General features: G+C 52.0%; 4 protein-coding genes and 3 long non-coding RNA genes across 9 annotated transcripts in view; 1 reads left to right on the top strand and 6 right to left on the bottom strand.

Annotated features, from left to right (window-relative positions):
• The window catches only part of Atg101 (autophagy related 101), a 9,815-nt gene extending 3,588 nt beyond the window's left edge, over positions 1-6,227 (bottom strand). Inside the window, exons 1-2 of the mRNA XM_052749023.1 lie at positions 6,091-6,227; positions 1,756-2,069 (exon numbers count right to left, since the gene is read on the bottom strand). Coding sequence (XP_052604983.1) covers positions 1,756-2,007 — 252 coding nt within the window. The 5' untranslated portion in view covers positions 2,008-2,069; positions 6,091-6,227. The remainder of the gene's footprint in view (positions 1-1,755; positions 2,070-6,090) is intronic.
• A 9,646-nt stretch (positions 6,228-15,873) lies between these two features.
• Nr4a1 (nuclear receptor subfamily 4 group A member 1) lies at positions 15,874-35,902 on the bottom strand. 2 transcript variants are annotated; one of them, XM_052749022.1, is made up of 8 exons: positions 35,799-35,902; positions 31,891-32,009; positions 19,723-20,606; positions 18,804-18,933; positions 18,396-18,547; positions 17,818-18,020; positions 17,547-17,725; positions 15,874-16,671 (listed from the first exon to the last, which is right to left on the bottom strand). In XM_052749022.1, the coding sequence occupies exons 3-8, from the start codon at positions 20,602-20,604 to the stop codon at positions 16,415-16,417; spliced, it is 1,803 nt and encodes a 600-aa protein (XP_052604982.1). In that variant the 5' UTR covers positions 20,605-20,606; positions 31,891-32,009; positions 35,799-35,902; the 3' UTR covers positions 15,874-16,414. The 2 variants fall into 2 exon arrangements, with proteins under 2 accessions (XP_052604982.1, XP_052604981.1); XM_052749021.1 differs by lacking the exons at positions 31,891-32,009; positions 35,799-35,902 and adding an exon at positions 23,457-23,653.
• Positions 35,903-40,603: 4,701 nt separating this feature from the next.
• On the bottom strand, positions 40,604-44,480 carry LOC128117127 (uncharacterized). 2 transcript variants are annotated; one of them, XR_008220713.1, is made up of 2 exons: positions 42,976-44,480; positions 40,604-42,687 (listed from the first exon to the last, which is right to left on the bottom strand). It is a non-coding gene; the product is annotated as an uncharacterized LOC128117127 (long non-coding RNA). The 2 variants fall into 2 exon arrangements; XR_008220714.1 differs by having other exon boundaries at positions 42,986-44,480.
• Positions 44,481-58,601: 14,121 nt separating this feature from the next.
• Positions 58,602-67,235, bottom strand: Tamalin (trafficking regulator and scaffold protein tamalin). Its single transcript, XM_052749020.1, has 8 exons — positions 66,533-67,235; positions 64,325-64,374; positions 62,353-62,407; positions 62,147-62,249; positions 60,788-60,881; positions 60,620-60,686; positions 60,357-60,423; positions 58,602-59,826 (listed from the first exon to the last, which is right to left on the bottom strand). The coding sequence occupies exons 1-8, from the start codon at positions 66,782-66,784 to the stop codon at positions 59,315-59,317; spliced, it is 1,200 nt and encodes a 399-aa protein (XP_052604980.1). The 5' UTR covers positions 66,785-67,235; the 3' UTR covers positions 58,602-59,314.
• On the bottom strand, positions 64,643-66,526 carry LOC128117125 (uncharacterized). Its single transcript, XR_008220712.1, has 2 exons — positions 66,057-66,526; positions 64,643-64,973 (listed from the first exon to the last, which is right to left on the bottom strand). It is a non-coding gene; the product is annotated as an uncharacterized LOC128117125 (long non-coding RNA).
• An 11,361-nt stretch (positions 67,236-78,596) lies between the features above and the next one.
• On the bottom strand, positions 78,597-116,899 carry Acvr1b (activin A receptor type 1B). The gene is made up of 9 exons (XM_052749019.1): positions 116,759-116,899; positions 96,103-96,342; positions 95,272-95,520; positions 91,770-92,000; positions 88,158-88,325; positions 87,107-87,263; positions 85,523-85,647; positions 83,080-83,210; positions 78,597-81,552 (listed from the first exon to the last, which is right to left on the bottom strand). Exons 1-9 carry the CDS (start codon positions 116,847-116,849, stop codon positions 81,427-81,429), a joined length of 1,518 nt encoding a protein of 505 aa, XP_052604979.1. The 5' UTR covers positions 116,850-116,899; the 3' UTR covers positions 78,597-81,426.
• An 11,973-nt stretch (positions 116,900-128,872) lies between these two features.
• On the top strand, positions 128,873-138,072 carry LOC128117122 (uncharacterized). The gene is made up of 3 exons (XR_008220711.1): positions 128,873-129,380; positions 129,520-129,690; positions 137,558-138,072. It is a non-coding gene; the product is annotated as an uncharacterized LOC128117122 (long non-coding RNA).
• Positions 138,073-140,142: the final 2,070 nt, after the last annotated feature.

Here is a 140,142-nt window from a genome sequence, read left to right as displayed (position 1 = left end):
ACACGCGTGTGGCACATGCTTACACAGACATACACAGAAACAAAATACCATCTCTTCTGAAAACTCTCCAATATCTCCGCCCCAGATAAACCCTACTTGCTTTTCTCCTTCATGACAACCCAAACTCAGTCCCTTTTTAAAAAGCAGGAGGAATGGTAAAGCCTTAGGGACCAGGTTAGAAAAGAGGAAGTCAAGGGATGGAGTCAGGAAAGTGAAGGACAAGAGATCTGGCAGTGGCCTTTCTTCTCTCCTGAGCAGCACATGGAACCAAACATCCAATAGTTCTACCTACGCTGTCCCGTGGGCTCCTGCTCCAGGCTGGGTCCCTGAGCAACAGAAAGCCAAGATACCTTTCCAGCGGGCACAGTCACCCCTCCAAAGACAGTCAGACAACCCTGATTGGCAGCGACAAGCTAACAATTCTGTAATAGCACCAGACTCTAGGCAAACACCAGGCACGTGGTGAACATTAACTCCTTGTGGTACAGAAACCCACACGGCACGTACCACTGTCACTCACGCTCACTGTCTGTGGCATCAGGCTTGTTGAGGGGGAGGAGAGGCTCCAGTCCCTAGTTCCTACTCACTGTGTACCCCTGGCTATCCTGGAACTTACCGTGTAGACCAGGCTGGTCTCAAACTCTCAAGAGATCTGCCTGTCTCTGCCTGGGATGAAAGGCCTGGGCCACCATTGCGCAGATGGTCCCTTCTCTGTGCCTCTCGGTCATCAAGAGATCAGAGTGACGAAGACTTCACGTCTTAAAGGGTGACTGGGAAACCTCACAGCCTCACCTGCCTTACAAGGAAAGTGATAGAGTGAGCGCTGTGGCCTCGGAGAGCGTCCACCTGACTGCACAAACCCTGCGTAAGTACACAGCCCGGGAACGGACAGGCTCCGGGAAGGAAGGAATGAAGGGAGGAGAAAGGCAAGAGGAGGAAGGATTCCCTTCGATGCTCTAAACTAGACTTCTCAGTGAGGACAAAGACAAAAATCACACGTCAGTGAGGAGGGGAGTGGGCAATTCGTGAGAAATAAGAGACAATATATCACAAATTGTCTCTCGTGCAAAATCTAGATTAAATACACACACACACACACATACATGTGTGACATGAAAGGGGACCATCAAGAGCAACGTACAATGACGTACATGTATGAAGACGTCATGATGAAACCTGTTGTTTTACACTATCTAGAAATATATTAAAAAATCGACAGTGTCATTTCACCACGGAGTGGGGTGACCAACAGGAGCAGTCTGGTGTGTCCCTGACCCCTCTCTCCCTGCCGACACAAGTGCACACAAGCACAGGTCACAAGGCCCAAAGGGACCGCACATCTGGAGCACATCTGGAGAGAAGTCACTCAGCCAAGCACTTCTCCCTCTTAGAGTTTCAGACCAGATGGGAAAGGCCCAAACTATGTGAGGAAGAAACAGGGAGAGCTGTCACAGACAGCTGTGGAGCCAGGGTGGTCAGGACCACAGGAGCCATGACCACCTCCCAGGGACCTAACTGTTTAAGCTGGGGGGCTGAGGTAGTTCAGCTCGCCCTTCCTCCTGAGAAAGTAGGAGCACCCTCTCAGACACACAGAGCTCACCTCCCCCAGAGGAGCTCTCAACACATCTGTTCTTTCAAGCCTTGAAGAACTGACTCCTGCTCTTTGGAAGGGCAAGATGGTCCACCACACAGCCAGGGTGGAGGGGTACACATCCCAGGTCTACCTGCCATTGGCTGGGCCACTCCCTCACCTACCTTGAATTCCCCAACAACCTTACGCAAGGCCCGGTCCAGCTCGTCCGAGGAGATGCGCACGTACGTGAAGTCGATGAAGTCACAGTCGACATCCTGGATGCCCACGGTGCCGATGGAGTAGGTGCCCTCCTTCTTGTAGTGAAACTTGCCGGTGCTGCGATGCAGGAGCACGGTGTGCAGCACCGCCAGCATGGCCTCCTCCACCTGGCGGCCCTCCACCGACACCTCCAGCACTTCTGATCGACAGTTCATCCTGCAGCCAGCACCGGAGCAAAGGCCGGAGACAGGAAGCTTCACCCCACCGTGGGGGCCACCTGTAAGAACGGGTCAGGTCATCCAGAAGGTCCTGCCCACCTCCTGCTCCACTGGGCTCAGCCTCTGCCTCTACTGGTCCTTCTGTGTTCTGGCAGCACGTTTTATGAGAAACCCACAGACCCTTGGGAACAGGCAGGGGCAGAGCCTCAAGATGCCCAGTCCAACCACCAGGTGAGCTTGATTCCATTTGTGGCATTCGGTCCAACAGTGCCGCCTCGGGCAGGCAGAGCCGGCGTGAGCACGGCGAGCTCTGCCCTCGGAACCGCAGGTGCAGAAAGGCAGGAAGGAAAACGGTCCCACAACGGCAAGAGCATGAGTTGGGAGCACAGAGAAAAAAGCCAAGTCAATCTTCTGGGACCTTAATGGCCACGTTAAAGCATCTGGACTCTGTCCCAAGGGTGACAAAGTCACTGAACCCTTGTGTCAACACCAAATCCCTACATCTGAAAGTCAGCTCTGGCTTCAGGGCATATGACAGCTCTTTACTCCTTTGGGATCACAAACCACTTTGGCAAATCATTGGAAAGCTGTAAAGGTTGGGCTTTAAAACCCTGATAATACACACACTCCAAATCTACACCTCTCCAGAACCATCTAGACCACTGTGTAAAATGTATTCAATACAGAAAGGCTGGGCAGCAAGACCAGCTAGAAGGGGAACTAGAAATGGGGCAGTGAGACATGGAGTGTGAAAACATTCATGTCCCATAGTCCTGGCGTGAGTTCCAAAGTGCAGAACTTCTACTCTGTCTTTATATTTGAAGAGACAAGGCCTGAGCTGGGAGCAGTGGCACACACCTCTAACCCAGCACTTAGGAGGCAGAGGCAGGTGGATCTCTGTGAGCTCAAGAACAGCCTAGAGTACACAGTGAATTCCAGGACAAAACAGAGAGACCCTGTCTTTAAAAGTACACACACACACACACACACACACACACACACACACAGAGACAAGGCCTGTTTCCCAAACTGGCCTGTAACTCCTGGACCCCAATGGCCTTCCGGCCTCCACCTCCTGGGTAGGTGGAACCACAGGGTGAGGCTGGCTCTCCTCGGCCTTCCTGTGTGCAATGGTTTGGATCTGTCTGGTTGGTTGGTTTTGTTTTTTGTTTTGTTTTTTTTTTCCCTCTGTAGCCCAGGCTGTCCTGGAACTCAGAGATCTGCCTGCCTCTGCCTCCCTCTCAATTCGGGGATTAAAAGCGTGTGACACATTGCCTTGCTTGCTGACCTTGACCTTGATATCCTCCCTATGCTAATTCCCTGCCGGGTTCCACCCTCCTGAATGCTAAGGGAAGTTCCTTGTCTGTGTATCCTGCATATTGGGTGTTAACAGCTTAGATGCAAGATTGTAAAACATCAGTAGCAAACTTCTGCCCTCCGGGTTCTCCCATTGTGCTGTAAGCCTGTATTTAAGACCTCCTCCCTCCTTCAATCAACACATTTAAAAAAAAAAAAAGCCAAGTTACAACGCAGTAACCAGACATCATGGGAGAACCCATGCCAGACAGACAGACCTCCTCCATGAATACAGAAAGCATTCAACATTGTGTAAAACCCTGTAACAATGCAGGATTTTTCTTTTGTCCTTTCTCTGTTGTCAAATATTATTTTAAGGTGTGTTACTTTTGTTTATGTTGCATTTGTTTAACTCTGTGAAGCTGTTATACTGTGTCTGTCTAAAACACCTGATGGGCTAATAAAGAACTGAATGGCCTGCCGGGCGGTGGTGGCGCACGCCTTTAATCCCAGCACTCGGGAGGCAGAGGCAGGCGGATCTCTGTGAGTTCAAGGCCAGCCTGGTCTCCAAAGCGAGTACCAGGAAAGGCGCAAAGCTACACAGAGAAACCTGTCTCGAAAAACCAAAAAAAAAAAAAAAAAAAAAAAAACTGAATGGCCAATAAAAAAAAATACACACACACACACACACACACACACACACACACACACAGAGGCTTGGGAGAGAAAAGAAATGGGGTAGAGAAAGTCCTTAAAAAAAGTGATAAAAAAATATAATAAGCCATGTAAAGATGGGAAATACAAAAAAAAAAAAAGTGTGTGACATGTGTGACACCTCCACCTGGCAATCTTAGAGCATTTTGTGACAGGAACAGAGAAACTAATACTCTCAGACCCTAATCAAATCATTCAGCCTCTCTGAGCCTCAGTTTTCTACCTATAAACTGGGACTGCAGCAAAGATTTAAGAGAATCCATGTAAACAGTCTACTGGTTGAAAACAATGACTCAAAACGCCAGGAGTCCAGGATTAGATTCTGTAGCTGTGACCTGACAGCTGGACAAGCTGCTTAACACTTATCCCCAGTAATAAGACAATGAGAGGCAAGACTGGGGATGCAGTTCAGTGGTAGAGAGCTCTTGACTGGCAAGCGTAAGGTGTTCTAATCTCCAGTATCCAGAAAAAAGATAGTAATAGCCAAGCAATGGCACCTTCAAAGACGGAAGGAATTAAACGTGTACACCACCTAAAACCATGCCTGACGAACAGCAAGCCTTCACTAAGCACCAGCTGCTGATGTCCATTATTATACTATTATTACCTGGCAACCATGCAAAGACACACCGGGTGGGCGCTGGGAAAAAGAAATTAGAAGGCAGGAGCTGGAGAGATGGCTCAGTGATTAAGAGCACTGACTGTTCTTCCAAAGGACCTGGGTTCAATTCCCAGCAACCATCATCCAGTCCTACAGGAGCCAGAAACCTCCTCTGTGGGCACTACATACACACGGTGCAGTCACACAGGCAGGCAAAATATCCATACACATAAAAATTAATAAGCTGGGCAGTGGTGGCGCACGCCTTTAATCCCAGCACTCGAGAGGCAGAGCCAGGCACATCTCTGTGAGTTTGAGGCCAGCCTGGGGCTACAGAAATGAGTTCCAGGAAAGTCGCCAAAACTACACAGAGAAACCCTGTCTCGGAAAAAAAAAATAATAATAATAATAAATACTTGGGAAAAATAACTTAGAACATAAACAAACATACTGAGCCCATTGAGGGGATGCAAGCAGTTACATTTCTAGGTTGGGTACTCTGTTTGCCAGTGTCTTGGTGACTTCTCACCACCTCGCACACAATCTCATCTTTACTGTCCTCTAGAGAGCAACAGTTAGACTATTTCTAACTGTAGGAATCTGGTGGTGTTTCGATTCACTGGCTTCGGTTTGCTATCTGCTCTGATAGTGTGTTTCAGCAGGGGGTTTTTTTGTGTGTGTTTTCTTTGTTCTTTTTTTTTTTGTTTTTGTTTGTTTGTTTGTTTGTTTTGAGACAGGCCTTCCTCTAACCCAGGCTTTCCTCCAACTCCTGGCAATCTTCTGCATCAACTTCCCAAGGGCTGCTCTTTGTCTCATGCTCTAAAATAGTATAGTACTCTACTCTAGACACAAGGCATCAGGCTGGCTCCCCCTCTCACCTGGCCATCAGCTCGGGCATACCTGTACCATCGGGTGTTTTCCACTCTCCCACTAGGCACTTCCTACAGGAAAGGGACTATATCCTATTCATCACTATAAACTGGCTCCTCTTAACCGCTCGAAGCATCCCGACCCAGAATTCCAGGTTCTTCCAAGCGTTTCGTTTCTCCTGGACCAAGGATGCGACGGCTCTCTTACTCATTATTATTATTACCTTGTTTAACTCCATCCTGCAATTCCCCACCTAGAGATTCCCGGCTCCGGGCCAGCCCTTTCTTCCATTTTCCCTTGAACCAGCAACTTCCCTCGTTTTCAGCATTATTCCAGGACCCACCCCTCCCTTCCAGGCCCGGCCAGTTTACACGGGGGCTACATTTCCCTCTGGTCCCCGTAAAGATCAGGCTGAAGCCAGGCTGACCCAGGACACACCAACCCCCACCCTGCGTGTAGAGACTGGAGCAGGAGCCGCTCAGCCTCGGGTCCCCCTGCTTCCCGCCGCTCCTCCCCAGGGCCGCTCCAACCCCCCGCGCGAACACCGAGGGTTCGAGGACCGGCTAGAAGCAAAAACAGGCGGCTACGTGGATCCGTACCGAGAATGCGGACCGGACGTCAGGGTCGCTGCCCGCGAACTCGCGCCGTCTCGGGGCAGCAGCGCAGACGACGACGAGGACGGGGCTCGGACACTGTCCCGAGCAGGACACCGACTCAGGTCCCTCCCGGCCGGCGCCCCCCGCGCTCGCCAGAGCGGCGCGCACACCGGAAGTCCTGCGCGGCCGGGGGGCGGAGCCGGAAGGAACCACCCGCGCCCACGGTGGGTGCCGGCCCGGCTCGGCTCGCCCCAGCCCTCCACCAGCGCGGCAGCCGCAGCGTCGGGAGGCTCTCACGAGCCACATGCGCGCTCGTGATGCTCGGTGACTTAAGTGCGGGTGTTTTTTCTCGCTTGTCCCTCGGGCCCTAGGACTCGGTGAGAAACACCGCGCCCTCGTGTGGACGAGTCCATTCACTCCGACCAGCGAGAATGTTGTTTGGGCTGGGACAACTCACTTCCGCCATCGAGACGGGAGGGAAAGAGGGGACGGGTGGCTCTGCGCTGCCCCTGGCGGCCGAGCTGAGTCACCGGCGGAGAGCCCGCCCCCGCGACCGAGGTGGGGTCCCGAAGACAGCAGGGAGCCCGGGATCCAGGCCTTAACCTTCGGGGGCTCCCTGGAGACGAGCGCACGCACGCCGGTGTGCTGCACGACGCCGAGTGGGTGCCCGCATTGGTGCCGGCCCCCAAGTGCCTAACAGCCGGGCTCACCGAGCTTAGACCCACAGGAAGATTTCGAAAAAGGAGTTCAAGTTCCCAAAGGTATCTTCGTACAGAAGCAACACCCGATGTTCTGTCATGACCGAGCAGGTGGCAGTCTTTCCTTTAACGATGACGCGGTTGCTTCTCTGACACCACCCATCCTTTCTGAATTCCCTTATAAACGGGGAGCTTCTGTGAGGGGTCACACGAGAGAGACCTTTGTGATCTATAAGGTATTCTATGAATACAGAGTAAGTGTTCCCGCTGTATAATTTCTCGGAGCGTGTTTAGTTGTCTTTGTGGTTGGTAAGCCAGAGCCCGCAGGGTTTGGTCAGTTGCTGGGAGCGCCTAGAGAGCGTGCGTGTCCCCAACTTCCAACAGAGGGCACTCCTGAGTTGTTCAGACGTGAGGCTGAAGATGATCAGTTTCCAAACACATTTCATCTCCCAAAGCAGTGACTGTCGTGTATCTAGCACTCCTACAAGGTGGATAAGAAATTGGGGATGAGAGAAGTTAAGTCACTTACTTAGATCACTCAGTAAATAGCAGACCCTGAAGTTCAAACTCGTGCATTTTACCAACACGGAAGCTCACCTGTCTGCCTTCCGCAGAACTCTCCACACACACCACTGTTTGCTAATACATCTCACCAACCAGGGAGGAATGTGTCAAATGTACAGCACCTACTGTCTAGCGGGGAACCGCCTTGATTTACAGTATCTTTGCCACCAGCTTCCCACCATGTCAGTTTTGAGCCACAGGACATTGATGAGTTTGGAGTCTAAAATGCATAAAGGATTGCTCTATTTATTGATCGATCAGGAGGAATGCAGTAAGGCTCCTGGGGATTAGAACTAGGGGTGTGTGTGTGTGTGTGTGTGTGTGTGTGTGTATGTGTGTTGGAAGTTGAACACAGGGCCTTGTGCATCTCTCTACCACTAAGCCACAACCCTGTCCTGTACTCTGTCTCAAGCTCTTTGCTGGCGCCCTCCTGAGGACACCATTCAGCCTTGGCAGCCATCACCCCAGCACTTCAAAGGCCCTGCAGCCTGCAGTGTGCGGGCTTACCTACAACTGTGCCTTTCAATCGAGATAAAACTGCTCACCAGCCCCAGTTTACAGATAACGAAACTGGGGCTCAGTGGCGTGCCGTGGTTTGCTGCGATGGTTAGTTGTGTGTGTCAACTTCAACTTGACTGGAACACACCCAGACCTTTGTCAGATAGGCGGTGAAGGTGTTTCTGCTGAGAGTAACACTTGAAAGAGGTAGACTAAATGAAGTAGATGGTCCTCCCTAGTGCGGTGGGCATCCTCGGGTCAGGTGTAGGTCTGATAGAACACAAAGCCTCGCTCTCCTCCAGGAAGCATTCGTTCTTTCCTGCTTTAGGGCTGGGACATCAGCCCTTCCTTGAGTCTCAGAGTCTCCCGACTGCAGCACTCACACTCAAACTAAGCCGTCTGCCATCACTGGGCCCTCTCTGTAATGTAAACTGTCCCCTGTAATAGACATCCGCCCCTCACATCTATCACCTCTCTCCCCATGTGTGTGGCTGGGTCCTTGTGTCTTATTAGTTCTGTGTCCCTGCAAACTTTAAGACACTTGCCAGGGCCCCACAGCTGCTCTTTCCTCTTTCAACGAGGTTTTTGCTCACTTTGTTGCTGTTGTTATTCTGTTGTTTTTATTGTTGCTGTTGCATTAGTGATTTTGAGAGAACCTCTTTCCAAGGCTGGTTTGATTCTACACACACACACACACACACACACACACACACACACACCCCAGTACTGAAATGACAGGCCTGCAGTGTACCTGTCTTTTTTTTTTTTTTTTTTTTAATTTGAGACAGGGTTTCTCTGTGTAGTTTTGGTGCCTGTCCTGGATCTCGCTCTGTAAACCACACTAGCCTCAAACTCACAGAGATCCTCCTGCCTCTGCCTCCCTGGGATTAAAGGCGTGCACCACCGTGTGCCTGTCTTCTTTACATCACTCTTCCCCCTGCCCCGTGGTCTAGCCTCCCTGTTGAGCCTTTACTGCCTGTCATTCATGCTGAGTCAATGACATTTCTCTGGTTTCACAAGCTGGCCAAGCCTCGCCTCCTCAGACCTTTCTGACTTCTTCCAGGGGCCCCAGACCTTGAGTCCCACCCTTGTCTGAATATTCCAGTCTTAGCCAAAAAGAATGGTTGTGTGTGGCATGAGTTCTCCAATCCTATGCCTTGACCCCTATGATCAAGACACAACTGTTTAGTCAGGCCTGGTGGCACGTGACTGTAATTCCAGCTGTCAAAGCCAACCTGGGATATAGAGTGAGTTCAAGAACAGACTGGGCAACTAGAGAGACTTGTCTCAAAACCAGTAGTATAATAAAGGCTGGAGAGATGGCTCTGTGGTTAAGAGCACTTGCTGCTCTTTCAGAGGACCTGGGTTCAATTCCCAGCACCCATATGGAAGTTCAGGTCCAGGGATCCAATGCTCTCTTCTGGCCTCCCAGGGCACTAGGTACCAGGTATGCACATGGTACACATACATACACGCGGGCAAAAACAATTATATACAGAAAATAAAAAACAAATAAATATTTAAAGGTATAAAAAAAGAGTTTTGGAAATATAGCTCAGTGGTCGAGCATCAGACCCATGCAATACCATACAGAACAAACTGACCATTCTAACTCTCTGGGAGTCCCAAGGCCTAGAACAAAGATGAGCCAGGAGACACAAGCCTGGCCAAGAAGCCTCGAGAAATGGTCTGAGGGCTGGAGAGATGGCTCAGTGGTTACAAGCACTTGTTCTTGCAGAGGACTGGGATTTGACTCCCAGCGCCCACATGACAGATCACAACTCCAGTTCCAGGGGATCCGGTACCATCTTCTGATATGCAGGTAGTACAAGACATACATGTAAGCAAAATACTCATACACATAAAATAAGTCTTTAAAAATGAGAAGAAAAAGAAATGGTCTGTAAGAAATGACAGCAGGTTCTGTGGGGCCAGAAAGGAGGGCAGCTACTGCTGTTGTCCTAGGAAGACGCTGGTGGCCCAAAAAGAAAGGGACACATTCAGAGGAAAGAGGGAACCAGGCCTGGTAATCCCAGCCCTTGGGAGCCTGAGGCAAAAGGATCGAAAATTCAAGGCCAGCCTGGGCTACAGAGTAAGTATGAGGCCAGCCTGGAACACATGGTAAGAAAGACTGTGTCGAAATAAAACAGGCAAGAGACCCACCAGGCTTAAGAGAAATGGCAAGTCCCGTTCTCAAAGGTGGGAAGTGACTAGACACCATAAGAAGAAAAGCCAGGCTGCTGCAGAGAAAGCAGGACAGCGACTTGAGCAGATGGGCAGGAGGGGGAGGGTGCCAGGAAGCCATGGAGCTTCACCGTTTTCTGGAGAAGGGCAAGAGGCTGGCAGAAAGGGCTTACTGAAGGCTGAGAGTGGAGCTCGAGGCAGCACAGGCAGGGACAGAGGCAGCCGACTTCTCAGCGAGAGTCCGGTGTCCCAGCAGCCAGGCAGCCAGGGTGCTACCAGCCATGCCTGCAGCAGAGGCCTGGGGAGGGACCTTGAAGACCAACCCAAGTCCTTGGAAGCAGGCAGCTGGCGTTGTCTGATGAATGTGGCCTCAGATGGCCCCACCTCATCCTGGGGTATACCCAGGGGGAGAGCTGAGCCCTGAAGCTGGCCCCGAAGGCCACTCCAGCTGCTGCAGAGCTGACCCCAGTGGCGTCACAGGGCGGGACTCAAGCCCCGGCAACAACAATGAGAGGGACTGACGTCAGGCTGGGGGCTCCTGACGGTGGCCAGGCTCACTGGATAGCCAGAACCCTGTCTGCTGACCCTCTGTCTAGGCCATGGGGACCAAAGAAGACCAGCTGTCCTTTCTGACAAGGGTCCCCTGGGATCAAAAGCAAGGGTTCCTCCACCTCCCACCTCCGGCCTCTGTGGCTGAGCAGAGAAGAACATGGAAAAGACAGTAAAGAAAGCGGCAGCGAGGATCATGACCAATCAGACGCCCGGCCCCAACTTGCCAGCCTCACCAGGCTGGGTGTTCATGTCCTCTGTCTGACCTCAGGACTTTTAGGGATCTGCCCTTCTTGTGTTTCAAGTGTTGTGTGCTCATTCCCTGTATGTCTGGCCAACTCGGGGTGTGAGTGGGGCTTTATTTCTGTGTGTCTGTCCCTCAGGTGGGAGATTCCGCCCTTCAACAGCTATGAGTTTGTCCCTTTGAGAGCGTGTGTGTCACTGTCGTTCCCGGGGAAGGAGTCTACGTGATCATCCTGGCGGAGGGGAAGTTCATCGCGCTGCTTAGGGTCAGGGTCTGTATCTCTCCCTCGGGACGGTTTCTCTGGCCCTGGTTTCAGGCTAGATGGGGACTATCTATCTTTATGGTATTCCAGCTCCCTGATACTCTGGGAGAGGATCCAGGTTTCCTGCTTGGTTACCCCAAGGCTGTTCTCCTGGGTGGGGGCGCCAAGCTGGGTAACCAGGGCCAGTCAGCACCAGGTCTGCCTGGCTTGCAGCTGGGCACCGCTCCTTGCTAACACAGCATGTACCAACCAGGACAGGCCCCCCCAACACCCTCCCCTAACTGGCTCAGCTGCCACCCGCAACCCCCACAGCTACAGGGAGCCTGATTTATGGTCCCGAGTGGAGGCTAGATATTGCCAGTGTCTGGGTCAGACCTTGAAGAAACCTCAAGTGGCCCCCCAGCCTGCCAGGTTCAGGGCCCAGCAGGACAAGAGGGGAGCCAGAGCAGTGAGGAAGAGGAGCCCGCAAGAGCCTAGGGGAGGCAGGCACAAGGCAGAGGTCAAGGCTGAGGGCTCCTGGGGCCCCCGGAATTCAGGGCAAGCCTGAAGTCCAGCTGGGGAGCCTGGGATGGGCCTCCTGCCCTCAGAAGGGCAGCAAAGAGGCTTTTTCTTTCACCTGGTTTTGAAGTTTCAAACTCCTGCTAGTCTTCTGAGGCCTTTACCAGACAGTCCCCCCAAACTTAAGGTTATGGAAGGGCGTTGGCAGAAGCCTGAGGGCCTATGTCTAGGGTAGGGCAGAGGCAGCCTGAGGGCAAACACAGGTTCCTCTGAAGGGAAGAAGAGCTGTTAGCTGAGCTATGGGGCTGTAGGAACAAGCCTGGACATAACTGGAAACGAAGCAGGCAGAGGTTCACCTGTCATCCTCTGGCTTCGAGGAGGCTCCCTGGTCCTGGGCTCTCTTGAAGTCAGAAACCTTGGGAAGGGACCGGGCTCGCTCAGACCTTGATTCTGCTTTCTCTTTTTTTTTTTTTTTTTTTTTGTCAGAGCTGAGGACCGAACCCAGGGCCTTGTGCTTGCTAGGCAAGCGCTCTACCACTGAGCTAAATCCCCAACCCCTGTCGCTCAGACCTTGAAACCCTCTAGAATCCTTGACTCAACTCTCCTGTGAGTCCATCCAGAACCACCCTTGGCCAGGAGACAGCATGACCTGCCTCCTGTGGCTGCTCACTGTCCAGGATCACAAAGTGGTCTCCCACCTCAGAAGCCCTCTCATGCTTCCCTCTCCAGCACTGGGCCGTGAAGCAGCGTAGGGGTAAGAGTGGACCGCGGACACAGCACAACAGCATAGAAACTTTCAGAAGTTCCTCATCTCCTCCAGGCTGACCTCCACCTCCCTCCATAATGGGTGGTGGCCAGAGACCAGATGTGAGGCAATCCTCATCCACCCCAGATCTAAAGAGAAAAGGAGACTCTTGCTGTGCCCACCTCAAAACCGACCCTTCCCAAGACACAGTCACCTCGGGGCTGGGGAGGGGGCCAGGGCCTCTGGGCACTGGGCCCGGCGTGGGTGGGGGGCAGTAGGGGAGCAGGTTTCCTGGGTCTCCCTTGAGGATAAACAGCAGGCTTTGAGGCCTTGGAAAATCCCGCCCGGGATTCCAGGCCCTGCCAGCGTCACTGCCTTTTGACTATTGTCCCCATCGGAAACGGGCCCAGCCCCCGGCCAGCGGGGACAGAGCCGCCATTGTGAGGCCCCAATAGGCTCAATGCCCCCTTGTTCGCCCTCTCAGCCCCTAGCAAGACTTGGAGGCCAGTTCTTCCAGTTGCTGGTGGAAAGAAAGGGCCTGCCTCCAGGCTCCAGCCTTCGGGTGGGGCAGGGCAGGAGTAGCAGATCAGCTCCCACCCTGTGCCCCAAGTGCCAGAGTCCTGGAAAGGAATTGCTGTTGGTGGAGAGTCTTTTTATTTGCAAAGCATGGGCTGAGCAGCCCAGTGGTCAAGAAACTTCACGCACCCAGCACAGCCACTTACAAACCCTGGGGAAGTCATTTCCGTCCCCGGAAGAAGGTTACCTTCCCTCTTACAAAAATACAGCGGCTCATGTTGATCTAGGTACAGGCCTATAATCCCAGCACTCAGGACGATGAGGCAGGAGAATTGCTGTGAGTTCAAGGTCAGCCTGAGCTGCATGGTGAAACTGTCTCAAAACAAACAGAAAAGCAGGTCACAGTGGCTCCTGACTGTGAGGCATTGGAGGCAGAAGGCTCGGGAATTCTCAGTCATCATCGTCTGCCTCCACCAGTGACAAGGACTCAGCAGGGGGGTGGGGGGGGAGACAAAATGTACAGCCGCTCTCAACAGCCTTAAAGTCCTGTAAGGCCGAGAGTCTCCTGGGCCCCACCCACACATGGCATGGAAGCGTGAGTTCTTTTGCCGTTCTCAAGGGCTACCCTATCTTTATGTTATCGGTACTAACGGTACAAGGAAAATGAGAGGGACGAGTCTGGTCATCAGCTACTACCATTCTACTCCCAGCCGGCGTCATCGAAGAGATGGGGAAACTGAGGCTGGGTCAGGCAGTGGCCTCTCTCAAGCAAAGACGGGGGGGGGGGGGGGGGGGGGGGGGGGCAGGTGCTAGGGTTGCTGTTGGAGCTCACTTGGGACTAGTTAGTGTCCCAGGGTACATGCTTCAAAGTCCACAACACCAAGGGGGACTCCACCATGCCAGGCATGGTCTTCCCATGGACCTTTCTTCGGCCTGAGGCTGAAATGTATTCCCAGACCTCAAGTGAGGGTGCCAGCCAGAGTCCCTTAGGAAACCACATGGAGTGAGAGCCTGGGAGGGGCCCTCTCTCCTTCCTGACTCTACAGCAGACTGTTTTGCCCTCTCTGATCCGATACCCCGTTATCAAGAGGCCGTGGAGATGTTGCCTTAGTCTTGGGCCAGGGTTGGTGAGGAATGGCTGTACTGTGAGGGTCCTGCCTTCAGGGCTCCTGTGAGATTCTGGAAATGAATCAATGCTAACAACAGTGAAGTTGGCCAGCCAGGCCCTGCCTCTGGCCATCCTGCCACAGGCCTTAGGTTGCTGTCCGTTTAGATTCACGGTTCTCTAGTCATCTCTACCTCTCCTCCAGTTCTGGGTATCAAACCCAGGACCTCACACATTCGGGGCAAACATTCCTTCACTGCAATATGTCTTCAGCACCGGAACCTGCTCCTGAGCCAGCTAATTGAGCTGCTGATGAGCATGGGAGCCAGAGAACGTTTTGTAGGACATGGACACAGGTGTCACTTAAGAACAATCTTCCTGCCAAGAATCCATGCACTGCGGTCCACCTGCGTGGACCCTGCCGCTGGGCCTGGCAGAGGGAACACTGATGGAGATTAAACAAAATTCACCTCAAGATCAGCTGCCACCATCCCTGGCTCACGAGCACACATCGAAACACCTCTCACCCTAAAAGTGCTGTGAGCATAGGTTTGCTGCTCTTTGTTTTTACAAATGTACAAACCAAAACAATCTGAGATCTGGGGGTACAGCTTGGTGGTAGAGCGCTTGCTGAGTGTATGTGAGACCCCCAGCATCACCCCCTTCCACTTTACCCCAAAATTAAAAAGGACTGGGGTCAATTCCCGGCACCCATATGGAGCTCACAGCTGTCTGTAACCCCAGTTTCAGGGAACTGGACACCCTCAGGACATACATGCAGGCAAAACACCAATGCTCATAAAAGTTTAAAAAAATAAATCAAAATATTAAAAAAAAAACCACTTACCCCCAAGCTGGGACTCACACAGTAGGAGACCCAACTCCTACAAGTTGTTTTCTGACTTCCACATGCATGCTATGGCACATATGTACACACATACACACATATGCATGCACGCTCATGTCCATGCACACACAAAGCAATGTTTTTGCTTTTGTTTTTCTATACAGAGTTTCTCCATTTAGCCTTGGTTGTCCTGGAACTCGTTCTATAGACCAGGCTGGCCTTGAACTCTCAGAGATCCGCCTGACTCTGCCTCCCAAGTGCTGGGATTAAAGGCGTGCGCCACCAAAGCCTGGCTAAAACCATGGAATTTTTTTTCTTTTTTTAACCAATATTTTTTTTTCCAGAGCTGAGGACCGAACCCAGGGCCTGAGCTAAATCCCGAACCCCACCAATAAATATTATTAAAAATACTTTAGCCAAGTGGTGGTGGTGCATGTCTTTAATCCTAGCACTTGGGAGACAGAGACAGGCAGATCTCTGTGAGTTCAAGTCCAGCCTGGTCTACAGGGCGAATTCCGAGGACAGCCAAGGCTACACAGGGAAACCTGTCTTAACCAGCCCCCAACAAAAGTCTAAATCATAAAGTATCCCTTACCCCAGGGTCAGACCCCTAAGAGACGGACCTGAGACTTGAGGCTAGATCTGTCCTGGCCACTCTAATCCCCGGGAGAGTCGCCATCCACTGTGGGCCCATCAGCCAGCCGTTACCAGAGGCCTCTCACGCCAGGAATTAGTTCCAGATGCAGGTAGAGGGTGCACATCCGTAATCCCAACACTCAGGAAGCGGAAGGAGGAGGAGGATGGACAGCCTGAAGCCAATGAGCCACACAGCAAGTCTATCCTACAGGTGCTGCACAGTGAGACGTGTGTTTGCGCGGAGAGGAGAGCCAGGCCCCGTGGTTTGCTTCATGACCACACGAAGCAGGCCTCATCATGACCTGCCACCTGCAAGTGAGTAACGGAGGCTTACCAGCTCACTGGCGACAGCTAAGATTTCCCCGGCGCTATGGCCATATCTCATATAATTAATTACAGCAGAACATACAGTGACGTCAGAGAAAAGACTCAATTTCAGCTACAGGTCTATTTTTTATTCAATATATTAAATATATTAATCAGAAAAGTCACATCCTATAAATCCAGGAAAATACACAAATATAAATCGGAACCTGCCATTCACCTTGAGTGACAGTTATGTACATGAGGAAGGAAGGGGGAAGAGATCTCAAGTTGGAGGCTGAAAGGCTTGCCCAGGCTGGTGGGGGCCCCACCCCCCCTCCCAACCTCCACCTCAACCTCTTCCTTTCTGTATTTACAGCAGCTTCGGCTTATTTACAGCAGGGTGGTATGTGTTAAAAATGTTTTATCTTACAAAAAAAAAGAAACCACGAAGGCCAGGACTGAGCTACAGGGATAAGACAAATAGTGGGGTCACCCCCGTGAATGCACCCCCTCCCCCAGGTCTCGAGCTCCCTGCCCATCTTCTGGAATGAGGAGGCAAGTCAGTCTTAGCTCAAAACCAGGCTGGGGGTGGGGTGCTCTGGGGGTCCGTGGGCTTAAAGGCACATGGGTGACATAAGGGCACACATATGTGTGCACACGTGTTCAGGGTAGGGATCAGAAAGACAGTGTGTCCATAAAGATCTTGTCCACAATCGGTGGAGGGGGCACCAGGTCCTCCAGCTTGAGGTAGAAGATTCGCTGCAGGCCTTGGGTGCACAGGGTCCGAAGCTCAGGCAATTTGCCCAGCAGGCGCGACAGGCAGCTGGCTGGCTGGGGCTCTCCTGCCATGGTAGCCATGTGCTCCTTCAGGCAGCTGGCGATGCGATTCTGCAGCTCCTCCACCCGGCGAGGATCCTGTAGCCCATGTCGGTCTGCGGCGGCAGGGAGTGCAGAGTGAACCACTCAGCAGACACCCTCCCCCCCCAGAGCTCCCCAACTCCTCTAGCATGTCCCACAGGCACTCATTCCCCAGACTGGTTAGCATGTGAAACCATTGTTTCCAACGTCCCAAGGGAGAGAGCGAGGCCCAGACAGCTTTCCTGACTTGCCTAAGTTTAGACAAATGAAATAAAACACTAATCCAGGTTTTCTGGGGTACAGGTTCCACACGGTTCTGAGAAAGCCTGGAATCTCACAGGAGTGACTTAGGGCTGCCACCAAGGAGGGTGGTGCAGGTACAGACCTCACTACCCCTTCAAGCCCCGGCTCTTCTGATTTTGCTCTATTCAAGCAGGTCCCCTAAGAAACTTAAGTGGGAAAGGGGGAGAAGCAGAAGAGAGAAACCTCTACGTTTATCACCGGAGTCCAAGCCGTGTGATATATGTACTGGTACCCACAATAGGCACAACCACTGTGGCTGGCAGGGTGGCTGCCTCTTACAGAGACAAGAATGGGAGGGAGCCTGAAGAGCTGACGCTGGTCCTCTGTTTCTGGACCACAGCGCTGGCTAACCAAGTGCAGCGTGTGAAAAATTCACGCGTGCACTTTCCTGTGTGCTGCGAGATTGACAAGGAGGTTTCAAAAGAAACTGACACCCTACACCAGATCCCCAGCATCTAAGGCTCTGTCTTGGGGAGTCTGGGGTCATTCAAAGGCTGCCGTGAGCTTTAGAGGTGGATACAGCCGAGTCCCCTTCCAGGTCCTGACATCCCAAATGCTGCAGGCCCTCTAGGGGTCCCCAAATGCTAGATGCCACACACCCAATGGCCCTGCAACCCTGGGGCCCAGCCTGGTGCTTGCCACTCACCGGTGATAAGGACCAGAGCAGACAGGCAGGCAAAGGCAGGGACATCCACAGCCAAGCTATGCAGGGACCGTGAGAAGGCTAGGATGCCGTCAATCCAGTCGCCAAAGCCTCGGGCACACTGTAGCCGGTGTAGCACCAGGCCTGAGCAAAAGATGAGCTTCCCTTCACCGGGCTTAGATCTGGCAGGAGGAGGCAGAGGACAGTCAAGACTTGGGTACGGACAGGCTAGGGCAGCAGGGTCAGGAGGACGGGAGGTGGGCGGGCAGCTCACCGGTAGGCCAGGCGGAGAATGAAGAGCTCCAGGAAGGCGGACTCCAGCAGCAGGTCTTGGTCTCCTGGGGAAAGCTCAGCAAAGCCGGGGATCTTCTCTGCCCACTTTCGGATAACGTCCAGGGAACCCGAGAGTAAGTCATAAAACTGCTGGACATCGCCGGCATCCTCCTTCCCAAAGCGGGGCAGCACCAGCTCCTGGAACTGAAAGGGACCACGAAGAGCTAAGCACCGTAAGCAGGGCCTATGCTCGCTGCTGCTGCTGCTGCTGCTGCTGCTGCTGCTGCACCCTGCTCTGTCAGACCCTGGCACGCCAGATCCAGGAAGGCAAATGAGCCCTAGATTGGGCCCATGTGCTTGTCAACCCCCACAGGAACACCCAGGGCTATGGCAGCGGTTTGTAACCGGTTCCCCCACCCCGCGCCCACCCCAGTGCATTTCTCCAGCTAGTCGGTGCCGGTGCCGGTGCCGGTGCCGAGGAGGCTCCCGTTTCCTGATGATGTCCTGGAAGGAGACCCTCTCCTAACAGGCAAGCACCGCGTATGTTCCCAGGGGCAGGGCAGGTGGGCGGGACCTCACCTTGGAATAATCCAACTTGGCGGTGCTAGGCCCCGAGTCCAAATGCGCCCGAATGAGAGAAGTAAGGAGATTGGTAGGGGAGACATCTGGGGGCTGCTTGGGTTTTGAAGGCAGCCGGCCCCGCCGCCCCTTTAGGCTGTCTGTCCGGACCACTGCAGAGAAACGGGCAGTATTGAGGAAAGAAATGAAGGGGTCTTCCACTCACACCGTGCACGCCACTGAGAAGTCAAAGACGGGGAACCCAGGCTCACCCCACCCGACCCTGGCCAGCAAGGCAGGTGCAAGGTGCATCTGCATTTAGGAGCTGGAGTCTAGAGGTGGGAGCCGAATAGGAGGCAGATGCCTGGTGACCCTGGCTGCCCCACCCTATCGGGTCGCCTCTGCCGAGGGCCCCATCTAAACACCCACCTTCCTTCACCATGCCCACAGCCAGGCACTTCTGGAAGCGACAGAACTGGCAGCGGTTCCGCCGCCTCTTGTCCACAGGGCAGTCCTTGTTTGCCAGGCAGATGTACTTGGCACTTTTCTGTACTGTGCGCTGGAGGGGGGGAGACACGGAACAGGCTGTCAGAGCATGGGAGGGGGGGAGAGCCCAGGGGAGGGGACCGTCCAGATCCTGCTGCCGACGACGACAACGCAGACAAAAGCACTCTCTGTTCATAGCTATTTTCCTAACATTTGGGTGCAGGGGAGGGAGAAATTGAGGGCCAGAGCGGGGAGAGAAGTCTGGGGCACGTTGGGGGAGGGTTCTGCCTCAAAAGAAGGATTCCAGAGCCCGAGACGAAGGGGCTAGGACCTCAAGGCCATCCAGACACCTGCTCTGAACAGGTGTCTGCCTGTGTCCACCTGCCCTTTCCTGGGGCAAGGAAGAGAGAGCTAAGGGGGTGGGGGGTGGGGAAGGGAAGCCAAGCAGGCACCCAGCACTGGGACAAACACACAGCCTGTTCCCAAGTCCACCCCCAGCCTGGAGGAACCAAACCCTCTGCCTGGACCTTTCATCCAGTGCCAGGAACACAAGTGCCTGTGGTCCCCCTCGTCACCAGGGCGAGGGCGGGGGCGGGGGAGAACCAGAGGCTGACCACTAGAATTTCTGCTCCTGAACACCACTGCACAAGCCACACCTGCTGCCCCCCTCCCCAGCTGTCTGCAGCCCTAGAGCTCTGCGTACCCTCACGAGTGAAGGGTCCCAGGTTCCCGGGAAAACCATACACCTGTCCTCTTCCTGCAGGACAGAACCAGCTGTGAAGGTTACTACAGATCCCAATGTGGTGACCCACTCCATCCCCACTTCCAACAGGCTGTAAGCACCCAAAAAACAGCAAAATACCTTGAAGAAACCCTTGCAGCCCTCACAGGTGCGGACCCCGTAATGCTGGCACGAAGCGTTGTCCCCACATACGGCACAGCGGCCCTCGCTGCCACTCGAAGCCCCACTCCGGGCCTTGGTGGAGGTCACAGGTGCATCCAGAATCCCGGAAGTGTCAAGGTTCGGAGAAGTGGGTGCCAAGCCGGGGAAAGCCGCTGGCATGGAATAGCTCTCACCCTCCCCAAGCTGGTGGGTGGCTGGTGGTGGGAACAACTTTAGGGAACTCTGGGCCAGGCTGGGGCTGGGACCGGCTGGGGGACTGAAGGAGAAGAAGGTTGGAGGTGGTGGAGGCCCAGAAGCCTTGGGCAACTGCTCTGTCCATGCCCGAAGGCCTTCATAAGTCTGGCTGGGGGAAAAGTGGCCAAATGAGCCATCCCATGGAGAGAGTTGGGGTGGCTGGAAGCTGGGCGTAGATGGCGAGGGAGCTGAGCAGGGACTGCCATAGTAATCAGAGCCGCTGGAGGACAGGGTCTCATCTAAGGGGCCACTCAGGGTGCCGGGATAGCAGCCATACACCTGGAAGTCCTCAAACTTGAAGGAAGCAGAGGCAGGAGAGGTGGCTGAGGATGAGGAAGAAGAGGTGGAGGAGGCTGACGAGGAAGTGGAGGAGCATGGTTGGGTTGTTCCCGGCAGCTGGTATAGGAAGGTGTCAAACTCTCCGGTGTACCCGTCCATGAAGGTGCTGAAGCTGGGCAGGGTGGTGGGTGCGGTGGGCGCTGCCTCAGGGCTGGCCAGGTCCATGGTAGGCTTGCTAAACTCAAGGGCCAGGGGGTCGCTCGTCAGGTGGTCACGCGGTCCTGGGCTCGCTGCTGGTGTTCCATATTGGGCTTGGATACAGGGCATCTCTGGAGAGGGAGGAGACCCGAGGGAGGAAGGGGAGGAGCCAGTAAGAAGCAGCAGAAAGCTTAGTGGACCCGGGGGAACCTGGTGGCAGGACCACAGAACCCAGGAATCCTGATCCCCCCAGCCCAAGCACTACCTCACCCTATGAGACACAAAGCTCATGGGCAGAGACCCATGAGCCCAAGAGGGCTCAGTCAGAAGGCCAGCCACACCCCAGTGGGCCTGGGAACCCTAGGGAAGGCATCTAGCCAGCCCTTCCCTGCAGGAACAGGGGGAAGCTGTGTTCCTCCAACCCCCAGCCTCCTGTTCACGGGTGGGGGCTGGGAGAGGCAACCCACAGAGCTTCAGCCCAGCCCCCAGGAGCAGATCTGCTGATTCCTCAACCAGGCACTTCCTGGGAATACATTCCCAGGCACATGCCAGGCTCTGCATACCCCCTTCCTCACCACCACCACCACTGTCTGTCTCCACAGACGTCCTGGAAATGGAGAAGCTGCAGGTCATGGTACAACTGTCTACCACAGTGGCCTTAGGAACAAGGCAGCCCCAGATCCCAGCCCCACCTCAGCCCTGTGTGCTGATCCCACAGGCACCCAGTCCCACTATCTGGGGCTGTGCACCCACTCTGTACTTTCTGGAACGTTTCCAGGAGTTGGGTAACATGGCTACAGACGTTTAAATACCATGTACTGGGGGCTGAAGAAATGGCTCAGTGTATAAGAGCATGTGCTGCTCTTCCAGAGGACCTAAGTTCAGTTCCCAGCACCCACATCAGGTGGCTCACAACCATCTGTAACTTCAGCTCCAGGTCACCTGATGGCTCTAGCCTTGTAGAGCGCGCGCGTGTGCGCGCGCACACACACACACACACACACACACACACACACACACACACACACAGTTAAAATTCATTAATAATAACGTCTAAAATACCATATATCAGAGGGAGGTGAGGGACTGAGCAGGGAGACCCAGAGAGGAGCCTCTGGACACACAGGAGAAAGGGCCGCTCCCAAAAGGAATTTCTCAGCTAACCGGGTCGTTTTTTATAAGAGGACACTTAGAGTCCAGCAGGAGACACAAGTTCATTAGGCAGAGTGCAGGAGCCTGCTGCTAGATGCAGTAAGACAACCTGTCCCTGACTATGCTCCCCTGCTAAAGCAGATGTCTGTTTCTTGTAGCATCCAGGGGCTTGGCAACGTGTCTCTGTCTCTCTGTCTCTCTCTCTGTCTCTCTCTCTCTCTCTCTCACACACACACACACACACACACACACACACACACACACACACACACACACACACACACTGGAGCACCTGAAAGGTCACAGCACCATTCCAGGGAGACCCTTAAGTTTCTATCTGTTCAGAAATCCTGCAGAGGAGGCTCCAGGACCTAGTCTGGGGTCTGTATAGTTCTAGCCTTTCTAGTTGGGAAGGCAAGCCACACAGAAGTTCAAGCTGGGACAGAGGATGGGGTGGTAATGGGACATAGACTGTCACCACTTGCTGGCCAGAAGGCCCTTGAGGCCCTCTAGTCCCAGTATTTCCCCCATCCCCACCCACCCCTAGGTGTCTGGACAGCACAGCTCCACCCCTGGCCTGACATGGAACTTCCCAGTAACAGTGGCCCCCAAGTTCCAGCCCTGCCTGCCCAGTGGCACGTCCCTCAGGCATACAGCACCTGTGAGAAATCAACATGGCCACTTCTGCCTCTGCTTGGGAGAAGAAGCCTAGGCAGGGATGGGTTGGGGGTGGAGGAGGAAGGGTGGCAGCCAGTCAGGACTGGGCATTTGTTCCAGCCTCATTCAAATCCTGTTTCTCCACTTGGACATCCTACATCCGGATCAACCCCCACCAATCTACCCTGCTTCAGGCAGATAGTCAGCAACACAAGATACAGACCTGCATCTCGCCTCCTGGGGTGTGTGGGGGGGAGAGATCGTCCCAAGGAGGGGGTGGAGAGGAGGAAGAGGCGGGGATGAAGGAGGGAGTGGGAGAATCCGGCTTGGGGCAGGTCCTGGCAACACATTGCCTTGCACCTGTTAGGTGAACAAGCCTCAGGTAGCACCCTACTTAACAGATCCAACAGGGACCACTGGGGTGATATGCAAGCCTGTCTCGATTGACGGGGGAGTTATCCCCCGGTCAGGACCACACTAAGACTCCAGCGTGAGCACTTCCACCCAGTCTCCACGTGTCCCTTTCCTTGACTGAGCCAGGGTATAGCTCAAACAATCCTTCTATACTTCTAGACACACTGACCCTGCCAACTTAGTCCAACACAGCAATCACCCCGCCAATCTAGCTAGCCATTTCCTTCAGCTCCTGCACCGTTCAGACAGAAAGTTCAGTAGGGGAATCTGAAATTTTAACTACAGCCTATAAAGTGTTAAGTAAACAACTGGGAAAGGAGCTGACAGCCTGGGTAGGAAACCGTGGAAATCCAATCCTACATGGAGTTGGATGGATCCCAGCAGCACGGAAGCTCTACTGTATACCTTCTCTCCGCAACATGCTCAGACCCCCCCCCCATACACCCCACAATCAGCACCCAAACCCAGAGTACGATGCGCCTCTTTGGGCGCCCTGGGGAAAAACAAAACAAAAAACAAGCGCTGGACAAGCTTCCACTACCTACCGGCACCAACCACCTTGCAGACCCTTCACCCGCTCCCCAAACCTCAAGCCCGAGCTCACCCCACTCCAAGAGCTACCCTTTAACACCACAGATGCACTCTACACACCCCTCCTCGCAAGCCGACCCGAAGACATCCTTTCCGCCCGCGCGTACACCGATCTCTTTCATGCACCACCCCTAGAAACAGTCGCACACTCCCCGCGGGGTACCTACCCGGCCGGCTGCGCCTCTCCCCGGCCGGGACCAGCGACCCAGTCGCAGCCTGGTCCCGCGTGCGCTCCGCAGTCCCTCTCGCACACTCCCCCAACTTTCACCGCCTCCTGCACTGGGGCTCCCCTGGCGAGCCCGACCCTCCTCTTAAGCGCTCCATGACGCATGGGGAGGGGCGGGGGCGCCACTGACGCACGCGGCCCGGCGAGCTTTGGCCATACAAGGGCGCGGGGGGCGGCGCGGTTCCGGCGGGAGGCGGCCAGGAGGAGGCGCGGGGACGGGGAGCCCGAGGGGGCGGGGCGAAGAGGGGGGGCCTGGAATGTCTGCGCGCGTGACGCACGCGGGGTTCCATTGACGCAGGGAGCGCGGATTGTTTGATCTATAAATAGTTTTCCTCTCGCCCGCCGCGCGCGCTAAATATAGCAGCTTCCAGACCCGCTAGGCTCCCCAAACCGGACCCGGGATCGGGTCCCGGGGTCCGAAATAACCGACTAGGAGGAGGGGGTGCTGTAGAGCCGCACCCCCAGGGCTTCCCCAGAGCAGGATCTCCTCCCCTCCAGCTGTTCCCTCCCAGTGCCTACCATGCCCGCTCCTTCCTGCCCATCCCTACCCCGGGCTCTGCTCCGCCTTTGCCCCTTTCCCAGCCTTTCCTGGGCACCTAGGGTTGTCACTCTCTGCCACCCCGGGCAGCCAGAGCAGGTCAGAGCTGAGACAAGCAACTCTGGAACACACCCAGGAGACTGGGAAAGTGGGCTGTGCCCCCTGCCGCAGACTTGGCAATGTGCACTTGGCGCGTCTTGCCCAACAAGGTCTCTGGTCCCAGGGATGGCACCTAGAACCCTAGCCTAGCTCCTGGCGATGGACGATCTGGCTTTCAAAGTCTCTTCCCAAAGAGCATGGCTTTGCCAGGTCCATGCTGGCCCAACGGACTCTGCTCCGGACTGATGCTGGTTTCTCACCAGCGGCCCCCCTAACTCCTGGCAGGATGGATGCACCCTAGTTGAGAAATTGCCGAATTTCAGAACCGGGTGGAGCCTGAGAAACCTCCAAACTCATGCCAACTCTTCCCCATTTTATAAATAGACTCAGAGACATAATGGTCCTTGCTCAAGGTCACTCAGCTCGGTGGTGGCACACTGGGGTAGAACCCAGAACCATCTCCAAGGGGCTCTTTTCCCTGGCCCCAGTCCCTGATAAGGAAGCACCTGCCTTCCCACTCCAGCAGCACTGAAGAGGAGCGGCTCTAACCAGTTACCGCGTGCAGTGAAGGGCCTTCCAGGGCTGTATCCAAGTGCAGACCAGGCTGCAACCACCTGGAGCCTATCCAGTTCAGCTGTCACCTTGCACATGTGCCCAGTCCAGCCCAAGCTTGGGGAGCCCTCATTTGCTAGCAAGGTAGAGAAAAAGTCTGGAGAGACGGCTCAGAGGTTTACAGCACAGTCTACAACTTTCCCCAACTGGGATTCTCTTTGAAATATCAGTCTGTCCCCCACCTCCCCCATTGCCAATGCCAGCCGCAGCCAATGCCAGCCCACTGATGCAGCAGCCTTAACTGGGGATACCCAATGACCTCCCCTTCTCCCATTTAAAAACTGGGCTGAGGGTGTAGCTTGGTGGTAGACTGTTTGCCTGACATTTGTAACCTGGAGTCCATCCCCTCACCAGAAAAGACCTCCCTAACCAACCTGTCGCTTCCTTCTAAATCTGCACTGTCCCTACATATGGAGCAGCTTTGGAACAATGCTGGTGTCCTTCAGCCACCTGGTCAGAAGTTACCAGAACCCCCAAGCCAACATGTAGTCTTGCTGTTATCGAGTCCACGGCTCTGAACTTTCCCGAGTCACCTTCCAAAGAACTTCTGGGCCACGTGGGGGAAGATGAAGCGTGGATAGGATCCTGGATCTTTCCCCCACACCATCCATAGTTAGATTTTTCTCTCCTTGGGCCTTTTGTTTAAATATGGAAAACTACTATCATTTGAAAACAGGACCCAGGGGTTCGATGAGGAGGCACCTTTGCTCTGAAGCACATACATTCTTGGCCCTGGGTTGTATCACTTCGGGCTCCCTACCTTATCTCTCTACCCAGCCCTGGATGCCTCCCTCTACTCCCAAGATGGTTTTTAATATGCCAGCAAAAACAAGTCAGAAGGGTTCTTCCCACCAGCAAAAGCAGGTGCACTGTCCTGTCCTCGGCAGGGTGTGCTGAGGCCCAGGCTTTTCTCCACCTTGAGTCCCAGCATCCTCCTCCTCCTCCTCACCACCATTTTGCCTTTGCACAGAGTGGCCCAGACCACCCTGTAGGAGAAGTGGGCATGTAAGCATCACCATCTCACTGTGGATACCCCACACTGCACCCTCACCCAGGCCGGGGAACTCACCACCATCTCACTGTGGATACCCCACACTGCACCCTCACCCAGGCCGGGGAACTCAACACCATCTCACTGTGGATACCCCACACTGCACCCTCACCCAGGCCGGGGAACTCAACACCATCTCACTGTGGATACCCCCACACCATACTCTCACCAGGGCCAACCGCCTAGAGCCACTGCACATTGTAGAGGCTGCCCTCTTGCCGCCTCAAAGCTAGAGGAGGATGAGGAACTGCAGCTGCTACGTGGAAGTGTGATGCTGGAGGTCTAAACTCAACTACACTCTAAGTAGTATCAGTAAGGGGAAAGAGTCCCTCTGTGGAGCACACAGCCCAGCAGAGGGAAGAAAGGCCAAAAGGACGTGGGGGCATCCCAAACTTCGTCCCGCTGATCATAGGCTGCCCAAGAAGAGTAGCCCAGGGCCCTGCAAGGCGGAAGCGGGCACATACCGGATGCAAGCTGAGGGAGACCTAGAGCAAACCTGGTTCCAGACTAGACAGAAACCTCTCAGGGGAGCACCGAGTCTTGCTTTCAGAACTCAAACCAGGATCAACTGTTCACTGGGGGTAGGGGAAGTGAGTACCGTGGGAAGTCCAAAACTAGAGATGAACACCTGAATCCTGCGGAGGGCAGGGAGAAGACGTGACTACTCTGCCTGCCGACAAAAACCAGTGCTGACCAGTCAGGCCCACACCAGGGCCCAACCTACCAATGCACATCATCACTCGGCCCTAGGCAAGGTCCTTCAGCCAATTCCCAGTACCAGTCATCTCTGCAGTTGCTACCTCAGCCACCAGCACACTCTTCCTCTCCCCTCTGCTGGAGTGCGGCCTGGCCTCTCTGACGTCAGCTCCTGGGCCACCCAACTCCCAATAAACCTTTTCCCACTGATGGAGGGAGGTAAGTCCAGGAAGGAGATACTAACCAAGGACCAGACTTTGGGCCAAGATACTGCACCTGAATCCATTCATTCAGCCCTCTTCCTGTCCCAAGCTTGAAATCACAACCTGCATTTTATAAACAGATTCTCTAACTCCTGTTTTATGCGTATGCTGACTTGACCCCCGATTCCTGTAAATCCACTGTAGAAGCAGTTACAGGTGTCTCCGTGGGAGTCTTCGGTGGGTCTGGAAGCATGCCGGTTCCTGATTCAGATGATTGGGCCCCAAGTGTGTTGGCTCTTGAGGGGTCTTCAGACTACACTCCCAAAGCTTTTACCCTATAACAGCCATTCTCAACCTGTGGGTCACGACCTCTTTGGGAGGTCTAACGGCCCTTCCACAGGGGCTGCCTAAGACCATCGGAAAACACAGATATTGACATTACGATTCATTAACAGTAGCCAAATTTACAGTTATGAAGTAGCAATGAAAATAACTGTATGGCTGGGGGGGGGGGCGGGTCACTACGACATGAGGGACCGTATTAAAGGGTCGCTGCATTAGGAAGGCTGAGAACTGCTGGTTTAAGTGGATGCAGATGCAGCTGGACCTGACTGAGTTCAAGTTCATTCAAGTGTATGTTTCTGAAATCACAGTAGCTGTTTCTCATTAGACATGTGTCCTGTCAACGGTTGCTCAGAGCACAGGGAGCTCATATGACCTTAGGAAAGCATGGCGGTTCACATCTGTAATCCTGGCACTCAGGCAGGAGAATCACTGGAAATTCAGGGGCAACCTGGTACACATATCCAGACTCAGTCTCAAAAAACAGGATCAGGAGAAGGAAACCGTGTGATAGGGAATCAGGGACTCAAGCTCAGCTCCACCCCCACCCACGTGTGAACCACAGGAGGGTGACTGCACTCTCCCCTGGCAAAGGGCCTTTGCTCTTCAGTGGTAAGTAGCCTGAGCTAGCAAGGCCCACCATCATTCCTCAGCCGAGTTGGGTAAACAGGGAATAGGGAAGTGGACTCACACAGCCCTTTCCCACGATGCCCCTTGGGCTGGGCCCCACCCTGTAAGCCGGAGGGCAGGAACCTCCCCCACTTCTACTAAGACGTCCCCACCCACAGCCTCCATGCTCTTCCCATGGGGTGGGTCGAGGGAGTCGACCTCGTTTCCTCCCACCGAGAAGCGGCCCCGGGAGCTTCCCCTGCTCAGCCCCATGCTGCCAGCCCTGACCAGGCCACTTCCGCTTCCTGCCCTGGCAGTGGGCAGGGGATTTGTGTTGTGGGCAGAGAAGTGCTACCTGCGGCCTCAGGGGCTTCCCATGGCAGCTCTGTGAACCCAGGTGAAGGATCAAGTCCAACTCTCTGGCTCTCATCTCCTGGTCCTTCTCCAGGCCCTGCAGTGACCTTATATTTGTACCCCCTCCGTCTCCCCCCCCCAAAAAAAAACAGGTTCCCAGGTTAGCCCATAAAACATGTCCCCTGCTCCCTCAATACAGGTAAGCTCTGGAAGAGCTCCAGGCCAGCAAATCTCCTTGTAGTAAAACCTGGCCGGGTCCCATGGCCCTTCGAAACCGTTTCCCACGTGAACATCGTGAACATGGTAAGTTCCGTTGGTGGGGAACTCAGTTCACTGGGGAATGGAAAGGCTGAACACCCGAACAGAGCACCTGGACCTGGATGCCAGGAACCTGCAGGGGACAGGCAGGGACCAGGGTTATAGTCTCCCTCTCTGAGAACTAAACAGTAACCCCCTCCCCTCTGAGGGGCTGGGAGAAAATAGAAGATGCAAGAAGATCTATACAGAACGGAGGAAGTTCCAGGCTCACTATGGAGCAAGTGTGGGGAGTGGGGAGGACGCACAGATGGACGGACACAAGCTGATCACTGAAGGAAGCCAGCGTGGCCACAGAAGCTGCGGGCAATCCTGCAATTTTTCTACCCCATCTACCTCCCGGGCAGAAGAAATTAATACACAGTATATAGAAATAAGGTTAGACCTCAAGAAGAACTGGCAGAGAGAGCAGGAAAGCTCAGAGGGGGTCAAAGTCCTCGGGAAAGACTACCTCATTTCTCCCTCCTCACAAGCTCTTGGGTACATCTCGACTGGCTAGTTCTCCATCTGGGAGGGGTCTCCCACCTTACAGGAGTCCCACACCCACCCAATTTCCTTAGCTCTACCCAAGGTCTCCTCCCCACCCAACCTCCTCAGCACAAAGCCAAATTCAAAATAAAACCTCCCTGATAAGGAGCCTCAGCCGGAAGGCCGCCACACTTTCCTATTGTTAAAGTATTTTTAGTGGCAGGCTCTGGATTCAGTTAGGGACCCTGTTCAGAAGGGGAAACTTTTTTTTTTAAGAACTGACGAGGAGAGAGTGTGGGAGCTTCCCACTTAAGAGGCTGCCTCTGGCCCAGGTCCCAGGCAGCTGGCTTCACTACAGCCCTGCTTCTCAGCAAGGAGAGTGGCAAGATGGAGATTAGCAGGAGATCTACCCCTCAGTCCAGCTGCCGGCTCCTACAGGACAGGGAACCTGGGTCCCTACCCAGAGCAACCTTGAGATAGCCCAACAAGACAGGGCACCTGGGTCCCTACCCAGAGAGCAACCTTGAGATAGCCCAATAGGACAGGGAGCCTGGGTCCCTACTTGGAGAGCAACCTTGAGATAGCCCAATAAGACAGGGAGCCTGGGTCCCTAATCAGCAACCTTGAGATAGCCCGACAGGACAGGGAGCCTGGGTCTCTACCCAGAGAGTAACCTTGAGACAGCCCGACAGACACCTAGCGTACTCCTTTCTTCCCCTGTTTGAGCAACCTGGAGGCCTCCACCGGGCCATATGGACAACCTGTGGGCAGTCTCTGAGGAAGGAGAGGGCAAATCTGTCCCCCATGTCCCCTCTGCCAGTCTTGAAGTATTCTCAAGTCTGATTTCCATCTGAGAATGTGCAGCCAGCTCTCCATTTCCAGGTCTGTCTAATGCCCTTTTCTTCCTCTCCTCCCCTCCCCTCAAAACCAAAGGATTCAGCATGCCATTCACAGTGGAAACATCTGGCAAGATGGGCAGAGTGGGGGGGTAAAAAATCCAAAGAGCCCAGTTTTGATTTTTTTGTGCCTCAGTGTCCCTACTCCCCAAACTTACCAGCTCTCGTCCCCACAAACCCGGACGACAAAGGAAGAATCCAGGGTTAATGGGCTCTTTCCACAGCCTCGAGAAACCCAGTTGGGGAACTGTGACAGCCTGCCCTTCCCAGCTGAGGCCCTGTACTGGCTGAGCAGTCTCTGGATGGGAACTGTCTCCAAGCCAGTGTGTCCTCTTCTGTTTATATAGCAGAAACCAGAGCTGGCCTCTGGGGACCGGGAGAGCCGCCTCAGGGCCCTCTTGGCTGGGGCCTGACTTTGGCCCAGGTCAGCAAGAGCCCAAAATAGTCAGCTGACGGGAGCCCCAGAGTGAGCATGACCCTGGGCCCGTGCCCAGGCCTGGCAAACAGGTGCCCACGTCACAAGACTAGCAGCTCTAACACTCACGGGGCTCTGGCTGGCAGCCCCTCAGGGTAGCACCGGCAATATATTTGACATGGGAGTTCCACTCAGTCACGTCACCCAGACAACAGGTCAAACAAAGGGAAGAAGGCTGGGTGTGTAGGAAGCCAGGTCAGGGCTGGGGGTAGGAACACGGGCCAAGAGAAGGGAGACACCTGGCCATTGCTGCCATCCTGACTCACGTGCTTCCCGAGTCCAGATCTCCTCTGCTGACCAGGGCCACCTGCCCCTTCCACTTACAGTAATTCTCCTTGTCCCCAACCCAAGCTGGTGTTATGGAGCCTGCTGCCAGCAAGAAGCTGGCTCCCAGGTGCACCCTCAGCCCAGCTCCCAGGAGCCATTTCCCAGGCCTCCCCTGCCTCCCTCCAAGCTGACTGCACACCCTGTCTTTTCTACTCCGTCTACCTCCATGAGATCCTGCCCCCTAATCACCAGCTCTGCATGAGGCAGCAACAGGGCTGAGGATGCTGAAGGAGCCAGTGAGTAGTCTTACAATCATCCAGAACAGTGGTTCTCAACCTATGGGTTGCGACCCCTTTGGGGACAAACAACCTTTTCACAGTGGTCACCTAAGACCGCTGGAAAATACAGATGTTTACATTACGATTCGTAACAGTAGCAAAAACGACAGTTATGAAGTAGCAATGAAAATAATTTTACGGTTGGGGGGTCGCCACATCATGAACTGTGTTAAAGGGTCACAGCATTAGGAAGGTTGAGAACCGCTGCTCTAGAGCATCCCAAACCTGAGGGATTGTTGCTTGAAGATGGCCCTATGTCCCAAGGAAAGGGAGAGTACCAGGGCCTATGTCCAGGATGCCAAGTGGAATCCCAGCTGCCCTAGGCATGGTGACCAAATCTTGAGTTCCCTGGGCCTCATCCCAGTGTCTCAGGTCTCAGGGACCCTGTAAGAAAGCCCATCCTGTCCCTTTCAGGTCACCCATCTGAAGAAGGCTGTCCTCCACCATCAGCCAGCCTCTGGGCTCACCACGGACCTTCACTCCACACTGTCTCTCTCCTCGCAGGACCATGAGAAGCTACTCCCCTTGTAACGCTCTCACAAGTGGAAGGGTAAATTAGATGGCCAAGGACACCTTGGGGGTGACCACAGGTTTGGGACTTTCTTTCTCAAGAATATTGGATGAATAACGCCATAGTGATAGGGGTGGTCCCCATGCTTGGCAGGTAGAGTCCAGGACTGGTACCTCCCTGGTGCAGTACCTACACCCTGGAAACAGGCCAACCCCCAAACCCACATGCCCCTGCCATGCTCCCAGCCCTCAGCTACCCGCCCCACCCTTCAGCTTCCTGGAACCATGCACAGGCTGCCTTGAGAACAGCTGTCACCTCCCCCTCCCTCATGCACCCATGAGACCAGGACCCAGAGCCTCCAGCCTATAAACTGTTAAGAACATAAGGCTTCCCCATCCCCACCCCCGCATCACCCCACCTCTGAAGAAATCAGATGTTCCCAGGCTTAGCAACCTCGCTTGCCTGCCGCCTCGGCAGGGCTTCCCCCTCCAGCCCCCGAGACCACATCCTCTCCAGGCAACCCTGCACCTACCTCTGCCCCCATCCTACCCCTCCTGCTCAAGGGCCCCAGGGGTGCACCAAGGAGAGCAGCAGTACTTACCACTCTGGATGGGCCACCAGGACTCTGTCAATGTTCACACCATCCCCTCAGCCTTCAGGGCCCAGCAATGCCGCCCAGTCACCAGGGCGGGGCGGGGGCTGGCCTCTGTCCATGGTGGCCTATGGAGAGAATTAGCATGAGTGAGGAGCAAACAGGGATGTGCTCCTGAAATAACACGGCTGGGAAGCAGGGAGTCAGAATCTGGGCAGGACCCAGGTCACAAGGGGCAGAAGACAGTCCCGGCAATGGGCTCTGGAGGACAGCATCTGGGTATGTCAGAGTCAAGAAGCTGTGCTACCACCACCACTGTGGCCCTGCTTCCTGCTGCTCCTGCCCGAAGCCCCTGGGAACACAGGGATGGGTAGCAGAGAGAAAGTGACCCCTGTGAGGACAGGCAAAGCGCCTGCCCCTCCTTACAGGGCTCCAGCTCAGCCCCAGAGTCCAGAGGTCCCCTCCTTTGTCTCAAGGAACCCAGCCTTCTAACCTAAGCAAGGAGACTCTCACCAATTCCTATGATGGGAACCCAGTCCCTAACAGGAAGGGGTACAGGTGAGGGGTACCAGGCTACCTATATTCAAATCGTGGCTCCAGCACATAGTCCCTCAACAAATAACACAGCCTCTCCCTGCTTCTCTTTTCTCAGTGAAGAAATCACCATCTCTAATTGACATGCATCTCTAAAACTGGCAGCTGTAACTGGGATTAAAATGTAAAGGGTTTACAAACGAACAAGCTGGGAGGCACAGGCAGGGGATCTCTGTGAGTTCAAGGCCAGCCACGGCTACACAGTGAGACCTATCTCAGAAAACAGATCCAAGCACACATATTGCCATGCATCCTCACTGGGATGTCTTAAATGAACACATACAAAAGCCAGCCCCCAAAGCGGGTCTCTTAATGCAGACTGGAACCTCCAGTATGTCAGGAGACTGAGACAGGAGGATTACAACCTCAGGGCCTGCCTGGACTACAGAAAGAGTTCAAAGCCTCTCTGAGCATCTCAGTGAGAGCCTGTCTCAAAACGGAATGGATAAAGATCATGCTAAAGGGCTTGTTGGCAGAGGCAAGGTCCTAGGTTCAACCCCCCAGTACAGGAAACAAGAAGAGGTGGGAGAGGGGGCGAGGAGAAAGATGGAAAAGGAGAGGCTAACTCCTGACTCTGGCTCCATCCTAGACACTTCTGGGCACCCACAGAGCAGAAGGCAGCTGTGGAGCCCAGCCTAGACTTTCTAGCTCCCCTCTAGCTCTGGCTATTGACAGTGACCATACCTCCCCACTCCCTTCTCTCATCTGTGTCCTCAACCTCCCTCTAGAGCCCAGAGGGAGGGTAAAGCCGAGAATGTCTTCACAGCTATTGGACTGGGTTGCAGGCCAGGGGGCGCTGGGAAAAGAGAAGTCGGTGTTTCCACAAGAGTGGGTGGAAGAACCATGATAGGGGAAGGCCCGAGGGTGGGTCACATGCTCCTGACCTCTGCCCCGAGGTCACCAGCTAAGGGACACTCCTGTGGCTGAGACACCCAGATTTTCCCTCAAGGAACTGCCAGTGATGGTAGAGTACCTGCCTACAGACACAGAGTGCTGGATTTGATCACACACACACACACACACACACACACACACAGGAGTAACTGTCATCCCTCACATGTCTGGGAGGCTTCAAACCTGCTTCCCAAAGGGACTAGCTATTGCCCTCCCTGCACTAGAAACAAGACAAAGCTTCCTGTCATCACAGGGTGGACGAGCCCCAAGGTCTTCTCTCTCTTCTTGACATAGGGGCCAGAGCCTGGCACCTTGTACCTAGAAGTTGACTCACAGCTCTGATGAACAGATGTCTTATCCCATCTCCTGTCCCTAGATCAAAATTCCCTCCTAACGGTCACATAGTCAGCGTTCTTGAACTACTGTGAGCGAGGCAGTGTGCCCAGAGCAGGGGAAGACCCAGGAGCCCTTGAGGTCTAGATCTTGGGCAGACCAACACCCTGGGCCCAGCCACACACGCAGGACTGAACCAGTTACAAGCCCCGTGCAGAGGCCAAACCCAAGGCTGAGGCAGCTCAAAAGAGGGGAAGGTGGTCTCTAAAGAGGGGGACACTTCAGCCCTGACTTCAGTACCAGCCCCTCCTCCTCCCCTCACTCAGCCCTCCCCCCTCCCCTCACTCAGCCCTCCCCTCCCCTCACTCAGCCCTCCCCCTCCCCTCACTCAGCCCTCCCCCTCCCCTCACTCAGCCCTCCCCCTCTCCTCACTCAGCCCTCCCCTCTCCCCTCACTCAGCCCTCCCCCACGTGCTCCAGTCACCTGGGCCCCCTTTCACCACCCACAGCCTTGGCATGGGCTGTTCCCTCCACTGGGGAAGTTACTGTCTCACATTTGTCTGTCTGTCTGTCTGCTTCCTCCCCATGCATCAGGTTTCCATTCCATCTAACCTTCTCAAAGCCCTCTCCCCACCTCCCTACCCCCACACTAACCTGTCTTCACTCAACACAGGACGGGTGCAGATTTCCCACTTGTCTATCACCTGCCTCCCTGCTAGGAAACAGTGTGGTCAGCTCAGCACCATGGCATTCAGTTTGAAACAGAGACGGCAGGCGCTGGAGCCTGTGGGTGTGGGGGGCAAGGGATGACCCACAGGGGCCTACACTTGAGCTGAGGGGGAAGGTCAGGTAGGTGAGGGGAACGTTTCAGCTAAGGAGCTGTCCCTTCCATTTGGGGACAGAGCCAACAGGAACATGAGTTTTCCTTCTGGTTGAATCACAAATTTGAATCAGAAAAATCTTACCTCTAGGGCCAGTCAGCCCCTGCGGGGACCCACCAGAAACCTGCTGGCCCTTTCTATGGAGCATTTGAATGTTTTCTTAACTAAAATCTCCACTTGCAACAGGGCATGGACGGCAGGCCTTCTGAAGCCCTATGGACCTGCACACAGCTCCACAATGGACAACTAGCAACAGCTAAGAACTTCACTGGCATTCTCTCAAGGCAGCCTCACAGTACTACAAGAAAGGGCTTGTTTTTATTATGCACTGCGCAAGACCAGACCTTAAAAAGGTTAAGAAACTTGTTCCTGGTCATACAGCTTGGAACTGGCAAAGCTGTGGTTAGAACCCAGGTCCCCAGATCTGGGAGCCGTGGCCAGGCATCCATCCCTTTTGCCGGCTACTTAGACCTGTGCATCTAGAACCTGGCTCCACTACCTGGGGTAGTCTGAGTCCCTCCCAAGGAGCAGGTGCGAAGAAGCTCTGAGGCTGCGCATAGGTGAGCACCGGGCCAGAACTCCTGAGCTGGACCGAGAAAGGCTCACCATTTCTTACTGGAGTGGTTCACCTCATCGGTGTGAGCCATCTGTCTGCCCAACCAGCACCATCATCGGCATCATGGCCCACAGCACAGTACATTGTTACTCTTCCTAGCCCTGGGTCACCCCAGTGCCCGCTGGCTTCCTTGTCAAGTCTTCGCCCAAGTCACTGATACAAACATCCCCCTTGGTTGTGATGCCCCGGGGCAGGAGCGTCCATCAGCGCCGTTTGGGAACCTGCCGACCACAGCATGCCCATGGCACTAGCCCCCCATCCAGGTCACAACTTTCCATGAGACCACCTTTAGATCCTCGGGTCACTTATCAGAAAACGGACGCGGAAGGAGGGAACGTGTCCATGTAAGGGGGCCGAGCCCTGCATCCACACAGACCACCCTCTGGAGCCACCGCTGTCCCCAAGCCCCAACACACTCCTGGAACCCCGGGTAGCCTGGGCTGCGGGTCTGCTCCCGCGGACCGGGACGTGGAGGCATGCCCGGGGCCTGGCCGCGTCCAGCGCCGCTCGCCCGCCCAGCCGCAGCCGGGGCGAGCCGGAGAGGTCGGCGCTGACCCCGCAGCTCGGCGCACGCAGGTCCCCGCCGCCCCGGCCCCTCACCTGGCCCCGCGGGCTGCGCTCGCGTCTCCGCCCGCGCCTTCCGGGCTCGCGCCCCGCTCGGGCCCGCAGGGTCGCCCATGCCAGGCCGCCGCCGCCGCCGCCGCCTCCCGCTCTCGCCGCGCCCGCCCGGCGCCCCCGCCCGCGGTTCCGGCCGCGCCCGCGCCCCCCGCCCCCAACTCCTCCCCCGGCGAGCGGCCGGGCGGGGACCGTGACGCGCGCCCATTGACGTCTCCGGAATCCCGGCGGCGGCGGCCGACGCAGCCTCATCAATGGGCTAAAAATAGCGGCGCCCGGAATAGCCGCGAGCGTCCCGCCCCCCGTCCCCCGCCTCCCAAAGCGCTCCCGCCGCCGCACGCCCCGTTACATAACGGGCCCCTCCCGAGGGCAGGGTGGGGGTGCTGTTTCCAGGTGAGCCCTCTCGGGCGTCCCGGACACCACCCCGACATCCAACTCATAAATAAATCTACCCGGGGACTTCCCCTGAGCGCTCGGTGGAAAAAGTGAGGCCCAGAGGGGTTTGGCTGCAACCCAAAGTCACACAGCAAGTAGGCTGCTTGGGAGGTCAGGACCCCAGCCTACCTCTGAGCCTGTGGGCACCCCAAGGTGGCATGAGCCTCTCAGCCTGTGGGACCGTGTAGCACCCCAAAGACAAGGAACCTAGGTAACAGGCAGGGTACAGGGCTTCCACGGGAGAAGGCAGCTAGGAAAGAGGACTTCTGAGAAGGTGACGTGTTTCCTGAAAAACTACTTTCCGAGGCAGGGGCATTCACCAATCTGGCTGCTCCCATATACCTGGGTGACCTAGGACAAGTCACCTAGCCTTCTGAGCCTCTAGTCTCCAGCCACCTTTTGCAGTGACCAGACCCCAGCAGCTGTGGAGTAAGTGGTCTTGCACACAGTAGGCACTCAGGGTTTGGTTCCCGCCCCCCCTCTTCTGGGGACTTTGTGATCCACAGTGTGGCTGCCTTCTGTCTCTGCCTTAGCTAAGCACAGTCCTCTCAGCAAGACCCTCGGGATGAGGGGTCAAGGAGGTCCTAGGCCTCTGAAAATGAGAAGTCCACCCTGTTCTGAGCAAGCCCCTCTCCCCAACAGATGCCCATTGCAACAAGCTACACAACAGGAAGCCTGTTGTGTGATAAAACTTTTCCTGGGGAGACGCAGCATACAAGTCTACTCACCACAGACGGGGAGCCGGAGACAGACCACAGTACAGATACTGTCAGAGTCCAACTTGGTGAACTATGAGTTTTATTGGGGTTACTTGCAGAAATATGGGTGAGGGGTTCCTCACGGGAGCAGAAGCGACCCAAAGACAGCATCATCACCAAAGCCCACCCCCACCCCCACCCACACACACACAAAGCTGGGAACCTGGAGCACACTGCACAGCCTGCAGGCAGCTCCGCGGGTTGGAGAGCATCCTTTCCAGGTTCCCCAGCTGGTCTAAATCTCTTCCACAGCTGCTCTGGTCTCAGCCTTCTTTGCCGTTCACCTCATGTGAGAGTCTTCTTGGGAGCTCAGGTTCACTTCCTCTGAACTTTTATTGTCTCCTCGGGCAGGGAGAGGACTAGTGAATCTGGTCTGTTTCAGGTACTTCCTGAAGCTATCTTGAGAGGCCTAGTGAATCTGCTCTGTTTCAGGTACTTCCTGAAGCTGTCTTGAGCTGTTTCCCTTTCTACTTCCAGAGCTTCCCTGCACGGTGGAATGTTTCCATCTCAGAGGAAGCTGCTACACAAAGCTCCCTCTCTTCCTACGGTTCCTACATTCTCTCTATACCCTCTCTGCAATGGTCCCTGAGCCTCGGAGGGGGGTGACCGCAGATGGTCACCTACAGCTAAGAAATAGGCCCCCATGACTCAGTGACAGCCTTGTTCTCAGGAGCTTCACCAGTGGTGAGACTGAGAACTAGTGATCTATGGGCGTAAACAGACACAGGCAGTTTGACAGGCGCGTTCCATCCATCTAGTAAAACCATAGAAGCTGCTTCCCACTGGGACTGATGACCTCCCCAGCCACAGGTTTTTGTCCTAGATTTTGTACCAAATGTGAACTCTCTTGCGGAGAGGGCCCCAAATCCAACTGGAAGGCTGTTGGTCTTACTCACCATAACTGAGCCACTATTGCATAAGCAGGCATGTCCCACCCGGCATGTCAGTACTTCAGCATGCAGGGCTGGTAGCTAAGCAGCAATGTTGGTGAGAGTTCTCCACCAGCAGCCTGCGTGGCCACCTCTGGCCGTATGAAGCCAGCCAGCACGCTGGGAGTTGCCCGTTCAGTCCCAGCTTGATTTCTCCATTTCCTGCAGTCAGCACACACATGTGGTGTCTTCAGCAAGGGGACTTTACCGTCTAGTTCTGGCACACAACCAACAGCAGTAACAATAGTCTTTATAGTTTGTGGCTTCCCTGGCCAACAACTCAGGTAGCCTGCCCCTGGCACTGGGGTTTTCATTCAATAGCCAGTGGCCTCTGGGAGTGTCCTTTTGGATTTTTTTTTCCTTTCAATTAACCCAGCCTCAGTAGGGTTGTAAGGTGAGCAGAAGTACCATCGTACCCAAATGTCTCTCCAATGGCTTTCCAAATATGCAAAACCCTCAGAGGTTAGCATTACGTCATCTATATAATAAGACGACGTTTTCCAGAGGGTGGGCAGCCCAAGGCAACATCCCGCACCCCCATCCCGTAACAGTGGGGTTACAAAGATAATCTTGGCGAAGCACTCTGAAAGTCTGTGGTCACCTGTCCTCACTGTCAAGTGACCCCAGAGGTTCAAAACTATATACTAAAGCAAATAGAAGTGAGCGTCTAACACGGCCTGGGAAGGTTCCGTCCATCTGTATCAACTGCTTCCTCCACTGACCAAGGTTGCGTAGGAAGCATGGATAGGAGGCACTAACTTAGTTAGCTCCCTGTAATCCTTCATCATGCCCTCTGAGCCATTACATTTCCATATCCTGGAGCTCTTCCCTGGAGGCCCCTACATTTCTCCACACCTGATCCACTCAGTGGGCCTGACTTAATTTTCTCATACCTACTCAGGCTCAAGCAGGGAGCAAGGCCATGCTCTTTCAGCTGCGCCTGCTGGTTCCCGAGGACACAGTCACCCTGGGTTGGCACTGTGGATGTAGCTGTAACTGTTGCCTCTCCATCCACCACACCTGGCTGCTGGGGGAGTTCCTGACTGGGAAAACCATCTCTACCCCTGATAAAATCTTTGCTGGAGGGAAATGCACACTCCTTGGTGTGGGGGGACAATGACTCGGCCCTGGGTCAGGCATGATCGTCTTCACCTGTGTGGTTCTGCCACGCTGCCGTCTGTGAACTGCTCCTCAGGCTTCACAGCCACCCAGAAGCTCCTCAGCACACAACTTGGCTTCTGTCAATTTTTCCCCTTGGGAACCTCAGCTTGACACAAATCTTGCCACATTTACTGAGTAATGCAGCCAGACGTTTTCTTCTGCTTTACCTTCTTACTGCCTCCTCTAGGTTGCTCTCACTTTACAAACTCTCTTTACACGACAGTCTAAGCCACTGAGATCTGCCAAAGCCTTTCCTACTTTATAAAGGTCTTGTCCCACCAAAGGGCTCAGCAAAGTCACTAAAGCTCTACACCAGCCTGGAGGTCCCTGCTGGGTCAGCCTTTTCTTTATCTCCTCTGTGAACACAGCTCAACCTGGCCCAGGGAACGGGTTCCAACACGACTTCTCTAATTCCTAGTTCCCTCAGTAGCCTCTGCCCCTCCTCTGTGGTCTTCCAGCTCCTGATATTTACAGGAACTTCAGACCGAGATAACCAAATGTCCCTAATGGCTCTGATAAGCCAGTCCATCAGGGGCTGATTTCCCTCACATGGAGGCAGGTCATGCAGCTTTGGCTTTAAGGAGGGATGGGAAGTTAGATCACTCAGTTTTCCTGCAGCCACAGTCAGACTGATTCCATCCACTCCCACGTCCCACAGTCTCACAAGTCAGCCTGAGACAGGATCCTCCATGGCTTGTTTAAAAGTCTTCCCTAATTCCAGCAGCTCGAGGGCTGAGTATTTCTTGATCACACTAGGTTTTTGCATCGGATCATGGTTAATGCCCTGCATGCTGGATTACACACAGATTCCCCTCATTTTTTACAAAAAGGTTGGGCTTGAGGGGCATCTTTTATTGTCTTTATCTCATCCCCTTATCTATCTAATTTGGTTGCCAAATCTGGGGCTGACTTGGAGGATGCTAGCCACACTCCCCTTTCCTGTTGCAACTGCCCCTTTACACAAACAAGCTCCCCCTTGGCCACCATCTCCGCCTCAAGTGCATTTCTAACAACGACACACAACCTCTGCCAGGTAACTTTCTCAGGGTGTCTCCATATCCACATGGCGGACCCCGATCATCAAGCCGGCATGCCACCCACACCACACAGGTAAAGACTGACATGCTGCAATTTTCCCCACGGCCCCTCATGATTCTGAGGGCTCAGCCTTAGTTGCACGTCTCACTATCCAGAGCAGGAACCATGCAACCACTGTCCTAGCACAAAGGCACACCAAAACACAGAGGAGAGGATGGCTCTATCAGTTTCCCCAGGGGATGCTCCCCCTCGGGCTTCTCAGCCTCAGGTACATACATGCCTTGCCAGCCATAGCCAGAACCATGCACTCGCCCCTCCCCAAATCATCTTTGGTTCTGTCATGTCTCTGTTCAGGTGCCAACTATGTTGTGTGACAAAGCTTTTCCTGGGGAGACACAATACACACATCTACTCACCCCAGATAGGGATCCCAAGACAGACCAAAGAACGGATACCACCAAAGCCCAACTTGGCAAACCAATGAGTTTTATTGGGGTCACATACAGGAGTGTGGATGTGGGGTAACTTACAGGAGTGTGGATGTGGGCTCACGTACAGGAGCGTGGATGTGGGGTCACAGGAGCGTGGATGTGGGGTCACTTACAGGAGCGTGGATGTGGGGTCACATACAGGAGTGTGGATGTGGGGTCACTTACAGGAGTGTGGATGTGGGGTCACATACAGGAGTGTGGATGTGGGGTCACTTACAGGAGTGTGGATGTGGGGTCACATACAGGAGTGTGGATGTGGGGTCATGTACAGGAGTGTGGATGTGGGGTCACTTACAGGAGTGTGGATGTGGGGTCATGTACAGGAGTGTGGATGTGGGGTCACATACAGGAGTGTGGATGTGGGCTCACGTACAGGAGTAGAAATAATTCAGAGACAGCTGTGTCACCAAGGCCTACCCTAGCAGGGATGCCAGCTCCCAAAGCTGGGAACCTGGAGCACACAGCACAGCCTGCAAATAGCTCCACAGGTTGGAGAGCGTCCTTCCCAGGGGCCTCAGCTAGTCTAAACCTCTTCCAGGCGGCCTTGGCTGGTCTCTGCTTCTTCCAGACACCTCCGCTTGTGGGAAACTCATCTTGGGAGCTCAGCTTCACTTCCTCTGAGAGGGACTCTCAGCTTTAATCTTTACTCTGGAAGGGAGGGGGCCTAGTGAATCTGGTCAGTTTCAGGGATTTCCTGAAGCTATTTTGAGTTGGTTTCCTTCCTACTTAATGATCCGACTCTGCAAGATGAAACATTTCAATCCAAGGATAGCTGAGGGGTGGTTTTGTGTCTCTGTCCTACCCTGCTTGACGGGAAGGAGACAGGGAGTGAGAATCCATCCACAAGGATCCTGCTCTGTGCCTCTTCCACCAGCAGCTAGCCAGGACCCACGTGGCCAAGAATCCCTTCTGCATCCAGAGGAATCACTGCGGGGTCACATTCTTCTCCCACCCCCCAGAAGTCCTTCTCTGGACCTGCCCTGCTCTCTGGTAACCCCAGCGCCCCTTCCTGGCCTGCCTCACAGCCAACCCTGGAACCTCTCTGGTTTATCTCAAAATTCCAGAGTCAGCTCTGCTTTTCCCATAGTCAACAGGAGATCCATTTGCAAAAGAACAAGACAGTGGTGAGGAGGGAGGGGGCCTCAGGCTGGCTTCTCCCCGCCAGTGACTAGGAGTGAGGGAGCCTCAGGCTGCCCCCCTCGCCTTAGCAGCTCCTTTCCAATGGACTTTGGAAAGAGAGCACTGCCCTGCTCCCTCTTTTTATTTTTCCACAAGTCTTTTTGAAAATACATTCTAAAATATTTGCCAGTGTAGGAGAAATACATTTATTTAGACAGGAATGGAAAAAAATGCTGTTAGCAGTTTTTCCATGGAGGCTTCCAGCCCACAGAGGTCTCTCTATAAATACTCTTACCCCAACCTGCCTCAATTATCTATTAAAATAAAGCAGACAGCAAAATGTGAAGTGCTAACACTCTTGGATGGCTTGAAGAGACTGGCTGAGACAGTAGAGGGGGGCTGTGTCCAAGTGGCATGTGGTGGACACGGGTCACTGAGAGATCTAAGTAGCTGTGGAAGAATGGGGGGCACAGAGGGCACCCCTGGACACAGAGGGCACCCCCTGGACATGGAGAGCACCCCTGGACACCGAGGGCACACCCTGGACACAGAGGGCACCCCTGGACACAGAGGGCATCCCCCGGACATGGAGAGCACCCAGACTTAGTTCTCCTTGTTCTTCCCCAGAAGTCAGCCTCTCTGGCCTACCAGCTTCTCGCTTTCTCCAGATGTGGGATCTCAAGGCAGTGACTGGCCTGCTCTGAGCTCCTGTTTCCTCCTTGGAGGCACAAGCATGGCAGCATACCTGTTTCCGGGCACCATCATGAAGACAGTGTCTTTGATAGCAGACATACAGCACCCAGCAGCGGGGAGCAGGCAATGGCAGATCTGCCGTTCCACTCAGGGAGACTTGAGGGAGTGCCAGGGCTAGGATTCTTGTCTTGGAGCTGTCCCTGCAAAGTGCTTGGCCTAGCTTTGCCCAGCTGGTGTTTATTTGGTGGTTCTGGGGGAGAGGGTACACAGTGCAATGTGACCTCTTAGTGTTCTAACAGATACCCCACAAACAGCCCCACTGTGGTTCCCTTCACTGGCTTCCCCAGTTAGTCAGTGGCCAAGCAGCCCCCCAGCCTGGTTTCCTAACTCCCAGAAAGCACTGTCATCCTTCTGCCCAAACCCCAGAACCACTTCCCAGCTGCTCCTGTAGGCAGGAGAGCCAAGGGAGAAGGTGGAGCACTCACTCCTTTGTAAGACTTCACCTCTAGGAGCAGGTAAGGACAAGCACAGTCCTCACCAGCACTGACCCACATTCTGGAGAGTTCCTAAGACAGGAAGACGAAGTCCCGCCGCAAAGAGCTGACTCTGCCGTGGTGGTTGTCTGTACAGAGCTGCCAGAAGAGCAAGAGACCTCCAGCTGACATGTGCTAAGGAGGGGTGTGTGGAGGGTCAATCCCAGGGCCACCCTGGAGGAAGAGGATGTGGGGTACACCATGAAAAAGACAGACCTAGAAATGGAGAAAGAACATCCCATGGAGGTTAGGCTGTCTCAAATGTCAAGGTATGAAGGTCACAATAAGCCATGGTGAGCCACAAGGCCCAAGGCCACTGACCACATTTGGTGGCCTGGATTCAGGCACCCATAGCTGGGGAGAGTCCTCACCTCACTTCCTCCCTGCCTGGGTGAGAGGATATGGTGGGGTTAACTAACCTGCTGGGCCCAGAAGGGACTCCCCTGCCCAGGTCTCACCCAGAATTCGCCCGGGACTGGAAAGGGGAATCCCCTTCATAGGTCCCTTCCTGGTTCTTAGGATCAAGAACTACTTGGCTGGGGTGCCCCCACCTCTCCCTAGCTTTAAGCATACATTCAAGAACAAAAAATAAAAAATGGGGACACCTAGACAGGGTTTCCCCGGGGCTATCCCAGAGTTCAAGAAGACCACTGGCAGAAGGGTCTCTGTGAGTAAAAGGCCAGACTGGTCTACAGAGTAAGTTCCAGGACAGCCAGGGCTACAGAGAGAAACCCTGTCTTGGGGGACAAAAAAAAAAATCCCAAACAAACAAAAAGCCACTGGAATAGGGTAGAAGCAAAGAGCCTCTTCCCTTCCAGGCGCTTCATCAAGTATTTCCACATTTGTTGTCCTTTTTTTTTTTTTTTTTTTTTTTTTGCCATTGAGGATCATCCGGGCATCCGGGCCAACATGAGAAAGTGGCCCAGGTCACCAGGCCGGAAACGGAGGAAGTTCATGCAAGATTTCCCACAAATCAAAGCCAGGAGGGCTCTTGATTAAAAACACATCAAAACCCTCTGCAACTTTAGAGTTACAAAATCGCACTCCCTCCTGTCAACAAAAGCAAAGGTTGCAGAGCTGCGTCCTGACGACGTGAGAGGTCCGTAATTGCACTACCCCGGGAGCCCGGGCTCGGTCATCCTCCGGTGTCAGATTCCAGATTTCTGTCACCTCGGCCCGAGACCGGATCTGGCCCGAGCCCTCCTCCCCGGGACCCGCCACCGGAACATCGGGCCGGAAGGAACACGGCGGTCCCCGTAGCAGCAGCACCGCCGAGCCCGGGTAGGGCCATGCCCCAGCCGCCCGCGCCAGGCCATGCTCGCCGGGTGCGGCCGGGGAAGCCGCTACGTCACCGCGCAGTCCGCCGGGAGCGCGCGGGGCCAGCCAGGATTCCATTACATCACCCACGCCGCGCTGTCAACACCGCTGCAGGTCATTGGCTGCCGCGCCGCCCTCCCAGCCAATAGCACGGGATTATGCAAATCGTCGCTGAGCCAACGCTTCCTTTGGCTCCGGGGTATGCAAATAGACGTCATTGCCTGGGTGGGGGTGGCCTGGGCCCGGGATGGGGGTGGGTGGGGGGAAATGAGGGTGTGTGGAAATTTGCAGCAGGGTTGGTTTGGAGACTTGGCATCCCAGATCTGTTCCAGCCAGTCCCGAGGGGCACGGAGTGCGATCAAAGGTGAATGCCCTCAATTCTGAGGCCCTTTCCCGTTAGGCCCATACAAGCAACGGTGCAAAAACGAAGTTAATTGCTGGGCGTGGTAGCACACGCGTCTGTAATAATCAGCGTTTGAGAGCTGGCCCGCCTGAGTTACAAGAAACCCTGCCTCGAAAAAAAGCAAAACAGAAGGGCTGGAGAAATGGCTCAGCTGTCGAGAGCGCTGCCTGCTCTGGAAGAGGACCCGGGTTTGGGTCCTCACAATCGTCCTGGACTCCAGGAGATCCAACGCCTTCTTCGAACTCAGCGGCCACCAGGCATGCACCCGTGGTGCACATACGTACATTGTGCAGGCAAAACTCTCACACATAGCAAATAAGTAGATGTTTAAGGTTGGTTTGTTTTTTAAGGAAACAGCAAAAACTAAGACAACTTGGAGGCAGGGAGGAGAAAGGAGAAGAGATGACGAGGTACGGAAATGCTCAGGTCAAAGTCCTGTGAGAAGACACCACAGAGAACAAAAGAGACCCCTCTCTGCCCAGGAGGTAGTCAGAGCTCAGTTAGGGAGCCTGGTGTCGGGAGTGCCGTCTTATTGGTTAGGCTTCTCCAGAAAACCAGCCACCATAGCACATAGTCAGATGTCCGGAGGAGTCTCACTGTCACAGGGGTAGGTTCCAATGTCTCGGGAAAACCAGACAAAACTACACTTGTTATACAGAGGAATTTTTTTCTTGTCACTATTCCCTAAATAATTTAGTATTACAATAATTCACATAACATTTACCGCCCTAGACATTATCAGTACGCAAAACTTTTAAGTCTAAAGAAGAACCAGGAGTGGTGCTTTGTGCTTGTAATCCCAGCACTCAGGAGACTAGGGTAAGAGGATCTTGAATTTGAGGCCAACCTGGGCTATACAGTAAGACTATCTTAAAACCTAAATAATTATGGGGAAGAATGTGTATATGATATTTGTGAATATTACACTGTTTTGCATAAGGAACTTGAACACCTCAGTTCTGGCCTCCTCCTGGGGAGTCCTAGGATATCCCCAATGGATAGCAAGGATCTCTGGCTATAGAGATGGAGAGAGATATCTCTGGAAATTGGGGAACCAAGAATGCCCAAATCTACTGTATGCAAACGGGAGGCCCAGAGAACTCAGGGGAATAGAGAACATCCCAATGTGGTTCTGGAGAACCAGGAGTTCCGTGTGGAATGTGAAGCCTCGCTCACTGTGAAGGTGAGCTCCTGTTCCCCACATACTTCTGCTCTGTTCAGGCCCTCTGTGGATCAAGTAATTCATATCTGCTTGCTGAATGCTATCTTTTTAAAATATTTTATTTATTGTTTACTCATTTTTATTTCATGTGCACTGGTGTTTTGCTTTCATGTATGTCTATGTGAGGGTCTCAGATTCCCTGGAACTGGAGTTACAGACAGCGGTGAGCTGCCACGTGGGTGCTGGGAATTGAACCCAGGTCCTCTGGTAAAGCAGTCAGTGCTCTTTACCGCTGAGCCATCTCTCCAGTCCCTTATTTATTGTTTAAAGTGCACACATGTATATGATGTATGCAAAATAATGATGGGAGGGAGAGGAAGAGATAGAGAGGGAGGGAGGGAGGGAGTAGGAGGAAGGGAGAGCTAGGGTGTGTGCATGTCACAGAACCAGTGTGGAGGTAGGAAGACAACTCTTAAGAGTCAGTTCTCTCTCCATCCACCTGTGAAGACAGGCTCTCTCTTGCTTCTACCACTGTGCAGCGTCCTCCAGGCTCGCGGGCTGGAAGGCTCCCTCTGGATGCTGCTCCTGTTTCTGCCTCCTGCCTTGCTGTAGGAGGGCTGGGCTTACAGATGTGCGCTCCCTCATCCACCTTTGTGCATTGATCCCAGGGACGGAACTCGGGTTCCAGGCTGGTGTGGTGAGCGCTTTTGACAGCTGAGCCACCTCATCAGCCCACTGAAGGCAATTTTGACTCAGTCTAGCCATCCAATGTGGCTGCCTTTCAGAGTCACCCTCTTGCGCGCCCAGAAACAATGTTTCACTAGCTCTCCAGCCATGCCTTAGCCTCTGGTCAGGTTGGCACATTAAAATTAACTGTGGCAACAATAAGAAGAAAATAGAATATGGAAGGTCAATGAGACATTTAACTGGAAGTTGTTATTTAGAGAGGGATACGAAAGTGTTCCTCTACCAAAGCTGTCTGTTGCTTGCTTCTACAGGATCTATGTAGCCTTGGCTGGCCTCGAACTCACAGAGATCCACCTGCTTCTGCTTCCCAAGTGCTGCTGGGATTAAAGGTGTGTGCCACCATGTCCAGCCCGAAGCAGTTTTTAAACAGAGGGGAATTTTTCCAGTCCCAACCAGAGGAAACAGTACATGAGAAAGCCAGAGGTGGGACAGAGCCTAGCTCCTTGAAGCAGCTGAATAAGGCAAATAGCTAGAGCATGGTGACAAGAGACCTACCCCAGGAGGGAGTCCTGCTGGACCGTACAGGGCCATGTGCCCATGCTGGGCTGGCGCTTCCTTGCATCCTTCTTCTTCCACCGGCCCTGTGAAGTGAGCACTGCTTTGGTATTTAAGAAACTGTGGCTCCAAGAGGTTGTCACATCCTGAGAAGTAACAGGGCAGGGTTCACATACCAGCCCCTGTGGTCTCATGGGCACACTGTGGCTGCTGTTGCCTCCCAGAGAGGAAGCTGAATTGGTTACTTCTGACTTCCATGTCTTACTACAGAGCTGGGGAAAAAAAAAAAGTAATCTTTGCTCTGTATGTGTCACCTGTTATTATAAGACCTCTGGCTGACTGGAGAGGTGGCTCAGTCATTAAGAGCACTGGCTGCTCTTCCAGAGGACCCAGGTTCAGTTTCCAAGCACCTGCATGGCAGCTCATAACTGTGAGTACATTCAGTCCCAAAGGATTCAGCGGCCTCTGCATAAGTTGCGTGCACACACATTCAGGCTGTCTTAGTTAGGGTTTCTATTGCTGTGATAAAACACTGTGATCAAAAGCAACTTGGGGAGGAACTGATGGAGAGGCCATGGAGAAGTGCTGCTTGTTGACTTGCTCCTCATGGCTTGCTCAGCCTGCTTTTTTATGGCACCCAGAACTGCCAGCCCAGAGGTGGCACCTCTCACAAAACACCATTCTCCCCCATCAATCACTAATTAAGAAAATGTGCCACAGGGTCGCCTATAGACCATTCTGGTGGGAGTATTTTCTCAATTGAGGATCCTTCTTCCCAAATGACTCTCGCCTGTGTCAAGTTGACATAAAAGCTAGCCACCACCTCAGGCAAAACACCCACACACAAAAAAGTTAAAATTTGAAAGAAAAAAAGAGATAAGAGGGTAGGTTCGTAGCACATTGGTATGCAAAGTTCAGCACATGCGCACGCACACACACACACATTTTTTTTTAAGCTGGGGTAGAAATGATTCATGCCTCTGGCCAGCAGGGGGCACTCTGGAGGCTGTGGAGGACTGACCTGCTGGCAAAGGTGATCTTGTGTGCTGTCCCGGGTTGCCAAGAGATGATGTTCCTACTGCTCTCAGCCTCTGGAGCCAGCTCTGGTTACTGCTGACAGGCCCCATAGGAGACTGCCTGAAGAGTCAGGCAGGTAGGAGCGTGCCAGAGGAGACAAGTCCTTCCTGATGCAGGCAGTGTGGTGTTCCCCTTAGGGAACCCGGGTTACCGTTGGGGACCCATAAACTCCCAGGGAAGGCACAGAACACTGGGCAGTGCCTGAGCAGGGACGGGTCTGGGAGTGAACGGGTACAGGAGAGAGTCCTGTGCTCTACCAACAGAGCTACCCCCCAGCCTGGTTGGTTGGTTTTCTGTCGTTCTGGGGATTACATCCAGGGCCACTCACATTCTAGGCAAGTGCTCTGCCTCTAAGCTATATCTCCAGTCTTTTTATTTTCCACTTTGAAACAGAGTCTATACAAGTTCTGGAGACTGGCATAGAGCTCACTCTGCAGCCCAGGCAAGCCTTAGATTTCCAATCCCCCTGCCTTAGCTTCATGAGTAACTAGGATAACAGGCGTATGTCACCAGGCCTGGCAGATATTAAAAGATACAGAAATAGGTGATCATAATCATGGTTTTTTTTGGTACTAGGAATGAAATACAACTCACCTTGAACGTAAGACCAGATGGTCTTTAAAAGTTCAGCCATGGGTCTCTAAGGAATAAAGGGTAGCACCTGATCCCTAGAGGGTGGGTTTGGCTCCACCCTCTCCAGTGGGCATCAGAGTGTGTGGGTACTTCCTTGTGTCTAGGGGGGGGACTATATCAGCCAGGATCCCTTTGCCCAGTTTCTTAGGTTCCCCTCCCGAGAGGCCTTGGCAGAGGACCCAGAAGAGCAGAGTGCCCAGATGTGCTGATGGCATGAAAGTGCTTGCTGTGGGGAAGACCTGGCCGTCAGCCTTCCAGGAGGCTGCCGGTGGACTGAGCAAGGTGATCCGCCAGGCACTCACACCATAAATGTCCAAACACAGAGACACTTTAGGACTGTTTCCTGTAGGCCAGGCAAGGCCACCCTCCCAGGAAGGGCTGGGGAACCTGAGCTATGGCAGGCCCTCGGGTCACTTCAGGAGCATCTGGTGGTCAGCTGATGGTCCTGGGGACCATTCATCATGCTCCCAGCCCATTCTGCTGACCATGACTATTTCCAACTGTGGACAGAGAGCTGGTTATATAACAGGCTAGAAGATGAGTTGAGGGGTGTCATGGCAGGGAGGGACTTTCCCCAGTCAGGGCGGCACCTCAAAGGTTTGGGAGGAGCTGGGGATCTAGAGGAACCACTGAGGACAGCTACACAGCCAATCAGCCTGCTTAGATGGCCCATCCTCCCCTTCATGAATTGGAGCCCTCAACCCCCTAAGCTCTGCCTTGCTCGAATCTGCCCCTGGCTCTCTGGAAGAACCCGGTGCCAGTTCCCACAGCCTTCCTCCTCCTGTGGGTATGGGAGGTAGAGCTTCAGGGCTATGGTGTGGGCGGTGGGTAGTCTGGACTCAGATACGCTGGTTCACAGTGTGTTTCTGATGAGCTTTACTATTTGAAGTGGAAGGATATGTTCTTTGAGGCATGGCTGTGAGTTAAGAGCATATTCCAGCCAGTCGCTCTGCTTGGCTGAGTGGTCTGCAACCAGTTACTTAAGCACTGCAAGCCTTACGTGCCCGTGTAGAAACAGATCAGGGCTACCGCCTTTCTCCCTGAGTCATGAGGATCTGAGCAGTTTGTATGCATGAGGCAGTTAACCAGCTCCTGGCCCGAGGTCAGCCCCGTGTAAGTGTTGGCTATAGTTAGACAATATTTGCGGATCGCTTTCCTCAGCCTTGGCTCCTAATAAGCTCTTGGTGAAAGGCACTGGTTATTTTTAGCTTCTTTCTCCCGCACTCCCTTAATCCTTTCCATAAACCCACCTTCATTTAGCCTTGCGACGGTGAAAGTGTGTGTATCTTACAGTTCCCTAATGTTTATACTTGCAAAGCATTTCTGTTCCGACCTCACAGCAAACCCGTGAGCTAGCAGCACACACTAAAGCCATTGCTGTTATTGTGCAGAGCCAGGGACAGGGTGTGATCTGCCTAGAGGCATCAGCTGCTAAGGGGTGTGTCCAAGCCACCAGGCCGGGTACTCTGACCTGAGGCACCAGAGCTTGCTTCTGAGTGATATGGCCAGGGCATGCCAGCTCCAGGCTGCCAGGACAGATTAGTTGGGGGAGAGAGGGTTCCAGTGCTGGGAGCACTCACAGCGTGGGGAGAAAGAAGTCTATATAATAGTATAATAATCATTCTTTCTAGTGCCTAGGGGCTTCCCAGAAGCTGTGTTGTAGTGCCCTCTACTGGCCATGAGTGGCACTGTTGACTTTTACATGAGAGAAAGTTTATATGACTATCTATTCATAGTCATATAAATTATCCAAGCCCTATGGGGTGCCAGATCATCTCCTAGGGACCAGAGAGATCAAACAAAGCTCCCAAAAAGTCCTGCACATGGGGCATGGGGGGAAATAATTGAGAAAGAGACTCAACATTGACCTCTGGTCTCCACATACACACATGCAGGTGTACCCACAGGCATGTACACACGAACATGCACACATACAAAGCGCTGAGCATGGTGATATGTGCGTATAATCCTAGCACTCGAGAGACGTAAGAATCTCTGTGAGTTCAAGGCCAGCTTGGTCTACATATCACATATTGATTTCTGGGCCAGCCAGAGTTACATAGTAAGACAGTCTCAAAAAAGAAAGAAGGACGGGCTGGAGAGATGGCTCAGAGGTTAAGAGCACTGGCTGCTCTTCCAGAGGTCCTGAGTTCAATTCCCAGCAACCACATGGTAGCTCACAACCATCTGTAATGAGATCTGGTGCCCTCTTCTGACATGCAGGCAGAACACTGTATACATAATAAAAAAAATAAATCTTTAAAAAAAAAAAAGAAAGGCAGGCCCTGGTCTTTCATGGAGATACATTCACATTCTGGGAAAGGAATCCAGACATAAATATATATGCCAGAATGCCATTTAATAAAAAAAAATGCAACATGGCTTGTAGGAGGCAGCCGAGGATCAGGGCCTCGGTGACATGCCACTCTCTCGACAAAGGCCATGGGGACAGAGGAAGAGTCAGAAGACACTGCTGGGAAATCTGGAGAAACAGTGAGTGTGCCGGGTGGGAAGAGAGCCAGGTCAGAGAGGCGGTGGCCTCCCGCCACTTCCTGCCCTGGATGACACGTGAGGAAGCGCCCCACGTGGGCTCCGAGGGTCAGGTGGCTGGAGACCGGTCCTGCTCGGGACAATGACCTGGAACGGCGCAGATGGCACCGTGTGCGGGGTTTCACCTCAGCCTGTGCTGTGTGCAATCCTTCACAGCTGTGCTGAGGAAGGTCCTCGGGGCAGACATAATGATTTCACAAGGACTCGAGCCCAAGTTGGCCTGGCTTCAGAGTGCAGGCTTTAGGAGAGTGAAAGAAAAAAGGCAGGACAGGAAATGGCATTTAATACAAATGGCCCCACTTACCTTATTTATAGACTTAGAAAACCTTATTTATAGGCTGCCAGGGCTGGCGAGATGACGGGGGGGGGGGGCACTTGCCACCAAGCATGGCTACCTGAAGTTGATCCCCAGGACCCACATGGTGCAAGGAATTGACTTCCACGGGTTGTATTCTGACCTCGACACCCACGGTAAATAAGTAAGACAAAACTTTTAAAAGGAAACAGACTGAAGTCGATATATTCTGTGGTGGTGTGGTGAGACCCAGTCGCCAAAAAAAAAAAAAGAAAGAAAGAAAGAGAGAGGGAGGGAGGGAGGGAGGGAGGGAGGGAGGGAGGGAGGGAGGGAGGGAGGGAGGTCAAGAAAAAGGGACTGAAGCCCGGAAGCCAGGGGCCGGGTGACAAAGGGAGCAGTGCCCGAGTGTGCCAGCAGAGGGCGACACGGCCCTACCGCTCTGCTAGGCAGAGAGGGCCACAGCTCTCGCCCGGCCCGTCCCTCACCGCCAGGGAGAGATGGGTGCCTCCCCTCACGGCCAGGGAGAGATGGGTGCCTCCAGGCTGGGCCTGGAAGTGGGAGGGAGGTTATCCCCTCAGGGGAACGAGATGCATGTGCGGCAGGAGGCCAAGTCGGAGGCGTGGAGTGGGGTGGACGTGGCCAATGAGGGCCCAAGTGTGCAAGAAGGGCCTGGATGTGCAAGAAAGACCTGGGTGTGCAAGGATCCGGGTGTGCAAGAAGGGCCTGGGTGTGCAAGAAGGACCCGGGTGTGCAAGAAGGACCCGGGTGTGCGAGGGCAAGAAGGGCGCAGCAGAGGCGGAGAGGGCCCTGTCGCATCTCTGGACTGCCTGAGACGTTGAGATCGGCTGCTGCAGGGCGGTGGTTACTCACTTAGGCTCCGCCACCTGCTTCCCTCCCAGCTCCCAGGGAAACACAAGGCAGAGTCCCCATGTCCACCCACACCCTGCTCGTGGCGGCTCCGCCTCCAGGAGAGAGCCTGCCTCTGCAATTCAGCCGTCAGCCTCTCAGCCCCAGGGTGGGCGAGGGTGGTGAGGGCGATGCCCAGCTGACTCTCTCTACTGGGGGGTGTCGCCTCTTTATTCCATCCCACTTTAACCAAGTCCAGAACTTGCATGTCAGCCCTGCAGTCTCTCCCGCAGCTGCTGGGGCGCAAACCTCCGGCACCAGCCGGAGTCTTGATTTCTTTCTCCCAACGCGCGTAATTGTCGATCTACAGATGAGCTGCATCCAGTCCTCCTGCAGGTCCCGAAGATAGGTTGTGACCACCAAGCATCCAACTGGGTGGAGATGCCAGTGTCTCCAAAGGCATCTTAGCCTCCCAAAAGCTTCATCCAATCTGTGAGAGGGGAGGGTTCTGGGCCAGTGGGAGGCATAGGTCCCCTGGTTCCCCACTTCCCAGGCAGATATACCCTACTAGTTCAGTCAGTATTTACAGTTCACGGTGCTGGTGGGAATGGGGTTCAGAGACCTAGTGTAATCTACATTTAACACCTATCAATACATTCTTACGTAATAGCTGGTGTTTTTTTCTTGGTTTTGATTTTTTTTTTTCCCCTCGCTTTCTGAAACAGGGTCTGAACATGCAGCCCAGGGTGATCTCAAACTCCTGCCCCAGCCTCTGGAGTGATGGGATGACTGTGTGGCCCTGCTCTTTCTCCTTCTCCTCCCCACCCCCATCATCAGGGAACTTTCTACCTCGCCCAAGCTGACTGTGAACTTCCCTGCTCCTGTGCCAGCCTCCCAAGTAGCTGGAATGACAGGTGCCCACTGCTCTGCTCAGCTTTGGAGTACCTTGAAAAACACTAACGCCCTGGTTCTACCCAGAGCGCCTGGACCAGAATGGTAAAGCAAGGGGAGGGGGAGGTGCCCACAAGTGCTGTTAAATGCCATCCGCCAAGCTGGTGCTTGTTTGACCAGAGAAAGTAGGGTTGGAGCTGACCTTCCATAAAAGAGGAATCTGGAGGATTCCAGACAGTACTGTGTTTGCTGTGTAGGTAGGGGCTGTCCCCCTAGGAGCTTGCTGAGTGGACCTTAGAAGTCTGTGAGACTCTGGGGAAGAGACTCAAAGGCAACATTTGTATCGCTTTTACTTTTTGTACAAATATGCGTGTTCTCTCTTGAAGGGCCAGCTTCCGGGAGGGAAAACTGCCTAGAGGCGAGGTCTCCCTGGGGTAGAAATTCCAGTGTCTGGCAGGTCAGCAAGCACAGCTCCTCCTGCCTGGTGAAGTTTGGGAACTCTTAGACCCCAATTCTGATGGTGGAAATCAAGTATGTTCAGTGTCCTGGATTTACTGTCAGTTCCTCCACAGGGACAGAGCTCTCTCCGATCTCTACCGTTGGATCTCCCACTCAGTGCCAGGCCCTGAGCAAGCAGGAAGCAGAGGTGGATGGAGCAGGGGTCTCTCCCTTGATAGCCTGTGGGCTATGAGACACAAGGAGGGGCAATGGGAACCAGACAGGAGGACGTCAGAGTGATTCCCATGAAAGACCAGCGGACAAGGAAGGCTCCAGATTCTTGGAGTGTGGAGCAGGACAGTGTGGAGGGGCCCCAGGAGGGGACGCTGGGTGGGCAGGGCCCAGAGGTGCAGTACTCCGAGGTCACCACCAGAGATCAGCACCCTGCGCTGGGTGCAATGTCTCACCTCCGTCTCCTTGTTCAAGAACTCTGTCGCCTCTCCTCTCCGAGGGCATCATTTCCTCTTTAAGGTCATTTGATCCACTCCTTCCTCTACGCAGGACCAGGCAGCCTCCAGCCAGACAAAACTTGACGTCTCTCTTGACCCTGGGGAATCCCGTATGTCTCTCATCTCTCTAGCTCCACCCCTGTCGTCTGGTGAGCAGAAAGTACCTCCTAGGTCTCTGCCTCTGCTCTGGCTGCCACCCTTCTTAAGTTCTCTGGTGCGGTTTTCTGGGGGAACCTGAAGCATTGAAAAATTCTTCTTCAGCAGAATTTTTCACAAGTGCCAACAAAGACCCTTTCCATACCCAAGACCCTTTTATGTGCCGCAGAACCACGATTTCAGAGCCCACCCCTCTTCTCCACCTTAATAGGCATGTTCTCATTGACGTGGAACTTGGGTCCCTCTTAACTGGGTCCTTCCGTGACCTGGCCCATCTCAGACCCTGCTCTGTCAAGTCTCACCTTCTGTTGGCCCCACCCCACCCCCTCCTCCACCCACAGTTTTACAGGCAATCCTCGCCATCTCTTTGACGCTGACCTCATAGTCCCCTCCTCCAGGAAGCCTCCCCTCTCAGGCCCAAGGTGGAGGGGGCAGGACCAGGAGATACAGGGATAAGTTATGCTGGGGAGATGGGGCAGGTGCCCAGCCCAGCTCTGTGGGGACTTCGGACAGAATCTCATCTGAGGGGCTGTATCTTTTCCCACCGTGTGTGACACCTTCAGTGGAGCCCACTTTCCTCCCTGGAATTTCTTGCGGGGGGGGGGGGGTTGCTTCTGGCCTGGGGCAGAACAGAAGGCTGGTAGGAAGGGAAAGGAGGCAGGGCAGGGAATGCCGACCACACAATATTGCAGTCCCTGCTCCTTCCCCACACACCCCCACCCCCTCCGCCAAACACGATCCCTAGGTTAATTTTTAGCAACACAGCTCGCACATTAGTCACTCCCTGTCACCCACCTACACGGCAGGAGGCTGGTGCCGTCATCCATCAGCTGAGAGGTGGGATCTGGCCCCACCCTGGACCACTCTCCCTCTCTCCGGGGTGTATGAGCCCAGCTGGGTAGGAGCCCTTTCAGCCTGGGCGAGGGGCACTGACATCCCTCCCGGGACCAGCTGCAGGGCGGGGCGGTAGGGACAGGCTGGTGAGAGTGCGGTTGGGAACCTACCCAGGGAGGAGGAAGCCAGGGAGGCTCAGGAACCCCCGTACACCCAGCAAGAGCTAACCTGTGCCAGGCAGCTGGTCTCCTGGCAGCCGGGGGCTCTGGAAACAAAGGTGTGAGGTGCCCCTCCTCTAGACCTGAGCGCTAGGGATGCTCAGCCCCACTGCAGAGCAGCTGTTCAAACACAAGAGCCTGGAGAAACTGTCTTCCTCATCAAATGTCCTCCCTTCCCAAACCAGAAAAGCCACAGTCACAAGGTGCAGGTGCCACCCCGGCCCCAAAGGGACGTTGTAAGAGGAGCCCATAGGTGCCAGCTGCAGGTGGAGCAGAGGAGGGACCATCTGTCCCCACCCCTGGGGCTGACAGGTGGAGAGGCAGTGTTTCCCCTGATCCAGCTGTGGTCCCAGAAGGCACGTGACCCTCTTGAGCTTTTATTGAGCCTTTGCTGTGGGTGGGCCTTGGATGAGGCCCTTGGGGGCAGCTGTAATAACTGACTCACAAGTTGGTTTTCATCTTTATTATTTATTGCCATGATGGGGACTGAACCCAGGACCTCACACATGACATCTCTGGCACTGAGCCACACCACAGCCCCGAGGTGCAACTTTAAATAAGGCTTTGTACCTACCCCAACCATGGCAGAAGACAGACACAAAAATATCAATACAAGAAGTCAATATGACTCCCAAGCTGGAGAAAGTGCCATAAAGAAAACAAATGCCTTGAGATAAAGAATAACGGGGACAGAGACCGATACCAGTGGGCCCAGAAAAATCTTTGAGGGGCTGTTGTTATGTTGGGACCTCAGGACAATCAATGCAGAAAAGTATCCAGGCAGAGGGAACAGCATAGGCAGAGAGGCCAGGGGCCAGAGAAAACGTGGCGGAGTTTGGGACAGGAGCAGAGAGTTTAGTTTAAGTGCCAGTGGTATGAAAGGGGAAAGAATCTGAGGTTGCGGAGAGAAGATTCCGTGAGGTCTAATGCAAGCCAAGAAGTGCGGATGGGTTTGTGTACTACACAAGGGCTCCCCTGGCTGAGAGACTGAGCCCATGCTTTTCTGTAAAGTGACTGCCTAGAGTGAGGCAGTGGGCAGGCCATGGTGGAGCTCAAACTTCATGCTTTTCTTCCAGGGGAAGCCGTGAGGGCTTGAAGCCGAGAGTTGAGATTTGATTTTTTTTATTTGTTTGTTTGCTTAATTCTCTTGTTTTGTTTTGTTTTGTTTTGTTTTTTGTTTTTTTTTTTTTTTTTGGTTTTTCGAGACAGGGTTTCTCTGTGTAGCTTTGCGCCTTTTTCTGGAACTCACTCTGTAGCCCAGGCTGGCCTCGAACTCACAGAGATCCGCCTGGCTCTGCCTCCCGAGTGCTGGGATTAAAGGCGTGCGCCACCACCGCCCGGCTTTGTTTTGTTTTTTGAGACAGGGTTTCTCTGTGTAATTTTGGTTCCTGTCCTGGATCTCACTCCGTAGACCAGGCTGGCCTTGAACTCACAGAGATCTGCCTGGCTCTGCCTCCCAAGTGCTGGGATCAGTTTAAGTGTGGTGACACATGCCTGTAATCTCAGCACTCAGGAGGCAGAGGCAGGAGGATTACTGTAAATTTCGGGACAGCCTGGTCTACATAGCAAGTTCCAGGACAGCCAGGGCTATGTAGAAAGACCTTGTCTCAAAAGTTTCAAAAAAAAATTTTTTTTTAATTAAAAAATGTGTATTTTTATTGTGCGTGTGACTTATGTGTTTAGTACAGTTGTACATGTGCAACAGTATCCGCACGGTGCCAGAGAACAACTTTCAGGAGCTGTTTCTTTTCCTTTATTGTGGTTCTGGGCATCAAACTCAGGTCATTAGATGTATACAATGTGTGCTTTTACCCCCTGAGGCATTTTACTGAACCCTGATTTTCTTTCTTCCTTTTAGAAACGAGGTCTACTCATGTAGCCCAGGCTGGCCTAACTTGTTGTGTAGCTAGCTGAAACTAATCTTGACCTCTTTGATCCTCTACCCCCCCCCAGGTGGTCAGGTGGGTGCCATCTCTGGGCTTGCTTTTTAAAGGGTCACCTGACCACTGGGTGAAGGACAGTTGACACCAAGATGGGGAAAGAAGTGGGGTGCACGCATGGAAGGGAAGTACAAGCTGTGGAGCGGGGTGTGCCCAGGGAAGGGCCCACGCAGACGCCCTTCAAAGCTACAACTGAATGCTGGTCACCGCGGTGGAGTGGAGTCTTAAGTGCCGCCAGCTTGCTGTGTGACTCCCGAGTCCGTCACTCCGCAGACATGTGGTGATACCTGGATGTCAAGGCAGGTGGGGATACCCTGGAGTTGGATTGGAACACACTGTATTGAGGGTCCCGTGTACTAGGATTGGTCAGGAAGAGAGCAGTGAATCCAACAGCAAGTCCCTGAGCCCTGGTGAGTGGGGAGGAGGGGCCAAACCCGAAACCCACTAAGTCAAGACGGCTCCAGGTGGTGATTCACTGTGTCACAGAGGGAGGGCACGGCCACATGTGACTGGGTGGCAGGGCCTTCGGGAGGTAGAGCAAACACTGGTCACTTGTGGAAAAGCCAATGAAGAGACCTGGTGTCTGTAGCCAGCATCCAGAGCAGTAAGGGGCCCAGGAGCCGCTCAGGGCTCAGGGGAGGGGGACTCACATGGGAGGACTGAGTTCTAGAAGAATGGAGAGCCAGGAGACTGAACCTGTCACAGGTTGGGTGGACAGTGGCTTCTACTCAAGGCAGACCTCAGGTGCTCTCCCCGGGGAGCCAGGCTTTCTCACAGGACAGTAAGGGACTTTAGACAAGTGATCCCTCTGTTGTATTCAGGGAGGAAAGCTTCGAAAATGTACCTGAACAAGGGGGCCAGGTTCTGAAGAGGGGTGTGGGGCCTCAGTGCAGGCCAGTGCATGTTCATTAAAATCCCCTAGACAATTTCCCCGGCTTCAGGCTAAAAGAAAGATGTAAAGAGCAGCCTGTGTGTGTTCGGATGGGGGCTGCATGGTGGAGTCAGAGCTTGCCTGAGCACAGTCCTCCCCCACAGGCAGTTACCAGGCGGACACAGATGCAAAAAACCATCAATTTTATACAGTTTGTGGTTCAGAAGCAACATACGCCAAAAAAAAAAAAAAAAAAAAAAAAAAAAAAAAACAAAAACGGTGGCACAGTCCAGGCTGCCCCACCCCACCTGAATGAACTCCTTCCTGCTCCCCAAGGAGCACAGGACCCAGGACCCCTGCCTGGCAAGACCCACTTAGTTACAGGCCCCTGGAGAGGGGCCAAGCCCTTAGGGGTCAAGGCTGCAGGGGAGTAACCAGCACCTTGCCCCCTTGGGACCCACTGGTCCATTGTGTGTGTGTGTGCGTGTGCGTGTGTCTGTGTGTGTGTGTGTGTGTGTGTGTGTGCGCGTGTGTCTGTCTGTCTGTGTAGGGCGGGGAATGACCCATCACGGATCTCCTCTCCCCAAGGCGAAGGGTTGGGGAGCAAGTAGAGCTGAGGAGAGGGCTTCTTGGGACAGGGCCCCCACAAGGCACAACTGACCCAGGCTGTAGGCCGGCACAGCCCTCTTTGGTCCCCCAGGCCTCTCCCAACTCTCAGTGTCTACTCTCCCCCTGCGGAGATCCTGATGTGGTGTAGAGGAAGGAATAAAGCAACCAGGCTCCCTGTTTTTCTCAGCAGAGACAAGCCGTGAACCGACCAGACCGGCCAGAGCTAGCCAAGGACCCTCTCCCGCAGCTTTGGGCTCCTGGGGTCCTGGGACCGGCACTCCTGCCCCCACTTTTTGCACTGGCTGTTAGGACGAATAAATAAATAAATACCTCCCGCCTGCCCACCCGCGCCCCTACAGCTGGCTCTCCTCTTCCTCCAGGGAGCGGTTGAGTCCGGGGATGAACTTGAGCAGCCGCCGGCGGAAGCTGCGGTACTTGGTCTTGCGTAGGCCGGCGGCGCCGCACAGCGCCTGCTCGCGGGCCTCAGTCCAGAGCGCGCCCGGCGCGCCCCCGCCGCCCCCGCCGCCCGGGCCCGCGCACCGCACGCTGGCGCTGCGGCTGAGCGCGGCGCGGGGTGCGGGACACAGCACCGACGCCGGGGCCTCGGGGGCGGCGCCCGGGCCGGGCGTGCGCGCGGGGGGCGGCGGGGGCGGCGGCGCCTGCGGCTCGGCGCCCCCGAAGAAGCAGGTGTGGTACACGGCGTCGTCGGCGTCCCCCTTGGCCCGCCGCGCGCTCCCGCGGGGACCCCCAGGCGCAGCGAGGAGGGGCCCAAAGGGCAGCGAGCCAGGGAGCAGGCCAGCGCCGTAGAGGCAGGAGCGCACGGACTCCAGTGTGTCATAGATGCTTGGGTCCTTCACCACCAGGCCTGTGGGGACAGAAGTCCAGGGAGCTTCCTGAATCCCGGGGCCAGAGAGCCCTAGGCTGGGGGTCAGAGGGCATGAGCAGGATACTCGGTTCTTTCCTGTTGGCCACCTACGTGGGCCCTGAGCCCAGCCTTTCTGGCTCTAAACCTGGAGTTAATAAACTCAAGAGTGCCACTTAGGACAGAAAGGAGTAACACACACAGCCTCCTTCTTTTTTGGAGACAGGGTCTCTCCATTTAGCACTAGCTGTCCTGGGACTCAGTAATGTAGACCAGGCTGGCCTGGAACTCGCAGAGACCACCCCCTCCATTCCTCCATCCCCTCGACCCCCTGCCTCCAAGTGTTGGCAGTGCTCAGTCCTAACCTCCAGAGAGCCACTGAACCACTGTGAGAACAAAACTGTGTATCGGCTTAGGGCAATGTCGTGTCCAAAGCAGGAGCTCGGGACTCTTCACGGTGGAGCGCAGCAGCCTGCTAGTTCTAAGAGGGGAGTACTGATGGGGATGTCTGTGGGGACATCCGGCCTACTCACCATGCACTAGCCGCTGCTCCTGAACCATCAGCGATCGGTATTCTCCCCACTTCTCATACAGGGTTTGCTGTAAGACACGAGCGGCCGGCTGTCAGGACGAGCAGGACACCAGCAGGATATGGGGACGCATGGGTCAGGGGAAAAGGCACAGAAGCCTGAGGGCTAAGGGAGGTTGAGAAAGATGAAGGAGTCCTTGAAGGAGCAGGCCTGGAGGCCAGGGAATGGGAAGCGTAGGGGAGAACCTGGGCTTGCTTGGTCCCCACCTTAAGGTACTGCAGACGCGCCTCTAGTTCTGCCTTCCGAATGGATGTCCCATACAGAGTTTCCAGTCTGAAGGATCGAGGGGACAAACGCTGAGCAAGCCTGAAGGCTGAGGGGACGCCACAGGCTGAGCTCAGGAGCTCTTAGGCACTGCACCTAGACATAGGTACCTGAGAACGTTGCCGGATGCCTTGATGATATCAACAATCTCTCGGTGCCGGATGCCTTCCACATTGAGACCGTTGACGCTGGCGATGGTGTCCCCTGCCAGGAAGAGAAGGAGTCAGCACCCATTTCCCAGGGCATGAAGGAAGGGCTCCAGCCAGAAAGGGCAGAATGGTAACCTGGAGAACTGCTCCTGAATTCCCTTCCACAGTGCTGGGGAGACCTGGACATCTCTTTTACCCCACTCAAAATACACAGAACCTAGCTGGGCTTGGTGGCGCACGCCTTTAATCCCAGCACTCGGGAGGCAGAGGCTTGGGGATCTCTGTGAGTTCGAGGCCAGCCTGGTCAACAGAGTGAGTTCCAGGACAGGCGCAAAGCTACACAGAGAAACCCTGTCTCAAAAAACAAACAAACAACATCAAACACAAAACCATAGGCATGTCTCCCTGCACAGAGACCACCAACTTGTCTGGACAGAGCAATCTAGGCAAGGTGTGGGGGTTGGGGAAGAGAAGAACTAAGTTATCAGGCGCACCCTCAGGAAGCTCTGTCCCCCAACACGGAACCCTCCCAGATTCCCATGCTCCCCCTGGAGTTAGCTACTTCTGTTTAACCCACATCTGTCATAAGACTCATTCAACACAGGGAAGGCACAGGGTTAGTGCCCAGCTGGGAGCTGGCACCGGCTCCATGCATTCGAAGCTTCAGCTTTTGGAGGTCAGGCCCTGGCCCTGGCAGGGCATGCTGGAGACTCTAAGGGCTTGTTTGGGATCCTGGCTTTGGCTACATCAAGGACAACCGGGAACTACCCAGTAAAGTGTTGCTGGTATGTGGGCAAGAAAGTAAGGGCTTTGGCAACTGTGCTGACCGAATGGGTGTGGACTCATGTAGTCTCAGGCCGCCCCTGACTGGTACCCTAATTTCAGGGTCTCCAGCTGGAGCGTCATTTCCTCGATCAAGGACATAGCACGGGTGCCCCAGCTGGAGCAGGGAAGACAGGTCTCGTGGACCCTTTTGAGGCAGACCTGGAAGAGTCTCTCTACCAGATTCTGCCCAGCTGGACTGCCCAGCTGCCGGGAGGCAGAAGAGCTGCACAGCAGTAGCGTCTCCTTCTCCGGGACCCGCTCCGTGCTCAGGGAACCACCTCCCCACACTGTGGTCTGTCTCGTTTTGCAAAAGAACTACACAGGGTCCCACACTAAATGGCCAGTGTGCCCGAATCCAGAGTCCAGATTCTGTTCATTCTTCTGGCTTTCTCCAAGTTGGAGAATGAAGGAAGAAAAAAAAATGTATGCCTCTGCTTAGGAGTAAAGTTATATATACCCTGTCCCAGAGCCCTGTATTCTGGGTTCAGGGTCTACCTGGTGTGAGCCCAGCCAGCTGGGCAGGGCTGGACTCGTGAACTCGGCAGACGAAGGTCACCATCTCTACGCGCTGCTCCTCCCGGTGGTGAAGGCCATAAGTCTGGGAAGAAGCAAGGGGACACTCGAAACAGATGCACGTAGCTCGGCCCACCCTCCGGACTGGCCTCCTGACCCCTCGCCCCTCCGTGCCCAGCTTTTCCTACCTGGATTTCAAAGCCGAAGGTCTGGTTGTCCGTCTTCTCCAAAGTCAGCACCTTCCTGCAGAAGACACCAGGGTCGAGATTACGAGAAGTCAGGAAAGTATGGAAGAGCTGGCTGTGGTGGTCCATATCTGTAACCCTGGCACTTGAGAGACTGAGGCAAGAGGATGTCCCATTTGAGTATGAGCTACATAGTGAGGCCCTGTCTAAAAATGCAGTAACAAAAACAGGAGTGTGGCAGCCCCACGGCTTAGCTCTCAAGGATGTAGAAGTCTGATCTAGAACATTCCAGAAGGACCCAGAGTCTCCAGCGACAGCTCATTCTTCACAGATTTTTGGAATGCCCTTCCCAAACCCAAATGAAATTGGCCTCAGGGAACTGCACAGAATTAAAACAGCCTCCTCTAAGGGGAGGGAGGCATCAGGAAAGGCCGGCCCTGAGAAAGACGAGCCTAGCAGCGCCCTAGCCCTCGGGTGAGCCTGGCCATAGACCCACTCACTCACTGAGGCCCCCAATTTGGCCCCAGGGTTGGAGCATCCTGGCTCCTCTGCTTTGGGGAGAAGACAGCCCCACCCCCAGGGGCCAGTCACGAGGCTGGGCGCAGACCACAGCCGCTCCTCCCAGCTGTGGTGTGGCCAGCCCACCAGATGTGAAGGCTGGGGGAGGGGAGCCTGGGGCCACCCCTTCCCGAACTGAAGGCTGCCTGCAGGACACAATGGTCTGGAACCGCTCCAGATCCTAGCCTGCTGGGGGAGCCCAGAGTTTCCTCTGCCCACCCCCTCCCTTCCTTCCCGCCAGCCAGAGGCAGAATAAAGTGGCTCCTAAGGCCCCTTTGAGTCTGGCAGCCTCAAAAAGGCCCTGGAGAGCAGGCCTCCATGCAGCTCCTAGCCTGAGTCACACCCCCTGCCACCTAATTCTGTGTGGCACACTCCCCTTCTTTGAAAGGAGCTTTTAGCCCCGTGCGTTCTGGGGCAGGAGCAGGGGCCTGGAAGCCCTGTGTCTGCCCCAGTGCTTTCTAGGTTACTGGAAGGGTCTGCAAACTTTTACTGCACAGAGCCAGATGGTAAATATTTCAGGTTTTGTGGGCCCCATATGGCCTCTGTCATGTATTATTCTTTGTTTTTACAACCCTTTAAAATATTAAAATAAACCGGGCATGGTGGTGTACGCCTTTAATCCCAGCACCTGGGAGGTGGAGGCAGGGGCACCTCTGTGAATTCAAAGACAGCCTGGTCTACGTAATGAGTTCCAGGATAGTTCCAGGCAGGGGTCTATAGAGAGACTCTGTCTCAAAAGAACAAGAAAAACAAAGCAAAAAAAAAAAAAAAAAATTAGAGTAAGTTTGTAAGTGTGTGCATATGTATTTTCTTAGTTGAAGAGTCAAACAAGCCAATCTGGCCAGCAGGCCACCGTTTGCTGGCCCATTTCAAAGGAAGCCAGGCCCAAATCAGGCATGAGATGTGGGCAAAAGGGAACCTGAGCTCCAGGTCTAGGGTGAGCACCTAGTCCTGTCCACATCTCAGATCCAAGTGCAGCTACGGGGTAAGACCACGTGATCGGACCCACACAGGACTAAAGGTTTGAAGTGTCAGACTCAGTTATAGAGTGTCTGGGTCCACTGAGGTGGGCTGGGTTGGGCTTAGGGAAGCCATAGAGGACATGAGGACACTCCCATGGTGCCTCCTACTTCCCACCCTCCACCTCTCACTAATCCAGCTCTTCCCAGGAGGAGACAACTGACAGAGATTGGGGGTGGTTAAGGAGCACCTAATGACTCAAAAGTGCCCCCCCTTATTCTGCCGCCCCTTCATACAGCCCACACCCCCACCTGCCCCTCAATCCCAGCAGGGGAGTCATGCTCAAGGATGGGAGATGCCTCCCAGGGGGCTGGGCTGAGATGCTGTGTGGTGCCCCCCTCCCCCAGCACCTCACTTTTCTGGACCACAGCAGGGGCTTTGGGTGGGGGTGACTCACCGCTGCTGTTCAGGACTCTGGCTGAAATTCTTCCAACGGAATCCTGAGCCCTTGGTGGGAAAACGACCAGAAGACAATGAGAAGGAGGGCTATCCTTGAACAGGTGCTGAGAAACTCTCTCTAGGGGGACTCTGACCTGAGCCCCAGCTCTGGACGCAGTACCCCACTTCCTGCTGCCCGTCTTCCCTACCAGCTCCACCTCTGCTTTGCTGGTGTGACTATGTGCCAAGTGCAGCCACTACCATCACTCCCAGAGTTCACGCCACCCCTGGGATCTCTAGGGCACATCTGTCCTTGGTTCTGGACAGGCGAACTCTCTTTTTTTTTTTTTTTAAATAATTCATTTATTTTTATTTAGTGTGCATTGGTGTTTTGCCTGCATGCATGTCTGTGTGAGGGTGTCAGATCTTGGAGTTGTAGACAGTTGTGACCTGCTCTGTGGGTGCTGGGAATTGAACCCGGGGTCCTCTGGAAGAGCAGTCAGTGCTCTTCACTGCTGAGCCGTGTCTCCAGCCCCTAGACAGGTGAACTCTTAGCCTCTACTGGTTAGCTTGGGGAAGGCTGTGACTCCAGAATGATCCTCACCACTGGGATCGTGTCTGACAGCCCAGGCCTTCCAGGCTCCAAAAGCTGAGGCAGGAGCTCTCCCCTATTTGAAGAGAAAGAAGGGTAGGAAGCCACTGGGCTTAAGGTACTAACTCCAGGGTCCCTGCCAGCTGGGTCTGCCCATTAGTTCAGGCAGACAGTAGTTTGGGAGAGCAAAGAGTCAGGGGCCCGTGCAGGAGGCTGTCAACACCAGCCAGAATGTGGTAGAGGGGTCAAAGCTCCTGAGAACAGGTTGCCTGGGGGCTGGCTGTGGACTCCAGACCTGAGCCTCTTGATACTGCCGTGCATTTTTTTTTTTCTGAGACAAAGTATATAACTAAACAAACAAAAAATCCGAGTCAAACCTGTCTCACACTATAGTTGAGAAACTGGGGGCTCTTTTTTGGAGGAGAAGGCCCCTAACTCTCTAGGGCTCTAGAGAGCCTAAAACAATCTCTGTCCCTCCTAAGATTTTAGTTCTTGGAGGAAGTCCTATCCGGGACCAGCCCTTTCCCAAAGTGCCAAAACAACTTGAGGCCTTCCTGGGTTGTGTTCTGGTTAATACTCCCTAACCGCCAAGCTGCCTCAAAGCAAGGAGGAGAAGGGGACCCTCTTCCTCCACAGCCAAAGCTTAGCCTCAGGGTGGGGACAGTACCCAAATAGGCCAAGGAGGAAGGACTGGGCAGCACAGAGAGACCCCTTTGTTTTTCAACCCGATTTTCATAAAATGCAAATTCTCAACAAGCTGTTCATTGTGTGTAGTGGGGAGCCGGGGACCTAGGAGAGAAGGAGGGGGCCGCGTGGAAAGGCCACCCATCCCTTCTCCTTAACCTGGGTCTTGGGTCTCGGCATCTGAGCACTCAGGTCCTCCCAGGCCAGAGGAACAGCCTCACACTAACGGGGACACGCAGAGAGCGGGTGCGGCCGGCATCCTTCCTGCCCTGTGACCTCTCCCACCGCGTCCGGTCGTGGCCGAACTCAAGAGGGCCGCGCTCTCGCAGCCCGCATCTCAGATGCGGGATCAAGCGTGAGGCCCTGAGCCCAGGAAGCCGGGCGTCCTAGCGGAGGGGGTGTTCTCGGGAATTCGCGGCACTGCTTCCACCCAGCCATTAGCTTCTCTCCCGCCCAGGGCTCCAGGACCCTCAACTTGTCTGAGGCAAGCGGCAGAATTCCTTCCTTAGCCCTTCCTGCTCCAACTTCAGGAGGTGCTTGGGCGAGGGGGTCCTGGGAGTTGTAGACTTCTGGACACCGGCAGGCTGAGCGGGAGGCGGCAGAAAGCCAGATGGAGCGAGCCGGGGAAAGGGGGTGCTGGGGCGGAGTCAAGGCCGGAGAGTGGGAGGAGGTGGGGCGTCTGCGCGTGGGGAGCGGAGTGGAGTGGAGAGCCAGCCGAACCGGGGGCGTCGTGGCGGCGGGGGCCACAGCTTTCCGAGCTGGGAGTGGGTAGGTTTGCGCCTTTTGGGGAGACAGGGCCCAGCCAGGCTGGTGGCCCAGGGTCGGGGGGGTTAGGGTGGGGTGGGGTGTGCTGAAATGTGGCAGTCATCAGGGCGCTGCTGCGGCGGAGTAGGTCCTGCCGAAGGAGGGACCCAGGGTACCGAGCCTGGGGACGCAGGTTAGGGAACGCACCTTTCGGCGGGGCAGCGTGCCCCCGGACACCGCGAGCGCACGGTACAGCTCCGCCGGGTGGTAGTCCTCCAGCGCCGCGTACAGCTCGTCTCCCGGGTTGGCTCCCGGCGGAGCGGCGGCAGCTGGGGGGCCCGCGGGGGCCGGGGCCGGCGCGGCACGAGCCGCTTCCGAGTCGGGAGCCCGGCCAGCGGGGTCCGGCGCGGCCGCCGCCTCCTCCTTCTGCTGCAGCTTCCTGAGTCGGCGGAGGGTCATGGCTCCGGCGCCCGGCGCCCCTCGGGGGGCTGCGCGCGCTCCGATCGGCGGGGCTGGCGTCGGCTGGGGGAGTCCAGCCGAGCGGGCCGCGTGTAGCCCGGCTTTATAGACTCCCGAGAGGCGTGGGGGAGCGGCCTCCGGTGGCCTCGCCCCCCGACACGCTGGCACCACCCCCTCGCCCCCCCCCCGGGAAGGGGGGGACCCCGCGATGGTGAGCCCCGCCCACAGCGCGCCGCGGACCGCCGGGCTCGGGAAACTCTTGGGGGGACTCGGGCGCCCCGTGGGGGAAACCTAGGCGCCCACGGCAGCGGGAGGGACGGGACATCTAGGGCGAGCGGGGGTTTGCGCGCTACCTGGAAGCAGTCTGTGAGAGCGCGTTGGTGGAGAGCTGAAGTTTGGGAACGAACGAACGAGGGCCATAGTGGTTCGTGGAGATGGGGGGCGCAGTGAGGAGTCGTGGCAAATGAGCTGAGGGAAGCTTTGAGATCCGGGGAAGGTGGGGGGGGGGGGGTCAGACGCGGTGGGGAGAGTCTGCAGGAGGCCCTGGACCGGGGGTGGGGGGCGAGCATGCAGGGAGTGGGGAGGGTTGTGGTTTCTGAGGAAGGAACAGGGAGAAGTCTCTGAACAGACCCCGCAGAAGCCCCTGGGGACTGAGGGGCTGAGGGTTTCACCGTCCACCTGCATCCTAGAAGAGCTAACTAAGGCTACCTTCCTTTCCCAAAGCCAGGGGAAAGAAGGTAGACTGTGGAAACCTGCAAGTAGAAGATTTAATTTGGAGTCGTCCCCCCCCCTACCCCCACCCCATGCTGGAGTTCAGCCTCCCTTTCCCCACGTGGGGCTTGGAATACGCCCAGAGAAGGTGCTCAGTGTTGGGGCATGGCGGTGCTGAGCCATTCCCTCATCCTGACTTAGACACCACCGTTCCTCCTCGGTACTCTGTTACCATGGCTGCCAGGCTGCAGGAGAGGCGGATGACCCAGCCCATGTCTGTCGTCAGTGATTCCCAAATGAGAAGCCAGAGAGGGAAGTGGTCAGTGTCTAGCCACCGCAGAGGGAGCTTGGGGCTCCACGTTCGGACACGCGCCGTTACATGTGTGCTTTACATACACCACAACAGCCGTGTGAAGCAGGTACCAGTGCTGTCCCTTACAGAGGAGGAAACTGAGACCCAGGCAGAAAGCACCTTGCTGGGAGGATCACTCAGAGGCAAAGCTGAGGTCCCAAACAAGGCAGCCTGGTTCTAGGGCTCCGGCCTACCTACTCTGGTGACATCAGTTCTTCAGCCTGAGTTTGAGCCCCACTCTGTACCAGGGGCTGGCTAGACACTGGTGTAATGGAGGAGCTTGGTCAGGTGGGGGGCAGCATGCTGTACATGTGCCGTGTAAGACACATACCGTGGGGGGGGGGGTGAGGGGGAAGCAAAGGCCAGAAGGCCAGGAGAGGCTGTCTCCTACCTGTTTTGGTTCACCACTCTGGCTATCTCCCTGCGTCTTGCCCACCCCCAGGCCCCTGCGCCCCCACCATACAACAGGGAGGTGGGAGGGGAGGGGTGGGCCTCCACACTCAGAAACTGCACAAGTCCAGATGGCAGGATGCTTTGTGGGGTGGGGGTGGGGGTGGCTTTAGAGCTAAGGTCTAGCTACCTTAATGCTTTTCTCCCCACCACCCCCCTTTAACCACCGAGCGGCCATTAGTTGAGGGGCCAAGGGAGTGTTAGTGGAGAACGTGACTCTGCTGGGAGCATTAACACAGATGGACCCCCTGGACCGTCTGTGGCCTGCCCCTGACAGACTGCATCTGTAGGGAGGGGGGTTATAAAGGCAGAAGGTCCAAGAGTCTCTATTATATTCATTCCAGCGCTTATCCATGAAAGGACCCTCCCCAAGAGGACCCTGCACAACCTCTTCTATGAAGGAGCCACCTCCCTGCTCCAGAGGATTACTTGTCAGTTTATGCCTAACAGCCCCGTTGACATAGACCTCCTTCGGGCAGACACAGAGGCAGATATCCCTCCCCACGCTCCCAGTTTGTGCAAGTGCGGCAGCCTCTGGCCTCCCAGTGAGAAGCCAGCACAGGGAACTGAGGTTCTCCCCTAAGAAGGAAGGTGCTGGAAAACCCAGAGCAAGTGTGAACCCAGAAAAAGGCAATTTCTATAAGTCATTGGCATGATTTCCTCAAATCCTAGGATTTCAGAGCTGGAAGGGGCCTCACGTTCTGGAAGAGATGTGTGTGGTCCAAGCCCTCCTGCCTGTAACAGCAGCCAGAGAGGAAAGACGACCGCAGAGTGGGCTGGGGAACCCAGGACTCTTGATGAAGGCTGTAGCTGGCAGCTGCAGGAGCCCGCCCCATCCCTGCCTGCTTCCCCGCCCCTCGTGTCTCCAGGGAGGGATGGGTAGTCCTAGGTGCCTCCCTGTGGGATGGTGACGCCCTCTGCTGGTCATGAGCCTTGTGGTGGAAAATCTCTGGACTCAAAGGTGGCCTGGTGACTGCACCCCCGGGACACCCAGCGGTGTTTTCGGATCCCACGCGGCCTTTGTTCCTCTCAGGAGGATCTGTGCTTGGCTGGTCACTGAGGTCACAGCGAGGGACTTGTGAGGAGGGAGATGATGCAGGTGAATTGCACTGGAGACTGGCAGTTGCTGGGTTTTCTGGGGACAGTAACCTCCCTTCACAGCACAGCTCCAGAGCTCAGCCTTCTGCTGCTCTCCCCGACCTCCTCAGAAGCCACACCCCTTGTCTAGCATCTGTTCTTTCTCCAATCTGCTGCAGCCTTCAGCAGGCCTTCTGGCACTCCAGAATGTCCCTTACCCCCTCGTGCCTCCCAGCAAATCCCCTGTGGATCTGCTCCTGGGAAATCTATACTCTGTCTGCAACTTCTGCAGAAGCAGGTGTCTTGTTCCCAGGGAGTTCAGGTTTCCCAGATCTTTGGCTCCAGCTGCCCTGACTGAGATAGATGGGCTGGGTCTGAGGAGGGACCTGGATAGTGTGGGATTAGTAGGGGCTGTCTAATGGACAAAGCCCCTTCTCACTTTTTTTTTTTTTTTTTTTTTTTTTGGTTTTTTCGAGACAGGGTTTCTCTGTTTAGCTTTGCACCTTCCCTGGATCTCGCTCTGTAGACCAAGCTGGCCTCGAACTCACAAAGATCCGCCTGCCTCTGCCTCCCGAGTGCTGGAATTAAAGGCGTGCGCCACTACCGCCCGGCTCCCTTCTCACTTCTTTAGGACAAACCTTTGCCAAGTCTCTCACCAACCCACAATCACCTCCTGTGGCCTCACAGACCTGCTTAAACCCTGGGGTACCCCCAGGAAGTTGGAACACTAGGGCTGTGGAAGTTCGGACCTTCTAGAGCCTCAGTGAAGCACTTTCGCCAGGACCCAGAACTGGCAAGGATGAATAGCTCTGTGGATGCCGCCTCCGCGTCTGCACTGGGGGTGGGGGTGGGGGTGAGTGTCAGCAGGACAAGGCCTGGGGTTCAGCTGGCCTTGGCTGCATGACATGGCTGCTTGCAGGAGGCCTCGAACAGCCGGTGGGCAGCTGGCTGGGCAGGGAACGCTTGTTTTCTTTCTTTCTTTTTTTTTTTTTGGTTTTTCGAGACAGGGTTTCTCTGTGTAGCTTTGCGCCTTTCCTGGGACTCACTTGGTAGCCCAGGCTGGCCTCGAACTCACAGAGATCCGCCTGGCTCTGCCTCCCGAGTTTTGGGATTAAAGGCGTGCGCCACCACCGCCCGGCTCGCTTGTTTTCTTAATGGCTCCTATTGCCTAACAATGTCCATGGGCGTGTGCTGGTGCTGGGGCCCCACTAGGGAGGGTTCTAGCAGGCCCGATCCAGTACAGCTCAGCGACATGACTCCTAGGAGACAGGACAGTGTGTGTTGGATATGGGTGTCTCATGGTCTGGTCCCATCCAGAGGCCAAGGGCCATCTGCCTCTTGATTGGTCGGTTGGAGTGTCGGAAGGGTTTTCCTCGGAGCAGCAACACCTCACTCCTAAGACCTGGAGTAGCATTATCTTACCCCTCACTTCAGCACAGGTACTCATGGGGAAGGCAGGAAGTGACAGCTCTCAGGCCCGGCTCCACAGAGCTCTTGCACACCTGTGGGCAAATGCACACCTGTGGGCAAATGCACCTATTCATAGTGTAATCCCTGGCTTCCTCTCCCGGACAGCATTGTGCATCAGGCTCCCAACCCCCCAAACACACACGCCAGACCTTCAGGCCAAGGCTCTGCCGCTGACTCCTGACGGAAGCCACCTTCCCCTTCCTGCCATGGCTGCTCTGGTCATGTCTGAATCTGTGTCTCCTGCCCACCGGCTCCCCCTGCAGGTGCCGCCCGAGGTCAGTACAGACTTTCCCTACGGACGAGCAGGGCCACACCACTTCCCTGACTACAGTCCTCTGCTGTGTCTGAATGCTGGTGTCCCACAGACTCAGCCCTCGCTGTGACCAGGTCTTTAGGAGGTGGTTCGGTCAGCAGGGCTCTGTCTTCATGAATGACACCGGTGCTGGCTGGTTTTTATGTCAACTTGGCATAGGCTGGAGTTATCTGAAAGGAGGGAGCCTCGACTGAGAAATGCCAAGTGTCTCACTATGTAACCCAGGCTGGCCTTAAACTCAAGAGATCCTGCCTGTCTCCGCCTCCAAAAAAGGCTGAGATTGAGGGCGTGCCCTATCTGGCCCGGACTGATTAGCAACAGGAACAAACTAAGACACCCTTCAGTGGCATTATTCCTACATGAAGAGTGGGGAGTCAGGTTTGTTTGTTTGCTTTGGTGATTTTGTTTTTTTTTTTTGGTTTTTCGAGACAGGGTTTCTCTGTGTAGCTTTGCGCCTTTCCTGGAACTCACTCGGTAGCCCAGGCTGGCCTCGAACTCACAGAGATCCGCCTGGCTCTGCCTCCCAAGTGCTGGGATTAAAGGCGTGCGCCACCACCGCCCGGCGATTTTGGTTTTTAGAAGGGTCTCATCACAGGGCCTTGAAATCGGTATATAGCCAACAATAACCTCGAGCCTCTGTTTCCTGCCTCTCTGCTGAGACCTATGCCTCACCACACACCCAGTTTTATACATCGCTGAGAATCAATGTGCACCACCAGCACAACTATATTCCCAGCTCTAGTAGGTTTTAACTTACGGGACAGTAGGCATGCTAGCTGTTAAGGAAAGTTTGGGGGCTGGAGAGACGGCTCAGCGGTTAAGAGCATTGGCTGCTCTTCCAGAGGACCCGGGTTCAATTCCCGGGATCCATATGGTGGCTCACAGCTGTCTGTAACTCCAAGACCTGACACCCTCACACAGACAAATGTGCACATAAAATAAAAATTAATAATTAATAAAAGAAAAGTTTGGAGACCAACACAAGAGGGAAGTTTACTGATTCGCAGAGGGAGTTGTCCCAGCAGAGGTAATAGTGTTCCATAGGTGACGATTCTGCCGTCCCGTCTCCCTTCTCAACCCAGGAACAGCTTCAGTTGACTCCCCCTCCTTATATTCCTGGCTTCCTTGATGTGACCAGAATGATCATCTCTGGATTTGTGTCGTTGTTGTCAGGATTTATCTTTATTTTATGAATGTTTTGCCTACATGTATGCAAGTGCATGTGTGTTGCCCACAGAGGCCGGAAGAGGATGCTGGATTCTCCCAGAACTGGAGTGACAGTTGTGAGCTGCCAGGTGGGCACTGGGAATGGCACCCCAGTCCTTTCCAAGGGCAACAAGTGCTTTTAACTACTGATTCATCTCTCCAGCCTCGTGTTTATTTATTGTATGTGTGTGTGGCTATGTCTTAGCGCCACAGTGTGAGTGTGGAGGTCAGAGGACAACTTGTGGGAACTGATTCTCTCCTCCCATTATGTGGGTATCGGGGACCAAACTCACATCATCAGGGCAGGAGTCTTTACATGTTGGGTTGTCTCACCAGGTCCCTTGTTTTTTTTTTTTTGTTTGTTTGTTTTGTTTTTATTTGTTTTGTTTTTAGACAGGGTCTCATTGTGTATCCCTGGCTGGCTTGGACTCATTATGTAGACCAGGCTGGCCCTCTGCCTCCCAGGTTCTGGGATTGAAGGCGATTTCCACCCTTCAGGGCCCCCTTGTCTTTAGAGACAGGTGTTCTGTAGCTCAGGCTGGCCTCCAGATTACCTCAGCCTCTTTCTTGTGCTGGAATTATAGGTGTACACTAGGCACGTGCTGTGGATATGTTCTGTATGCTGTGAATGTGTTGCTCTGATTGGTTGATAAATAAAATGCTGATTGGCCAGTAGCCAGGCAGGAAGTATAGGCGGGACAAGCAGAGAAGAGAATTCTGGGACCAGGAAGGCTGAGTCAGGAGTCGCCAGCCAGACACAGAGGAAGCGAGATGTAAAAGTACCAGTAAGCCACAAGCAACGTGACAACTTATAGATTAACAGAAATGGGTTAATGTAAGATTTAAGAACAGATAGCAAGAAGCCTGCCACGGTCATACGGTCTATAAGTAATATAAGTCTCTGTGTGTTTACTTGGCTGTGGGACTAGCAGGTGAGAGAGATTTGTCCTGACCATGGGCCGGGCAGGACCAGGAAAACTTCAGCTACAGGCATGTAGTATCTCTGCTTGGTTTTTAAAATTTTATTCTTTTACAGTTTCATACAGGCATATATTTCAGTCACATCCTCCCCCTCTCCCCCCATGACCTTCTCTTACACACTTGTGGATCTTGGATGGTAACATCCTTTTTTTTTTTTCTCTGGAGCTGAGGACTGAACCCAGGGCCTTGCGCTTGCTAGGCAAGCACTCTACCACTGAGCTAAATCCCCAAACCCCGGTAACATCCTTTGACCAGAGCCCCTCTCTTGCTCAGTCAGTAGGCTAGTGCCCATTTCAAAATATATGTCTCCTTTACCCCAACCTCCTCTCTCTTCCATAGTCTCCACTGTCCTGTGTGTTCTTACCATGGTACTCCCCCCGCCCCTCAGCAGCCATCTGTTCTCAAGGAGGGAAGGCCCTGGAGAGCTCTGTCCTCTCCCTAGACATCTCACCTGTGGCTCTGGGATGCCCAGCATTGCTCTGTAATGGGGCTTGCCCTAATCTGCCTTATATTTGTACAAATGTGACCTCTCTAGATCAAGCAGTCCTTGAAGTCAGGGGCCTGGCTGACATGCCTGTGTTCTGCCTATATTTTAAGTCCTAAGGATACTCAGGAAATAGCTAAAAGCTCATCTGTTCCTGAGACCCCCAGAGCCCACACACCCATCTTTGGCTTCCAAGGAGCATCCTCAAAAGGATCCGGTTTTGGCTGCCACCCTCCATGGTCCTGGGACGACCCATCGTATTAACAAGCTGCAGTGCCCAGTTGTTTGGTCAAGTATCAACACAGATGTTGCTGTAGAAGAATGTTTTAGGCATGATTAACATGGAAGTCAGTGGGCTTGTGTTTGTTTGGTATGGAGTCTTAACACTACAGCCCCCACTGGTTTGGAACCCACTCTGCAGCCAGGATGGCTTCCAATCTGTGGCGATTCTCCTGCCACAGTTTCCTGAGTGCCTGGATGACAGGTGTGAGCCACCATGCCTGACTAAATCAGTAGACTTTGAATAAAGCAAAATGACCTCTATTATTGTTTTTGTATTTCTGTAACAAAGCTGGGCGGTGGTGACGCACGCCTTTAATCCCAGCACTCTGGAGGCAAACGCAGGTGGATCTCTGTGAGTTCAAGGCCAGCCTGGTCTACAGCACAGCCCAGGACAGTCAGGGCTACATAGAGAAACAGTCTCGAAAAAAACAGTCAACGAAACAAACAAAACAACCTTGATACATGTGTGATCACAGTTTTGGACGGTTCAGTCTGTGACTGACAGCCCTGCTACCTTGAGTCTGGGAGGCAGGACATCATGATGGGTCCATGAGGAGCAAAGCCCCTCAACTCAGTGAGAGAATGGCCATTCCCAACCTAATTTCTGTCAAGTCCTTCATCTCATCACCTTTCAAGCAGTTTGGTGTCCTGGAAAGTTGCAAAAGAGTGGGTCCTGCCAGGCGGTGGTGGCGCACGCCTTTGATCCCAGCACTTGGGAGGCAGAGCCAGGCGGATCTCTGTGAGTTCGAGGCCAGCCTGGTCTGCAGAGCTAATTCCAGGAAAGGCGCAAAGCTACACAGAGAAACCCTGTCTCGAAAAACCAAAAAAAAAAAGAGTGGGTCCCACAATCTGTTACAGGGACTGTGCAGGCTGACGCTGTAAAGTTAACAGGATCTACAATCACCTAGGAAATAAGACCGAGCAGGCCCGGGAAGGATTGTCTAGATTAGGTTAGCCTCTAATGTCTGTGAGGGATTATCTAGATTATACTGAGGTGGGAGAGTCCCCCCTCAAATGTGGGTGGCACCATCCCATGCACTGGGGTCTTGGGCTGCATTAAAAGGAGAATCAAAGCTGAGCGTGAGCCGCTGTTGTGGTTCCCGAGTGAGCAACACCACCAGTTGCTTCTCCAAGCTCCTGCCATCGGGACAGACTGTACTCTCCCACCGTGAGCCCCGACAACCTTCCTTAAGGTTGCGTCTGTCGGTATTTTGTAACTAAGAAAATGTAATTAACACAAGGACATATTCCCAATGACTTAAAGTCCTTAAGTCCCCCACGTCCCAGTGGCGCTCGGACTGGGGACCAAGCTTTGAACGTGGACCTTTAGGGGACACTTACCTAAACAACAGCATTCCTACAAATGTGGGTTTTCTACAGTTGAAGGCCTTGAACTGAGGTGCAGAAGGAAGGACTCTGCCTTTAGATTCAAGACTGCAGGGCCAATTCTCCCTTGGGGGCTCTGGTCTGTTGGTCATTTTTCAAATTTTTTATTTGCTAGCCCTCACAACTCAGTGCCTCAGTCCGTGTCTGTCTGTCTGTCTCTCTTCCTGTCTGTCTCTCTCTTTCACACACACACCCACACACACACACACACACCCACACACACACACACACACACACACACACACACACACACCCCTCTAAAAACTTCCTGTTATCATATTGGTTGTTTTTCTGCAGGACCCTCGTTCCACCATTTCTGGCTTAATTCAAGCCTTTCGCTCGCTTCCGTCACACACCCTCTTAAGTTCCTCCAGTCAGAGGCTTGAACTGTAATGACTCCTAATTTTGCTTTGTGTTTAGCAAGCATATTCCCAGGACTGTAAAAATGTGAAACCGAACACCAAGGGATGCCCCCTCCAGATGAATTTAATGTCTTCAGTGTCACAGGCCTTCCAGTGCAGGCGCAGCGACTTCCGAGAGTATGGGAAGACGTGCCGGGATGTCTGCACTCTGGTGATCAGGTTGGCGAAGCTGACCCTGCAAACCATGCCTAGGTCCCAGATGGGGAAGAGACCGATCAGCCATGGGATGGGCTACAAGGCACTTGCATGAGGCCAGGATTGAATTCACATAAACCTCGGCCTTTCCTTCTAGAATAGGTCAGACCACATGAACCTCAGCAAGGGCCTTGGCTTCTGCCATGACCTTTGACAAGGGAAGTATGGCCAGGACATAAGGACAAATTAATCTGGGTTATTGGGGCATGTGTCAAACTTAAAGCAATCTTCTAGAGATCTGTTGGTTGATTTTCAGCTTAGCAGTCACGGGTGGGAGACCACCAGAAAACCATGGGTGAGAACCGGGACTCCGTTCCCGTGAGAGCTGGAGCAGTGGGTAAGTTCTGCAGGACACTGTAGTGAAGATAGGGAGCGAGCTATCCCACACACAGGCTGGGGAGACGGATGGCTTGTCAAGAGATGAGCTGGAGCTCATCTTGGGAATCGAGTCTGTATGTCCTGCTCTCCTGTCTGTCACTGACTTGGGGCAGTTTTCACCCTGGCCAGCCTCTGGCTCTACTGAGGATCAGGAAAGCAGCCATCTTGGGTGAAGACGACGGACTGTGGAGGCAGGAGACAGTGGGTGCTACAGGACCGCACACAACACTCTTGGATCCAAGGTCTTCCCCAACCGTGAGCTACATGGTCTCGGTCAATCCATCCGACTTCTCTAATAACCACCCACTTCATAAGCCGTGATGACAACAATACCTACTTCATGTGGTTGTTTTTAGGATTAAATAGTTAGTACATAAAGCAATATTTGGATCTGCCAATGATTGGCAACTTTTGTTTTGTTTTGAGACAGGGTCTATGAAGTCCCAGCTGTTCTGGAACTTGTTATAAAGACGAGGATGGCCTTGAACCCAGAGATTCTCCTGCCTCTGCCTCCTGAGTGCTGGGATTAAAGGCGTGCACCACCACACTCAGCTTTAGCAGTGTTTTAAGTTTTTATAATTTTTTTATAAATTTAAATTACTTTATTATGTGTGTGTGTGCACATGTGCCACAGCCTGTAGGGGGTGGTTAGAGGATGGATTCTCCTGTTTCAATCTCCTACCTCACCATGGAAATGCTTTTATCCACGGAGCCACTTCCCTGCTACACAGTAAGTTTTCAATAGGCCTTTGCTAGTATTAATTGAACAATATGACAGCTACCTTCAAACATTTTCTTCTTCTTCTTCTGCTTCTTCTTCTTCTTTTCTTCTTCTTCTTCTTCTTCTTCTTCTCCTTCTCCTCCTCCTCCTCCTCCTCCTCCTTCTTCTTCTTCTTTTTTTTTTTTTTTGAGACAGGGTTTTTCTGTGTAACAGCCCTGGCTGTCCTGGAACTCTCTTCGTAGACCAGGCTGGCCTTGAACTCAGAGATCCGGCTGCCTCTGCCTCCCGAGTGCTGGGATTAAAGGCGTGCACCAGCACCACCCAGCCCTTTAAACGTTCTTGTGGGCCTTTCCTTAAGTGGGAGGGAGAACACACACCCTGCAGAAGGCACACAGGAGCGGCAGGTCCTCCCCCCGACAGCAGTCTGCAGATGGACGTCGTGGCCCCGGATGTTAGGACACGATGCCACAGTCATCTGCAGGAGAACTGGTGCCTGGTGGAAGGAATCCTGGGGACCCCCTCTAAACCTGAGACTATCCGTCTACCACTTGTTATCTGGGGTCCCCTTGGCTCAGAGGTACAGAACCCAGCCTGCCAGAACTAGGTCCAAGAATGGACTTGTGTGTGAGAATTCTGAGTGCTTCTAAAAAAAAAAATAAGACAGGAGTCTTATGACCTCAGTTTCTTCAAAAACCCAGAACATTTCTTGGAATGAGTTTACGTGCCCCTTCCAGGTGCAGATTACCCATCATGACTGGCAATTGCTATTTGTTTACAGGCCTCTAGAGAAAAACATGTTTTACCACTTGGAGCTTGTCCTTGTGATTGTACACAGCTGGAGCTCATGAGAACGTTACTCAGGTGACCTTTCTTTTACCCTCAGGATATGAACTGTCTGATGCTCTGAATAAAGTTGGCTTTTATTGCATGAGACTTTACTCTGCCTCATTTTTAGGCCCCACTTTCCTGGGTCCAACTACCAACCAGAGTGATGAATACCAGCCATACTCTGAAAACTCCAGCAAAACCATTGACTCAGACCTGAGTTTCCTAAGAACCCCAGAACTCAGTTACACGTCAGTCTAGGTGAGGGGACGGAGGTAAAACTGGGCAAGCTCTTACTGTGCCTTGGGGAGTCAGTGGCCTGTGATTAACCAGAATCAATGTCCTCCTTCTGTAAACAGACCAAAATGCCAAAAGACAACACAAAGCAGCCTCTGCTACCTCAGGCTGCTCTGTAACACAGTAAGTCCTAGAAGACCTGACATGCAGGTCAGCACCTCTGAACATGTTAAAGTGCCACACACAAGGCACCCACCACCCATCCCCACCCTGGCCAAACCCTGGGCAGTCATTACACATGAGAGGCAGAGGGCAGCAGAGCAACTCTGTGAATAAAACTTTAATAATGTACAGCAGAAACTGGACAGGCTCGTTCTTATATTAAAACAAAAATTTCCTATATTACAATATATTTACATTTGCATACTGAAGAGGTAAAGTGTCTAAGTGGCTATTTTACAGTCCTTTCTAATAAATTGTACAAAAAACAAACAGAAGTACCGAGGACGCCGTTCAGGGGCCTGGATGGTGCCCTAAGAACGGGCTTGGACTTGGTCTGTGAATCCAGAATCCAGAGGTGCAGGTAGCCTGTGGATCAGGGTAGCCTCAGGGAGCCAAAACACAGTTTCAGTTTCTCCCAACTCTCAGCTTAATGTAAAGAGTAGTGGGACAGGGGTGGAGTTTCCCCCGAACCTGCTCAAGTCTTCCTGAGAGGCGGACGAGCCCCTGGGAGTAGGGTAGTGGCGCGGGAGTCACTGTGGGTGTATGCTGGCAGACAGCAGGACTCTACAGTTCCATCGTCACCTGTAATCACGAAGGTGCAGCTGCAGGTGGGGGTGGGACGTCAGCAGGGGTGATTAAGAGGTTCCCCCAATGACACAATTGGGACTCAAGGAAAATAGTTCAATGGCCAGTAAATTGGCCCAAAGAATTAAAGGAAGATCCCCTTTAATGCAAGGAAAGAAGTTACAAACCAGGAAATAAATAGAAAGGCTAAGAACATGGGGAGACCAAGGCAGGAGAAGCTGGGCTGGAGGCAGTTCCCCTGCATGTACTCATGCCTCCCCTGGGGCAGGAAGGGCACACAAGGAAGGCAGTGCTTTGGGGTCTCACCTGGGTTTCTAAACTCCAGGCCTCACCGTCCTCTGCCTGAGGGGATGCAGTATCCTCTTCCCTCAGTGGTCTTAAGAACAGGAATCCTAGGCTCATAAAGGCTCTCGGAACCAGCCATAGGCCCTTCTGGTCTCCAAGCGGGTGCTCACGCGCTCACGTGATGCAGCTCCCCCTCGAGCGCCCCAGACGCAGCACCCATGCCTGTCTCCTTCCCAGGGGTCCTCCCAGGTCAGGCACTCAGCAGGCACTCAACTCAAACTGCGGAGCAAATGTCGGCCAAGTGCGCCAGGTGGCAGTGCACCCAGGGCTGAGGCTGCTGGGGGAGGGGTGCATGGGACACAAGACACCAAGTCCCAGGAGGAGGAGCTCTCACTGCTGAGTGGGAACCGGCTCAGGCGCACAGACAAACGTTTCCAGTGACTGAACTATGTGCGTTTGATTCTAGAGAATGTTTCTGTGGTGTTTTGTTTGTTTTCGGGATTTCTTTAAAAACAAACATACTAAGAGGTAATTGTCACATAGAGATGGTTTTCCTTTTACAAAAACTTAATAGTATTAAAGTTAAAATCCTGACCCTCCCAATAAAATAAAATAAAATAAAATGAATTAAAACAAACCACTCCAGTTACAAGTTATGGCTTCAAAGTTATGATATACCTAAGATATGCTGACCAAATCACCACCACAGCAGGCTTCTAGAACTCATTAAATACTACGCTTAGGTTGAACACCGTAATCAACCCAGATTGCTCCCTTTAGTAGGGACCCTGAAGTGGACGCCAATCTCTTCTCTTCCCTCTACCCTCCTCAGAGAATCTAGTACAAGAGGCTCATGCAGATGCCTCCCTCCCGCCCTTGCCTCCCTCCCCACCCCCTGCAGCCCATCCCTTCCCACCCCAAACCCACCACCACCACCACCACCACCACCACCAAAAATATACACTGCAGTCTGCAGAATCTGGGGTGGGACAAACAGATGTTACATTCCAATCTGAGTCCCAAGACCTGGCTTCAGATTCCTTGGCCCTTCCTTACTGCTGCTGAGGAAGCTGCCCTTGGGCTGGCTCATCTCCCATGGCTGATGTGGAAACACAACACCCAAGACTTGCACGACATTCTTTCTCTGCTCACCCCCTCTCCCCCATTCTGACCCAAAAGCCTCTCATACCATGGACAAGCGGGCCAGCTTTGGTTCTGGTCTGAAATGGAAGAGGAGGGCCTGAGGCACAGGGTGGGCAAGCAGCCTGCTGAGAAAAGGGCCACCCCGGCAGGGGCTGGGGACAGGAGAGACCTTGAGGAGGGCACCAGGTGAACAGATGCTGCTCACTGTGACCGAGGTGCCAGCACTCGGGGACAGTATGGCCACCACACTCTGGCCTGCACATGCACAGAAAGCTCAAGCAGGTAAGTGTGCACACACACACACACACACACACACACACACACACACACACGTAAGGGCGTGGCACAGACCAGGCACAATGTGGGACACACCTCGGCACATGCACACTTGGCTGGACAGACAGGCAGCAGGTGGTATCTCTAATGGCAGTCCCTCCAGATGTCCACGAGAAGGGGTGGTGTGGCTCAGGACTGCCTGTGAGAGCGGCTACACTTCCGGTTCCTCTGAATACCTCGGTGCCAGGTTGACTGGTCCCTGGAGGAAACCTGCAGACCAGCAGACCACAAGGTACAGGGCTGCTCCGGGGAGAGCCCAGCACCCCTTCACCATTGCCGGCCACAGGCCGGATGCACTGGGCTTTGTGTACTTCCCACTGCGAGCAGTTCGACTTTCGGCATCGAGTTCTCTACATAACTTGCTCTCAGAGTCTCCATGCCATCAGGAGGTAAATATAAAAAGTGTCTGTGTCTCAAACCCAATATGGGAGTGTCCAAGTCTCCCGGGCTCTGTCCCTCTTGCAGACCAGGGCTCTGGTCAGAGGGCTGGGCAGAAACAAGAGGTAGGCCTCCAGTACACTGAGCACGGCGGCTGCAGTCGTCTTCATTGCCCAGGTTCTGTGTGTAGGCAGAGGAGCAGCTTAGATTTTCACGTCTTCCTGCACGCTCAGCTGGGACAGCGTCTTCTTGATGCGCAGCGCCGTCAGGCGGGCAGCGCCGTTGGCGTACCAGCACTCCCGCATCATCTTCCCCATCACCCGCAACGCCTGCGCAGAGAAACCCACAGTGACCCCAGGAGCCTTGGCCATTGGCTCAGCACCGCCTCCCTGGCAGTCAGGTAGGATCCACCCACGATGTTTGCATGCTTTCCTCCCCAGCTTTTCCTTCCCTAAGGGGCGAGTGTACAAGGGAGGGAAAGGCGGCATCGGAAGGCTGGTTCTTTCAGCCTCACACTCCACTAAATCCACTTCATGGTGCCCAGGGTACATTTTGGGAAATGCTGTTCTACACAGCAGGAAGGCACTGGCTAAAATGTGAGTCCGTAACTGTGTTCCTAGGTGCGGAATCGCCCCCTAGCGGCCAGGCTCTTTAACAGTAGAGGCGAGCTCTCCCTACTCCCCGGTTTCCAGAATCAGCAGAGCTGTGCCTTACCCTGAAATCTGCCCAGGATGCACCTCAGAGGTTATTAGCATAGCCGTAAAGGCAAGGGGGTAATGACAGGTATGTTAACTGGCTCAACTGTGGTACTGTTCACACCTACTCCGGATGTGACGTCAGCACGGTGAACCTCAATGTAAGTTTGTTTGTTACAATGAAGCTACATAAATAAATAAACAGCACCAAGAAAAGCGACGCCGCCGTGAGTGTCGGGGCCCGTGTCCTCAGCGAGGCAGACACATTCCCTCAAGTCTCCTCGTTAGTTAGGGGTCTATCACAAAACTCCCCACATTTCAACTACCTCCCATTCCAAGTACCCTAGACTGAAATTCAGATTCTCCATCCGATTCACACTCTTCCCTCAACCCCCTTTTTTTTCTCCTTTATTTTCCCCTCAACCCCTTTTATCTGCAGTTTCTACAAAGGCCACTGTCTCAGGCCTGCCTCTTTCTGGTACCCAGCTTGAACCACGGCTGAGCCTCCCTGGCCTGTGGCTACAGGGCCACTTTTCTAGTGTGACAGTTCTGTAAGAGCCATACTGACGCTGGAACCCAGGTCTTGCACTGGGCGACACCCGCAGGCAATTTTGATAGACCAACCAGTTCTGTTTATTTTTGTTTCTGTCTTTTCCTGACTACCTCCCTCATTGCAGGGACTTCCTTTTCTTGTACGTTATGATTTCCAAAGGGACACTCTATAACGCCAGGAAAATGACTATAGACGCAAAGAACTTGTGTGTAGAAAGGCACAAACTGAGTACCCCCTATCTGAAATGCTTGGGACAGGAGGGGCTATGGACTTTGGATCCTCTCTGTCTATAATATCTGCATATACATTTACACAGAGAGGGACTAGAGCCACCTCTGAACAAGAAACTCATTCACACTTCTTATCCACCTTAAACTCAGTCTCAAAGTGACTCTGTGTAATGTTTTCAGTGTGCCTGCATATGACTATGACCCGTCACCTGAGGCCAGGTGTCACACAAGGCCAGGTGTGGGATTTCCTAGTTGTAACACTACGTTAAAGATCAAAAGTTTTGTATTTTGGATTTACAGACAAAGATATACTCAAAAGGCAGACAAACCCTCCCTTGGCAGACGGAGTAAGTCTCAGGTGTCAAACAAGCTCCCTACCTCGTAACTTTGCCACCAGTTGGGGATGTTGGGCCGTAACTTCTGGTCACAGACGACCTTTCTCATTTCCTCAATGGAAGGGTCGGAGGGTACTAAGTCATAATACGGAAGTTGATATTCTTCATGGACTCCTAGGAAAAAAGAAAACCTAGTCACCAACAGAAGGAAGGGTGAGTTTCCTCAAACCCAATGACAGCCATGCTTTGAGCCATGATTTCTCACTACAACGAGCTCAGTTCCTCTGGACGAGGCTGCTGGTTCCAGGCATGCTAACAAGGTGCACCAGGAGCACCAGGAGCGCGCGCGCGCGCGCGCGCGCGCGCACACACACACACACACACACACACACACACACAGTCTGGGCCTCTAGTTCCGGCATGGGAGGCTGGGGCAGGACTACTGTGAGTTCAAGCTAGTCTCATAATCCCATCTCAAACAGCAACAAGGCAAACCCAAAAATTGACAAGCATAGCCAAGAAAGTCTTTATTCATTAAAAAAAGAAAAAAGAAAGACGAAGACAATGTTGGACTACTGGAGTCACGTGAGCATTTTCCAACGGACCAAGTTGGTAACATCTGAACAGACTATGGAGTCTGACAGGGGCACCATTTTATTTCACTGGATGTGAGGGCGATCTGGCTGCGACATCTGTCACGCCATCGATGCCAGGGTTAATTGGGTGACAGGGCTGGCCAGGCGGGTGTCTGCGTCCACCCTCAGCACTCCACGTGCGTCCCTCCTGCAGCTGCTCGCCTTCCCCAAATGGAGGAGGACCGGTCTTCGGTCAAGGGTACATGAGTGGCTGTTCTCCCCTGCTAGGACCTCCAAACAGGCTCTCAAGGTCTTTTGAGACAGGGCCTCTCTACATAGTCCTAGCTGTCCTGGAACTCACTAAGGGGACCAAGCTGGTTTGAACTCACAGATCCTCCTGCCTCACGCATGCACTACCCGCCAGGAGGGAACAGTATTTTTGAACTCATCAGTTCACAGTAATGCTAGAAAAAGCAAGCTCCATCCTGCCGGGTGCCGAGAGTGGAGAGTGAAGCAGGTCTTCTGGAAGCCCTGGGGCTGGGAAGCAGCGCATGGCTCCTGGGCTTCCTACTGCGAGCACACATGTGGCGAGCCAACAGTAGTAGGTGGGCGGACCTGGACCTCACTGTTTTTCCCTCTCGTGGTTTGAGACAGGGTCTCATGTGGCTGGCCTTGATGTTGGTCCTCAGCCTCAGTCTCTGAGGTGGGCTATGGGAACGGGCCAGCATACCCCCGGAAGTCTTCCTTCACAAGAACAAACGCAGCTGACTGACAGGGGGTAAAGACCTTGAATGAATGTTGGCATGTTGGACTGTTAACCTCTGGCTGTCATCATCATAAAGGGACAGACCAATGTTCTGTACTTTGTATTAGAAGCCCAGACTAATGCCCATGAAATATTCTAACACATAATAGTTTGGTAGATATACCAAACTACCAATTCACAGGAAATTTCAGGAACTGCACGGAGGCCGTAAGGGAGACTAGAGGACACTTGGATTCTCCAGTAAGGTGAAGAAGGGGGACAATGGGGTGGAGACTTCCGAGGTGTGTTCAGATCCACAGTGACAGCATCTGCACTCTGATTTGAACTCGTGTGGGTTGTCAGACCCAAAGCCTCACACACACTGGGCAAGCACTCTACTGCGGACATATGGCCTACTCCATGCTGCCCTCAAAATCCTCCTGTCTCAGCCTCCTGGGTACTAGGATTATGGGTCTACATCACTACCCTCTGGCCACACGCAAGTGCTCTACCACTGAACTACATCCTAAACTCCCCCTCCCCCTCCTGACAGGGTCTCACTAATTTCACAGGGGCTTCAACTGGAGTCCTCTTGCTTCCACATCCCATGATTCACTTTTAAGAGCGAAGTAACTGTGGTATTTTAAATTCTTATCCTTTAGATTTACACGTAAGAATCCAGAGTTAAGTGCAGGGTGGTGGTGGCACACACCTTTAATCCCAGCACTCAGGAGGCAGAGGCAGGCGGATCTCTGTGAAGTTCAAGGCTAGCTAGTTCAAGACCCAGGACAGCCAGGGCTACACAGAGTAACCCTGTCTTAAAAAACCAAAACTGAAAAAAAAGATGGATGTATTTATGCACGTGCGCCACTTGGGTGCCTGGTGCCGGCAGAGGTAGAAAGGAGGATTCAGATCTCCTGGAACTAAAGTTAGGGATGGTTGTAAGCTACTCCAGGAATGCTGGGAACCCGTCCTCTGCAAGAGCAGCAGGTGCTCTTTCCCACTGAGCATCTCTCCAGCCCTGTGAGGTGAGATTTTTAAACAGAGGACTGGACCTGGTAGTTATTATCTAAGGGGCAGTCGGGAGCTGAGGCTCATGCCTCGGCCTGCTGCAGGCTGTGGAGAAGTGGGGCGCCAGCACCGTTGGGAAGAGGAGGAGAAGGTACCTCCAGAGTTACATCTTCGAGCAATCTCCCAGTACACAAGGCCCAGGGCATAGATGTCGGCACACTTGAAGGAGTCAAAGTGCTTCATGTTGATGGTTTCATCCAATACTTCCGGAGCCATGTATCTGGAATGTAGAGAAAGGCAGTCATGCACACCACATGAAGTCTGCGTGTGTGACAACGCTGCTCCATCGCAGCTTGTCTTCCACCACACAGCCTGCTTTGATCCAGAGCTGAAGGTCTCAGCTTCTGGATTTTTGGGGTGGCCTGTGTTGTGGGACAACACCACAGTGATGGCGGATAGCTGCTGGACCCATCACTTCACAGGGCAGACACAGCGATGGAGTGAGCTTCAATTCATTCCGAATTTCTTCATCTTACCTGATTTCAGATAGGTGAAGACCATTCCAGAGGTGATCAAAATCACACTTAGTGACTCTGAGCAGTAATTGTGTGTAATTATATGATGTAAGACGCCCCACCCACACTTTGGAGCCTGGGTAGATGCAATCTCAGGTCAAAAGGACAAAAAGGAACAGCATGATTAATTCACTCAGATCCAGCACAGACCCTCTCTCCCACCCTCCATCTTATGATGTCAGCTATCTAGTTCCTTCACTTCTCAGTGAAGTGGAGAGCAGGCCATACCCTTCAGGTAGCCAGATGCCAGCCTTCATTAGCTCTGCTCAGGCTGGTGCCCCCGCTCTGCAGGTTCAGACAGGATCCATTCCCGTCTCCTTCAAGGGGTTCCGCCAGCCACCCCTGCACCGCACTGTCGCCCCTGCCCCTAGCCAGGTCTGCTGCCTACCCTCCCAAACTCTGCTCCAGAATGCTTTTTAGTTTATTTTCTTAAGACAGGGTTTCTCTGTGTAGCTCTAGCTGTCCTGTATCTCGCTCTGTAGACCAGGCTGTCCTCAAACTCAGGGATCCACCTGTCTCTGCCTCCCAAGTGCTGGTATTAAAAGCATGTGCCACCACAGGCCAGTTTCTTTTCCATTTTTAAATAATAATCTTCATTTTTTTTATTTGTGTGTGTGTGTGTGTGTGTGTGTGTGTGTGTGCGCGCGCGCACGCGTGCGACAGCCAATGAGGTCTGAAGAGGACTTTGGATCTCCTGGAGCTGGAATTATAGGTGGTTGTGAGCCAAACAACTTGATATGGATGTTGGGAACCAAATTTGAGTCCTCTGCAAAAGCAGTATATGCTCTTAATCACAGAGTCATTTCTCCAGTAATCCTTATCCCATTTTTGGAGACAGGGTCTCACTGTGTATTTGAACTCACAGAGATCTGCATGGATCTGCCTCCTGAGTGCTGGGACTAAATGCATGAGACACCAAGCCAGACCTCCTGCTCCAAACTCTTCCTCCACTGCCCTTTGCGAGGGCCACAGCACACACATGCTGTGGGGCAGGGCTTCTGGTACGGCACTTGTCAGGCACTGCTCTGCAGTGTCCAGTATGAGGGGGAGACCAACATCTGCCACTCAAGGACAAGAGGACCTCTCCTCCCGGTTCCTCCTGTGTGTGTGGAGGTGAAGAGTGGGGGGGCTGAAGAGTGGGGCCGGAGCCCAGGGCCTTCCTACCGTTTGGTCCCCACCCTCTGATTTGGAGCGATGTCGATGGTGTCTGTGACTGCGTCATGACGGACAGCCAAGCCCAGGTCTGCAATGGCACACATGCCATTCTTCTTCACCAGGATGTTCTTGGACTTTAAGTCTCGATGAGCAATTCCAGGCTTCCCTGGCAGAGACAAAACCAGGCACACTTAAGGAAGATGTATGCATGGAACACGCATGGGTTCTGAGCCAGACTGTGGGCTGCCTCCTGGCTTTGCCTCCCACAAGCCAGTGATCCCATGAGAAGCTCAGCCTTCTCCTCTGGACAATTAGAATAATGGCACTTTCTGGGGATGTGGAGAGGATAAAAGCATTCCCAGAAGTACCTGACATACCTAGAATGACATGATTATTGCTGAACATTAAAATACCAGCACTCAGCAGCCCTCAAGAGCCCAGGTGGGTCAGGTGGACAACTGAGCACATGGTGGCGCTGAGGCCTGGGACTGCCATTGGTCCTGCAACACTGGAGTCTGACTGTCAGGCTGGTTTCCTACCACATGCAGTGAGAATCGCTGCCCAGGGCCACGCAAGCCCCAGTGTTCACACCTGCTGCTGGGGCGAGCCCGGGCTCCAGAGCCAACAGGACAGTCTAGCAAAATCTGGGTCCTCTTCCCGGAAAGCCGCAGACAAGTGGGCTCCATGTCTTGCTACCATGAAATGTGCACGGCAGTGCACAACCTCAGCAGGAGATTACTACACTCCTTCTTCTGGGGTGCTGGTCTCTTCTTAGTTCCACTCTTCCACAGCGCACCCCAAAATGCTTAGCAAACCACTGAGCCTGTGTTAACAGCAGCCAAGCCCTCACCTCAGATCTTCCCTAGGGAAGAGCTAATAACAGAGCCAATGAAGAAGCCCTGTTCAGCTTTTGTTCCTGCTCAGACAGTTTGGCGCTCTGTTCCTCAGATGAACCACCATTCCCAAAGTTTGGCCCAGCTCCCTCAGTGAGGAGGACCAGACAGCGATGGACAGGCCTTTGTCTCAAGCTTCCTGCTCTTTAGCCGAGTTCATTACCCACCTTGAGTGCCCACAATCTCCATGTGCAGGTGCGCCAACCCACTGGCTGCAGACAGGGCCAACTTAATCATCCCCTCGATGGTCACTGTGTATCGGTTCAGATAATCAAACAGGGAACCATGCTCGTGGTAGTCAGACACAAGCCACAGCTGGGTCCAGGTGCCGTTATCTGCAGAAAACAGAGGCGGTCTGAACAGAAGGAACCATGAGCGGCAAGGAGGGCGGTGCGCACTGCAAATGAACGCCAGGCTCAGGAAGACCTGCATCGACACTTCTTGCCTCTCAGCTCTGGCTGTCCCTTGACCCCACTTCCCTACAGCGACCTCCAGGGAGGACAGGGAAGAGCATTTCTCTTTTAGAACTGCTCTGCTCTCCAAGTGAGTGTGGTGGTTTGAACGAGAGATCCCCTAACAGTCTTGGGCTTCTGACTACTTGACCCCCAGTCGGTGGCTGTTTGGGAAGCTTAGGAGGTGGAGCCTTGCTAGAGGAAGTGTGTTACTGGGGGCAGGCTTTGAGGTTTCAAAAGGCCTGAGCCATCCTTCTGCTTGTGGTTCAAGATGTGAGCTCTGAGCTGCTGTTCCCGCAGCTCGCTGCCTGCTGCCTCTGCGTTACCATCATGGACTCAACCTCTGAAGCGTGAGCACAAAGTCAACTCTTCTGTAAGCTGCTTTGGTTGTGGTGTTTTATACAGCAACACACAAGTTGGCTGAGACATCGGGAACACTGAAAAGGACTGAGGACAATTCTAAACAATACCCATTTTACCGCCAAATCTGCAATGTGGGGTAGCCAGAGAACAATATGCACTTAGGAAAAGCAACAGGTTCCATTTTGTTACAGCCCTGACTTTGTGAGACTCACAAGGCTACACTCACCACAGCCAAGGAGGAACACCTCAGAGGTCTCTCCCCTCCCTGGATGCTGTGAGACCTTTTGATCTTAACCCAGCCTAGCACCTGTCTCACTGGAAATGTTTTCAGCCTGTGGCCATCCTCAGGCTAGGAGCTGGGACAGGAACATGACGACCTCCTTTGTGCATCACTGTTACAGAACCAAAGATGCTTTTCCATGCATGAACAGCCCACTGTGAAGTATTCCCAGAAAGCTCATCTTGCCTTTCAGAGAAGCAGTGGAAGGTGGGTAACATGCACTGTATTTTCCCTCTTTTTCACATGGGGCAGCAGGAAGGAGGACGGGAGAGGAAGGGGGAGAAGAAAAAGGCCAGGAATCAAATTAGGCTATGCTGCGGTCACTGGGAAGATTGGAAACGGGACTGAGAGCTCCCAGAGTCTAGGCTGGTGCTAGTTCCACAGCATCATACTGAATACACCACAGTAAAAAGGCAAGAGCAAAGAGCCTAACCCCCTCCTCCCTGGCCCTGTGCGGGTGTCCCCAGCCAGATCCCAACTCACAGAAGCTGCCAGAATCAACAGAGAGCAACTGCTGGAAAGGTCTGAACCTGGCACCTCTGATCCCAACAAGGACCACTCTCTAACCAGCAACCACTTCTTGAGGGCCCACTGATTTGTTACAAGAGGATGGTTTGAGTCTTCCAAGGATTCTAAGATGTTTGCAAGAGCAGCTGCTTCCTCAGAGGGCTGAGACTCTCTTCTTCCCCTGTATTTGAACCCAGAACTCTTCAGCTTAGGGGCAGCTGGGCCATCAGTAACCCCACAGCTCTGTGAGGAATGAGATTTGTTGTTTCAGCATTTCCCACAGGCTCAGTGGAGGCACGCCACCGAGTAAGCTGTGTCACACTGCCAGAGACTTCTAAAACATGGCCCGCCTACCTCACCACTTCTGTGTTCCAGGGATATTCTCTGCCAGTTGTCTGTCCCCTCTTCCCCTGGGATCTCTGTGTAGTTTGTTTTTATGTAAGATGGTTTGGAAGACTGGTAGAGGCCCTGGCCCACAGTGACCAGTAAAGGCTATTAAATCAATGAACAGCATTCTAACCATTATCTCTGTGCTCAGTATTAAACAGAGGCCTTTCAGTGTTCCCTTAAAATGTCCGCTGTGCAAGCGCGAGGACCTGCGTTTGTGTTCCCATCAGTCATGTAAAAACCAGGCATGGCACATGTTCCTGTAACACTAGCAATGGACTGAGGTGGAGACAGGAGGATCACAGGGACTTGCTGGCAGTTAGTGAGCTCTGGATTCTGTGAGAGACTATTTCAAAAAATAGGGCAGAGAACAATACAGGAAGACAAAGACACTGACTTCACACACTCGGACACACACACACACACACACACACACACACACACACACACACACACACACAAAGCCCAGCATAACCTGGTCTCTGCCTACCCCTCCATTACTTCCCCCTTGCTATCTGCAGAATCCAAACACACCCCACCTGTGCACATGCGCACACAGACTTCCCTCTGTCCGGTTCTGCCACCTCTGTCAAGCTCATCTGTGACCTGCCTTCGCTATCACTCAACCTAGACTGGCTCACGCTTGCCTCCTACCATCAGCTGTTAGTTTACCCATCAACGAGGTCCTCAAAACAGGGATGTGCCTAGGCACAAGCAAGAGCCTCCAAACTGCACAAGACAGCGAGGTGTGGGCCACACCCGAGAGGCTGAGACACAGAGACAGACCACCTGTGCGGTCGGGCGTACTGCACACCGAGTCTCTGCCTCAACTCCCACCCTCCCTAACAAAGAAGCAAGAAAAGAGTGGGGAGGAGAGGGAAGGATCAGCAGCAGCAACTCAGGGGCCTTAGGGTTGAACAGACTAAAAACCGAGCTTCACAGCCACAAGGTCACACTCTGGGACAGCAGGTCTCAGTTCCTTGGTGGCTGCCGCCGCCACAAGTGCTGGCTGTGTTGCAGAATGTGACAGTACACATTGTTGTCACTATTCTTTCCAGGGAGGGTGAAACTGTAATTCCTTATTGTAGGGATTTTCAAAATAAATAAATAGGAGCCCGACAGGGACCACACTATGTGCAGGTCTGAGAGCAAGCGCCTTCTTACCTGCCTAGTAACCCAGGTTCCATGTGGGTTTCTCTCGGCATACAAGGCTCCACATTTTTAAAAGGGTTTGAAACTGTTCTTATCCAGATTTCCTCTGTGCGCTGCAGAGCAGCTGGCTCCCTCCAGTGCCCCCAGCCCCAGGGCCCCTGACTCGGGGAGGTCTCTCCAGTGCCCCCAGCCCCAGGGCCCCTGACTCGGGGAGGTCTCTCCAGTGCCCCCAGCCCCAGGGCTCCTGACTCGGGGAGGTCTCTCCAGTGCCCCCAGCCCCAGGGCCACTGATTCTGGGAGGTCCCTCCAGTGCCCCCAGCCCCAGGGCCACTGATTCTGGGAGGTCTCTCCAGTGCCCCCAGCCCCAGGGCCCCTGACTCGGGGAGGTCTCTCCAGTGCCCCTAGCCCCAGGGCCACTGATTCTGGGAGGTCTCTCCAGTGGCCCCAGCCCCAGGACCACTGATTCTGGGAGGTCTCTCCAGTGGCCCCCAGCCCCAGGGCCCCTGACTCTGGGAGGTCCCTCCAGTGCCCCCAGCCCCAGGGCCCCTGACTCGGGGAGGTCTCTCCAGTGCCCCCAGCCCCAGGGCCACTGATTCTGGGAGGTCTCTCCAGTGGCCCCCAGCCCCAGGGCCCCATACCTTTATTGTCAGCAGCAATGAATCCAAGGATGTTTTCATGGCGCAACATGACTGTCTGGTAGATCTCTGCTTCCCGGAACCAAGATCGTTCTTCACGAGAAGAGAAGATTTTCACAGCCACGTCACCACCTCTCCAGCGGCCACGCCACACTTCCCCAAATCGGCCCTTGCCGATAATCTCTTGTAAAACAATGGTTCGGGCCACCGTGCGCTGGACAAAAAGGGGTAAGCCTATGGGCCAAAGAGTGAAGAGAAGTCTGACACTGCAAATCCACTAAACTCCGGGCCTGCCGCCCAGTGTGTGTCTCCAGAAAGGCCCTCAACGAAATGTCCCTCCACCCTCCCCTGGCCCAGGAGCCAGAGTGTCACAGCAAGGCCTGAGCCATGCTAGGTTCACCACAGCGGGTTAAGAGCAAGTCATGTGATCAGCTGCCTTGTAGCCGAGAATTTCTCCTCTGGTGTATGTGAATGAGAAACCTGCATGTAAATCTTTGACCACATTCACCCTCACCAGTGTCTGCTGTATTCTGATGGTCACAGAAAAAAAGCAAGCAGGCCTCCTGAGGGGGCACGGCCTCCTGAGGCGGGCACGGCCTCCTGAGGCGGGCACGGCCTCCTGGCCACCCTGCTCACTAACCACTAGAGGGCGATGCTGTGTGGCCAACAGGACCTCCGGTCTAAGCTCATAGGGTTCCCAGCTCTCTAGAGAGCTATTCACAGGAAGGCTCCAGGTGTAGACTGGAGACTACCCACACTAATTCATGACTCATTTTACCGTCTTGTAGGGCTCACCATTGCTTCATTTGACTCACTCAGTGTCTGTCTGTCTGTCTATCCAATCACCCTTCTCATCATGACTGACTTTATCTTCTTTCATTCCCGCCCTGGACCAAATAACAGCTGTTAGTAATCCCTGGGTTTGGTGGATTTACTGTGTGCTTAATACGCATGAGGCTCTACACTAGGGTTTTACATAAATCACCTCATTTCTTCATGTTCAGTAAGGCAGGCGTTGCTACTATCCCCATTGTACAGACAAGAACACTAGGAAGGCTCAAAAGGGAATGTTCTATAACTCGCTCAAATGAATGCAAACAGCAAAGAGCAAAGCAGGAATTAAACTCTGCCCCAAGTTTCCTAGACAGGCCCACCCTTCCCTCACACTTGTGCCCTGTCCTATCCTGTCCCTTTCTAAAGACTTCCGACCGGTTTCCACCTCATCTCACCTGCCACTGTCCTACACACCCACACAGCCCTGCTTCACCCTGCCCTTTCTAACAGGAGACCGGCAAGTGAACGGATCCATCCTCCACATCACTGCCCAAATCTCAGTTCATCCAAAGGGGAAAAAAGCATTTATTTGTCCATGTGAAAACTTGCAGCAGCAGCTCTGCCCTGCAAGACAAAGTGTGGCCCCACAGCCCTTTATACCTGGCCAGCCTGCCTCTGCCTGCTCTAGGCACATCATGCCAGAAACATTATTGTGAGTCTTTAAACACACTGTGAGCCTTCATGGGTTTTTGCTCTTTGCATTCAGTCTGTTCCGTGGCCTGGAATGTTCCCTGCCTGTTTACCTCACTTACAATCTCAACCTGTTCTTCAAGACTCCCTCAAATGTACGTGCCTCTGTAAGATTCTTCAACAATCCCATTAGCCTATCCAGTCACAGGTCAGCTTCTTTTCAATCTTTGTTTCCAGAGGGCATTCAGTATGCATTTATTACAAAGACCCAGATGTCATAGCCATAACATGAACTTAATACTTTAAAGACAGCATTATTAAATACCCAGGCTAGAGAGATGGTTTAATGGTTAAGAGCACATACTGAGTCAGGCATGGTGGCACACACCTTTAATCATAGCGCTCGGGAGGCAAAGGCAGGTGGATCTCTGTGAGTTTGAGGTTAACCTGGTCTACATAGTGAGTTCCAGGCTTGCCAAAATTACATAGTGAGAGCTTGTCAAAAGAAAAGAAAGAAGGAAGGAAGGATGAAAGGACAACCATTCTTCCAGAGAACCTGAGTTCAGTGCCCAGCACTCTGTCAGATGGTCCACAAAGTACAGCTCCAACACATCACCTCTGGCCTCCAGGGGCACCTACTCACCTGGACATACCCGCCCCTAACACACACATAATTTAAAAACACAACTAAAAACAAGACCCACACCTTGGAAACCCTGCACACTCTGTACCAAAAATGGACTGAATTACCCAAGGAGAAATACTCATTAACTGTTTTAGTCTAGACAAAATGTCTACCAAGACTCCCCAATCTCAGCTGGCTTGGATCTGAAAACCCCAGGACACTAAGACTCTCCCAGGCACTCTCGGCCACTGCCCTGCCTTTGGTGGGAAAGCACATGCCAGATCCTATTTTCTAGGTTTCTAAAAATATGCAGCTTTTAAATATATTCATGCTGGTGCTCTCTGCTGCTGAGCTCCCTAAGGCAAAGCCACTGACATGGAGAAGATGTCAGCGCTCACAGGAGGGCATCTGGCTATGACTGATGGCACAGCTTCCTTGCATAACCAGTCTAACCCACGGCAGGGAAACAGAGTCACAGTGAGACCTGTGTTCCAGCTCACGGCAGCACTGCCCTATGGATGCTCTTTCTATGTTCAGAAGAATGGACTAGTTCTGAAATGATCGTTTATCTTCATTACAACAGCATATTTGCATCTAATAGTTAGCTGAGCTGGGTTTTTGAGACAGGGACTCACTATGTAGTCCTGGTTGGCCTGATACTTGCTAGGCAGTCTGTGCTGGCCTTGAACTTGAGGCAACTGTCCTGCCTCAGCTTCCCCAGTGCTAATGATATATATTATAGACTATCTCAGCTATGCTCTACCACACCCACATATTTAACTTTTTCTGTTTTTGTTAGCTGAGCTATTTCCCCGAGACCTGAGCAACCTCAGCTCTCTGCAGCCTGAGTTCTGGTTTCATGTCAAGGCCCAGTGCTGAGTTCAATGCCTCATCTAAGAAAGCCTTGGACAACAACAGGCCCTCCAGGAAATGGAGGCCAACTATGCTGGAAGCCCAGGCTGCCTTTCCGATAACTCTTACCAAAGCCCACGGGCTGTGGAACAAGTCAATGATTCACCAAGTCTCCAGTCTAAGCTTTGCTCAGTGTCCTCAGAGATCAGTGATTAGCTGTCAGCACCTCACAGGAATCCGGCACACTCTGGTTTCTCAAAAGGAGCCCTGAAACTGAGCATGTCGATGGAACCAGCTCAATTTTCAGACACACAGCTACAAAAGCTGGAGAGAGGCAGAGTTTCTGCAAGAGAAAGTTTTGCACTTGACCTCTGGAATCTTGGGGAATGAAAGATTTTGGTGTAGCCATTATCATATCTTATTACATGTCAGACTCCAGATGAGGAGAATTATGAAACCAAATGACTCAACACAGCAGGGCCCCTGGCCTTCCTCATAAACACTCTCTCCTGCTGGGAACCAGTTGTGAGGGCCAACAAACACAGTGCCTGGAGAACCTAGTACCTGAGCCAGACCCTGACGTGGAGAGATCGTAGACAAGATCCTGGAGTGTCTTGTCTTTGGAGAGACACATCTCGCATGAGGGGTCCTCCATGTCCAGTCTCTGGCGGTTGTGGTAGACACGCTGATGGTAATTGATGACAAGGAAAACGATGATGATGATGAGAAACAGGAGGAAGACCGGGCCGGCAATAATGCCCACCAGCTCCACAGGGCCCCACATAGAGGGGTGCTCAGGCTCCTTGAGGTGCCCTGGGAAAATGAGCGAGAGGAGGGAAGAAACAGTAAAAACAAGAGAACGCTGGGTTCCTTTTCCCCTGAAACTGCACCTCATGTAAAGACCTCAGTTGCGGGATTCCCTGGTCTTCCTGGGCTAGCCTATGCTTGATGCTCTCGAATGCGACCTTTCTCTCAGTCAACAGCCTCCAACAGTGGAACCAAACCCACTCTGGAAGTTCACGGCATGTCAGAATTGCAAGCTGCAGGCTGCTCCAGGCTCTGGTCAGCCTCTCCTCAGAAAGACCTGCTCAATGGCAGACCTGCCCAAGGAGGTCTTCCTCACACCGATTCATCCTGTCCCCAGAGCAGAGCCCTTCCTTCACATGGCTCTGCCGCGGACGTCCTCTATCCCACAAGTAGCCGGCAGCTCTGGGACTGACAGGGAAACGTGCTCTTCTCACTTTCTGAACAACAAGCCTGACTAGGAAAGAAGCCCAGCCTTTGCCATCACCTCAGGGAGCATCTAAAAGCCACCTCTCGCCATCACTGAGCAGAAGAATGGAAGGATGAAGCGCTCTACCTCCACAGTGAGACAATCCAAGGGTGTCCACTCACCGCTGGGCACCCTGAGGTCAATCTTGTTGCAGAAGTCAGTATAGCAGCAGTGGGTGTTGCGCAGATCCTCGGAGCTCAGGCAGTAAAAGGGTTTTCCAGCAGGGACCAGCTCCACCTTGGGGATGCAGGTGCGCACATGGTGCTCCATGCCATCCAGGTTGAAGATGGAGACCATGCAGGCCCCATCTGTCTCACACGTGTAGTTGGTCTGTAGGCAGCTGGTACACGCACACAGCAGAGCTATAGGACACGGAGGAGCAGATATCAACAGGAATATAAGATCTTCTTCAGGTCCTTTTCCAAACTCAGAATGACCCCACCCCCCCCGCATACTTATATCCCCCAAATAAGCAGCTTTTATGGAACTGGGGCCAGAAAGATGCCTCAGCAGGCACTTCTGCACCTCATTTAGCTCAGAGACAAGGCTCTGTAGGTCCTGCCATTCCTAACTGCTCTGTTCTCTGCCAGTGAAAGAGAGATGAAGCACCCACTCCTTCCAAATGATCCTGCAAGGCGGATGGAGTCTTCCCTTTGGAGAACAGGTACTCCCCACATTCCATACAAAGCTACCCAAGATTCCTTGGGGCCAGTCTCATTCCATTTCTTCTTGGATACCAGGCACCCCAGTTTCCAGGACATGGCATGCATGCTCTCATACAGTCTTTCACTGCAATGTTGTTGGCTTTTTTCCTGCCTAAATCCTTCAAAATTCTGCTCAATTACCACTTCCATTGAGAAGCTTTCCCTGGCTCTCCATTATCACCTCCTCCCTTTAGTCCATGTTTGGTACCCAGCTCATGAGGGCCAAGGAAGATGTTCTCCTTAGAGAATTTGAATGCCCACTTCATAAAGTTACTGTGAGGAGGAAATGAGATCATGCATATAAAGTGTGTAATAAATTTAACCAATACCAAAAGGCCCCAGGCAGCACTTGGCATGCATATGTACACTCATGTACTCATGTGTGTGCAACACACACATACTCTCTCTCCCTTTCCCCTTTTTCAACTACGCAGTATACAAAACCCCCACTAGGATTAATGAGTTTTGCTGGGTATGTACCACACGTAAGTGTGTGCCACCAACAGGAAATCACCGTCAATGACTTTGGCGCCTCTGAAAGCTGTTCAGCGGCCCTGGAATCTGCAATCCTTTATTTATCTGACTAACAAGAATAGCACAGACAGTTGGTACTCCTCTACTGTCTCCCCAAGTCTAACCTCGCCCTGACCTCCTGGGATGGGCAGGAGTGTAGCCTTAGCTAAAGACTGGAGCCGGCACTGGCTGTGCTGAATGAGGCCGTCACTCACTCACCAGGGGATGGAGGGAAAGGGTGCGAGACCTCCATGGCACACGCTGTGGGAAGGCCTGCACACTGAGCCTCTAGAGCAAAAGGGGTTGTGGCCAATCCAAAGGAAAGCCTAGGCTACAAAGAGTTCCTCTTCATCTCTTCATCCACTCTCTGAAAGTTATCCCTTAGCTTTACAAATCCAAAGACAACCCAACCTACCCCAGACTGTAAATAAGGCAACCCTTTGCCGTTCCCATTCACGGACACAAGGTACTGGGGAGGGGGATGAGGGGTAGGCAAGTAGACAGAGGGCCCTTCCACGCAGGGCCTGTGTATTTTTACAGTGTTTGATGAGATTTCTATCTTCTGAGACGAATTCCCAAACATGCAGCTACCTGCTTGGGCTACACTATTTCTTACGGCAGTGCGTTTGAAGTGTGCAGCTGAGAGACAAGGACTCATCATAAAAGGAGCTTTTCCAGAAAGTTTCCCTGGACCTCGGTGCTAACCTTCTAGTCTCAAGACAAAGAAAACTTCAAACTTTCCTCCCAAACTTGGGTTGCAAATTCTCTCATTCTGTTTCTGTTTGAGACTGGTTCACTCCATAGCCCAGCTGGTCTTGAACCCTCCGCCCTCCTGTCTCTACAGTACTGGGATCACAGGCCTGGGCCTCCAAGCCAGGCTCAGTCTTACTCCTCTTAAGAACTTAAAATTTGCCGAGCGGTGGTGGCGCACGCCTTTAATCCCAACACTCGGGAGGCAGAGGCAGGTGGATCTCTGTGAGTTTGAGGCCAGCCTGGTCTAACAAGTGAGTTCCAGGAAAGGCGCAAAGCTACACAGAGAAACCCTGTCTTGAAAAAAAAAAAAAAAGAACTTAAAATTTATTCAAGTCTCAGAAAACTTGGCAGGACCCCCTTTTCTTCCTCCAAGAGTCCTGCTAACCCAAGAAGGCGCCTTTGATGATTCCCTTTTGTGTCCCTTAGGGGTTCCCTACAGGGAGCACACCTCTCAGTACCCATGTTGTGACGTCCAGCAAAGAGAACAGCATTGGGTCTATTTGGGGACGCAAGAAAGGGAAATTAACAACTTCAAGAGATGACTATTCTGAGCCTGGTGAGACACAGCCAAGCCCACAGCCGCCTTCTAAAAAGCAGTCCCTCCAGAGTCCATCAATTAGTGGGCCAAGTAGTCAGGAGCCCCTGATTCTTGAGAGTTATTCTTTTCTCGTTGGTACTGGCCTTGTTCACAGTGATTCATTCTGGAGAATGAACACACCCACACGTGGCTCATTATTTTTGGGAAGTACTTAGACAGAAGAGAGGAGAAGTGGAAATCCAGGCCAGAAGGGGCCGAGGATGAGCTAGAAAATGACCACGTGGGTCTGTGATAAGGAGCTGGGCAAGTCCCTGAGTCTATCTGGGCCTCAACTAGCCAACCAACAAACACCACTTATCTTACAGAGACAAGAGGGAAGTTAGGCAACGGCCTGGGGCTCCCCGGCAAGGCTCCCTCCACCCACTGTGGACATCTCTGCCTTTTGCAGAGCAAGTGACGAGTCCCAACAGCCACATTCTGAAGATAACCATCGCCACCACCCACACTCTGAAATATCTGACTTTCCATCACCAGGAGCGACAGTGGGTATCACGGTAACAGGTCACAGAGACCTGAAGCCTGCACGCCAGTCCTAACACTGGCCACACGACTGAACTCAGCTGGCCTCCTGTACCACCCCACTGTACTAGGCTGACACTGTAGAGCAGGACCTCAGGACTATATAAACTAACATACTGTAAAAGAACTTGTGGTAGGATGTACTCAATAAACACCAACTCTCCTTTGAATGTAAAAATTGAAATAAAAAAAGACACAAACAAGAAAAATGCCTCTTACACTAACTAGGAAGTGTCGAGTCACAGTCTCAGGAAGAAACTGCTCATTAGTCCTGTGGCTTATGTGGCTCTGGGTAAGTCACCTAACCTCTCTCAACCTCACTTTCCTCATGATTAACCAGAAAAGGGAACTGAACAAGACGCCTTCTCGAGCCTTTCCAGCGACAAGTTCTCCTCCAGGTCACTCTTCAGAGCACACTGTGTGTTTCCACCTACTCTGCTCCATCCTAGCCCTTTCCCAAACACCTTTAAAGACACATGTCTTGGCTACTTGCCTGCTATATTTTTCACTGAAACAAAAGAAACAATAATAAAAGTATAAGCATGCTCTGAACTTACTATAAACTTAGTGTCCTAAATTTAATTCTTCCTGAAAAGCTAAATCTGGGCTAATGACAACACGGCGCACCTAAACGCTCCTTACTCTACCACTAAGCATGATATACAAGGAGCGGCAACCACAGAGGCGGTTGTGTGTAACCAGCTCACTGTGTGTGTAAACAAGTCAGGGCCAGGAGGCCACTCAGCAGCAGAGGTTTATCTACATGTGCAAGGCCCTGGGTTTGGTCCCCAGCACTGCAAATTAAAAAAAGAAAGAAAGAAAAACAAAAAGAAAGAAAAGAAAGTGGTCAGAACGCAAGCAGCGTTCATGGACAGACTTTCTCTTATTAACAAGTCTTCTAATTAGTCAAACCTGAACTAAAGACAAAGCTGCCGCAGCAAGACTGGAGCATAGTTCAAAGTCTGTCTGACTGGAAGGTGGTTTGTGGTGGGATGTCAATGCAAATTTGATTCAGAAGAAAAGCTGCTTTGAGAAAAGCCAAGTCTCAGCTTGGGCAGGCTCTGGCGGCTGGGGTTCTGCAGAGCCTCAGGAAGACAAAGATGCTCAAGGCTGTGCTCAGCCGGGAAGCCTCAGGAATCACCAGGAGCTCAGCCTCACAACCTCACAAGCCATTACTAGGGGATGCCCACAAAACCACCTCAGAGTCAGAAGCATGCTGCACAGCAGCCTGTTCTGTCTAGGAATCGGCCATGAACACCCCTAAACAGTTCCAAAGCTTAGAGCAACCAGGAGGGGTTGTGTCTGGTGGTGCTCTTTTCTGATAGGCTGGTACTTTATACTTTTAGAAACCAGGGCCTCAGGCATGCTAGGAAAGAGCTTTACTATCGAGCCATGCGAGTAAGTTCAATAGAATTAAGACAGACAGACACAGCTTTCTAGCACAGTGTGACGCTTTCAGCTGTTGCTGCTCTAAGTACACACAACACAGACTGATTCCATTATCTCATGTTATCCTCATTCTCTTACATGGTCCCCACAGAACTCAGGGCTGAGGCAGATGTAGCAGTTCCACGGTATGAAGAACAAGGCCTTAGAGAAAGTAAGGGGCTCCTCACAAACAGTATACAAGCAAGAGATAGTGCCACATCTCCAGTCTCCAGACTTTACAAACCAGGAGTTCCCCAGTAGTCTCCAATGTCCCCTTGGCAATGACCAGGACTCTTAACTTTCAGGACCATGGGAAACACCTTCCCAGTTAAACTCACCATCCTGCAAATGTATTCTCACTCCACTAGGTCAAATCTGCTCTTGTTTTCCTGAGCAGAGAACCTTACCAAGTCTTGCAGCTTGCCTCCAGCCTGAGCCTCCTGCCTTCCAAGCACATCACTGCAGCTGGCCATCCCTACTTTTCAAAGGCATGTCTATGACAGTTCCATTCCGTCACCTCACTCTTTTTGTTCATAGACATCTTTACCTTCTTAAAAAGCTCCAAATCAGTCAGGCAGTGGTGGTGCACACCTTTAATCCCAGCACTTGGGAGGCAGAGGCAGGAAGATCTCTAAGTTCAAGACCAGCTTGGTCTACAGAACGAGTTCCAGGGTGGCCAGGTCTATAAGAAGAAACCCTGTCTCTGTCTGTCTGTCTGTCTTCTCTCTCTCTCTCTCTCTCTCTCTCTCTCTCTCTCTCTCTCTCTCTCTCTCACACACACACACACACACACACACACACACACACTCACACACGGCTCCAAACCCGTCGTGTCTTAGAGAAACCCCACAGACCACAGTCGTCTCTCATCACAGCTTAAACTTCACTACAGATCCAGTGAACAACTAGGACCTTCTGGAATCTCTTTATGAACAGGTGGACCAGGTCACAACAGTGTTCCAGCTGAAGTGCCATTTAAAGAGACAGACTATGCTCCATCCACCTCTGTGTCTCCAGGACTGAATATGAGTAGGCCACAGTAAATATTTGTTCAAACAATGGCCATTGGACTGGTGAGAAGCCTCAGCAGGTCAGGGGGCTTGCTGCCAAGCCTGATGACCCAAGTTTGATCCCTGGAACTTCCACATCTCAGGAGAGGAATCCAGAAAGTTGTCCTCTGATCTAAACACTTGCTGTGGAACACCCTCCCCTAACACAAAATAAATGACAATTTATCACAACCATGCTAAAGTCCTTCAAGGCAGAAGGAAAAGCATTACTCCGGGAGTGCTAATGGGCTGCCCCAAAACTGTCTGTCTTCTGTGCCTGGATTCTAACAGCCAAGGGTTTGGGCAGAGAAGGGCAGCTGGTCCCAGGGTAGCTCTGAGAATCTTGTACAAGTTACATCTGAAACTGCTCAGCTTTGTCATTATTACACCCAAACGAATGACAGCACTCATAACATCTCCCAGTGCCGCTTGGTGCTCACAAGTCCATCATCTTAAAAGATACTTTCCAGAGTTGGTTTGTTCAAGTCTCGACCAAAAAAAGTTTCACCGCACTTTGCCAAAAGCTCTTAAACCTGTCAGACCCCAATGTTACTACTTTTAGGAAAATCACTTGCTGAGGAAGCCAGGTGGTTTACCCTGGATTTTGCTGGCTCCTAGTGGTGTTCTTTTAGGATGTACCGCCTCTGCAGTTTCTGTAAACTCAGTTACATCTGAAGGTATCATTTGCATCCAATTCACTAATTTTTTTTTTGCGCCCCTCTCTTTGAGATGGGGTCTCACACAGCCAATATTGGCCTTGAATTCCTGATCCCCCTTCCAGGCACTAGGGAGGTGTGCATCTTCACACGGGACTGCTCTTCTTTTAAGATTTATTACTTTTCGCTTGGCTCGGCCTGGGAGGAGGGGACTGGACCTACCTGGACTGAGTCTACCAGGCTGATCTCAGTCCGCGGGGGAGGCTTTGCCCTGGAGGAGGTGGGAATGGAGGGTGGGCTGGGGGGAATGTGAGGGGGGCCGGAGGGGGGAGAACAAGGGAATCCGTGGCTGATATGTAGAACTGAATTGTATTGCAAAATAAAAAAAATTAAAAAATAAAAGATTTATTACTTTTATTATTTTTTGTGTGTGAGTGTTTGCCTCTGTGAATGTATATATACCACGTATGTGCCTGGCGCTTGTATAGGCCAGAAGGGGTCAGATCCTTTGGAACTGGAGTTATATATGGGTGTGAGCTGCGATGTGGGTGCTGGGAAGCGAATCTGGGTCCTCTGCAAGAGCAGCCAGTGCTCTTAACAGCTGAGCCATCTCTCCAGCCTTGGTCTCTTGGCTTTTCAAGACAGGGTCTTGCTATGCAGCACTGGTTATCCTTCAACTCCTTCTGCCTCAGCCTCTCTTTCTTTCTTTTTTGAGCTGAGGACCGAACCCAGGGCCTTGCGCTTGCAAGCGCTCTACCACTGAGCTAAATCCCCAACCCCATGCCTCAGCCTCTTGACTGATGGGGTTCCAGGTATTCCATGCCCAGATGTGCACCACCATGCCCAGGTACATACCACCATGCCCAGGTACGTACCACCATGCCCAGGTGTGCACCACCATGCCCAGGTACATACCACCATGCCCAGGTACGTACCACCATGCCCAGGTGTGCACCACCATGCCCAGTGTCTGCCAAATTTTAACTAGGATATTAATGACACATATAATTTCTAGGTGTCTCCTGTTGTGACAGGCCCTACTGCAAGCACCATGTCCTCTGTACTGTCTTCCTGTAGTTCAACAGGCACAGTTTTTGACCAAGATGAAGCATTCCCTCTCAGACTATGTATCTACTAGAGTCTATTCAAAACTCAGGATTGGATTCCATGTATTTTCTTAGTAGCTCTAGGATTTAAGAGTGGGCTCTTTAAAATACCTGCTTGTTTGTGTGTGAATCTTTCTGCATGCATGTGAGTGTATGTAAGAGGGGAGAGAGGGAGGGGAGAAAGCGCTTGCCCCCCATGCTGGAGCGAATTCACACCACAGTGCGCATGTGGAAGTGAGAAAACGAGCCGAGGGCAGCGTCCGGCAGCTCTCTTCCCCATGTGGACCTCGGTGGATCAAACTCAGCTTGTCATGCTCAGTGGCAAGAGACATCATGCCAGTCCCCACAAACAGGTTCCTCCTTTGATAATGAAGGTCTGTAATCATTCATGTCTGATCTGATTCTGTGGCCTGTCCAGCCTCATTACACTGGAGGTCAGCATCCTATCCCTCCTCCTAGCCCAGTGGTTCCATATAAGGACGAGATCTTGTGAGGTCTTCAGGGTCCTTCCTGCTGTGCCTCAGGGTAGCCCACCTTCCCACAGGTCTACAGTCTGACATCCCCACACTGAGAACCCTGTGCTGTTAATCAAAGCCCTCACTTACTACTAAGCCTCCCCACCCTAGTACTGCGTACTGCAGTTACTTAGTAGAACATCCAATCACTGTAAAATTACTAAAGCGATTATAAACATTGTATGCTATGTTTTGGTCTTTTAATGCACTTTGTCTTTTGAAAAATTTTACTCTGTGTGTGTGTGGGTGAGGGAGGCGGGAATGTGCATGCCCAAGGGCAACCTTCGGTCTTCTTCCACTATGGGCTCTGGGGACTCAACTCAGGGCATCAGGCTTGCATGGCAAGTGCTTTTACCCTGAGCCATGCCACTGGACCCAGTGCACATTTTCTTTTCTCTGTGAGACAGGCTACACTCTGGGTAGCCCTGGCTGTCCTTGAACGTGGAGATCCACTTGCTTCTGCCTCCTGAACTCTGGGATTGAAGATGTGCACCACTGCTAGGCTAGTGATTAGAGCCGTCTTATTCTTTGCTTTACACAATCCCTTTTTCCTTCTTTAAAACTGTCAGGGTGTAGGTAATCGATGGCGGCTCCCAGAACAGGAGCCGTAGCACCCAAAGCACAGCAGCAGTGGGAACAAGACCGATTTAAACATCACTGAGTACAGGGTGCAGAGCTGGAGGGCCCTTCAATCAGTGCTCTCTAGTTACTAAGGATTCGCGGTGTAGTTCTCCAGGGTTTCTTCAATGTAGTAATGTAGTTATAAGAGGAATCTTCAAAATAAATTCAGCAATACAAAAAAATTGGGAAATCTAATTTGTTCCTCCAAAATATAAATTCTACATAATGTATATTAAATACATCATCATATACACATTTTATTTATTTATTTATCAAGACAAGGCCTCACTACGTAGCTCTGGCTGTCCTACAACTCACTATGTAGATTAGGCTGGTCTCGAACTCACCTGCCTCTGCCTCCTGAGTGCTGGGATTAAAGGCATGAGCCTATGCCTAGCTATCATTCATATATATATATATATATATGATTTATTTTTAATCATGTGTAGTTGTATCTGTGTGTTGGTATGTGCTCATGAGTGCAGGTGCCCTCAAAGGCCAGCAGAAGGCATCAGCTCTCCTGGACCTGGAGGTACAGGCACTTGTGAGTCGCCTGCAGAGGGTGCCAGGAGCCACACCCTCTGCAAGAGCAGTGCATGTTCTCTTCACTGTTGCTGCAGTTACCCTGTGTCATATAAACTTATGATACGTGAGATGAGACAGTACAATCACTATTCAAAGTGGCAATGCCTCCGACCCAGTGACAGAAAAGCTGATGGCAAAATTCATATAAATTACAAGGGATCCTCAACAGTCAAGACAATCATAGAGGGCAGAAGGAAAAGAACAAAGCTGAAGGACTCACATTTCCCAACCTCACACTCTCCACAAATCCATACTTATCCACTGCTGGCACAAGGACAGACACACAGATTAAAAAAATTGAGGGTCCAGAAACAAAACCATACATCTATGAGCAACTGCTTTCCAACAGTTGTGCCTAGAACATTCAAAAGAAAAAATGTCTCCTCAGCAAATTAACTAAAGGGGAGAGGGTAGGGAACAAAAACAAACCAACAAATAAACTAACTCCACTTGTAACCCAGTACTCAGGAGGGTGGACAGGAGGGTTGTAAATCCCAGGTCAGTGTGGGTTACATAGCAAGACCCAGCCTAAAAACATAAAACAAAACAAAGCACTCAGGAGGCAGAGGCAGGCGGATCTCTGTGAGTTCGAGGCCAGCATGGTCTACAGAGGAGTTCCAGGACAGCCAGGGCTACACAGAGAGACCCTGTCTTGAAAAATAAACAAGCAAACAAACAAATCAAAACAAGCCAGCAAGATGGCTCCGTGAGAAAAGGAGCTAGCCACCTGAGTTTGGTTCCCGGGACCCTCACAGTAGACCACCATTGACTCCCAAAGATTGCCCTGACTTCCACAGGTGCACTCCCACCCCCACAGAAAAAAAAAATCAAAAAACAAGTATTATTACAGCACTACAGAAAACTATCTGATCGTTCCTTGGTAAGAGAAACAGAACCACCATGTAGTCCAGTAGATTACCACATAACCTAGCCAAGTCTATTCCTAGCTATTTACCGAAAAGAAACTGAAAACAAAATTACGTATACAAATAGTCACAAAAAATTCCAAATGCCCATCAAATGATGAGCGGATAAGCAATGCAGTGCATTCATACGGTGGAGGCATTACTCAGCCACAGGAAGGAAGCAGTCACACACACTACAGTATGGATGAATCCTGGAAACAGTGCAGAGAAGAGAAACCATGGCATGTGGTTCCGTTAGATGAAGTGCCCAAACATGGACTTGGGGCGGGAAGGTGTTAGTGAGGGTATCTCGGCACTGATTAATGAGTTTTCTCATTAAAAGTTTTCTTTCGGAGTAATGAAAAACTTTTGAGACTTCCATAATGGTGATAGTTTGGATATTATAAAAGGCTTTAATGCCACCAAGCGTATGCTTTCAAGTGGTTAAAATAAGTGAATTCTACTATATGTATTTGATAATAATTTAAAATTACCATAAATCCACACACCCAAAGCAAAATGTGCGATATAATCTCAGGTACAAAACAAAACAAAAATCCTTATGTGTGCATAGGAAAAATATCTGAGGCACAGTGCTTTTCCAAGTGTTATCTAGGTCTTCTACCAAGTCCCAAGAATCTCTGAGAAGGGCAGCCAGGGTCCTGTCACCTTCTCTATCTATCTAGCACAGTATCTGGTAAACTCAGTAATACCAAGTCAGACCAACACCATGTTTGATAAATTTCAGCCCAGTAAGTTACATGCATTTCTAGATTGTCACGTTATTTATTTATATTAGATTTATTAATTTTATGTGTGTTTTGCTGGCATACACATACACACACACACACACACACACACACACACACACACACACACACACACACACATCTGTGTACCAAATATGTGCTTGGTGGCCATGGAGGTCAGAAGAAGACATCAGATCCACTATAACTGGAGTTACAAATGGTTGTGAACCATCACATGGGCACTGGGAATTGAACTCAGGTCCTTTCTAAGAGCAACAAGTGCTCTTAAACATTGAGCCATCTCTCCAGCCCTTATTGAGAGAGGGTCTCACTGTGTAGCCCTGTCTGGTTCAGAACTTGCTATTTAGATCAGGATGGTCTCGAACTCACAGACCAACCTGACTTGATCCTGAGTGCTGGGTTAAGGACATGTGCTATCCCCTACCCAGGCTCTTTTTACTTTTGAGAGGATCTCAGATGTTCCAGGCTAGCCTTGAGGGCTGGGATTACAGTCATGTGCCACCCACCACATGCAGTTTTATCAGGTGCTGGGCTTTCTCCATATTAGGCAAGGACTCTAACAACTGACCTACACTCCCAGCCCCCTATACTGTCATTTTACCCACTGCTTAAAATATGAAAAACAGTAACTACAGATCTAAACAATTGCCGAAACAGTCATGAAAATCTTGAGCTGGGGGCCAGTGGGATGACTCAGTTGATAAAAGCATTTCTTGTCTGGCCTGATGACCTGTAACCCTCACAGTAGAAGGAAAGAACGGCCTCCTGAAGGTTGTCCTTTCACCTCCACATACAGACCTGGGGACAAGTGCCCCTCCCCGACAAATCAATAATTAAAAAGAAAACACCATAAGGAAATCTGAACAGAGGTATCCAACCCTGAACTGTCACAAACAGAGGTAATGTTTGGTTTGCTTAGGGAGAAAAAGGTGGGAAGGCAGTGACTGGGGACAGACACTGAGCCCCAAAGTTCTAACTACACTGAGTAGAAAAATCTTGCATCAGCAAAGCAATTACACGTTATTGGCTAACCCTCCCAAATTTCATTTTCATCCTTCATGATCATCAAAAGTAAATTTTAAAACAAGATAAAAAGTTCTGAGTGTTGAGACACAATACAGTCAAAGCCACAATGCACTTGGTGGGATCCAGAAAACTGCTGGTAGAAAACCACTTATGAAAAAAATGTAACTGGCTTAATAAAGGGAGTTTTTGTATTGGGGGCAAACCCCATCTGTTTAACAATAAAGATGTTTAATAAACTTGGCATTTGACTCCAGATCTCAGAAAAGATCTTGGAATGGAGTTCGCATAAGAGAAAGGTGTCTGGAAAGGCAGTCCCACACCACACCACTCTGTGAGCTGCCCTTTCTGAGATCTGCTTGGAGACAAACCCAACCCCGGAGAGCTGTTTAAACAAGTTCAACTTTAAGCCTCGGGTGCAGAGAATGAAAGCTTTGTTCTCACTCAGAAGAGATGTTTGATGTTTATGCTAAGGAGACCTGCCACTGCAGTTTAATTTATGACGGATGGTAAATACCCAAACTTCACACAAGGGCCCACCTGCTGCCCAGGAGAAGGCAGGAGAAAACTCCGCAGGACTGACTAGGAGGGGCATGTGCAAAGCTCCAGACCTAAACACGCTGCAGACTCAGCTCGCAGTTGAACATTCAGCAACTCGGTTTTTCTCCTTAACTTAGTTTACAACAAACACAGAAAGCAAGTGGAGTTTTGATTGTTTGTTTTGGCTACACTTATGTAGACACATTTCTGGCTCATTAGAGCAGGGGGGATAGTTATCCCGGGTGTTCTCTTCCTCACCCACTTACCACAGTGTAAGCAGAGGCAGCGACCTCACACTTGTGAGGGAAGGATCGAGAGGGTAATGCAGGAGAAACAACAGACAAAATCAACCAACAGGTAGAAACCAATGAGGCCGAGATTAAGTTCATTTGGCTGCAGTAAAATGGATGTGTAATACCACACACAGGAATCAGAGGTGAGGTAGGAAGAGAGATGATTATGTCCAAGTAACTCACAAATATCCGCAGTATTTTTGAGTGACGTTTGAAAGAACAAAATAAAACAAAACACAATAGAACATGGGGCCAGAGAGATGGCTCAGAAGAGCACCCACTGCCCTTGTGGGGACCTGGATTTGGTTCCCAGCACCACCGCGGCAGCTCACCACCATGTGTTACTCTAGTTCCAGGGGTTCCAAGACCGGCTTTTGGCCTCCAAAGATATCAGGCACACCTGAAGTACATATGCAGACATTCAGGCAAAAGAGCCACGTACATTGAAAAAAGAATTAAAATCGAGCAAATCACAGCAAGACAGAATTGGAATTATTTACCTAGGATTTTCCTGAGAGGATGGAAAATGAACAAATTCAATCAAACAAATTTATTAACTACTTAAAACCCATCAGGTTCTATGCCCAGCGGAAGGGCCCACTGTTTGAAGGCCAGAGAGCAGAACCCTAAGCAATGTGCCCCCACCCGCACTACCATAAGGAAAGGTGCTGACCAGGAAGGCACAGGAGGATGGAATTCCCCGGAACGTTGTATTTAGCTAGGAAGAGAAGGAGAGAGAAGGAACAGGAAAGGCATGGGGCCATAAAAATACAAGGCATACTAGGCCCACACTGAATGACAATGCCCATAACGGTGTCAGGGTTCCAGCTAGAGACCAGGGCAGCAGAGACCAGGGCCAGATGGCACTGACGATGCCCATCTAGGGGCCTGGGGTGGAGCCTCGAAACACGGAGGCAGGGGGCCGTGGGCCAGAGCAGGTAAAACCCCGCAGCAGCAGAAGCTGGAGGAAGCCCGAGGGGGGCTGGGTTAGAGCACTTCAGCAGGGCACATGCTCCAGAGTCCACCACCCGGGCGCTGCCCACCTCTTAAGGTGCACGGAGTAAAGACACAACTCAGAGCTCAGCTCAGTGCCAGGAGCTGCACTTCCAGCAGAAGAGATGCTTTTATTGCCACTGTCACCCCAGTGAGTGAGGAGGCTCTGAACAGCAGCTCCACTGGAATTCCAACTAGCGAAGAAAAGTGCTGAAGGGCAAGGACAGCCCTCTTAACTCAGCTCTGGGCCAGGCATGCCCAGGTTTCCAGGAACGAACACTGCTGCACTGAAGTGCAGGACACAAACACATCCTAGGAGGCCTGGGGTCGGGGGCAGAGGGGGGCAGAGGGGCTCCTCCACACAAACACATCCTAAGGAGGCCTGGGGTCGAGGGCAGAGGGGGGCAGAGGGGCTCCTCCACAAATTCTTAGAAACTCCTCAGCATTCAACCCAACCTAATCTGGAAAGCACACAAATCCCATTTTCGCTCCATATAAATTCTAGGCCAGCCCTGAACTCAGGGTGATCCTCCAGCCTCAGCCTCCTGGCTGCTGGGAGTACGACATATGCCAGCACATCACTGAAAGGACTTTCACATTTAGCAATGGGATGCTGAGCTACTGGGCCACATCCTTGAGCCCATCCTGGGTGACTGAACGCATCCTGGGTATTCTCATCACCCCACTGTCTCCCTTTCCCCACCACTGTCTGACTCACCACACACATATTTAAAAAAACAAGAAACACCTCCTTACTATTTCAGTTTCTACAGGTCAGAGTCCAAGCACAGCAAGACTGTGTCAGTTAAGGTCGGATTCTCCTCTAAGATGAGGCTCTCTTCCAAGTTTAATGGTTGTTGTAAGATCCACTGCCTGGATATCCAGGACTCAAAGCCCTGTTTTTCTCCCACCATCAGAAAAGGACCACTCTCAGCTCCTAGTCTGTCTGCCAGCCACGTGCTTGTTGGGATGGGAAGTTCATAACATGGGTGGTGGCTTCCAAGACAGCTGGAGTATCTCTGATTTCCTTTCTGCAACGGACTGAGAAATCATCACACCCACCTACCTGAACATCAGCTAAGACCTACCTGTCAAGTCCCCAGTTGGCAGCAGTACCAACACCACCAGTGTTAGAGAGTGACTGGGCACAGGTGAGACATCAAGCCCCAGGGCCCTGCGGGAAACCGGGTGGCTACAGGACGCTCAATCCTCTTCGCTGTCCACTGTCCATCTCATGTGGCAGAGGTAGGCACGGTGCGGAAAGGCAGCCATGCTAATGCCCGGTGCACTGAAGGTGTCACCCAGTGCTAAAGGCGTGTGCGCACCAACAGGACACACTCGGTGTGTACTTTATCTAGGTGTGAGCCTTACAGTTTTGGGGGCTGGGAATGTAGCCCAGTGGTATAGTGCTTGACCAGTATTCATGAGACCCTGGGTTCCATCCCCAGCACTGCCAAAAACCAATAAAGACTCAGGGGCAGTGACACCATCAGGGACCTTAGGGACTAGGGAGACGGTTCAGTGACAGCTGTTCCCTACGAATGCATAAGAACCTGAGTTCAGAAACCCAGCACCCACGTAAAAGCCACATCTGTAACCTAAGGACTGGCAGGGAAACAGCCAGACCCTGCGGGCTTGCTGGCCAGCTAGTCTATCCGAGAGGCCCTGTCTCCAAAAATAAGGTGGACAATGATGGGAAAAACACTTGGCATCAATCTCTGGCCTCCATATATACATGCACGAACAAGTGTGCCTGCTCACACATATGTGTACACCATACACACAAAAAGGTGTCCTTAAAAGTTTACATGATGCAACTTATCTCTAGAACATTTAGCTAATGAAATCGATCATCCTGAGTCTGATTCTATGCATAGAATTTGCCTACTTGCTAAAAGTTAAAAGTTATCTGTGACCCCAAACCCAATGCTTGCAGCACTTTCCTGGCCATTCGAGGACTCACACAGAGCAGTGAGACCTGAGCAGCCCAACACACGCGTTCCCACTGGAGGTCAAACAAGGCGACCCTCTGCTCTCTTCTGGCTCTCACACTGTAAACACATGGCCTCTTGGCAGGATAATCCTGCTATACTTTTCATTGATGACTTTGTATGTAAAACGGTCCCCAAGCACAGTGCTGAAGGGGTGTCTGGTGTTCCCAAGCACAAGACAGTGATATATATGCCTTAGAGGGAATGATGCGTACGTAATCTCGATTCAGGCAAGAGTTCCATGTTATACCCCAACAATATGTATTAAATAAGGTGTCTATACAGAAGACAAGGTTATCTATGGGTCACCTGATGAGGCTACAGAGGCTCTCAGGAACCTAACCCTGTACTTCCCTGGCCACTTTATAGACCCTAACTCCCAAGCAGTCTCAGGCCAGCTTTACAGAGCACACAGTGAAGCAGAGGATGGAAGGGCCACTCTGGGCACACTCCAGTCCATCTTCCTCACAACACTCAGCCGGTAATTGTGTCTACTTAATTATTTTTAGTTTAAGCCACAGTGATTTTAAGTTCCACAACAGTAGGGATATGGGAACTTTTGTTCATCGTATTCTGTGTTATTTCCTCATGCCAAAAGCAGTTCTAGGCACACACCCAACTGAATGAATAAAGAAATCTCCTATAAGTAACTATGCAGATATTAGAGGCGATGTGGTATTTGTTACTTTTATTATGTTAAATCCAAAATATTCAGTAGGACAAATTTGAGGTTGAGACTGGATAGAAAGAAGAAGAGGAGGAGGAAGAAGAAGAAGAGACCATTACAGACTCAGGAGGCAGAGGCAGGTAGATCTAGCCTGGTCTATGAAGCAAGTTTCAAGACAGCCAGGGCTACACAGAGAAACCCTGTCTCAAAGAGAAAAAAAAAGACAAGACAAGATGACTACATGGCCTCAAGTGATACTACCTCTGCAATCTGGAGGGAGGGTAAGACCTGCTGGAATGGAAAACGTCACTGCTGAGCCAAACTCTGGCAGGTGTAGAGAAGGGAAGGAGGTTGCTCCATGTCCCACTTATCCTGGATGGAAGCCGGAAGGGACACAGTAGACAAGAGTGGATGGAGATGGCGCCTCTGGAGTCCAGGCTCAGGGAAGCCATGCATGGGTGGGAACACTGAGATGAGCAGAAACAGAGAGCAGGTATTCAAACCCAGTCATGGAGCAAACTGAGAAATTCAAGTCAGACTGCAGAAGCCGAGTGCCAGAGAGCAGATGCTCCAAGGCTGTGCGCATCCCGAGTCCAGGTGGGGCTGATGGCTGAGGGTACCTGCAGCTCAGCCAGCACCGCAGCCTGATGAGGAGGATGGCCAGGACTTTGTGTAAATATGGAGAGGAAAAGGAAATAATGCCCTCATAACAGACAACACAAGAACTCAGCACAAAGAGGCAGGATCTCAGAATTATTGTTGACTGCTGTTCTAAGGCAAACTTCAGAAACAGAGATTTTAAAATTAAAATACAATAACCATATCAGTATTCTAATTTAACCTTCAAAAATAAAGAGGATCTAAAGTGTCACGAGCTGAGAAAGCATGCCATTCCCCCACGACACCCTGTACTCCTGGGTACTTACAACAGGCTGCAACGCAATTCAACTCATGTTCCAAAATGCAACATGCAGCCTCAACAGGACACGCTGGAAGCAGCAGCGTGTCCCTCCTCTCCCGCTCCTCTTTACTGAATCATATTTTGGTAGCAAGGTTACAATTAGCTCACCGGTGGAGAATAAACCTATTTATAACACAGCAGTCCCCCTGAAAGGCACAATCATCTGAAAGGAGTTTTGGAGGAAAATGAAGCACAGCTTCTTCCCCTACTGCCTGCAGACTCCCAAGGTCCTTCTGGATGGAGTCCTCAGTCTAACCTTCCTGTGTTCACAGCCACCATCCCGGCCACCTCTCAGTCTCCATGTTCTTATGTAACATTTACATAGTACCATAAACACACCCAGAGTTGCATAACATTGCCAACCAATAAAGCCTAAAGCAGGTCACTCCCTCAGCCTGTCTTTGACTAGCCCAGGTACACCGCCTGGCCTATGAGGAAAAAGCCTGCCAAAGGCAGAAATCAACTAGAGGAAATATGAACCCTGGCTACCAAAAAGCAAAATAAGAAATGAGCCACACTAACATGTGGTGCGTCTATCAATCAAAGTATGTTATTCTGCCCCATAAGATAAAAAGTAACCCAACATTGCTTATTCACCAAAGTCAGAAACAGTGTCTAAAAATACCTCCCTGCCAACTGGCTTATCAGGAAGTCAGAGCCTCACAAACGTCCCAACCAGAGTGACACACAGTATTTCCTTATTTCCAGGGGGAAGTCGAGGCAGTAACAGGTGAAGTTACTCGTTCAAGGACAACCCGTAAGGAAACAAAGTTCTCTGAGCGCCAGCCTCCTCCCTCCATCTGGTTCTAACCTTTAACCAGAGTAACCATTTTAATGTGCTTTATCACATCTGCCCCAGGAGCTGTTTGAACAAGCTAATCAGAGGCTCCCTTTCCCTCCACAGGAGTTCTCTTCTACTGCACTTCAAATCCATGCCCACTCAACAAAGTTACAAGGCTTGGATTGGGATTACATTTTTAGGCTGTTCGCAGAAATGCAAAATGTTCCTATCAGAAGCTCAAACGCCTCTCTTGCCGCTTTCTGCCTTTAAAAAATGAATGTCATGTTCTGCTACTAACTTAATTTTACATTTTATAATACTAATGTGAAAATTCCTAAGACAGGTCTTAAAACACATACACCTAGCAAACGGATGCTGTTTCAGGGTGACATCATTCTCCTTATCACTGGCTTGGTACAAAGCCCCAGCTTTCATTAATTAATAGAACACCTATCTCTTGCTGCCCTCACATGGTGTCCACACCCCAGGCATGAGAACTGCCTGGCTGTCACTTCCCCAGCCCACACAGAGCAGCACTGTATAGGAAATGCAGGGGAGGGGAAAAAATCAACTTGTTATCCCAGCCTCTACTTTCCCAGAAGTGACGTTTTACTTTAAGACTTTTGCAACAGTGGTCTCTGTAGCATGCACTATTGGCAACTCAACGTGTCCCGGAAAAAACTACAATGTCTGGCCAAGAAGTTTAAAGGCCTTGGAGAATGTTTACTGGACACACAACTGAATTTCCCATTTACCAAAAAAAAAAAAAAAAAAAAGGACCCAGTTCCCTGTCATACCCACCCACCCTCACCCCAACAAACATCCATTTTAGGGAGGGTACAAAACAAAAACAACCAACTGAATTCTACTGCATTCAGAACCAGTTGGATTACCAATTAAACATTCTTAACTACGTTAGCAACAAGAAAAACCCACAGACAGATACACCAAATCAGTAGGGAACCACTGCTTCAAAATCTTGGAGAAGTCAGAGGCAGGGTATGAATTCCACTGGAGGGACTTAAAGATTTATTTATACACACATAACATGACAGACTTCTTGTTTTTACTCTCCCACTAGAGAAACAGCACCGTACACGTTCCAGACGCATGGCCCATCAGGCCCAGCAAACGCTCTGATTTATGAAGACCATTCTCTCCCCACCAACGTTCGTACCCTCCAACTCGTTTCTCAGGCTCCACCACACAGTTACCTATGACGGAGCAGCAACCCCAGAGGACACAGCACAGCCTAACAGAAGCATTAGCCAGTGAACAAAGACCCGCTGCACAAGCCCCACCACTGTGGGAGAGAATACATCCAAGCAGGAGATAATGAACTTGTTTTTGAGACTCCAAAGTAGCATGGTGTCTTCTCCTGAGGGTCTGGGTTACTAAACCAAGACCCACCTGAGAATCGTGGTGTGTGTGTGTGTGTGTGTGTGTGTGTGTGTGTGTGTGTGTGTAACCCCCCCCCCCCCCCACACACACACACACACGATCTCCCATGGCTGGCAGGTTGGGGGCCGCTGAGAAGCAAAGCAGCAGGCTTTGTACAATGGGAGCAGTCCAATCCTAACTGCCTCACCATATCCATCTGTGGGTCAATAATCGCTTCGATGGCACTGCCAACCATAACCTTCATCTGCAACCCCAATGCCAAGACACGTTTGAGGATACTATCAAATGAAATATTTTAGGGTTTCATGTGCTCTTCCCAGCCCCAAATGCCTCATAAACAACACAGCCAGTGGAGTGTCCCAGAGACTTGTCTCCACCTCAGTAGTGGGAAAGGTGGGGGTGGGCCTGGCCAGCACAAGGCCCCGAGGGTAGGAAGGTAAGGGAGGTGTGTGTGTGTGTGTGGGGGGGTGCTGGGAGGGACTGTGTGCCACGGCAGAAGTACTAACCAGGGGAGAGGGAGATGGCCCAGTGGTGGGGTCTTTAAATAACTGGGGTAGGGAGGTAGGAAGATGTTCCAGGATTTCACCTGAAAAGCATTCTCAAAGTGATTAACTGAACGGGCCCCCTGGGGCGGGGTGGGGGAGGCCAGGAGCAAAGCAAATACAAATACACCTAGATTCAGATTAACAGCTGGGAAACTAGGTTTCCCAGGGTTGGCGTGGTTCTGAGGCCAAGCTCCAAAAAGGTTTAGGGGCCTGCTCGCCCCATTTCCTCCAAACAGCTTTACAGGCATGCATATCCGAGGTGGTGGTGGGGAGGGGAGGGGGGGTTGCCCTGCAGAACCAAGGGAGTGAGCGAAGGAAGGGGAACTGCGACTCCGGTGCCTTGAACATCAGGGTGGCAGGGGAGGGAGGGGAGGGGCGCCCCAAGCCGATGGGAAGGTTAGAGACCCCCCCCTACCCTTGTAGCCTAGGGTACGCGTGAGCTCTCGGCATCAGGTCACCTCGGAGAAACAAGCTCCCCCCTCGCCGAACCCCACAATCTTGGCGGGAGAAAAGGCGCCCCCAGGAGCATCTGCTGGCAGGGAATAACCCCCCCTGCACGGACGTGCTGAAGGGCAGGAGCCGGGGACCTCCACATCTCCAGGGAGCCTGGGGCTGGGGAGCCGACGGAGCCGAGAGGGTGCTGGAAGCGCGACCCCCCGGAGCGCCCCGGTCGGGCTCCGCCTGGAAGAGCGCGCGGGTCCCCAAGGCTGACCCCCCGCCACCCCGGCCCTCCGCGCCCCCCGCCCGGCCATGTTGAGCGGCTGGGGAGGGGGCGCGCCCGAGCCCCGCGGCGGGCGCGAGGCCTCGCCTGGCCCTCGGCATCCCGCGCCGCCCCCCGTCACCCCCCAGCCCGGGACTCACCCTGGCTTCCCCGGGGCCCAGACCCGCCGCTGCCGGCGAGCAGGAGGACAACAAGGGGGAAGAAGGAGGAGGCTCCGGCCGACTCCGCCATAGTAACCGCCGCTGCAGCCCAGCGCCCAGCGCGCGCGCGCGCCCCCGGCGCCTCCCTCCTCCCGCCCTCCGCCCGCCCGCCCGCACGCGCGCCCCCGGCTCCCTCGCTCCGCGCCGGCACGTGAGCTCCCGGGAGCCGGTGCGGCGGCCGCCGCGCGCGCCCCCGAAGGGCGGGGCCGGGTGCGCGCGGGCGCCCGCCTTAAAGGGGAGTGTCCCTGTTAAAGGGGCGGAGGTTCTCGCCTCGGCCAACCTCGCGCGCCGGTGCGGAGCCCGAGCCAAGCGGAGGGCCGGGGAGGCGGGGTCCCGCGGCCTCCTCCCGCCCGCTGCCGCGCCGTGGCCAGGCCGGCGCTGGCCTCCGCCCTCCATCCCAGCCCGGACCCTCCGTCGCCAGGGTCTCCGAACCCGCGCGCCTTCGAGACGCCCCGGTGCAGCCCTCCGGACACAACCTCCTACCTGTGCGATCGTCTTTTGGAAATGTAGCTAGGCTTGGCGCAGCCGAGAGCCTGGGGGAGGGTGCTGTCGCAGGTAGAACCAACCCTTCGGATCAACAGCGCGACGGTACCTACCAAACGCCTCACCGTAGACATCGCATTGGCCCGGCATTTACCCTGGCTGTCTTCAGGAAATAATGAGGCTAAATATTTACGCAGAATGTTCCTTTGCTTATTTATCGTTGGGAAAGCTGGAAACTAGAGAAGCAATAATAGAAGCTTAGATAAACTATGGCTCACCCATGTGAGGGAACACCAGTAATTAAAAATCTTTTTACAAAACTCGAGGCCTGAGAGAATGTTATTCCATGTTAAATGGAAACACGAAACACCAAACTTTACGATATTAAAATTTTGTGGATGATATGTTTTCGTAGGAGAAAAAGGAAAAGCTATTACTCAATATTACCACTAGGGGTTTTTGTTGTTGTTATTGTTGTTTTGTTTGTGTTTGGTTGAGACAGGGTCTCACTATGTAGCCCTAGCTGCCCAAAGACTCACTATGTAGCACAGACTGGCCTCAAACTCACTAAGAACCGCTTCCTTCTGCCACCTAAGACTAAAGGTGTGTGCCACAGTGCCAGGCTGAAATAATTTTTTACTTTTCTTTTAAATATTCCAGCAATTTCTAAGTACTTTCCAGATAAACATTGCTTTCGAATTTAGGGGAAAGCCCCGGGCGGTGGTGGCGCATGCCTTTAATCCCAGCACTCGGGAGGCAGAGGCAGGCGGATCTCTGTGAGTTCAAGGCCAGCCTGGTCTACAGAGGGAGATCCAGGACCGGCACCAAAACTACACAGAGAAACCCTGTCTCGAAAAACCAAAAAAAAAAAAAAAAAAAAAATAGGGGAAAGTGCTTATAAACGGTAAAGTAAATGATCCCATGTCTTTCTGAAGAGTTCACTTTGCCGTCATTAAGAGGGTAAAGCACAGAGAGTCAAGAGACCCTGGGGTCTGGATTCTGCTTCTACTAACCCACTGGGAAAATAGGCCACCTTTCAACCTTTCTAAGGTGTAGTCTCATGTGTGAGACCCAGGGGTAGAGAAGATGGTCATGAGGGAGGGAGCTGTTCTGATGTGCAATCCTCACCTTGCCTTATAAACTGTCTCCATCACAAAGGACCTGAGGAAAAACAGGACTGCAGACCTCACTCCCCGGGTACAACACACACAAGTACAAGTAAAGTCACACTGGGGCTAGTAAGTAGCTGGATGAGTAAACACCATTATTCTTATTCTTTTTACCCTCATCTGCTCCCTCAGAAGTGGCCTGCTTCCCCAAGTCCATCTAATTGACCTCCCCAGCTGTGTTCCATCCTCCTGTGGGTCCCCAGCCATAGTGGGCATGGTACTAAAGGCCACTAGACCAAACTTGGCTTTAAATAACAAACGTATTCTCTCCCTCCATTCTGAAGCCTAGCAATCCAAAACCATGGTGTTGACTGGGCTATGGTCCATCAAACTCTTCAGAAACGACTCCTCCCCTGCCTCTTTGAGCTTCTGGTAGTTCCCAGAATTCTTGGTGCTCATCAGCGTCTGGCAGCGTGACCCCAATCCCTGCCTCCGTCTTTACATGGAAGCCTTCTCTCCCAGTCTGGTTCTCTGCATCCAGATTTGGGGAGATGGTTCAGATGGTAAAGCATTTGCCGCGCTACCACGAGGACCTAAGTTCAGAACCCCAGCCCCCAGATAAAAGCCAAGTATACAGCTCAAGTCTGTAGCCCAGGCACTAGGAGGGCAGGGACAGGCAGACCCCCAGAGTCTTGCTAGCCAACCAGTCTAGCTGAACCAGCAAGACAGCTCCGTGGGTCAAGGTGCTTGTCATCAAGCCTGATGACAAGCGAAGTTCTATCTGTGGAACCTGCATAGTTGAAGGAGGGAAGAGACTCCCACAAGTTGCTTTCTGACCTCTGAACATGCACTAGGGCATGTACACCTTTACCCCCAAATAAATAAATAAGGTGGAGATCAATAGAAGAAGATACCCACTGTTGACCAGAGGTCAACACCTTCACACATGTGCATGCAGCACATACAAGGTAAAGAAATAAATAAAAAATATCTCTCATCAGACTAGCAATCATCATCAACTCAGGGCCCTCTCTGATCTAGTATGAACTCAATCTCTTCCTTCCTTCCTTCCTCCCTCCCTCCCTTCCTTCCTTCCCTTTTATTTATTTTGAAACAAATTATCCTGCAGCCCAGGCTGCCTGTGAGTTCACTATCTATAGGAATATGGCCTTGAACTCCTGATCCCCTTGCCTCTGCCTAGGTGTGTGGAGATGACAGGTGTGCTCTGCCATGCTGGCAGGCCAGGTAATCCTAACTCGGTCGCGTTAGATCTGACTTCCTCGTAAGCTCACATTCATACATTGAGGGGGCAATCCTAGTTAATCTGTGCAGTCAGTACTAATGCAGTTGGGAAGGGGACACTCAGTCCTCAGGAATGCCACTCTGAGATCACCCTCCCTTATGCCTTGCTACCATGGTGACCTCAAGACCCGTGGTCACAGAGGGAGCCTGTAGTTGCTTTACTTCTAGACGGTAAAGTCAGCCTAAGCATACAGAGCGATGACCTGAATGCTAGGTCAGTCCCCAGGTCAGCCCACCCATCACGTGCTTGTCTGATAAACCTGACATTGACCAAGGGGTTTTACCTCCCGAAACCTCAGTTCACTCATTTGTGTGCTGAGGATTGGTTCGGGTACTGTATGTAAAGCACTGAACGCTGACTCTCAAACACAGGAACCAGTGTAAGAGCTGATCGTATCACAGCCTTTGCTACCGTCCTGTGGAGTGGCTGAGGCGTGTCTGTGTCCGAGTGTGGTCCATTTGCAGGTGAGGCGACTGAACCTTAGAGAAGGTACAACTTGCCCGAGCTTGCACATAATTAGTTGTTAACGCCATGGCCCACTGCTCTTGCACTTTGTCCAAAACCACAACATTTTATGCTTTCCCAAGGACTAACCCTCAGAACCAAGCTGAAGATGAAAAATGAGATTTGCTGGGGTGGGGAGAAGGGATAATTCTATTTCTCACACCCCTTTGTGAGGGTGTGGGACGTCTTGTCCAGTCAGCTTTCCTAGGTGACGCACCTACCTTCCCTCTAAGGCCCTGGGCTTCAGAATGTCCAGCTCATACCCATGATCCTTTGCTTCTCCCTGTGGCTGGGCCCAAGGATGCCTCCTCCTGGGACTCCTCACGTCACCATGCCTAAAGAAAAGCGAAGTGTCCTTGCTTTCTTGTGGTTTATAAAAAGTGCTTGTAGTTCGTGGTATGGTGACTTTTCTGTACATGTACGTGCTGTGTAATGGTCAAGTCAGGGTAAACGGATCTTCTCAGACGTGGATCACATCTTTACAGTAGAACCCTTCAAATGCTTTTTCCCTAGCTTTTTTGAAATACGGAAATTCTCATTATCTGCGGTCACTTTCTTGCTCAGCGGCACACTGGAACACCTCTTATCTAACTGTCACTTAGTACTGTTTATTGATCTTTCCCCATCTTGTCCCCACAACCCATGTAGCCACACTGTCCTGAAGTTCCTCAAACTGCAGGATAGACCCTTCCATAGTCTAGGAACTTCTTGTCTCTACTACTGTGTCTCTTTGACAGCCAATCAATCCCTCAGAACTCCTAGAAGTCATTTTCCCAGGGGGAAAAATCCTTCTTCCCTGTGCTCCAGTGACTAGATCACCCAGTGTTACAGCCTCCATCTTGGTCACAATTCACCCAGTCCCCGTTGAGGGGACTCACCCCAGTTCACCTTGACGAGCAGCGTGGGCATTTACAGAGCACCTATACTGTACACCAGACACAACATATGTATGTGGTTAAGTCTTGGCTCCTTGCATCCATGAAACTTGTCCTCTTATGCAGACAAGCATGGAAGAAAGACAACAATGGCTTGCGGACACTGTGGTGCAGGCTGCAGAGTCAGCGGGGCATGCTGAGGCTTCGGCGGGTCAGCTCTGCAGGGAGCAGCTGCAGAGCTGGGAGTGACCAGGAAGAGGCCACACTACAGTTGGTTCTTGGATAGCCAGTGCTTCCCAGACAGACGGGTCTGTGTGGAACAGGGCTGGGGAGTGACTCAGAGGTTAAAAGCACCTGCTGTTCTTGCAGATGACCTGGGTTTAGTTCCCAGCACCTACATCAGGCATCTCACAACCACTTATAATGTAGTCATGGGGGCTCTGGTGCCCTCTTCCAGCTTTTTAGGTACTGGGCACACGTGTGGTGCACATATTCATACATGCAAATAAAATACATGTCTTTTTTTTTCTTTAAGATCACTTTGCTAATCCAAATAAACTAAAACTCGGTACAGAAGAATATTGGAGCGTGGCAAGATTGATAAGGAAACCAAAGAGGAGGAAGTTTCAGCAGGCGAAACAGGAGAGGCAGGAGAGCAGATCCCAGGCAGCAACACTGGAAGGGGAAACGTGAAATGCATTCAAGAGACTAATTTAGAGAGGTGGAATCAAGACTGATGGATGTGGGAAGCGAAGGAGAGGATGGTCTGACAGAATTCCTGGTCGATTTGACACAGATAACTGGTACCTAGATTAGGGAGAGTGGGTATGGGAGGAGAGAAATGAAATCCTTATTGGGCATCCTGACTTTGATAGGTGTCATGTACCTGGAGGCACAGAGAGGCGGACTCAGACACCAGGAGCACAGCATCCAAGTTCAAACAGCTCAAGGTAGCACAGGAGTGCCAGAAATACAGCAACATGGCAGAGAGAGAGAGTCACGGGAGTGGGAAAATGGTCTGGAGAGAACAGAATCACAGACACAGGCAGGAGAGGCTTCTAACAGGCCTCGAGGGTCTAGTGCGGAATGATGTAAGGATGGAGTCTCTTCGGTTCAAGTGTGTAAGCCCATTGGTGACTTCTGCCTGAGCCAACTCGGTGGAGGATGGAGAGGAAGGGCATCCTGTGAATGGGTGGCAGGGGTTTAAGGAAACGTCTGGGTCATTTTTCACTTTGAAAGAACTTGGCTATGAAAATCAATTACAAATACTCAATAAACTAGCAAGGAAGTGAAAAATACTGAACGGAAAAACCAAGAAGAAGATGGGCTGTGCCTCAGTGGTAGAGCACTTGCCCAGAATGCCTTGGGGTCCATCTCTAGCTGCTTCCACTGAATTGAAACAGTCCCTCCTGGAAGAGGGAGCCTCCCAGGACCCAAGAAGCAAAATTTGTGAGGAGCACAAGGCCCCTGCCTGAGGTTATATAGACGCTAAACAATTTCTGGGTGAGAGGAGACTCTTTGGTGAAGTTGCTGCAGGTTGTGTAGGGACGCTCACAGAAGTTGTGAGTTGTCTTCTAGACTGGGGTGGAACTGTTCCGCAATGTATCTGCCTTTGAGTGACCTATGCTCCTTTAAGTAACCCCCGTTAAATTCATTAGCTCACCAAGCTAGGCTTGGCTGGAGTCTCTCCTCTAGCTTGTCATTGCTCTTTCTATGTGTGGTGAATAGAAATAAGCTTTGTAGGAAAAGTACAGCAACACCCGGCGGCATAAACAAACACCTAAGAAGACAGAGAGGGAGCCAGGTGACTGCCTTCCACCTCGGGAGAGTTTGCACACTGATAACTGGAAGTGTGGTTTTTGTAGGAGATGAAGCCTGGGTCCCTCCCGATGAGCAGCCCTCTGCACAAGCCCCGGCCCACAGAAGGTAACACAGTTAGTGTAAGAACCAACTATAAATAATTCATTCCTTTGCCACACCACAGAACATTTGCCTGACTTGAACTTTGGTATTGGGTGGAAGTGGGGGCCAAAAACTTCCAGGAGAATTCATAGGTGCAAGCCAGCACCGTGGTATGTTTTCATTCAAAATCTACCCTACCTGGACAGCTGGGGAAACCACTCACTATTTAAATTCAAATAACCTAGACCATGCACGGTAGTATTGAAAAAAAAAAAAGAGAAATAAATCATCTTTAGAGGAAATCAACCCTTAACTATAGGAGATTCTCATAGTGAGTATTACAATAAATATAGAGTCAAAAAGACATAATCAAATAGGACTTAAAGAAAAGTAAATCAACTTAGAACTACATATTCATAGAAAAATGCCTTCTTAAAATGAGTCAAATGAAAAATGTAAGTCATTGCTGACTTCATTGCATACTTTCCACAGTTAGGTATTCACTAGTAGAGAAGATGGATTGTATAACTTCCAGGTGAAGAGAAGAGGAAATAGGAGGGAAAAATACAAGAAGAAAGTAAGCAAGTCAATGAAAAGTACACTAGAAATTGCAACAAATAGAAAGAACATAATAAGTAAAAATAAATCCAGATATAAGCATGGTTATAATAAATATAAACGAACTAAATAATTCAATTTAAAAAGAATGACTTCCAGACTGGACAAGAGGGGGAAAGGTGTCAGATACACAAAGTGAAAGGAGTGATCTTACTTGGTTCTGTTGCTCTCCCAAGAGCAGAGAGGTTTTGGCTTACCTCTAGTGAAGGAGCCAAGGAGCGTTCAAACACACAGGAAGATGAAGGAGTAAAAGACAGAGCCAGAACCCAGAAGACATGAAGAACATCAACTCCACATGCAAAGGTCCAGAGGCCAGCTTTGGCCTGGAGGAGAAGAGTACTGTCTCAGAGACAGAAGAAAGGAGGTGAGCAGAGAGTGAGAGTGTGTAAGCACACGAGACTTTATGTTCTCAGTCAAGGTCCCGTCATCTGGAGGTAATCTGCTCATATAGCTGAATGGCTTATGATAGAGAGTGTGCTTGGAGAAAGTGGTAATGGTATGTAAAAATTCACTCTCATGGGGAAAAAAAAATGAGAGGGATATCCAGGGATTCAGAAAACCAGAAAGGATGTCCAAATGGCACCGCGAGTCTAGCAAGAATCACAAAACATAAAGAGGAACCCTAAGGGACCCTTTCAAATGGTACTATTTTTTTCTGGAAGTGTTCATCAGCCTAAGGTAGGGACAGATGAGTCCCTTAGAGCCAAAAAGGGTGGAGCTGGAGGATGAGAGCATGTGGGGTGGATGGAGAGGTGAGCAGAGGGAGGGCTCATCGGACAATACAGAGAACTTGCATGTGATATACCTGGTGGCTGAGGATGGAGACCGCCAGAGGGACTGTTATTTACCCCAGAGCCTAAAGACCCCACTTGGCATCCACAGCGTAAGTTTGTGCACAAGTGGTCCCGCAGGAAGGAGCTGAGCTGTGGCATTCCTGAAGAATACGCCTTTCCAGGCTCTCCTTGCTCCCTCTCCACCCAGAGGCCTACCACATGACTTTAGAGGCGGGCTTTCTGTCTTCAACTCTCACCCTGACCTTGTTCCACCCCAGGGCCTCTTTGGTAAACAGGCCCTGTGCCCTCAGCCGTGATGATTCATACTTGAGTTTCTACCTGAGCATGCCCAGTGGCCAAACAGGATTGCTCTCCTGGCCATTCCCCTGTTGTTGTGAACCTCACAGTTTCTTCTGTCTGCCTGGAGCCCTTGTTCACATGCCCTCATGACATTCCAGGCCAGAGCCTCACAGTCCTGTGGACCTGTTGCTACCACAACCTCTTTATTTCCTGGTCACCCTTCCTCAGTGCTCTGGCCACACTACCGCACACCCTTGTCTCTAGAAACCATCATGCCACTTTGTCAGCTCGCTTCTCCAGAACACACAGGCTTCTTTGTTGCTCAAAACCACGAAGTTCTAAATCTGGAAGGGAATTTTAAATCATTGTGTCTGATCTTGTTATTTTATTTTTTTAGTTTTCCGGTGAGACAAGGTTTCTCTGCGTTGCTGTCTGTCCTAGAACTCCCTACGTAGCCCAGGCTGACCTCAAACTCAGGGATCTTGACTGTCTCTGCCTCCCAAGTGCTGGGACTAAAGGTGTGCGCCACCACACCTGGCTTTCATCCTGTTATTTTAGGGTGGAGAAACTGAGGCCCAGTAGAGACAAGTGTCTTGCCCAAATTGGCAGTTAATACCTCTCGCAATGAGAACTTACTACTCATCTAGACTGACCTCTGACACAGTCTCTGAATACCAGCTTGCCTAGGGAGATTTCCCAGATCATGTATCATTTTCCCAACCACCGAGTAGTGATATCATTCAGCTCCCTGTAGAGAAGAGGAACTGAGCCCCCAGCCCAAGGTCACTCAGCACACACTAGTCTAACAGTTTTCCTGTTGTCCTGGTTTCTCCTCCCTACCCTCCCACAACCCTAAGATCCCTCACACGAAGGTTCCCTCTCACCTGTCGGTCTAGAGTCTATCATGCTCCCCAGCAATTCCTGTTTCTCCAGGGGCATGCACGCAGGGGGAAGAGGTGGGGGCTGTTGTAAGGTCAGGCTTCTGACCACCGCTGATGGTACCAGGGCTGGCGATCGGGGCCCAAGGAAATGCAGCGTAGAGACTGGCTGAGCCTGTGAGTGTCTGAACTAAGAAGGCAAGAAGACTGAGTGACTTGGATGGTGGCAGGTGCCTGGAAGCCACGCTGGGCCAGGCTGAGCTGGGAAAGCAGAGCGAGCAAAGGCTGAAGGGGAAGCAGACAAGAAAGGGAGGCTCCCTGGGCGTGCTCATGGGCGTGTCTGCGTACACACCCCCTCCAACCTCACCCCCCAGTAGGGTGGTTTCTTTCCTAGCGAGGTCCTCTGAGATTTCCATGTCTCCTCATTTCAATGTCTTTATCCGTGAGGCCTGTGACCCAGCAGGCCCACCAGCTCCCATAATTCTAGCAGCTCAGGACTGACTCCTCCTCTGCGTGTGTGTGTGTGTGTGTGTGTGTGTGTGTGTGTGTGTGTGTGTGTGTGTGTCTTCTCCAGGTCCCTCACACCCTGACCAGGGCAGCAGCCATTGCCTCCTCTCTCCCCATGGTTCTGGTCTCGTTGGCTGATGCTCTCCGAGCTTTGTGGTGACATTTATTATCAGCTTTGTCATTCGAAGCCATTTCCCTTATCACTGCCATTTCGTAGTCTAGTGATCCACGTGCAGGCTGTCATTTTTTTCCTCCTTGCGTACACACCGAAAGTGTGTGAGACGGGCCTTGGGCCTAGGTCCTGGGAATGAGTAGGCTTTTCAGCTCATAACCCAGGTGAGAAAACTAGGTCCTCTAGCCAAACTTTGGTGTCATGATCCCAGCTACCCTCTCGGATACATGACGATTGGCCCTGTCTCGTTGACACATACGGCAGACACAGGCTATTTCCTGTTTTCTCTTTCTCATGGTTCATACCCCCTACCCCCACCCCCCATCATCATCATCCTGGAGTCCTCTCTACTCCTCACTCTCCCTCTTTCTGATCATCATTCTGTGGGGAGAGAGAGAGAGAGAGAGAGAGAGAGAGAGAGAGAGAGAGAGAGAGAGAGAGAGAGAGAGAGAGAGAGAGAGAGAGAGAGAGAGAGAGAGAGACTTTATACTATTTTAGGACCCCATCACTTTTCAAAAACCTGGTGGAGAACCCTGCCAAAGCTGCGGGTTGGGGGAGGGGAGGCTGGGCAATCTGAGCCCGGGGCAGGCAGGGTGTCTGGGAAGCCAGGTTACCACCGCCAGCTGCAAAGTTCGGGCGCAAATCGCTCCGCACCCTTGACTTCACCAGCCCACTCAGGCCCAACTCGACCCGGTCCGACCCGACAGGCCCACCTCCTCTTTGGCACGCCCAGCCGCCGCTCCTCCCCACCAGTCACTTAGGACTCTGCACACCAGGCACCATGTAAAATTGTTGTGTTTCTGGAAACACACCACACGCCGAGAAGCCTTGAAATTCTTCTTGGAACAGGTCCAGGGGTTTATTTATGAAATTCCCAGGGGGTGGGAGAGACAGAAGTCTGGACTTCGCAGACTGAGTGCTGCGCCGCCGTCATCCCGCCCGCCCGCCCGCCCGCCCGCATGCATACCCGCCACTCCAGCCTGCTCTTACTACAGGCCCAGCTCCGGCTGGGCTGGGCCGCCGGGGAGCTGGCTCGGAGGCCCAGGACTCAGGAGAGCCAGGGGATTTGGCCTTAGTCCCGCACTCTGACCTCCCTTCCTCCTCTCTGCCAGCCCCCACCTCCCTTCGCCTGCCCTCTCCACTCTTCTGTAGAGGTCTCTTTAGATCACTGGGAACACAGCTCCGGAGAAAAGAGCTTGTCTAGCGTGCAAGGGCCCTTGGTTTCTATCCTCAACCCGCCCCAGGAGGAAAACAAAACATAAGCAGTTGTCTTAACTTCCTGCCTTCTAGGGTGATGCCAAGAGGCTCAACCCCACAGCGTGACTACCTTCCAGAAACGTCACCATCCGACTGAAGGACTTAATTCGCTAATCTGCTGGAGACGCAATAGACGGTTTGGGCATAGGAGTCGGGGACCCTGAAAAGTCACAGGGCCCCAACCCCACACTAGTAAAATCAAAGTACAAGTAATAAAACACACTGAATACTGGTAGAACAGTACGGGAAATGTCCTTTGAGGATGACAACCCAAGTAACCTCGGCCTCTAACTCTGATATTTAGAATGCTCGCTCTGTTTGGAAAGAAGCAGCCAAAAAGTTCAAGTGGCTTCACACACCTCCGGAAGTTTCCCCTCCCCTGGGAAGTCCCAGCCTGATTACACAGAATGAGTTGGGGTGGGGAGTCAGGGCTGGGAATAGCCTCTCCCAGGTGGAGCAAGCAGGCAGGCGTGGGCAGGCACACCTGCCCGCCTATGTGGGGTAGGTAGATCCGCCCCTGGCTGGCTGGGACAGTGTCAGCCTGCCAGGGCCTGCATTTACGCCTGTGGGAACATGTGTGTACAAACGTGTGCAAACTACTAGTGCGTATGGGTTGGAAAGAATTGGCACAGAGATTAAGGTCCAGAACTATACCTGCTCATGCCCCGAGAACTATCTCTGTCAGTTGTGGTTTCTGCCCAGACTTATGGGTTAATATATTCATGGGAAAGTGTAAAAGTGAAGAAATATTTTTAGGGAACATGGTAGAGGAGGACCATGGCCTCTGGATGTAGACAGACATGGTTCAAACCCCAGATCTATAATTTGTGAGCTATGCAATTTGGGGCCCATCATTTAAGCTCCTAATCTGAAATATAGATATAATTTCTATATTTTTTTCTTTCGAGGCAGGGTCTCACTGTAGCCATGGTTGGCCTTGAACTCAGAGATCTGCTGCTTCTACCTTCCAAGTGCTGGGACTAAAGGAGTGCACCACCATGCTTGGTGAAATAGTGATTTTTATTTTAGCAAAATGTATGTGAGGATAGAAGGAAATTGTCCTTTATCAGTTGCCAGAGACTGTAGAAATGACAGTTGTGCCTTCTGAGAGGCCAAGAATGCTAGTCCTGAAGTCAGGCTACCAGTTTTAAACTTTACAATACCTCGGTCTTCCCACCCATAAGGCAGGAGTAACAGAGGAACCAACCCCACAGGATTGTCGTGAGGCTCACGTGGGTAGTATCCACAGCACGGTTAGTGTTCTCTAGGGGGCCAGAGCACCTTGCACAGAACCAGTGTTCACACTTCTCCGGTCCTTATCCCAGGACCCAGTCCTGCTGCACAGCCCCTGTCCCAGCTTGCCCTGCCTGTGGCTTCAGGCCAGGTTTTTTCCTTACAGTAAAATCTGGTTTTTCCCCAAGCTGGTCCTTCCCAGGCGTGCTGTTGTCATGGGAACCTGCAGAGGCTGCCTCGCTCTGGGGGAGAAAGGGCTTGTTGATGAAATCCAAAGAATCCCACCACTGCTGTTCCAGACACTACAATAGGGGCTAGCTCTCACAGCTCCAGAATGCAGCCAGCCACTGGGGGCCGCCTGGCTGTGGAGGTTCCCACGCACCCCACCTGCTGCCCCGTGCTCAGTGGGTCCCGAAGTGAGCAGCCGTGACTCAGGGAGCAAAATCCCTTGATTCAAACTTCTCTGCCACCATTTCTTTTCTCCTCCAGCCCCCCCTCCTCCTTCCCCTCCTCCTCCTTCTCCTCCATTTTGCTTTTCTTGACAAGGGGTCTCCCGTAGCCCAGGCTGGCCTCTAGCTCACTACGTAGCTAAGTAAGGCCTTGAACTCTTACTCTTCAGTCTCCATCTCCTGAGTGCTGGGATTGCAGGTAAGTGCCCCACACCTGGCTTTCTCTGCCACCTTCTCTCCTCATTTCAAAGACAGGGCTGGTGCTGAACGCCCTTGCCTCCTGGTGGGCTTGGAGCAGGGTTTCAGACAGACTTAATCTGCTGCCCCTCTTCCCCTAGAAGACGAGGGTGTGTCCGCAGAGCGTGTACACTTGGCTTTGTGGGACAGATGGGCAAACTGAGGCCTCAGACGCACAAGTGACTTCCGGAGTCATGCAGCCAGTAAAACAGAAGCATCGTCCTTTGAAGTGTGCCATGGCCTAGAAACGCTGGGGACCGCATGGAAGCAAGGTGAAGCGGGGAGGTGGGGGGGACACCAGGAGCTGGTCTCCAGAACAGGTGCATGTCATCTAATTCTCCATTCAGAGGACAGTCTACGTCAGTGGTTCTCAACCTTCCTAACACTGTGACCCTTTAGTACATGTTGTGGTGACCCCCAACCATAAAACTATTTTGTGCTACTTCATAACTGCAATTTTGCTACTGTTATGACTTGTAATATAAATATCTGTTATGCAGAATATCTAATATGCGACCCCTGTAAAAGGGTTGTTTGAGCCCCAAGGGGGTCGTGAACCACAGGTTGAGAACCACTTGTCTAAGAGGACAAAAAAAAACAGCCCATCTCCTCCTGTTAAAATTCCGCTCCTGAAAGCAAGGCCGTTCCCTGACCCTTCTCTTCCTCCCTTCCTTCCTTCCTCCTTCCTTGCTCCCTCCCTCCCTCCCTCCCTCCCTCCCTCCCTCCCTCCCTTCCTTCCTTCCTTCCGTTCTCAGGAGGAGCAGAGCTGCAATACAGCAGGAATCTCTACAAATTTCATAAAATTTGGACCTCTTAATTTCACACCTAACAATTGTTCCCAAGGCTCCCCACATGCTTTTTAAGATTTTTATTTATGATTTTAAATTGCATGTAGGTGTGCATGCCTGCATATGGATAGATGTGCATGAGTGTAGTGCAGGTGCCTGTAGAGGCTGCCGGTGTCAGAACCCCTGGAGTAGGAGCTACAGACAACTGTGAGCCACCAGGTGGATGCTTGGCTTGAACCCAGGTCCTCTGGAGGAGCAGCCAGTGCTCCCAACCTCTGGGCTATCGCTCCAGCCCCTCCTCTTGCTTCTTGGCCCTGCAACTTTGGGGAATTCACCCCGAAGAAATACTGTGAGCAGATGTGCTCCCAAAGCTGTAGACAAGTCAATGTTCACAGGGAGAGAACTGTTCCTATAAGGTATAACGCCCCTCCCAACAAAGGCCTGTAGAAAAGTATTTAACAGGGGCTGGGGTAGAGCTCAGTGGTAGAGTTCATACTTACCATCCATAAGACTCAGAGTGCAACCTCAAGAGCACACACACTCAAAAGCAATGACATGAAAGTATGTTTGTGATATATAATTAGGGTTGGGAAAAACACGTTATAAAATATGTACAGTATAATCTAAAATTATACATAAAAGAGCTGTAAAGACATACAGCAAAATGTTTACAAGCTCTCTCTGTTCAGTGAAATATTATAAATAATTTCTTCTTGACTATATCATCAACATTTTCTTTCTTTCTTCCTTTCTTTCTTTTTCTTTTTTCTTTCTTTCTTTCTTTTTTTTGGGGGGGAACAGGGCGTCACTACATAGACCAGGCTGGACTGAAACTTGCTATGTAGACCAGACTAGCCTTGAACTCACAGTAATTGACCTACATCTGCCTCCCGAGTACTAGGATCAAAGGTGTGCGCCACCATGCCCAGCAATACTGTCATTTCCAAATATGAGTATATCCTGCTTTTGTGATTAAAAAAAAAAACTATCCGGGTGTGTTAGCACACATCTTTAATCCCAGCAGGGGAGGTGGATTATTGCTTTCGAGGCCAGCCTGGTCTATAGAGCAAGTTCCAGGACAGCCAGAGCTATCCAGAGATACCATGTCTCAGAAAAACAAATGGAAAACCAAAAACAAACAAACAAAAAACCCCACCACCAACGACAACAAAAAACAACAAAAAAAAACCAGCCCAACCAAAATTGAATTTAAAATAGCCTTACCCACAAAGCACGATTATGCCAGAAAAAAAGAAATATGTGTGTACATATACATGCATATATATATGAATTTATAAACTACATAATAAACTGTTAAATATTATAATATCATTAAAATGATTACAAACGCTTTAGAAATATTTAAATATTTATGAGATACTGAGAAATACCAGACACAAAATGGACTGTGCACCACAGTGGTAAGTATGTGCAATTCATATACAATGTAAGAAATGACTTCCATTTAGTAGGATGGAGCATGTGCAATTTCCTCCCTCGTTTTCAAAATCCAATACTTCTCCTTTTCAATAAAAAGCAAACAGCTAGCCGGGCGGTGGTGGCGCACGCCTTTAATCCCAGCACTCGGGAGGCAGAGCCAGGCGGATCTCTGTGAGTTCGAGGCCAGCCTGGGCTACCAAGTGAGTCCCAGGAAAGGCGCAAAGCTACACAGAGAAACCCTGTCTCGAAAAAACCAAAAAAAAAAAAAAAAAAAAAAAAAAGCAAACAGCTGGGGCAGAGCATGATGGCTCACTCCTGTAATCTCAGCACTTATAAAGTGGAGACGGTAGGATTAGGAGTTCAAAACCACCCTTGGCTATATAGGGAGTTCAAGGCCATCCTGGGCTACAGAAGATCTTGTTAGGTAAGACAGAATGGTGCATACCTGTAGTTCTTGAGGCAAGAAGAATCACTCAGGTGCCTGCAGTGTGGACTGGTACAAATGTTAGGGGAGTAACCAACCACTTTTTGATTGTATTTGAGGCCCACCCCATGAGACTAGATAGGTCATAGGCCTGGGAGAAAGCCTGCTGCTATTGTTCTGATAAAGGAACATAGCAATACAATGACTCCTCATATGCTATCCTCATAGATCAGAGATTCACCCAGTCCTCATCAGAGCAGCTTCTTCTTGTGGTCGATGGCAATTAACACAGAGACCCATGTCTCAGTCACTTTTCTAATGCTGTGATAAAACACCATGATCAAAGCAATTTAGAAAAGGAAAACAGTGTTTAGTTTGGGGGCTTATGGTCTCAGAGGGCTAAGCCTGTGAGCGTCGTGTGGGGAGCGTGGCTGCAGGCAGGCAGGCAGACATGGTGCTGGAGCAGTAGCTGAGCTTACATATTGACCCACAAGCACGAGGCAGAGAGGAACTAACTGGGAATGACAGCCCATCCCTCTAGCAAGGCCACACCTCCTGATCCTTCCCAAGCAGTGCCACCAGCTGGAGAACAAGTATTCCCACAAGTGGACGATGTTCAGAGAAGGACAGACAGACTTTGGAGGACTCGATCCTGAGTGGGATGTCTCCATCAAACCCCTCCCCCCAAGGCTCAGGGATCCATTTGGGAAAAGATTGTAAGATCCAGAGGTGCTGGATGAGTCCAAAGATACAGTGTCTCCCAAATACAGCAGGACTGACACACACATAAACTCAGAGCCTGCGGAAGCATCTGTAAGACCAGCATGTGTCCAAGCCAGACAGGGTCCCAGACCTGAGAGGGGAAAGTGACCCACCCTGAACCAAGAAGCTGTTTGCAACTGATACTCTCTGGCCGAGGAAAAACCAGTTTTCTCCAGTGGAGTGTCACTGGGTACATCACCCACACTCCAGGGCAGACCCCGTGCTCAGGAGTAGTTGGCCCAATACAAACTAACTCCATTTTGTCTTTGTGTGTGTGTGTGGGGGGGGGGGTGTCATTTTGCTTCATTTTGATTTGTTTGGGACATTTAAAAAAATCTCATTGGTTCTTTTGTTTTGATTTTCATTTTTGTGGGGGGTTTTGTTTGTTTGTTCAGGGGTTTTATTTTGGAGAGAGAAAGAATATAAAATTGGGTGGGTAGGAGGTGGGGTGGACCTGGGAGGAGTTATGGGAGGAGAAAACATAATCAAAATATAGTGTCTGAAAAAAACTAAAAAGGAAGGGGGGAAAGAAAGGAATTTGAAAGCAAGCCGGGAAGCAGAGGAAGATGAGGAGAGGAACAAGGTGTGTGACCCGTGAACGAAGGGAGAGGGAGGAGAATAAAGGGAAGGAGAGAATGCACTCACAGTGTGCAATGGTGCTCCGCACTGGGCCTTATTTCTAACACAGTTGTACTTCTTCGCCTCAGCCCACGCTGCGTGAATCCATTCAGTACATAACGCCATTATTGCTACTTCTACGTATGTAAACACCTCATTTCTAGTTTTCTTAATTTTTTTTTTTTGTTTTTTGTTTTTTGTTTTTCGAGACAGGGTTTCTCTGTGTAACTTTGGAGCCTGTCCTGGAACTCACTCTGTAGACCAGGCTGGCCTTAAACTCACAGAGATCCGCCTGGCTCTGCCTCCCGAGTGCTGGGATTAAAGGCGTGCTTCAGCACCGCCCGGTTTTCTTTAAATTTTTTAACTTTTATTTTCTTGCGACATGGTCTCATCCTGTATCCCCGGAGGGCCCGGTCCTCACTACGTAGAGGACCTTCAATTGCCTTCAGCTCTGTGGCAATGGTCCCCCCTCTGCTTCTCAGAAGCTATGGTCATAGGCATGAGTCACCATGCCAAGCTCATTTCATCTTCACAGTGCATCTTCTTTGATCGCTTGCTTTTGAGGCAAGGTCTCTGGAAGTCCAGGCTTGCCTCATACTCACTATGTAGCCAAGGATGACCTAGAACTCCAGATCTCCCTGCCTCTACCTCCAAAGTGTTAGGATGGAAGGCATGTCCCACCCACCACACCTGGTTTTATGTGATCCTGGGGCTTTGTGTGAGCTTTGCAGGCTACCAAATGAGCCACATCCCTAGCCTCAGCCACGGTTGTTTTACAAGATATGTAAGTCACTTAGGACTTCACTGAATTCCAGGGAACCCCCTTCCTCCTCCCTGTCTAGTCTAGAAATGCAGGACTTTCTCACAGTTCAGTGCAGCTGGCTTCAGTCAGTCATTGAACAAGGATGTCAAATGCTGAAGAGAGTCTCTCTCGTGGCAGCCTCTTCCTCTCTGGGCCTCACTTCCTGCATGCGTCTGCTTCAGCTTCTTCTCAGACCTGCCCTCTCTGCTGTCCAGCACCCTGTCTCTCTGGACTCCAGAGCTTAGTTTAAAAGACAGGGAGGGACTGATGATCCAGCCGCCTGTGGGGGTGGGCTGTGCCATGATGTGCTGAGTGTGAGGTTTCTAGAGATCACTGCCATCCAAACATGCATAAGGAGGAAGGGATAGAATTCAGATGGGTAGAGGTAGGTTAAATAGTTGAAAGAAATCAATACCCATTAGGCCTGGTAGGTCTTGTTATGCCCTTCTCTACGGAGGAAACCCTGAGAAGTTAGCTGACAAACTTAAAGTCATGTAGCTCGGAAACAGAGCCACCCTTCAAGGCCTGCTCCATCACGCCACCCACATCTACTGATGAGTGCCAGTTAGCCAGGCTAAGCATGTCCCAGGCAGAGAGGACAGTGTGTACAGAGGCCTGGAGGCAAAAGGAACAAAGGGTGGAAAAGAAACTCAGAGGGCTGGATGGTGGGAGGGAGGGCGCCTGTGGAGGGAGCTGGGGCCCAAGGGGCTGGTCAAGGGCCTATTAGCAAGGTGTTCCTACATTTGTGGGTCTGAGTGGGACAGTGGCTGGCATTTGTAGCCGAGGGGTCGTTTCCAGCTGGGTGGGCCAGGCCGGGTGAGGTGAACAGGAACAGGACCCAACGGCCTTGGCAAGAGCTCTGGGAACTGAGGAGAGGTGGAGAAGGTCTTGGAAGGCAGGTGGACGAGCTTTCGTGTTCAGCTGACTGGCACGGGGAGCTGGAGGGAGGGAACAGGAAACTGTGAATGTAGGTTGTATGTTTGTTGAGCAGGCCACTCTCGGGTAGGGGCTATAACAGATTGGGGGAGATCTGTGTCAGACATGATTGTACCAAGAAACTGTGCAGAAGGGACGAAGTCTGGAAACCCCAAGCTCGGGAGAGAGAGGGGTCATGACACAAATTTCGGGAGCTGAGGATGTAGCTCCATTGCTGTAGTGCTTACCCAGCAGACATAAAGCCCCGAGTTCAGTCCCCAGCACTGAACAGATGAGGCACGGTAGTGCATGCTTGTCTCTCAGCACCCCAGGGCTAGAGTTAGAACATCTGGAGTTCAAGGTAATCCTCCGTTACAGAGTGCATCTGAGGCCAGCTTGAGCTACTTGAGACCCTGTCTTAACAAACAGAAACACAGATTTGGGGGTCCTCTCTACGCATTAACACCACATCCCGTTGGGAGGACACAGGGAGGTTGTGCAGAAGACGAGAGGTGCTGGAACCCCTGCACCGGGCAGATGGGCACAGCGGTGAGTGGAGGGACCGCCAGGGGCAGGCGTGGTCAGTGGTGTTAAATAAGGAAGGAATGAGAAGGGTCCGCTAGATTTAGTAACAAGGAGGCCAGTGGTAACCTCCAAGAGATCAGTTTCCATGGCAAAATCAGAAGGCAGTAGGCTGAGGAGTGAGTGGGAGTGAGCAGACAGACACTTTTCCAATAATGTGACCATAAAGGGGACAGGAGGGAGAAGGAGGGGTGGGGGTGGGGTGGGGTGGGAGATAGGAGGGGTGAGGGCGTGAAGGTTTCTGCCTGGAGCAAGTTATCCATTGGTGGGAAAAGTGTGTTGATTCGATGGAGCGAGGAATTTAGCCGGGAATGGACCTGCCTCTGGTCCCAGATCTCAGGAGGCTGAGGCAAAGGATCAGCGAGCTCACAGGTTTGAGGCCAGTGTAAACCACATAGAGCTACAGTTACCATCTTGTCTCAAAAAATAGAAAGTGAGGTGAGGCCGGAGGCAGGGAGCCTGAAAGGGAAGGCTGTGTTGGAGGGCAGCTTGGGGCTTCAAAGCAAGGAAGCCCGGGGAGCTTCAGTTGTGAGAGTTTAAAATGTTTGAAAAACCTATTGAAGGTGCTGAGAGTCACAATCCCTGTTTCAAGATAACTGTATTAAGTCTGTTTTTATGTCTTTTCCCTCAAATTCTCCAATTTACACCTGAAATTAAAAAAAAAAATGTGAATCTGGAAGCACGGTGCAAAGTGTCTCTTTATTTTTCTTCCTTCCTTCCTTCCTCCCTCCCTCCCTCCCTCCCTCCCTCCCTCTCTCTCTTTCTTTCTTTCTTTCTTTCTTTCTTTCTTTCTTTCTTTCTTTCTTTCTTTCTTTTGTCATTTTTAGACTGGTCTTGAACTCACTACGCAGATGAGGCTGGCCTTGAACTCTTGTTCTCCCTGCCTTCTCCTTCAGGCTGTGCACCACCAGGCCAGTAGGAAAGGCCATATTGAATGAGTGAACATTAGTTAAAAAGAAAAGAAGAAAGAATTAATTGTATTCATATCAGGTATAAACAGAAACACAAACTATTACCTACTGGTTGGGAAAGAATACTTTGTAATTAGCATAGAAATTGTTTGCAATGTAAATTCGTGTTCTGAAGTACTGACTATACTTAAAAACAGTACTTTCATATTTTAAGAATCCCCTTGTGGGGTAAAACCACTTTGTGTCTATTTTAAGACCTTGTTAAGTCTGCTTAAATGTAGTTAAAAAAAATTTTTTTTTTAAAGATACTGGCTACATCAGAAATCAGCTTCTAGCAAGGTGAGGTCATTCTCCACACCGGTGCTCCCAAAGGCCATTGCCACCTCAGGCAGGTCCGATGGCAAGAGATTGTTACTAAGGGAACTGTGGGGGCGTGAATGTAAATTTCGTTTCTCAAAAGATCTAACTAGAGTATTGATCGAAAGGGAGCAGCCAGTAAATGCAGGATGGAGAGCTCTTTGCTAATGCAAATAAACTAGAGAAATATACAAACTAGAGAAATATACAAACTAGAGAAATATACAAATACATATATGTAACCCTGGGTTTCCCCTTCGAGCTGTGGCTCCTGGAGGAGGAGACCCAGGGACTGAAGAGCCAGTGACACTGAGCAGTGCAGAGCAGTGTAAGCCTGAAGATAGGATGTTCTGCCACTGACATGCTATCTATCTATCATCTATCTATCTATCTCTCTATCTTTCTATCTATCATCTATCTATCTATCTATCTATCTATCTATCTATCTATCTATCCAACGTCTCAACTCTCCTGTAGCCTAGCCTGGCTTCAAATTCTCCCTAGGAAGCTGAGGATGACTTTGAACTCTTGATCCTCCAGCCTCAACCTTCCGAGTGCCAAGATCACCAAGACTGTGGCCTTGTGTGCCACCTTGCCCAGCTGCTGCGACTCTGTCTAACAGGAGCCCTGGCCAGGCCCTGGACCTGCATGATCCTGGTGGCTCACAAGCAACCACCTCAGCAAGGCAAGGACGTGGCATGCCTCCTGTTCTGTTTCCTGCCAGATCATGATGAGCCCAAGAGTGACTGAGTCAAGACTCAAGCCCTGTGGTCTGGATTCCTCCCCATCCCCACCTCCACACCAGCGTCAGGTGAATCAGGAGGTCATACGGTATCCTTCTATTACGTAAGGTGACAAGGCCTCTCTCAGACATTATTTTCCAGTTCCTTCCCCAGTTCCATTTCAGTCTACATGTCTCCTGTTTCCCCACACCCCACAACACTCTAATGAGCTGCTCCATGTCCTGAAATATATGCGTATCCTTGTGAAGGATGTAACGTTGTTTTGAATATGTATGCATTCTAAACTTAAATAAAAAGGCATTGTGCTATCGACTTCAGTCTTTTCTTTTGCCAATCAATTATGTGTATGCGTGTGTGCACATGTACATATATATATATAAATATATATATATAAATATATATATTTATATATATATTCTTTGTGTGTGTTTGCTTGCTTGAGGTCTCACTGTGTGGCCCTGGGCCTGGCACTCACTGTACAGACCAGTCTGGTTTTACATGGCAGCAATCCCGCCTTGGTCGCAAGAGCTGGCACTGGACCTTCAGGTCTGGCTTCAACTGTGTATTTTAAAGATCTCACTATGCTGCTGTACACACATTAGCAGACACACACACACACACACACACACACACACACACACACACACACATCTGGTCCACTGCTTCCAACGCTCACACACTTGCTTCTGTCCATCACCCCCATAAATGCTTTTCGTTTTGTTCTTCAGACAGAAACTCCCTGTGTAGCCCAGGCTGGCTTCCACCTCAGCCTCAAGAGCTCTCACTTCATCTTTATATTGTTGTTATAGTTATTTTTGTTTTTTTTGAGACAGGGTTTCTCTGTGCAGCCCTGGCTGTCCTGGAACTCACTCTGTAGACCAGGCTGGCCTCGAACTCAGAGACCTGCCTGCCTCTGCCTCCCGAGTGCTGAGATGGAAGGTGTGCACCACAACCAGCTTGACTTCTTTGATTTTTGATGCCTCGAATCTGTGCAGCAGTTCACAGGTGTGCCTGGGTTGGCTTCTGAGTTCTTTGCTGTTTCCACTTGTCCGCTTGTATTCTCTTATCCTGTAAGCCATCTCATATCTTATTGTCTGTGAGAGCAGATGCCCTTTGCCAAATTCATATTACCAGGAATTCCACTTTTCAGAAGTTACGTTATAGATTTACTTGAATGAGGCAAACTGATGTTTATACTGGTTTACTTGCTAAGAATGACGTAACGGCCAAAATTTGGAAAAAAATCAAAACTTCAAAAAAACCCAGACCAACAATGGAATACTACATTGTGCTAAAAAATAAAGTGAAAGTTATCTATACTATTTAGAAAGTCCTTGAAGACCTGACTGAGAAAAGTAAGGTACAGAATATTGCATATAATATGCTTATTTTTGAGGGATAAGGAGGCAAAAATGCATATTCAAATCTATTTGTATAACTGTAAGGCCATTCTGGAAGGACAGAATCACAGGAAGCTGAGACCAGTGGTTTCTGTGGGGTTTTGAGAACCTAGACAGCAGGGCAGCAAGGACGGGAGACGGCATCTCCCCGCCCACATTTGTTTTAGAACTGCATGAATCCATACATTTTCCAAAGCAGCCAAGGGGTTTGGGCCCCTTGTCCCGTAGCAGAGATACTGCTTAACATGCCTGAGGACTTGGGGTTCGTTTCAGCACTGGAAAAAAAACCTAGCCTACAAATAAGGAAAGCAATGACTTCATGAGCATTCTCCTCCAAGTGAAAGTCAAATCTGTGGAAGCAGTTGTTTTCCCTGCCTGTATGTCTGTGCATACATGCCTAGTGCCCAAGGAGGTCAAAAAAAGGGCCTCAGGTCCCCTACAACTGGAGTCACTCACAGATGGCCATGAGCCACCTTGTGGGTGCTGGGAATCAACCTCCAGTCCTCTGCAGAGCAGCCAGTGCTCTTAACTGCGCATCAAGATGTTGATGAGAATAAAACCCTTTACTCACCTTTGTCCATTCTATCAAGTGTCAAAAGTACAATGGAGACCCACAGGGCAGGACGAGGACCTTGCTGGGTGGTAACCAGGACTGGAGACAGTTAAGAATCAAGAGACAGTCTCCAAGCCTGATGTAGCTACTTCTTCTTCTTCTTTTTTTTTTTTTCCAAGACAGGGTTTCTCTGTGTAGCTTTGGAACCTATCCTGGACTAGCTCTGTAGACCAGGCTGGCCTCGAACTCACAGAGATTCACCTGCCTCTGCCTCCCGAGTGCTGGGATTACAGGCGTGTGCCACCACTGCCCGGCTACTTTTTTTTTAACTTTATTTATTTATTTAAATTATCACTTAATGTGTATGGATGTATGTATGTCTGTGCACCACTTGTGTGCCTGGTGGCTACAGAGGCCAGAAGAGAGCAT

This window comes from Peromyscus californicus, unplaced genomic scaffold (assembly GCF_007827085.1).
Source record: "Peromyscus californicus insignis strain IS unplaced genomic scaffold, ASM782708v3 Scaffold_20__1_contigs__length_68692818, whole genome shotgun sequence".
Classification (NCBI taxonomy): domain Eukaryota; kingdom Metazoa; phylum Chordata; class Mammalia; order Rodentia; family Cricetidae; genus Peromyscus; species Peromyscus californicus.
This window is presented reverse-complemented; position numbering and strand designations above follow the sequence as displayed.

What these genes read in the sequence shown, in the direction of transcription:
- Acvr1b (XM_052749019.1), bottom strand. Translation starts at nt 116,849, where the DNA reads ATGGCGGAGTCGGCCGGAGCCTCCTCCTTCTTCCCCCTTGTTGTCCTC. An exon ending in CACGTCAGGGTCTGGCTCAG is followed by an intron (nt 92,001 to 95,271) that starts GTACTAGGTTCT and finishes TTTGGCCCATAG; the next exon opens with GCTTACCCCTTTTTGTCCAG. An exon ending in TCGAAGATGTAACTCTGGAG is followed by an intron (nt 83,211 to 85,522) that starts GTACCTTCTCCT and finishes CTTTTTTCCTAG; the next exon opens with GAGTCCATGAAGAATATCAA.
- Nr4a1 (XM_052749022.1), bottom strand. Translation starts at nt 20,604, where the DNA reads ATGCCCTGTATCCAAGCCCAATATGGAACACCAGCAGCGAGCCCAGGA. An exon ending in CCAAGTTGGATTATTCCAAG is followed by an intron (nt 18,021 to 18,395) that starts GTGAGGTCCCGC and finishes GGTCCCTTTCAG; the next exon opens with TTCCAGGAGCTGGTGCTGCC. An exon ending in ATTCTCCGCCTGGCCTACCG is followed by an intron (nt 17,726 to 17,817) that starts GTGAGCTGCCCG and finishes TCCTCCTGCCAG; the next exon opens with ATCTAAGCCCGGTGAAGGGA.
- Tamalin (XM_052749020.1), bottom strand. Translation starts at nt 66,784, where the DNA reads ATGACCCTCCGCCGACTCAGGAAGCTGCAGCAGAAGGAGGAGGCGGCG. An exon ending in GCACGCTGCCCCGCCGAAAG is followed by an intron (nt 64,375 to 66,532) that starts GTGCGTTCCCTA and finishes TTTCCCACCAAG; the next exon opens with GGCTCAGGATTCCGTTGGAA. An exon ending in GCATCCGGCAACGTTCTCAG is followed by an intron (nt 60,687 to 60,787) that starts GTACCTATGTCT and finishes TCGATCCTTCAG; the next exon opens with ACTGGAAACTCTGTATGGGA.